Source organism: Gorilla gorilla, chromosome 1 (assembly GCF_029281585.2).
Source record: "Gorilla gorilla gorilla isolate KB3781 chromosome 1, NHGRI_mGorGor1-v2.1_pri, whole genome shotgun sequence".
Taxonomy (NCBI): domain Eukaryota; kingdom Metazoa; phylum Chordata; class Mammalia; order Primates; family Hominidae; genus Gorilla; species Gorilla gorilla.
The window spans coordinates 222054762-222188960 of NC_073224.2; the positions used below are offsets into that span (position 1 = coordinate 222054762).

The following is a 134199-nucleotide window of genomic DNA, read 5'->3' on the forward strand; positions in this document are numbered from 1 at the left end:
TGGATAAAATAATGAACCCAACCAGGAAGGGCACTTCCTTGGGGTCAAAGGGCTGCGCCCTTCAGCCAGAGGAGACTCCATCCTATAGGCCTACCTCTGAGTGTGCAGGAGTGAGGGTCCAGACAAGCCCTGCCCATGGAGAAGACTCCAACCTCCCATGTCTCAGCTCTGACTCCCCCACCCCTATCATTTTCCTGGGAGGCCCACCCACAGTCTTTCCCCTAGGATCAGCCTGCTTGGAATACTGCCTTTGGGACGAGACAGACTTGCATCTGAGCCTGGCTTCATCACGGAGTAGTTGTGTGACCTGGGAAAGTGAATTAGCCTCTCTGGACCTTGGTTGCCTCATCTGTAAAGTGGAGATAATGATTACACCCACTCATAGAGTGGTTGGGAAGATTCGACATGATAACGCACATAATTAGCACAGTGTACAAAACATAGCAGTTGTTCAATAAATAACAATAAGAGGAACAGTCAGCTTGGGAAACCTTCCCCCTTGCCAGTCCTGGTCGCCCTCCAGACTTCTCTCTTGCCATGCCAGACCTTGGGTCTGTGATCCTCCAACTTCCCACTGGTCTCCATTTGGTTCTACCTGTCCTAGTATCAACAACGCCCATCGGCTCTGCCGTGGGACCCAAGCCACATATGGCAAAGGCTGGGAGTTTAAGTAGAGGGAATGGCATGTCACTAGGGTCAGGTGGGTTGGAGGTCAAGGCCAGAGAAGCCAGCTCAGGGAGGGGATCAGGCAGTGTCCAGCCCTTAAGCCCACCTGACGCATCCAAAGAGGAATAGCTCCCAGCAGCTTGGCTTGGTTCCCAGGCCACATTCCAAGACTCTTGGAGCTTCCTAGCCTTTCCCAACCTCTGCAGTCCCTGTTTGTTGCCTCTTCGCCTGTCCATGGTGTTTGCTAACACTCTCACTTCTGCCTGTCTGGCCTGGCTCCAGCATCCAATTTGTCTGCATTGAACGTTGCCATGACAGGTGACTAGGAGCAACTGATGTAGCCATTGCAGAGAGTGTTCATGACTGGGGAGCACGGGGTTACTCAAACCTGATGGCTTTTCCATTATAAGCTCTTCCAGTGGGTATCTTCTATCTCCTTTAATTATCTTCATTACACCTTTCCATTACAGCCTTTAAACACGTCCTCTTGCTTTGAATGCACCATCACTCCTGAGCAGCTTGGCTCAGCTGCCCAGGAAAGGTGCAAGGAGAGGTGAGCAGGCCCAAAAGGGCTGAGAACAATTCAGTGGCTGAGCTCCTCCAGGGGAACTCTGAAGGGTGGCCGTGCGCGGTGGCTCACGCCTGTAATCCCAGCACTTTGAGAGGCCGAGGCGGGTGGATCACGAAGTTAGGAGATCAAGACCATCCTGGATAACCCAGTGAAACCCCGTCTCTACTAAAAATACAAAAAATTAGCCAGGCGTGGTGGCGGGCGCCTGTAGTCCCAGCTACTCGGGAGGCTGAGGCAGGAGAATGGCGTGAACCCGGGAGGTGGAGCTTGCAGTGAACAGAGATTGCGCCACTGCACTCCAGCCTGGGCGACAGAGCCAGACACTTTCTCAAAAAAAAAAAAAAAAAAAAAAAAAAACCCTCAAAGTCTAGCCTCAATGCTCTCTTCTTGCAGGAAGCCCTCTGTGATTTAAACCTACCCAAATAAGATCAATCAGAGTAGCTACCATGCTTTGGGTGCTCACAGCCAAAGACTGTACTTGGGGCTTTAGGAGTATTCATTCATTTAAATATTAACCCTGTATTTGGTGAGAAAATAGTCTCACTAGGCACAGTAACAGAGCCAAGGTCACACAGTTTGTCCCCAGTGGGGCAGGGATTCCAACCCAAGCCGATGTGACTCCAAAACCAGTGTACCTCCCATAAGGCCACACTCCCTGTCACACAACATCAGTCCTTGATGCAGATGTCACTTTCTATGTTTTTAAACAGTTTTCAGTGATTCAAAACTATACCAAGGCTTTCTAATATTTTTCTATTGTCTTCATGAGACTGAGATGACCCCAAGGGCCAGGACTGTCACCTCAGTAGACTGGGAGCTCCTTGAGGTAGGAGCTGTGCTTCTTCTATCAGGCTGGAAACAGAAGCGGTGCCTCCCCTATCAGACCAGTAGTTCCTTGAAGGCAGAAATTGGGCCTCCTCCATCAGACTGGGAGATCTCACCTTCCCTCCGCCCCTGCCCTCCTCTGCACTCCCCATCTGTCAGTGACTACAAAAAAGGCTGCTGGGCACCATAGCGGGACCCCCTCTCCCAGCACACGGCCCTGGTGCTGTCCCTTCCCTGGATCCCCTCTTGTGGCTCCTTCTCCTGGAAGCAAACAGCACATCCATCATCTCACTAACAGGTGCCTCATGCGGCCCGCCCCAGACTCTCCAACAGCTGGAGCAGAATGGAGTGGGCATGCTTATGCGGGTGGGGAGGGAGGGGCAGCATGGCCTTCTCTCCCTCCATGGCGGTGCAGAGCCCACAGCTGGACCAGGCCATGGCAGAGGGTCGGGAGGTCCACAAGAGAGCACACAGAGTCTACCCCACCCCACAAATACTGATTCAAAACCCTGGCTTGCCAGTTCTACTCCTGGGTCCAACTTACAAGCCGCATGGCCTTGGGTAAGTCTCCTCTCTACTCTCGGCCTGAATCTACTCTCAGCCTGGAAATCTATCTCTGCCAGACCTGCCCCTTCTCCTGCCGCTCTGCAACCTGGGAGTTTTTGGAAATGGAATGGCAATCGCCTCCCTTCCCACTTCACAGGCTGCCTCTGAGGACGGATGAGGCTGTGCGTGTGGAGGCTGTTTCTGAATGGGGGTTGCTTATGGCTGCAGCCTACAGCCTAGCAGCTCATGCCAGGCTAGGATGCCTGAATTCCTGCCGCCTAGGTCAGAGGCTCCAGACCAGCTGGGGCAGGAGGTCTGGATGCCAGGATGGTGTCCATGGGTCATGCCCTCATCTTTTACCCTGGGTTTTGTTGTTTTGTTTGTTTTTTTGGTTTTTTTGAGATGGAGTCTCACTCTTATCTCCCAGGCTGGAATGCAATGGTGCGATCTTGACTCACTGCAACCTCCACCTCCAAGGTTCAAGCAATTTTCCTGCCTTAGCCTCCTGAGTAGCTGGGATTACAGGAGTCTGCCACCACACCCAGCTAATGTTTATAATTTTAGTAGAGATGAGGTTTTACCATGTTGGCCAGACTGGTCTCGAACTCCTGACCTCAGGTGATCTGCCAGCCTTGGCCTCCCAAAGCACTGGGATGACAGGTGTGAGCCACTGCACCCAGCCTACCCTGGGTCTTTCTTGAGCTTTGGAGTCAGACATATTGGGATTCAAATCCCGCCTCTGGAATCTATGAAAACATAAAATGTTTATAACCCTTGACCGCAGTCCCACTTCTAGAATCGATCCTCAGACATCAAAGTACCATTATCAGTGGACACCCACTCCACGTGGCACTCCTGTGAGAATGGAAACCTTGAAACAGCCGAGACGTGCATCGAAAGGGAAGCTGGCTGAATAACTACGCTAATGCATGCTACTGGCTACTAAAACGCTATTAAAAACAATCTCCGACATCTGTGTTATTGACCTGAGGTATCCAGAATATATTGTGAAGCAAAATATATATTGTTGAGGAAAAAACATATTAACGTGAAAACAAAGTTGCAGAGAAGACAGCAGCACCCCACATTTTTCCCAGTACCCCCAAATACGTGTGTATATGTTTGTATATATTTATAGGTGTGGATGGAGATTGTTTACCTCTGGGAAGAGACACTGGCAGAACAGAAAATGGAAGAAAGGTAATAAAGGTTATTAATATTTTGTATACTTCGGAATTATTTAAATCGCTTTAATGAGCATATATTTTAAAAATAAAGAAATGGTTGGTGGGGCATGGTGGTTCACACCTGTAACCTCAGCACTTTGGGAGGCTGAGGCAGATGGATCACCCGAGGTCAGGAGTTCAAGACCAGCCTGGCCAACATAATGAAACCCCGTCTCTACTAAAAATACAAAAATTAGCCAGGCATGGTAGCAAGTGCCTGTAGTCCCAGCTACTCGGGAGGCTGAGGCAGGAGAACTGATTGAACCCGGGAGGCAGAGGTTGCAATGAGCCGAGATCACGCCACTGCACTCCAGCCTGGGCAAAAGGGTGAGACTCTGTCTCAAAAAAATAAAATAAAGAAATGGCAATTTTTAAAACTTCCATCTCTGTCACTGATTTACAATGGGATTTGGGCATGTCACTGCATGTGCTTCAGTCTTTCCACCTGTAAAATGGGAATAGCAATGTCTCTCTCGTAGATGTACTGTGAGGATTAAGAGATTGTGGCACCCAGTACGTAGGAGGGCAGAGGGGAGAAGGGGAGTCTACACTGCTGCAGCCAGAGGCCCATCTCTTTCGGGGCATTCGCTTGGACTGACATGGGGAAGATTCCACTTTCATTCCCCTCCACAAATGCCACCCCATCCTCCCTGCCTTCCCTAGCCACTGAGAATGCTAAGCCAGCCTTGTCACTTTGCTGCCAAATGACCTTGACAAATGTCCATCCCTCTCTGAGTCCCAGTCTCCCCTCCTGGAGAAAGGCAGGTGTCTCCTCCCCGCCTCCTCTGTGTGTCCAGGGTACCTGGCTTCCTCAAGCAGCTCAGCACAATTCCAGGCCTGGGCAGCCTCTCCAGCAGAGCCTCTAGATGGTGGATGAGTAGAGAGGCAGAACTCTTGGGTAAACATGGCTTCTTACGCAAAAGCTCAGAGCTCTGCCCCCGAAAAGCTCACCTGAGATGTCTGAAACCAGCCAATGAATCCCAAAGCGCTTTGCAAACAGAACTTAAGCAGGCTGCTGCCCCTCGGGAATGGGGGTTAAATTCTGGGCTTCTGCACTGAAAAGCAGAGAGATTTGCTACATTCTACCAGGGAGGGGAAGGAGGTGCAGGGAGGGGGGGATGAAGAGGGGGAAGAGGAAAGGGATTGGGGAAAAGAAAGAAGAGGAAGGAGGAGGAAGAGGAGGAGAGCACCCTCTTCCCTGTCTTACTCCTCAAGAGACAGAAATGAGGCACAAACCTAATTCCTGGAGACCAGCTAGGAAGGTAGATGGCTCCAGGAAGGAGTGACCCCACTGAGGGGCCAGGCTGGCCACTGCCCACCCAGCAGAAGCTCTCGTGGACAGAAGCTGAGGACGAGGCACCGGGCACTGCCTGCAGATGCCACAACAGCCCTGGAACTTAGATGGCATCCCGAGCAGCAGGAACGGAAGGAAGTCCCAGATCAACTGAGCTTAAACCTGAAATGACTGAGTTTACCTGGAATTGTCTGAGATTACATTTTCTGCCCTTGGGCAGAAAGGGAACTTGGGACGGAAATTCAGTTCCGTGATAGAAAAATAAAGTTACAGTTCTTTGCACACCAGAGTACGTGGCTTGAAAATTCATACTCACTCTCTAGATAGCCCTTAAATTTAAAAATAATAAAAAGAGTAGCTAGGGAGCAGAGGACCCCAGACCCCACCCACTCAGCTCCCGCTCTGGGGTCATAGGGAGGCTCTGGAAACAGAGTTTGAAAAGTTCTGCCCCAGGCCAAAGGGGGATGGGGTAGGAGAAGGGATGGCTGCAGGTGGCCTGCCCCTATAGCACTGTGGCTGTCTGTCTTCTCTGAAGTCTGAGCTGTTGCCTCAGATGAGAGCAGATTTGAGATCCCGGGTCCTGTCCCAGGAGCAGGGCTGGGGGAACACACTTCCACATAGAGCCTCATGACATCCCCTGGACTTGCAGAGCAGTGCTACCCACCCCTGCAGCTTTGGGCCCCCAAAGTAGGGCTTCTCAACCTCTGCATCATTGAAAGTGGGGCTGTTGGCAGGTGCAGTGGCTCACGCTTGTAATCCCAGCACTTTGGGAGGCCAAGGAGAAGGATCACTTGAACTCAGGAGTTTGAGACCAGCCTGGGAAACCTAGCGAGACCTTGTCTTAACTAAAATTCAAAAAACAATTAGTCAGGCGCGGTGTCACACGCCTGTAGTCCCAGCTGCTTGGGGTGGGGGAGGCCAAGGCGGGAGGATCGCTTGAGCCTGGGAGGTGGGGCTAGAGTGAGCCCTGATGGTGCCACTGCACTCCAGCCTGGGTGACAGAGCAAGACTCTTCCTCAAAAAAAACAGAAATAGAAATAGAAAAAAAAAGTGGGGCCATCTTGTGTACTGTAGGGTGTTTAGTAGCATCCCTGGCCTCTACCCACCAGATTTCAGTAACACCCCCACCCCTAATTGTAACAACCAAAAATGGTTCCAGGCACTGCCAACTGTCCCCTAGGGAGCAAAATCTACTCTCCCTCCCTTCCCCACTCTCTTATTTGGAATCTCTGCTCTGAAGAGTTTTCTAGGCCTCTTGTTGTGTTTTGAAGTTTCTCCAGGCCCTGGGCTGCCAATGGGGCTCCCTTGAGCTCCGCTCAAAGATTTGGTGCCAGCCACTTGAGAGGCCTTTCAGCAGGTGCTAGGCCTGGGTCTTTGCCAGCTCCTGTGAATGGGAAGGGAACCTGCCCATCTGAGCCTGGCTGTCCGTCCTGGCAAGTTGCTCCATGGAACCGCAGTATCAAACCCAGCATGGGCAGGAGCAACAGAGCAGCTCTGGACTCACACAGGACACAGATGCAAAAGCAGCACTCTGACCCTGGAGGGCAGGGGTGATGGGAAGAGCCTCAAGATCTCTTGGGGAAGGTATTCTCCCAACACCCTCTGACCCGGCCCCTGGGCCCAGGGTGACTGTGCATCTCAGCCTCAGCCAGGAACCAGGCCCTGCTCTGTGAGCTCAGGCCCTGGGCAGCCACTCCATGAGACACACTGATCTGCTCCAGGGGCCAGGCCTGGTGTCCCTGGGCTGGGGAAGGAGCAGGCAGCTGTCAGTTTGGGAAGAACAGCATATGAGGTGAAGACGCTGGTCCCAGCCACACTCCTGGGCACACCATTAGGATATGCTCTACAGCTCCAAGCTCCCCGCTGCCTGGTGCATTTCCCATTGCACCCACCTCAGAGCAGCCTGCAGCACCAGACCCAAGACCCGGAGCTCAGTGAACCCCTCCGTGTACATCCCCAGGGCACAGCCATGGGCCAAGCTGCATGCTCGGTCGGCATTGGGTGACTGGAGGTAGCACAGACACAAGGCATGGGAATGACACAAGGTGTCGGGGAAATAGGCACATATGGTCTGTTAAGAGCTAACGGGGCTGTAGGGCATGAGGGCTCTCCAGCCCTAGCATCTCCTTGAGCTACCTACATGCACTTCAGCATCTCAATCTCAGCACATCCCAAAACACCTCCTTGCTCTGCCTCAAATCTGCCCCTGCTATGGTTTCCCCATCTCAGGTTCTGGGTCCACCCTGGGTCATCCACCCTGGGCCCAAGACAGGAACACAGGCGAAGACAGGAACCTGCATGCAGGTGGCTTCCTTTTCTCTCACTGTCCGTCCAAGCAGGTGCCAAGTCCAATTCTCAAGCACCCCTCGTGTCTCATTCTGTCCTGCATCCATTCCTGCCCTTCTCATCTCTGGGCCCCTGGCCTCCAGAGAGGTTAAGAAACTGCATGCATGCAAAATCCAGCATCACTGTGACCTATTAGGTGTGTGATATGGAGTGAGTTTTCCAACCTTTCTAATTTTCTTATCTTCAAAATTAGCATAATAATAGTATGTACCTGATAGGGTTGTTGTGAGGATTAAATAAGCTAACACGTGTGCTGTATTGGAGCTGTGCCCGGAACATAATAAATGAGCAATAACTAACAGCTATTTCTCATTCCCCAACGCGTCCTCTACGCTGTAAAGAGTGATCTTCCTAACCCACAAATCTGACCTTCAGCTCGCACTTAAAGGGCTCCCATGAGACCCTTCATGGGTTAGTAGCTCTGCTAACTACTTGTATTAGTTATCAACTGCTTGTGACAAATTGCCCCAAAATGTAGTGGCTTAAAACAACAAGAAACAGTGTCTCCCCCAGGTTCTGTGAGTTAAGACATCAAAGCAGCCGGCTGGGTGGTGCTGGCCCTGGCCCTCATGCGGTTGTAGTCAGTGGGTCACCTGGGCTACAGCCGTCCACACACGATTGACTGGGGCTGGAGGACCCACTCCTTAGATGGCTGATTCTCACAGCCACTGGCTGAGACCTCATTCCTTGCTGGTGGTTGTCAGAAGGCCTCTGTCTCTTGCCACAAGGGCCTCGCCATAGGGTTGTTTGACATGACAGCTGGCTTCCCCCAGAACAATTGATCCCAAAGCAAGACAGCAAGGAGGACGCCAGAGTGCCTTGGAGGAATGAGCCTTGAGAATGACATTCCATTCCCTCTACCAGGTCTCAACACAGACCAGCCCCAGTACAGCATGGGAGGGGATGACACAGGGCGGGATGACACAGGGCAGGACACCACTGGGAGGCTGCTCCCACACCTCCCCAAGCTGCATCTTTCCCCGCTCCCCAATGTTCAGGCGACACTCCTGGAACCCAGAACTACTGCAGTTCACATCATGGGCAGTGCCTCCGGGCCTTGGCACATGCTGTCCCCCATCTGCCTGAGATGCTCTTCCTTTGCATCTCAACCTAGCCAAGGTCTACCCATGTTTAAAGACTCAACTAAGAATCTCTTCTCCAGAAAAGCTTCTCTGACCCTAATAGGCCAGGTTAGGTATCTTCCCCTTGCTTATGGCTGTCACAGCAATTATTAATAAATGGCCACAATGATAATGATATAAATGAACATTTATTGAGCACTTACTATGCTGCAGGCACTACACTATTGATAAATGCTTGACACATGTATTAGTCCATTATCACGCTGCTGAAGACATACCTGAAATAGGGTAATTTATAAAGAAAAAGAGGTTTAATGGACTCATAGTTCCACGTGGCAGGGGAGGCCTTGCAATCATGGCAGAAGGTGAAAGGCAAGTCTTACATGGCGGCAGGCAAGAGACAATGAGAGGACCAAGGAAACGGGGTCTCCCCTTATAAAACCATTGGATCTCATGAGACTTATTTACTACCACAAGAACAGTATGGGAGAAACCACCCCCATGATTCAATTATCTCCCACAGAGTCCCTCCCACAACACATGGGATTTATGGGAGCTACAATTCAAGATGAGATTTGGGTGGGGACACAGCCAAATCATATTAACACATAATAACTCATTTTTCCCTCAACAGCCCCATGAGGGAGGTACCATGTTACAGATGGGGGAACTGATGCTCCGAGGAAGTAAGCAGTTTTCTGAAGGTCACACACTTGGTAAGAAGTAGAGTCCAAAGCTGAACCTCAGCCCTCTGACTCTTATGCATCAAAACGGTGCTAGGTCTCTCTCCTTGACCTTGAACTCTACAAAAGGACAGAATTTTGACTGATTTATCCCTGCACTTCCAGTGCCTAGGGCATGCCTAGCCTGCACCAAAGAAAGAAGGATAAAAAGTAAGAGACAGGAAGAAATAAAGAGAGGAAAGGAGGGTAGAGAGGAGGAGATAAGCCAAGAGCTGGGCCCGGATGGATGAGTCTCCAGGCAGAATTCTGAGCAGGCAGTCTGGGTCCAGGCTTCCAGTTCATCCTTCTTTCCGAAGAACTTCGAGATTCCCAAGGCCCCAGCCTGTGCATGGAGCCCCTCCCCATGGCTGGAGAGAGAAAGGCACCCAGCCTCACCACACCCCACTCCTGCAGACTTTTGGAGTACCGGTTCTTCATTTTTATGTCTGCTTAGCCACTTGTCCTATCAAAAGGATAATTTCATTAATTCCAAGAAATGTAATTAATTTTAATTGCTCATAATTCATTGTTTAATACTCTATTAATAATTATAAAAAATCCTAGTTCCCAGTTACTGTCCTATAATAGGATAATTAAACACTTGTATGGGAGACACTTCATTTTCAAGTGCCTCCATGTCACTTCGGTCTGCAGAGCAGAGCTTCCTCAGCTTAACCTTCGATGCGCTCACAGGGAGGCTCCCAAAGATTGTGATTTCATTTGATTCTTTTTTTTTTTTTTTTTTTTTTTTTTTTGAGATGGAGTCTCGCTTTGTCACCCAGGCTGGAGTGCAGTGGCGCGATCTTGGCTCACTGCAAGCTCCGCCTCCTGGGTTCACACCATTCTCCTGCCTCAGCCTCCCGAGTGGCTGGGACTACAGGCACCCGCCACCGCGCCCAGCTAATGCTTTGTATTTTTAGTAGAGACGGGGTTTTACCATGTTAGCCGGGATGGTCTTGATCTCCTGACCTCATGACCCGCCTGCCTCGGCCTTCCAAAGTGCTGGGATTACAGGCGTAAGCCACCATGCCCGGCCCATTTGGTTCTTTAAATTTATTTTGCTTTGGAGAAGGAAGCAGGGGGGTGGGTGGCGGGAGGGGGCAGAAGCTGGCAAAGAGCTCTAGAGTGGGCAGAAGAGACAGGGTGCTGCTGCATCAGAGGTGGGAGAAGTCCCCAGAGAGGTGCCCCGTGTACTCGCCTAAGCCAGGCTGGTACCTTGGACAAGCAGGTTAACTAGGCAGTCGGTTCACACACATTATTGACTATTTATCATATCTGGTGCCTACCATGACTCTTGATGCAGGAACTATGTTAGTGATCAAGACAGAAAAAGTAATGTCCTTTTGGAGCCTAAATTCTAGAAGGGAGAGTTAGACCATGGATGGATGGATGGATGGATGGATGGATGGATGGATGGATGGACAGATAGGTAGATGGATGGTGCCATGGACTGAATATTTGTGTACCTCCCAGAATTCTTATGTTGAAACCTAATCCCCAGCTTGATAGTGTGTGGCGGTGGGGCCTTTGGGAGGTCATTAGGTCATGAGGGTGGAGCCCTCATGAATGGGATTAGTGCCCTTATAAAAGAGACCCCGGGAGCTCCCTTATCCCTTTGCCAGATGAGGAGGACAGATAAAAGATGCCATCTATGAATTAGAAAGTGGGCCCTCACCAGACACTGAACCAGCCAAGACTTGGATCTTGAACTTCCCAGCTTCCAGAATTGTAAAAAATAAATTTTTGTTGTTTATAAGCCACCTAGTCTAGGGTACTTTCTTAGAGCAGCCCAAACAGACTGAGACAGAGGGACAGATGGATAGATGGATGAATAGATGGATGAGTAGATGTACAGATGGATGGACAGATGGACAGATGGATGAGTGGTTGGACAGATGGATGGATGGACAGATGGATGAGTGCATGGATGAATAGATGGATGGATGAACAGATGGATGGAAGGATGGATAGAGAGATGAATGGACAGATGGATGATAGATTCACAAACAAACAAATGAGCAAATAAATTCAAAGAATGATAGCGCTCTGAAGAAAATAAAACAGGATCCAGCAAAGCAAGACTTGGGAAGGTGCTTTTTAGACAGACTGGTCAGAAAAGGCTTTTCAAGAAGATAACATCTGCCCTGAGATGTGCAGAATGACAGAGTCAGTCTTATGAAGATCCAGGGGGACCGTATTCGAGGCAGAGGGAACAGCACATGCAATGTACTGAGATAAGGCTGCACCTGGCATGTTTGGGAGACATAAAGAAGGCCTGAGTAGCCCAGGCAGAGGCAGCAAGGAGGAGGGAGCGGGGTGGCGAGGTGTGGGGAAGGGGAGCAGGGATGGCTCATGCAGGAACCTGTAGATTAGGGGGCAGCAAACCACAGGCTGCAGTCCAAGTCTGGCCCACCACTTGTTCTTGTAAACCAAGTTTTATTGGAACACGGCCATGCCCACTCCCTTACAAATTGTCTGTGGCTGTTTTTGTGCTACAACAGCAGAACCAAATAATTGCAACAGAGACCATATGGCCCACTAAGTTGAAAGTATTTACTATCCGGTCCTTTACAGAAGAGGTTGCCAAGTCCTGACACAGGGCACTGAGTTTTATTCTAACTGTAATGGGAGCCCCTGGAGGGTTTGGAGCAGGGGAATGTCCTAATCTAATTTATATTTTTAAAATATCCCCCTGGTGGAGGAAAGACTGGGAAGTAGCAGGCAAGGCAAGGAGAGCAGTGACGAGGCTGGAGTCGATGCTGCTGCAGGGAGAGGCGGTGCTTCGGGAGAGGTGGTGAGAAGTGGGCAGAAGTGTGCAGGAGGCAGCGGACCTGGCGGGACAGACCTGAGGATGACTCAGACGTCACCTCCCTCCTCTGAGCCGCAGTGGCCTCATTTCTAAGGCAAAGATGAGGATCAACTCCACTCCCTAAATTGAGGAAAGTTATAAGGTGGAGAAGTGGGGAACGCAGTGAACCAGAGAAGGAAGGCACCTCCGCCTGGGTAGCCTAGCGAGTGCTGGAATTGAGGAGGGAACAAACTTGTCAAAGGCAGGGCCGGCTTTCCAAACATCCCTGAACTTACTGAGTATTGAGTTGGGGGCAGAGCCCAGTGGGAGAGGCGTCAAGTGCATCCCACATCCTTGAGGAAATGAGAAATTCATAGAACATGGCTAGTTTATTCACTCACTCACTCCTCAAACATGGAGAGCACGTGCAACCACTTCCCAGGCACTGGGGAGAGTGGAGAACAAAAGCAGGGGAGGCTCCTGCTCTCAGAGTCCACAGGCTGGCAGGAAACCAGACATAAATCTCGTAGTCACATACATTAATGCAAAAGTGCACCCATGGCAATTGCCATAGGGTGTGTGGGTTTTGAGAACCTCAAATGGAGAAATCAGACCCTGTCAGGGAGGCTGGGTGGGTCACATGATGCTGAAGCTGAGATTGGAAGGAATTTTCTGAAGAAGAGAAAGAAGAGTGCTGCAGGTTGAGGACACAGCACATGGAAGGTCCCTGGGGTAGAGGGAGAGTGGCGGCTACGGAAGGCTGAAAGCTGGCCAGTAAATATAGTGGAACATGGGGCCGGGCATGGCGGTTCACACCCGTAATCCCAGCACTTTGGAAGCCCAAGGCAGGTGGATCACCTGAGGTCAGGAGTTCGAGGTTTACAGGAGCAGCAGCAATTCTGCTTCAAGACAACACAGAAATCCTGCCTGAGTTTCCAGCCTCCTGGCCTGCCCTGTGGGCTTTGGACTCAAGTCTGTAACATCAGCTCTTACCTGAATTTCCAGCTTGCCAGCCTGCTCTCCAGACTTCAGCCAACTCTTTAAAATTTATCTCTCTCTCTCCCTGTCTCCCCACCACCTCCTTCCCCTTCTCTTCTTCTCCCTCCCTCCTTCTCCTCCTTATAGACCATCTTCACCTGAGCTGAAAAGCCTTCAGAAAGCATCTTGTCCAAACCTTCCCACTCCCAGTGTTCAGCTTGAAAAACCGAGGCCCAGACCCACCAATAAGGAACTTTATCAGGATCCCAGGGGCAGAGTCAAAACTTGAACGCCAACCTTCTGTTGCCATAAATGTTCCTACACCTTCAGTCCATGCCATCCAACATTTCCTCTGGGAGCCCACAGTTCCCCGGTAGAGGGAAATCTGTGATCCTGGGACATTCCATGAGGAGGCAGTCAGTGCAGCGCCCCCACCCCAAGCCTACCCACCCCACCAAGGCTGCTGCCTCAGCCACAGAGAAGCGGCTCATCATTTATTCATGGGCATTTAGTACCTGCTCCAGGGCCCTGGCTGTGCAGAAATTACTCTATTTCCCAAGACCCTTCAAGGAGACCTCTTGGCACTGGAGACCACAGTGGGTAGAAGAGCCTCCTGATAAGCTGGTGCCCAGGCCTCCTGGTGCCCCCCAACCTCCCAGAAACACCACCCCACCCCATCACTCCTGACCCAGCCTTCACAGGAGAGGGCAGGGATTTGGTGAGGGGACAGTGGGTGACCTGGATCTACCCTGCTCAGGTATGCCTGATCTCAGGGAGGCCAACCAAAGCTGTGCTTCTAGGCGGCTGGCCTGGCTGGAGCTCGGAGGGAAGAAGGCAGACAGGGACCCAGCCAAGAGCTTGTTTCTGAGGCAGCCAGCTGCCCTGTGGTGCACACACACGCACATACACACACACAACCAGGCACACAGGTCGAGAAGGACAGTGTCCTTAGAAACCCAGAGAGAGACCCAGAGACAGATACCACCTGGACAAGGGCACTGTAAGACACACACACACACACACACACACACACACACACACATACACACACACTGACGCAGACACACAGAGGCACACACACAGTGACAGCAGCCAGCCAACGAGCTTCCCTGGAATTATCCTCTTCCCTATCTGTCCCTCCCAGGCTCTGGAAGAGAATGACATGTTTGCACCCTTGCAAGGGGACAAGAGTGGGTGGGTCTACAGAGCTCATCCCCGCTCCGAACCTGCCCTTTTTACAGCAGACAGCAGGTTGGAGAAGGTGAGGCCACAGCTCCTCCCTCTGCACGTGGGCTCCCGCCTCTGCTGCCTGCAGGTGGAGTGTAAACTCGGGGTGGGAGTTAGGGGGGTATAGATAGGGTGCGGAGACCAGAACCAGCTCCTAGAGGGACTAATCACTACTCCCTATGGTCCCCAAGGCCCAAAATGTGGCCCACCCCCATCCTGACTCAGAGGCCACATGGAGGAAGCAGGACTGAGAGAACCAAGGGGACAGAGGCCCTACTATCTGGTAGAAAGGTGGTCGGGAGAATGGGTGTGTTGTTTCTTTCATGGAGAAACACAAGTTCAGAGAGGTTAAGCAGCTTCCCCCAAATCACTCAGCCAGGAAGCGAGGAGCCTGGCTCAGAACCTGGGTCTGTCAGGTCCATGGGGACAAGAGAGGTCACATGGGGAGGGGGAAAGGTGCCAAGGGCCTGTCCCAGTAGTCTACAAGCACCACCTCCAGGAAGCCTCCTCAAAGCCCCAAGGTAAGCACCATTCTCTCCACTTCACATACAAAGAGCTGGGGATAGCATGCCCCAGCAGAGGCACTCGAGTGGCAACCCGAGTCAAGGAGTCCTCACTATGCCCCTTCACCTATTGGATTCAGTCAACTCATTTATTAAGCACCTGCTGTATACCTCACGAACAAACCAGATGGGGCCCCTGCCCTCTTGGGGTTCCACAAATGCCTAAAGATCCCACTGTTCCCTGCAGACTCAAGGCAGTGAGGGAGACCTGGCCCCTAAGGGGACTCAGGGAGGGGTTAGAGCACAAGCCCTTGAACCCACCACCCCAGCCTGGTCTTCTGGTGTCAGGCGCCACCATCTCAAAGGAGGGTAAAGGGTGGACCCTGTCTTGCCTCACAAGACAATATGGCAGGGGTGGGGGGTGCCATCAGCCTGTCCTGCCTTTCCAAGCCTCTGGAGGGAGGAATGCGGGCCCCGGCACATGGTTCTGTGCTCTTCCTCCCTCCCTTCTCCCTCCTCCTCCCAGCAGGAGCTCCAGATCCAAGGGCCCAGCATCGTCCTAATTTCCACACAGAAGAAAGTACCGCGGCTGCACCCCCACCCTAAGCACTTATATATACAATTTACTCGCAGGAAGTATACACTGCCGGCTGCTTTTAAAATAGAGAAGACCACCCGCAGAACTGGCTCCTTTCCTCCAGTGGCATCATCTTCTACAGCGAATCTGCCCAAGCCTCTAATTACACCATCTGTGCTGGGCAGGGCTGGGGCTCGGGGTTGGATGACAGTCTCTTCCCCTCTGATTTTGTTGTTAATTTCACACCCCCACCCGCAGGGCCCCTGCTGAGCGGCCCTCCCACTCTGACCCCACCCACTGCCCTCGGACACAGCTGGACCAACCTCATCCCTTGAACTCTTCCCTCCATCACTATGCATGATGTTAACCCCTCAGCCCCTGCCCTGTGGGGTCCCCAAGTCCCAGACTCGAGTCAGCAGTCTCTTCTAAATTTTGTCCCTTACAGAATCTTCTGGAAGCCAAGCTGGATGTGACCCCAAGATTGACCGTCCCTGGGGAGCACAGACTCTCACCTTTTGCTGCCCTATAAACAAGACCCCAGGAAGGCAACAACTCAGAAATCCAGCTCCTCTTTCCCCCTCCCCACGTGACCTCTCTTGTCCCCATGGACCCGACAGACCCAGGTTCTGAGCCAGGCTCCTCACTTCCTGGCTGAGTGATTTGGGGGAAGCTGCTTAACCTCTCTGAACTTGTCTTTCTCCATGAAAGAAACAACACACCCATCTCCAGGCCACCTTTCTTATTTGGGTTCCCTCCAAAGCAGACAAGAATTGGAGTACAAGTCCGTCATTAAGGAGGTGACTGCAGGAAGCACGGCAAGGTGGGAAGTGAAAGGAGGCGGAAGGTGGCCAGTAAAGGGGAGCTCATGGGCAGTTACCACCGCAGGCACTCAAGAGACCCTGTGAGCACAACTCAGAACTGTCCCTCAAGGGATCGAGGATGAGGAACAGGCAAGGAAGCTGGGCTTCTGTCCACCAGCACCCCCACCCCTCCCCCCACCAATTCCACACTGGAGCACTGACTCCCAGGCATATCTGGTCTGTCCCAAGTGTGGCTGATCCTGAGCTCAGGCAGAGCTGTGCACGGTGAACACCTGCAGCCCACCCCAAGGAGGCACCTATTGCCACATCTGCTGCCCCTCCCTGCAAAGTGGTGGCCAGAACAGCACCTCGAACCTGGCAAGTGCTCAGTGAATATTTGCAGAGCTTTCCCCTTTCCCAGCAGGTAAATGATCCCATTCAAACTCCTGACCTCATTATGATTAGGACGAAGGAAAGTGTCTGTGAGCTTCAGGTTGGGTATTAAGTGTAGCCCAGGCCACTGGGCCACTGTCCTCAGCATGGACTGAAGCCAAGCCAGCCAAAGAAAGCTGGGATCGGAACCCTGGCCCCAGAGAAACTGACTCTCAGGCCCCTTCTCCCCTGGCTAGACTGACTCTCTCTGCCTGACCTCCCTCCTGCCCCATGGGTCTGCCTGTACCCCGTCCCTGCCAGCCCCCACTCCCTGGTCTGATTAGTCCCTCCTACAGGCCAGCCTGCTTCATGAAGCCTGCTTCTCCCTAGGGGGAAGCTCTGCTCCTTCCCACTCGCAGCAGGCCCTGCTCACAGCCGAGCCTCCTCTCACTTCTGGGCAATCTCGGGGACCTAGCATGGCCCCCCTCTGGGCAAGGAGGCATTCAGCTTCCCATGGGCACCACCCACCAAGACATCTCCCTGCTTCTTCCTGTTTCAATATTCACACCCACCTCCCCTGGCCCTTGACTTCCACTTGGGGTCTGCACATCTGAGATCCAGCTCCTGACCCATCAGTGTAGGAGAGGACCCAGGGAAAGCTGGACAATGTGGCTCATGCCGTTGTGACCACAGACACACACTTGCCACCTGCAGCAAACGGATGGGCAGAGAACTACTGTCCCTATTACTTCGCCCCTTGAGATGTCCTAATGGCTTGATCAAATCCCACATGCCAGGCTGTGGACCCCTTGCGGGGACTGATCGGGGGATTGAGAAGATCACCCAAGGCATTCTAAGTATCATCTTTGCACCAGGAACTTCCATCAACCCCAGGGCTATGGTGGTGAACAAAACAAATGAAGTCTTGCGGAGCTGATGGGCTAGAAGCAACAGAGGAAGTAGTGGGGGCGGGGGGAGTGGGGACATACAATAAACAAGCAAACAAACAAATCATTCCAGGTCTCTATAATCGCTCTGCAGAAGAAAAGAGAGGATGATTTGACAGCATGACTAGCTGGGGAGGGGGAAGTGCATGACTAGATGAAGTATCTGAGGTCATAGAATGAGGCTCCAGCCATGCAGGGATCTGGGGACAAGGCACTCAGGCAGAAGCAGCAGCAGCAGCACGTGCAAAGGTACTGAGGTGGAAATGCTTGAGCATGCCTGAGGGTAACTAGGTGTTGAAATGGAACCATTTTGGCCTCTGTTTTAGATGAGGCCCTAAGACAACAGATGCCAACCACATCCTCATTCCAAGGTGAGGTGTGAGACCACCCAAGCAGGATCTCAAAGGAGGTGGCCAAGAACTGGCCTTGCTGATCCTTCCTCTAGTTAAAAGAGGTTGGAGGACGGGCACGGTGGCTCACGCCTATAATCCCAACACTTTGGGAGGCTGAGATGGGCGGATCACTTGAGGCCAGGAGTTCGAGACCAGCCTGGCCAACATGGTGAAACCCCATCTCTACTAAAAATACAAAAGTTAGCTGGGCATGGTCGTGGGCCCCTGTAATCCCAGCTACTTGGGAGGTTGAGGCAGGAGAGTCGCTTGAACCTGGGAGGTGGAGGTTGCAGTGAGCCAAGATCATGCCACTGCACTCCAGCCTGGGCGACCAAGCGAGACACTGTCTCAAACAAAAAAAAAAGAGGTTGGAGAGGCCAAGAGGGGGCTGGAGGAGATGAGGAGAGTTCTGGGGAGAGTGATGAGGGAGTGTCCCTCCAAAGAGAGAAGGGTGGGTGCTCATCCTGACCCTGAGCCCAAGCAGATGGTCTTCAGCAAGGCTACTTGGACAGCTACATATGCCTCCCTTGGGTGCTTGAGTGGGGACACAATCATATGTGCCTCACCCAGGAAAAGTTAAGTTGATGTGGGGGAGGGGAGGAGGCACCTAAAACCTGGTGTTTGTCAGGGCAGAGCATCTCTCAGGGACAAGAGAAGGGCACGGGAGTGATCGAGGATTCCCAGGGAGCAAAGACACCTCAGCACCAGGCAGCTGGAGAGCCAGGACAGATGGCCAGCCAGAGGAGCTGCAGGTGAGGGGGCCCCGGAGAGGGGCAGGGCTCCAAGGAACCCAGCAAAGTCCCACATGAAAAAGCATGGGATTTAAACATGGGCCAAGCCCAGAGTGCACTCGCCCCGGCTCACAAGTGCCACTCTGGTCCACTTCTGCCTACTTCCCTTCCTTCTCTCTTCCCACCTCTCCTACCTCTGACCCCAGAGAGCAGGACCCTCAGGAAACACTGCCAGCCATCGGGAGGAGACAGGAGAAGCAAGGTGGGAAATCGAGACCCTACCACAACCCTGCTTCTTGCCCCCAGCTGACCTGGGCCCAGGGACTGAAAAGGCCTTGAGTTTAAATGAATGAATTTGCACGTTTTCACTATTCCATGAGACTGGACATTACAGAAGTAATCAGGGAAACTTTCACTGCCTAAGTGACCAGGAAAGCTGTGGGACTCGCTCTCAGTTTCATCTAGTAGCAAAGGATGACATCGCCCCACAGAGCAAGTTGGATCAGAATACAGAGGAGAAAGCACCACTGTGTTCCCTTCACCCTGCAAGTCCCATCTGCCCAGTGTGAAGGTGAGCCTGGATCAGAAATCAGGCCAGAACAAACGGAGAGGCAGGGGGCATTCAGCCTCTGTACCTAAGTTATCCTCTCCCACAGTGATCACAATCAGCCCTCAGGGTGGGCACCGCTGTCTGCACATTACAGACAAGAAACCCACTCGGAGAAGTTACTCAGCGTTCATGGAGTCACCCTGCTAGGAAGTGGTTGGTGGAGGTGGGATAGGGAGGCCGAGGCGGGCGGATCACAAGGTCAGGAGATCGAGACCATCCTGGCTAACACGGTGAAACACTGTCTCTACTAAAAATACAAAAAAAAAAAAAATTAGCCAGGTGTGGTGGCGGGCGCCTGTAGTCCCAGCTACTCAGGAGGCTAAGGCCGAAGAATGGTGTGAACCCAGGAGGCGGAGCTTGCAGTGAGCCGAGATCGCGCCACTGCACTCCAGCCTGGGCGACAGAGCAAGACTCCGTCTCAAAAAAAAAAAAAGAAAAGAAAACATGCCTGATTCCTTCAATCCTCTCTAGTATAACTTCTGCAGGAGAGAAAGGAGTCTGAGAAATGGTGAGGAGATGAGAGAGAGAGACAGAATAAAAAGCAAAAGAATCTGAAGGTGTGGGGAGAGCACCGGGCAAGGGCCCTGAAGTCAACTGTCCGGAACCAGCTTGCCCTTCCCTGGGGCAGCCCTGCACCCCATCCCTATGGCAGGACCCCAGCCTGACCCAGGCCTGTCCTCAAGCCACCCATTCCCAAAACCGCAGCGAGGGACTCCAACAGGAGACCTGGACAACCCCAGTGGGGAGCTGAGACTGCCCTTTTAAGAGCTGTGCCCAGCTGGCACCTGCTGTATCTGCTGCTACAACCACCAACCGGCTACCACCAAACCAAGCCTGCTGGCTGTTAATGGGCTGAAATGGGTCAGGCTTGTCTTGTAATGTGAAAGAGGCAGTGGAAATAAACAGACACACACACCCCTCCTCTTTCACCTTCGTGGCCAGCCCAGGGAGACAGAAGCAGGAGTGGGGTCTCCAAAGCCACGACCCTTAGACCAGGCTGTCTTAGTCTGTTTAGGCTGTTGTAATGAAATAGCATGAACTGGGGAGCTTATAAATAACAGAAATGTATTTCTCACAGTCTGGATGTTGGGAAGTCTAAGATCAAGGAGCCTGCGGATTTGGCATCTGATGAGGGTGCTCTTTCTGGTTCACAGATGGCACCTTCTCACTGTGTCCTCACTTGGTAGCCGGGGAGAACTCGGGTCTCTTCAGCCTTTTATGGAGCCCTGATCTCATTCGTGAGGGCTCTGCCTTCATGACCTTATAGCTCCTGAAGGCCCCACCTCCTAATATCATCCCACTGGGGATTAGGTCTCAACATATGAATTTTGCAGAGGACAAACATTCAGTCCATTGCAGCAGGGTATGTGACTTTTGGCCATCTGGCCATCTCTGGGCCTCCTTTCCACCAGAGTGCATTAATATATTCATAACAGGAACACATAGTCCACATACTAATTCCAGGAGCTAAGCCAGGGAATACTAGCCCCATTTCACAGAGGAGCAGACCAAGGTCCTCAGAGAGGCAAAGTGACTTTACCCTGGACAACCAGCTGGTAAGAGGGGCTGCCAGAATTCTTGTTCAGTAAAGGGGACCAAGGCATGAAAGGACAACGTTCGCACAGGCTTCACTCCTTGCAAGGCGGAGTGTGGGAGGTCCAGTGCGCTGAGTCCTGATCCTGCTGGGCCACCCATTTGCTGTGTCCTTAGGCAAGCTGAAACTCCTCTGAGCTTTGCTTTTTCCATCTGCTAAGCTGGGAGGTGGGACTGGGAGAGGCAGGAATGGCTGCCCCATCCGGCCAGAACATTCTGTGAATCTTCCCATCATAGAAGTCTCCCCAGGAGCTCAAGGGACAACCCCCTTCCTCCACCAATAATGTGTGAAGCCCCATGTTATGGACTGATTTGTGTCCCCCCAAAATTCCGGAAGCCCTAAGCCCCAGGACCTCAGAATGTGACTGTATGTAGAGATCAGGCCTTTTAAGAGGTGATTAAGTTAGAATGAGGCCGTTAGGGTGGACCGTAATCCAGTCTAACTGGTATTCTTATATAAACACACAAAGAGATCCCAAGGATGTGTGTGCATGGAGGATACAGCAAGAAGGCAGCCATCCAAAAGCCAAGGACAGGCTCCTCAGAGGAAACCAACCTGCTGATGCCGTGACCTTGGACTTCTAGCCTCTAGAACTGTGAAAAAACACATTTATGCTGTATAAGCCACCCAACCTGTGGTGTTTGTTATGGAAGCCAGAGCAGACTAAAGCACTCCACCAATCCTACCTAATCCAAGGAAGAAACAGGGGCAGAGTGGGGTTGGGCAGGGGCAAACCTACTTAAACTCCACCCTGGCTTTGGTAAGGTTGTATATCACAGGATAAGGCACAGAACTATGGAAGCTCCACCAGCTTCCAGATAAAGCCATGCTCCTCAACCAGGCATTCAAGGCCCCCGGCTCCAGCCCTATCACTCATCCACCCTCCCAGGTCACCTTTGCTCTTGATGGAAGCACCAGCCAGTCTTCTAACTGCTGGGCCCTCCTCTGCGCCTTTGCACAGGCTATTCTGTCTTGAATGTCCTTCCTTGAGTAACTTCTACCCATTCTCCAAACTTGGCTCAATGGCACCTCCTCCAGGAAGCCCTCCCAGGCTGGGTAGCTGCTGCCCCTCTCCTGCACATCCACGGGACTCTGGGCTGCTTTGATGTTGTGATCAGTTTCCTGGATGGTTTTCTACACTGAATTGAGAGATTCTAAAGAGCTGAGGCTGCCTACGTCGTAACCACCTCTTTTTTCCCAGCGTCTGACAAAGCACTTGGAACTTGGGTAAATGGAAGGATGACTAGAAGGAAGATTGGGAAACCCGGAGTTGTTTTCCCCAAAATGCACACTCACTGCAGCTGAGCATTGTTGACCATCAGTGCTAGCCGGGACTCAGGAGACCACCTGCTCCAACCTCCTCATTCTACACAGGGGGAAACCAGAGCCAGGAGAGGTGGAATTGCCCGCCCCCCTCCCCCAAGGGCACAGAGATCAGAGACAGGCCAGAGTCCCAGGACACCTGTCTCCCAGCCCAGTGTTCCTCACACACACCACGTTTCACCACCCTTTCCCAGCCCCCTTGACAAGTGGAGTTGAATTATTTACGACGGCACTTTATAGCTGCGGGTGAACCCACCAGAACATATTTTGTAAAAGTAATGAAGGCTCAGTAATGCGAGACCTCACTACAGCTCCCGTCTCTAAATCTTGGCCTATGAGTCGGCCAGACTGTGTAGGCATGTTTTTTTTTTTCCTTTCCCTTTCCTCTTTTGGAGAATTACAGGGTTTGCAGATTAGGGGTGGTTACAGCACAAGGCATATCTAAGACATTTTTTCTCATTTAGGGGGAAAAGCAGCAGCCTTCATGGAACCAGCGTCTGCATCTCCCAAATGGGGATTCGAATGGCATGTCAGCTACAGTTCCCCCACAGACACTCCCTTGGAGGTACCACATTTGCAGCAGGCAGGACACTGTCATCAAACCCCCACTGTCCCCATCCTTGGGGGTGGTGGGGGGACAGACCACAATCAGTAACGGTGAAACTGAGGAGAGAGGGCAGGCCTAAAAGTCAGGGACCTGTGTCTCTGCTCTGCCTCTCTGGGCCTCAGTTTCCCCATATGTAAATTAAGGAGCTAGAAGAGACCCTGCCTCTCCTAGTTCCTTCTACAACATTCCACCATTTTCCTAGCAATGATGACAAGACAAAGGCTTTATTCTAAGAAGGCACATGTGTTGTGGGCTTCCTACAGGATCTCCCTGAATCCTCCCTCCCCACAACCCCATCAGGCAGATATTAACTACATCATACAGAAAAGCCAAGTCATGGTGCTGGAGAGTGACAGTCCGGGTTGGCACCCAGGCCTTCTGGCTCCAGAGAGAACACCTTCAACCACAGCTCTGCAAGCTTCTCGATGAATGGTTACAACAGGCCGGGCACTGCGATGGGCATCTCACATGCTAGGACTCATCGCATCCTCCCAATAATGACAAGGAATGTTTTCTCATCTTAATTTATAAATGAGAAAACTGAGGCTCACAGGGAACCAAGATTTTCAACTGGATCTCCCATCTAAAAACAGAGGCTGAGGTCTCTCCACTCCAATTTACTGTTGCCCAAGGACTCTGAGATGAAGTTCCCTGGACTCCAGTAGCTGCGGTTGAGTTGAGAGAGATAAGGCTCAGCCTCCCCAAAATATCCAAGAAATAGAAATGATGCTCCAATTCATTATATGCAAGAGCCAGGACACAGGCTGAGCTGAGTACATCACAGCCTGTTGCATATCACAGCCTAAGACACAGTACTCTGGAAGCTCCACCAGCTTCCAGATAAAGCCTTGCTCCTCAACCAGGCATTCAAGGCCCCCAGTTCCAGCCCTATCCCTTACCCACCCTCCTAGGTCACCTGTGCTCTTAATGGAAGCACCAAGACACCATGGTGTCTTAAACCAGATGATGGTGTCTTGAGCCATGGTGTCTTCGAGTCAAGCTAAGGCCTTGCTTGGTCTGCTCATCTGTAAAATGGGGCTAATATTCCCTGGCTTAGATGATGAGCCAGATTCCTTAGCCAGATGATGGTGCTTTAAGCCAGATTGAAGAGAAAGGGAGAGAGGCAAGCCAGCAAAAAGTGCCAAGGTAGCAAGATGGTCAGGGAAGGAGGTGGGGAGTGTGCCCGGAATATTACAGCATGAGGGAGAACAGGTGACAGAGCCTTAAATGATGGATGGATGGGAAGATCAGGTGGTGGGATCAAGGGTCTAGACCGAGAGCCCCTCAAGGGTAGGAGCCATTCATCTGTGTAGCTCCAGTACCTACGCCATAGTAGGTGCCTGATAAATGGAAGCGAGGACTGTTAAATAACATGACCTGACTTGGACCTTGATTCTGCTACTAAGTGACCAACTTTGACTGCATCCTATCACCTCTCTCGGCTTCTTCTTTTTCACTCTAATCAGACCCACCTTCCCACGACAGAAAGTTCTACCAGGCAGCTAACTAAATATACATCCCTGCAGATGAGAGGCTTTCAAACCTCCTAGAAAGGCATCTCCATCAATGTACTCACAAGGCTATACCAATCTTTAGCTCAATGCCAGAAAGTTTTACAAGCGGATCACCTCAATACCTCCTGCTGGATGCTGGAGCCACACGCCTTTGTTTGGTTCTCAGAAGAGAAGGAAGAGTTGACTGCCCATCCTGTGTGTAGATTATAGACACACCCTCAGGGAAGGAAGATTCCATCACTAATTCATTTGATAAACATTTATTGAGCAACTACTATGTGCTGTCAGTGTTCTAGGCACTGGGGATAACAGCAGTGAATGAAACAAATTCCTGCCTTCATGGAGCTTCATTCTAATGGAGAGACAAATTAGAAAAAAAAATCAAATAAATCAGGAAGAGGGAAGAGAGGAGCTGTGGGGGCTTTTAATTTTTAATGGGAATGGGGGCAGTCAGGGATGTCCTCTCTAGTAAAGTGGCATTTGACCAAAGACTTGAAGAAGCAAGAGAATGCACCAGCAGCTGTCTGGGGAAGGTGCTGCAGGCAGAAAGAACAGCAAGGGGAAAGGTCTGGGCAGAGCACACTTGGCAGGACCAGGGAGCAGTGGGGAGGCCGGTCTAGTTCCTGGGGGGCCTGAAGACTGAGGGAGGGAGAGGAGAGGCGATCAGAGTGGACCAGGAGCCAGACTGAGCAGGCCCTTACAGGATGCAGTGGGGACTTGGGCTTTCTACTGTGCATGAGATGGGAGGGCTTTTAAGCAAAGGGGCTGAATGGCCCGACACGGCCTTTCACAGGTTCCCTGCAGAATGGGGGTGGAGACAAAGCTGAAGGCAGGAAAAGCTGGTAAGAGCTCCTTGCGGGAACCCAGGTGAGAGACGGTGGCCTGTGGAGCAGGTAAAGAGTGGCAGTTTATGGGGAGAGTCTGAAGTCAGAGACAACAGGGAAAGTATTTATTGTGACTCCGGCTTATCCAAGGTGAATCTGACTTTCAAGGTCATGGCCACCAGGTCAACAGTTTAGCCTAAAGGAGTCCTTAGCTGACACTGACATTCTCTTTTTTGACTCCAGTCCTCCAGAAGCTGGAGGAGAGGCAGCTTTTCACATTAAAACTCTTACCCAGCACTTAGAGGAGAGGCCTGGTCTGAGCCTGCTCTGAGACGTGCCATGCGGCTCTCAGGGGTGTCAGGATGAGGGGCGTCCATCTACATCTGGCAAGATGCTGCTCCCTGCAGCAGAGTCACCAACTCACAGCCTCCAGCCACAACTGATAACCCCAGACCAATTGTGTCTGTTCATGCCAAGGACCCCCTATGAAAGCAGCTAAAAAGATGAGTAAACATGATCGCAATCACGATAATAATAGCAGCAGCCAACACTGCACATTCACTAAGTGCCAGGCCCCGAGCTAAGCTTTCTGCTTAAGGTAAGCTCACATAATGCTTTATAAGCCATAGGGTAGATACTATGATTATCCTCATTTTAGAGATGAGGGGTTTGGAGCTCAGAGACACTAGGTAATCAGCCGAAGGTCACACAGCTAGACAGTGACAGAGCCAGGGTGGAAATTCAGGCTTCTCCTCCAGCCCGAATTTATCCTTCCAGACTGAGCAGCTCTTGGCTGAACGGACCCTCTCAAGGGCTCACCAGGCAGATCCACCTTGTTTCACCTCCTCATCGCCTTGGCCCCGGCTCCACCATCCCCACCCTTCTCTTCCAAGACAGGGCCAGCCCTCGACACGTACCCCCTTTCCCTCCCCATGCATAGATGGTTCCACTGACTCCCCAAGTCAAAGGCTCCCCCATTTCCTACCTGGAGCGAGACCACATTAACTCCAGGTAGAGAGCCAGGTGGTTGGAACCAGGTGCTGCTTTTAAAGAGATGAAAGCCAAGTTGGTCTTTGCTTATTGCAGAGACAACAAACTCATACCTTAGCCAGGCCCTCAGGGACCATCTCTAATGACTATGTAATGACTATGGTGTTTGATAAAATAACACGACCACAGGAAGATTGTTTCCGCCACCTCCATGGCCTCCTGATGGGCCAGGCCCTGTGCTAAATACACAGCCACACACAACCCCGCTGCACAGCTGGGGCTGATGGCCAGTCTGTACCATTTTGCAGATGTGGAAACTGAGGCTCAGAAAAGCTAAGTAACCTGCTCAGGGTTTTGCAGCTAGTGAGGGGTAGGGGACGGGGGGTGGGGGTGAAACAACAATTTGCACAGTTTCACTGTCTACACGGCCCACTCTCCCAAAGACTATCATGCCAGCTAGGTGAGGGAATGCGTCCTGAATCATGTTCTCTTCAGCAGGTTAAACATCACACCTGCAATTTTGCTCTTTTACTTTCAACCAACCCATTCTTTGCTCCATAAATCACGCAGCATCCTACCCTTGTCAAAATCATCAAAGGCCCAATTAACCCTGAATGCCGTGGCCCCTTCTCTGCAAACTGCCCCCAAAACCATGGCATTTCAGGCTGGGAATATTACAAAGCTGGTGGAAAACCAGCCCAGCAGGCAAGCAAGCATTCACTCTACAGTGACCCTGTAGGGGGAAGGGAAAGCCCACATGCGTAAGAAAACCACCCACAGCAGCTAAATTCCGACTGCCAAGCCTTTATTAGTGGTGATAAAAGGCAGCAAAAACAGCACAGAGCTTTCTACTCCCAGGTGGGTGTTGCAGTCCCAGGAATTAGTCATGTTTTGACTGGTAGAGTTATGGAATTTATAATGGAGGCCCTGGAGAAATTAAACCCGGATTATGGCCAACCCCTTCCCCCTGCCGAATGTCTCCAGTGGGAGCAACATGGCAAGTCTCTCAGTCGCTCCAGGAGACTGATTTGCTGGCTGGAAGAGCTGGGCTAAGATCATGACCCCACAAGCACAGGGTTACAGAGGAGATGGCTCTGGCCTGCCCCCCACCTCCCTGGGGATACATCCACTCCCATCAAACCCTAAGGGGTGGGAGTCAGGTCTGTTCTCCATGTCCCCAGCAGCCCCACCTGGTGTTCAGCAAGGCTTGCCAAGATGAATCTGTGTCTTCAGTTCATCAGTGTTGTCCTTCCTAGGTGAAAGCAATGTCCTCTCCCTGGAGGGAGGTAATCGTAGAGGGGACAACCACAGATCTAGGTAATCAGGAGAATGGCCTGAATTTGGGCGAGTGTCGTTAACTCTGTATTAATTACAGAAGAAGAGTAGACCCACCTCTCATACTCTGATTTTAGGGCCTCTTAAAACTCTGAAGATTCCTAAGATGGTTGTATATCAAGATCCTAACACCTTAGTGGAAAAGTTAATCAAAAGGACAGGATGAAAAGGAACCTTTCCTAGTAGCATGAATGTATGCTGGGGCCCGTGCATCATCGTGGAGTCTCCTGGCGTCCTTAGTCCTGGATTTTTGTTGCAGTGATTCAGGCAGAAAAATTACCTTTATTGAGCACCTACTATGTGCCAAGGTCTGCTAAGCCACTTTACAAACATGCTTCAATTTAACAGAGCCTAGCAAAGGGCCTAGGGCACAGAGAAAGTGCTTACTGAATTTCACTAAATGGATAAATGGCTTTAATTCCCATATCAGCCTTATGAGTTAGGTATTATTATCACCACTTTACAGATGAGGCCATGGAACCAGAGACGGGCAGTGCTTTGCCCAAAGCAGCACAGCTTATAAGTGAGGAACAGAGATTCCGGCCTGCATCTGCTTGACTTTGACAACAGAGTTTGTCCTCTCCGCCAGGGTTCCTGCTTTCTCAGTAGGGACTGGCTTCTTGGAATCAGACAGAGATCATGAATGAGAGGGGAGAGGAGGTGAGAAGCCCATGGGGAGCTGTCCAAGACTTGTAGTGCTGAACGGAAGAGCTAATGGAACAAGCACAGATGTACGCAACTGACGAAGAGGTGGTCTTGCCCTCAATGTGAATTCATCTCATTCTTCCACCTTGAGATTACTCTTCCGAAGTCTTTCACTCTGGGCTGCCTTTCCTGCCATAACCCAGGCACTAAAATAGCTCCAAAATTGATAACTAATTGCAACCATTGCTGGAGGATAGGGAAGATCTGTTAGCCCCTCAAACTCACCAAGACCCCACGTATCACTGAAGCCAAATTCCCAACCCAAGACATCAGAGGGGAACAAGGTCCCAGGTGATATAGAATTGTTAGCCTAGAGTCTAGTGAAATACCTATTTTATGGTGTATGTTATCACTCTTTGTCTGATCCCTCTCTGAGCCCCTATATTCTCCGAGCTATACCCAGAGAGCCCTGCGTTCTCCGGTGATGTCATAACTCTGCTTACAAGTCTGTCCTTGGTGTGACCCCTGATGTCCTTCAAGAGCTGAGCCTGTCAACAACCACCTTCATCCTTCCCTACTCCCTCTCATTCCCCAGCCATTTCAAATGTTCCATCTATTTAACCCCCCATACCAAGGTGTCAAAGGCAACCATTGGGGTGGCAGTGGGGAAAAGCATTCCAAACAAAAGGAACAGCATCTGCAAAGTCCTGTTCCTCTGGCAAGAGCCACCTCAGGCATCATTTCCTACAAGAAGACACCTCTGGCTGTCTACCTCTCCCTGGCACCATGTACCCCCGACACCTGTGATACCTCCGTGTCCAGAATGTGATTCTACCCCATCACTCCATGTCTTAGTCTGTTCCTGCTGCCATAGTAAAATACCACAGACTGCATAATTTACAAAGATTAGAAATGTTTGGCTCACAGGTCTGGAGGTCAAGATCAAGGCACCCACAGATCTGGTGTCTGGTGAGGGTCCACTCTCTGATTCCAAGACCGTGCCTTATCGCTGCATCCTCCAGAAGGGAGGAATGCTGTGCTTTCACATTGTGGAAGACTGGAGGGCCAGGCAGCCAAGGCCCTCTTCTATGGGGAATTAGTCCCATTCATGAGGACAGAACCCTCATGACAATCACTTACTTCCGAAAAGGCCCCACCTTTTTACCACCACCACTATGGGGATGAGGTTTCAACATGAATTTTGTAGGGACACAAACATTCAGATCACAACATTCAGACAAGAAAAGAAATTACCCTGCAATGCCTTTCCCTGGGGAAACTAAGCCAGCACTTTATGTTTTAACCATGTTGTATCACTAGCATCTATCTGCCTGTGAGCAAGTAAATATAAAATGAGCCAGGTATGTGCCTAGGGATTTGGCCAATAGAGGCTGGTGTGTACGAAATAATAGCTAACCTTCATGTGCCTGGCGTTCGCTTAGTGTTTTATGTATGTTAACTCACTAAAACTATATGGCAATCATCTAAGCCACCCTGAGGTAGGCATCTTTATTGGGCCCACTTTACAGAGAGGCAAAGTGAGGCATAGGGAGGTTAGCAGAGCCAGAAAGCAGCAGAGCAGGGACTGCAGTCCATGGAGTCTGGCTTCAGAGCTCATGCCTTTGTCCATTTCACCATCTGTCTAAGAAAGGGCCCTGGAGGTGGGAGAGGCCACACACTTCTCCTCTAGAGCCAGGAGGGTGCTAAGTGTCAATGTCGACTTGGTTCTCAGATCAGCAGAACCTAAAGTTTCTGCCAGGGTTATCTTGGGGAACTCAGGCATCCAAACCCTACCCACACCCAGATGCAAGGGTACTAAGCCCCAGCCTTGGCAGCAGAAATTGGCAGAACTGTATCCTCAGAACTGGGGATGGGTTGCCTGGGGGCTCTTTCCCTTTGTCCCCTCTGCCAGCCCCACCCAGCTGCCAAGACCCTGCCTCCCTCCCCTCTGCACCTGGCTGCCCCTGGCAGGCAGCCCCAGACCTCTCGCAGAGGATGAGCCTCCTCGAGCTCTGAGCAGCTGCCAGGACTTGCTGGAGCCCAGCAGGCATCTTCTGGGCACCACATGCCACCCCACCAGGCCAGGCGTGCCAGCAGTTCCGCATTAGGTTGAAGGCCCCGCACAGCCCATGGAGCTGCTATTTTTAATTTAATTGGAGAGTCAGAGAGAGATAGTACCCAACAAGGGAGTTTTAAAAGCTTTGGGAGTGGGGGAGGGGGGAGAGAAAGTGAAGAAAAGTTCATAATTATACACTAGGCAGCCAGATTTGATGCTTGAACAGAAAGGTTAAATGTTACATTCAGAATGAAATGAGGAAAAGGGTTCTGATGACAGTTGCCCAGAGCTAAATAAGGAAAGAAAATGCCCCTAGCCCATCTCCTCTCCAGGCCCTCCTTTTCCTTGTCCTCATTTCTAAGTTTCCTCCACTTCTGCCTTTTAAGGCTCAGGTGTGTACAAATATAGGGGTTTCAAATGCAAAGATTTCTGCCCAGGGTGCCCACACCTCGACTGCTATCCGAAAGCAGCTTTCACACAAGCCTGGAAAAAATCACATATCCGCATCTCAGGCCAAGGGAACCAAGAAGGCCCAGAAAGCTGAGAAGGCAGCCTGCCACTATCGGTGATAACACAGGCTTTAGTATGGACAGACCTAGATTCAAAGCCCTCCTCTGCCAAGGAACAGACACTGTGGATCAGCTCACTCAAACCTGTGTGTCACCTATTTCAGCTACCTCCAAGTAATGAGTCAAACAGAAATCTGCTAGGTGACAACTTTCTAATAGCAAGTGACAGACCCAGATAAGACACTCCCTTCATGCTTTCTTTTCCTGCAGGAAATATAGGGGGTGATGCCTGGAGCTGCCACAGCTGTTTTGTGACCACAATCCAACAAGCCTACATGCTGAAGGTGGAGAAATGGAAAGAAAAAGAGAGACCTTGGTGATGTAGATTTGACACTGTTCCCCTGGAGTGTCTACTTGTTGCCTGAGACAAATAAATCTGTTTCAGCCACTTTTAGCCTAGTGTTCTAGGAATGCTGAATCCATTCCTAACTCTGACAAATCATGATTAGCTTGAACTTGAGTGTGAACTTGGACAAGTGTTTAACATCGCTAATCTTTGGTTTTCTTATTTGTAAGTGGAGACAAACGTCACTCATTTCACAGTGTGCACGTGAGGATTAAATGTGATTCCATTTGTAAAGCTCTCACCACAATGCTTGGCAAGCGATGGTAGCTGCCATTGTTATTAACACTCATGTTTAATAAGCGAGTGACATCAACTTAAAAGCTTGAAAGTCATTTCTCTTACCTCAGTAGCACGTCACAGCTTCAAAGTGAGTTCTCATCCCCTAACTTAGTTCATCTTCAACTCCAAATCTCTGAGAGAAGGTGGTTATTACTTCCTATTTTATACTTGATAGACTCAAAGAGGTTAAATAACTTGCCCAAGGCAGCTCAGCTCATGATAGGGCCAGCCTGAAACTCAATCTGACACCAAGTCTGGGGCTTGCACCAGGCTGGTTCTGAGTTGGTCTACCTAAGAATTGTTATTCCAGGCCCCCACTCTTTTCCCTGGGGACTGCTGATGCTTCAAGTGTGGGAGAAAACACATGAGAATACGGCTCATGTGTTCAAACACAAGGTGAGTTGGACTCTGCCCTCCAAATTCCTCTACTTGCCCTGAGATATCTGGGTTCCTTGAGCTTCAGTCTTCCAAACTACACTTGTTACTCTATTCCAGCTCTTAACATTAAGGAGCCAAGAATCCCTTTCAGAAACAGCTGGATAACACTGCGGTTGAGAGTCCAGGCTGGGTTCAAACCCCAGTTCTGGCACTTAACAGAAAACACATTTTATTAAATAAATAGTATATTGTGGCTCCTTTCTCTGTATTAGTCAGAGTAAGCAAAACAGTTGCTGTAACAAACATCCCCACACTCTCAGTGGCTGAACATAGATTCCTCATGCCACAGGCTAGTGTTGGTGGGGTTGGGCAGGGGTTTCTGTTCCACCTAGGCACTCAGGCTCCTTCCATCTGCAGCATTTGCCATCCCCTAGGGCTTACACGTCCTCCCCACTGACCTATCCCACAGGCTGTGAAGGAGTATTTTTAAGGTCAGGTGCATGCCAACTGAGCCAGAACTCAGCCACCTGGCCTTATATAACTGCTGGAGACTTGGGAGCATTGCCTCACAGTGTGCCATGGAAGGAGAAGACACAGTTACTGATGGTCCCTAGCAACCTCATCTCAGTCCACTCCATTGAAAGTGGCCATCCCTCCACCTCCAGATCACATGACCGTGTCACATTTGATTCATTTCATTCTTCATCATCAGAAATATGTTTACTTATATACTGTCTACAATAGATCCCACAGGAGGCTGTAAGCTTGAAACCAGAAACCTTGTACATCTTTCTCAAGTCCCCAGGGTCCACCACAGCTCCTAAAACATGCTAGGTACTTGAATATTCATCAGATATATACCAAACAAATATGAATAAGAAGGGAAACATTAAACAGAATATTGGGACACCTGGGATGGATGGATAGAATGTGGCAGTGAAAGAACACGGGGTCCAGACCCTTGCCTATTCTGCTCAGTGGCAGCCACTGTTCATAAACCCCAGACACCTCAGAGCCCGCCCTGGCCCCCACCTGGCTCTCTCACACTTACACTCCGTAAGTCTCCCCAAGGGGCTGCGCACCCTACCCCCATCCATCACAGGAGCCAGCATTGCTTCCAAACAAGCTATTTATTTGCAGATATAAAACAAGATCCAACCACGGGTGGCAAGGGCATCCCAGGCTCACCTGCAGCAATGCCTCCCTGGCCAGAAAGGGCCTGTAGGACCAGAAATGTCAACTGTCCCCCATCCCCTAGTCAAAAATAATTGGGACTCCTAGCAGGAGTGTTACCCCAGTTAAAACCTACTCAACCAAGAAGAATGAGACAAACCAGGGGAAATGCCAACGAAAAATCAGTGGCTCTCAGGCATGGAGATGGCAGTCAGCCACTCATACCCCAATGATAGGCCACCCTGGAAAAACTGTCCCCTGCAGGGTTTCCAAGGATGACATCTTGTCTTCCCCCTTGGGTAGGTCCCACTCTTGCAACAAGATAAAACCTTAGAACCTAAAAAATACCCTCATGCCCCCAGAATTCCAAAGCCAGCTCACCCCACCCCACCTCATTCTACTCCCACCCAGAACATTTTGCTAAAATTAATCTGCCCATGCCCATCTAACAGGAGCCCATTCTCAGGAGTGAGCCAGTAGGGTCACATCCTCATATGCTCACCATACTCCTCTCGGGACATCCACTCAGACTGGTAGGTAGAAAGGTGAGCCACCACGGACGCTCCTAGCCAGACACTAAAGTTTCTGTTGGAACCCGCCCAGACCGTGGCCTTGGTGGAGGAGACGTGATCCCCCATCAGCTCCCTGAACAGGCGCGTTGTGAACCCCGGATAGAGGGTGTTGCCCCCGCAGGCCATCACGTGGGAGACCAGCAGGGGGCGCAGGGAGATCTCGCAGGACTCCACGGATTCCACAATGGCCCGTGGGATGCTGGGCCCCGGCTGCTCGAACACCTGCGGGCTAAAGAACATCTCAGGAGCCACCCGCTGCATGGGGGTCAGCTCCACGCGGGAGCCGTCTGGGAGCTGATAGGTGTTGCTCTCATCCAAGGCACTCTGCTGCCTCTCACGAAAGTCCAGGGCCTCCCCCAGATTCTGCGGCACGTAGCACTTGTTCATCTGAGTCACAGCGACTGTCTCCAGCTGAAACAGGCAGCGTCTATCGCAATCTTCCTTAAAGAGACTCTTGAGGAGATAGGCGGAGAGATCCTGGCCGGCGAACTCCAGCGTCTTGCCGCTGGCGGGCAAGGGGCGGCCCTGGTGGAAAGGCTGCACGCGGGTCAGGCCATAGCCAGAATCAACCACCACTCCAGTCAGGAGGCCAGAGGCATACAGGGACATCTGCAGCTGGTCGGCCAGGAGGACCGATGGGACACGCAGCAACTCAAACAGGATCTGCAAAGAGGGAGAATTCACTCAGTGCATTTCCCCCCAGCCTGCTCAGCAGTCAAAGCTGAAGTCAGCACAGAGCCACATCCTCGGGGGGACTCTCGGGCTACCCCAGGATGCTGCGCCCAGGGCCCCTGGAGCTCATGCAGTGAGGATAATACAGCAGCTCTGGAGGATTAGAAGGGGAGCTGGGTTTGCCCTCAGGAGCTTGTCTGGTCGTGGCTGTTCAGAAGACCACTTTGGTGAAGAGGTGAGAAGAGCTCTGTGGCTGCAAGAAATGGTTCTGGGACACTGGCTGCAGGAGCAACATGGCCACGGGTCACATGTGCAGCCTGAACTGCCTCTTTAGAAGGAAGAACAGATTAGAAAAGAAACAAGTGTTGCGTATTCACCACTGTCTCCAAACAGTGGAGGAAGACTAGAAAAGACAGACAGACAAGAAAGATAAGACAGACAAGAAAAAAGACGCCAGAACGAAGGAAAAAGGAAAGGAAGGAAGAAAAGAAAAAAGAAAAAAAAGGGAAAAGATGCTCACTGCCTGGCAGGAAAAGCCTTATTTTTTCTTTTTTTTTTTTTAAATAAAAACCTTACAAACGTCAAGACAAACCCGGAATTCTGGTATTTAGGGTTTGCCAGAGTCCCTGGGCTGGTTTTCTCCCCCTGCTCCTCACCCCCTGAATCTTTACAAAGCCCCCCTGCCCCCCATTCCTCAGCTCTGGCAGCCTCCCCAAGGTTCTAATCCCATAGAAGCAGAAAGATCCTAACAGTCAACCCTTCTGTGGCCCCAGCCACTTACTCACCTCTTCAAGCCCCCACAAGCCCATTGTCTCCCCTCAGTGGGAGGGGGCTCCCTCCATTACTACTCTCAGAAAATTGTCCCCCCACCAGCCATTTCTCAAAATAGCAGCCAAGGTCCTCTTTTTCAAATAGAAAATCAGATACAACTCCCCCATTTAAAACTCTCCATTTAAAACTCCCCAGGAACTTCCTATTCACTTAGAGCAGTGGCTGGCAAGCATTTTCTGTAAAGGGATAGACAGTAAGGGTTGCCAAATTCAGCAAATAAAACTACAGGATGCCCAGTTACATGTGAATGTCAGATCAATAATAAATAATATTGTAGTGTAAGTATGCCCCATGCAATATGAAACATACTTAAATACTAAGACATTATTTGTAATTTATCTGAAACTCAAGTCTAACTAACTAGGCATCACGTATTTTATCTAGTAAACCTACAATAGTAAATATTTTAGCCTTTAACTTGATGTATGGTCTCAAACAGTCTCTGCTGCAACAACTTAACTCAGATGCTGTCGTATGAAAGCACACTCTGCCAAACCCTAAATATCAGAATTCCTGTTTTGTCTTCAAGTTTGGAAAGTTTTTATTTAAAAAATAATAATAGGGCTTTACCTACCAGGCAATGAGCATATGTTCTTTTTTCTTTCCTCTCTCTTTCTATCTTACATAACATATAAATGAATGTGTGTGGCTATGTTCCAATAAAACTTTATTTACAAAATAGGTGGTGGGCCGAATTTGGCTCACTGGGTTGCCAATCCTTGATTTAAAGTAGAATCCAAGCACTCCCCACCGCCTACCAGGCCTACAAGGCCCAGCCTCCTCCAACCTCACCATCCTATTTGCCTCTTGCCACTCTTGCTGCTGAAATCACCTCCGTCAGAGAAGCCCTTCCTGAGCACTCTCTTCAAACAGGTTCCCCACCCCCAACAGTCCACCATGATCCCATTTCATTATGGTTGTAGAACTCATCACTACCTGGAATTATTTCTTAACCCCTTCATGGAAGCTCTCTGAGGGCCAGAACATGGCCTATATCAGCAATTATGGAATCCATAAGCAAATATCCCACATCTCCCTGGTAACCCCCTTTCCACCAAGCACGTTGGTTGCTGCATGTCCGTCTGCAGGTGGGGCCTCCATGAGCTCCCCTGCTTAGTGGCACACCAGGCACTCACTAGGTTCTTGGGAGATGTTTGTGGGGCAATTTGTTGGTTTCTGTTGGTTTTTTTTTTTTTTTTTTTTTTTTTTTTGAGACAGGGCCTTGCTCTGTTGCCCAGGCTAGAGTGCAGTGTCGTGATCTCAGCTCACTCTATTCTCGACCTCCCGGGCTCAACTGATCCTCCCACCTCAGCCTCCCAGGTAGCTGGGACCACACCTGGCTAATTTTTGTATTTTTTATAGAGACAGGGGTCTCACTATATTGCCCAGGCTGGTCCTGAACTCCTGGGCTCAAGCAATCTGCCTGCCTGGGACTCCCAAAGTGTTGGGATTACAGGCATAAGCCACCACACCCGGTTGGCAATTTATCTTAAAAAGCAGAATTCCTGGTGCCCAATCAGTCCAGACATAGTGTCAGTCTGTTTCCTGCTCCCGAGTGGGAGCAGGCCCCGGCAGGCCTCACCTCCAGCATCTTCTTTCGGTCCGCAGGCTCCCTCAAGGGCGTCTCCGTGATGATCACAGGGGGGACCTCTTGCTCCCGTCTGTGGTTCTCCAACACAAATGACCAGAGGTACTGCACGCCCTCCCAGTTGAGGATGCGGCCCCGCTCGATGGGGTAGCTAAAGGTGTCAGGATGGCAAATGTCGATGCCCAGGCTCACACGCCTCCGGGCGTAGCTGGGGCCAGGGTTCTCCTTGCACGGTACGTAGTTCACGATGTTCGGGAAGACCATCTGAGGCTCATTCCAGCCGGCCGTGCCAGCCTTCAAAAAGCCAGACCCATGGTCAATGATAACGGTTCTTGCAGCCATGGCGGAGGCAGAGGTGGGTGGGACCTGCGGACGCAAAGGATGGGGTTAGTTGTGCAGGCAGCCTAGGCCACCATAAGCAGCTTCCCCCTCTACCCAACAGTCAAACCTCAGGCTCCCCCTGAAGCTTGTCCACTGCCCCTTCCAAGCCTTTACACAAGCCATTACCTGTGCCTGGAACACTCCCCCCATCCCAAATTCCCAACCATTCTACCAGGCTCCCTTACTGGGCCACATCCAGGAAGTGGCCCGCACCCCTCCTGCCCACCCAGCTTCTCCCGCTGCACTTTGCACACACATGTATCCTGCTAGGTGAGCACTTCTGCCCCACAATCCAACTCTGCAAAGGGTTGGATTACTCTTGGCAGACTCAGCAAGAAGCTTGCCACTTGGGAAGTCCTTGTAGACACTGGCTGCCTGATTAGAGGGCACAAGGAACATGAAACATCAGCCTCAGAGCCACCACCTTCAATAATAACAATGTCATAGCAACAGCAGCAGAAGCAGGCATTGTATTAGTGAGCATGGCAGCAGCTACAGGGACCATTTCTGGAGAACCTACTCTTTCTCCAGTACTACAAGAATGCTTTGCATGTTAGGTTGGACTAGGTAAAACTGTCATTTGTGTCTGTGAAAATGGTCAGAGATCAGCAATTTCACATGGTTTCACTTGATGCATGGACTCATTTAATATTTGCCACGATGTATAAGGCAGGTGACGTCCACTTTACAGATGAAGAAACTGAGGCACAGAGGGGTAAGATTACTTTCCTAGGGGTATACAACTAACAAAAACAGAGCTAAGAGTCAAACCCAAACCAGACTGCAAAGGCGATGTCCTGAGCATCAAGCATGCGAGGCACCAGGCATTAGGTGTTAAACATGAGCTAAGCAGCTAAAACCTGATGATAAGGGAGACTATCAGGAAGACTCCATGATTGTGGTTAGTTTCTTCATCTGTAAAGTGGGGAGAACAGCAGCCCCCCTGCTGAAAAGGTAGGTATGGTCACTACCTGATGTTCAGACTTACTCAAAAGCTACAGTAGCCAAGACAATGTGGGGGGTACCGGTAAAAGAATAGTCAAGGCCAGGCACGGTGGTTCACGCATGTAATCTCAGCACTTTGGGAGGCCGAGGAGGGCAGATCACCTGAGGTCAGGAGTTCAAGACCAGCCTGGCCAACATGATGAAACCCCATCTCTACTAGAAGTACAAAAATTAGCTGGTGTGGTGGTGTGCCTGTAATCCCAGCTACTTGGGAGGCTGAGGCACAAGAATCGCTTGAAACCGGGAGGCGGATGTTGCAGTGAGCTAAGATTGTGCCACTGCACTCCAGACTAGGTGACAGAGTGAGACTCCATCTCAAAAAAAAAAAAAAAAAAAAGGAATAGTCACAAACATAGATCCATGAAACAGAAAGTCCAGAAATAGGCCCACACACAAAAAAAGTGTCATTTGCTCTTTGACCAGGTCCAAAAATAATTAAATGGAGAAAGGACAGTCTTTACAACAAAAAGCAAAGAACAATTGGATGTCCATATACCAAAAAAAGAACCTTAGCCCATACCTCAACACCTTACAAAAAATTAACTTAAAATGGATCACAGAAATAAATGTAAAACCTGAAACCATAACACTTCTAAAAGAACACCTAGGAGAAACCACGAAGGCAAAGTTTCCTTAGAACATTAGAAGTCTGACCCACAAAAGAACAAATTGATAAACTGGATTTCATCACATTTAGGAACTTTTGTCCTTCCAAAGACGCTATTTACTATAAAGAGAATGAAAAGACAAGCCATAGACTGGGAGAAAATACTTACAAATCATACATTTAATACAGAACTCTCAAAACCCAGTAATAGGAGAAACAAGCCAATTTTTTTTTTAATGGGCAAAAGCTTTGAAGAATCACTTCACCAAAGAAGATAGATGGATGGCAAATAAACACATGGAAAGGTATTCAGCATCATTACTCATTAGGAAAATGCCAGTTAAAATCACAAGATATCTCTATACACCTACCTATTAGAATGACTGAAATTAAGGACCACCCTTACCAGGTGCTGACAAGGAAGTGGAGAAATTGGAAATCCCATGCACAGCTGGTGGGAATGGCAAATGACACCAGCACTTTGGAAAATGGTGTGGCAGTTTCTTAAAAAGTTCAACATACTTTGGGAGGCCAAGACGGGCAGATCACCTGAGGTCAGGAGTTCAAGACCAGCCTGACCAACATGGAGAAACCCTGTCTCTACTAAAAATACAAAAACAAACAAAAAAAAATTAGCTGGGCATGGTGACACATGCCTGTAATCCCAGCTACTGGGGAGGCTGAGGGAGGAGATTCGCTTGAACCCAGGAGGTGGAGGTTGCGGTGAGCCAAGATCGCACCATTGTACTCCAGCCTGGGTGAAAAGAGCAAAACTCCATCTCAAAAAAAAAAAAAAAAAAAGTTCAACATACACCTACCGTATGACCTGCATTTCCACTCTTACGTATTTACTCAAGGGAAATGAAAACGTACATTCACACAAAAACCTTTATGCACATATGTATAGTAGCCAGATAGCCTTATTCCTAACTGCCAAAAACTAGAAACCAACCCAAAGTCCTTCAGCTAGGGAATGAATACACAAATCTCCATTCAGTGCAATACTACCTGGCAATAAAACAGAATGAACAACCGATACACCCCATAACATGAATATGTGCATAAATCTCAAATGCCCGAGGCTGAAAGAAGCCAGACCCCAAAGACGACAAACCGTATGACTCCATTCCCATGACATTCTGGAAAAGGTAAAACTATAAGGACCAAAATCAGATCAGTGGCCGCTGGCAGCCAGGTGGTGAGAGGGGATGACCAGAGGGGATGTGGCAGAATTTGGGGCCATGATGGAACTATGCTGTATCTTGTTTGTGGAGCTGGGCACACTTCTGTATGCATTTGTTAAATTCCCACAACTATATTATTTTTAGAGTAAACTTTTAGTAAAAACAAAGTTTTTTTTTTTTGAGACAGGATCTCGCTCTTGCGCAGGCTGGAGGGCAGTGGCACGATCGCGTCTCACTTCACCCTCAATCTCCTGGGCTCAAGCAATCCTCCCACCTCAGCCTCCTGGGTAGCTGGGGCTACAGGTGCAAGCCATGCACACCCAGCTAATTTTCCTAGGCAACAGCCTAGGCTGGTCTCAAACTCCCGGGCTCAAGCAATCTGCCCACCTAGGCCTCCCAAAGTGCTGGGATTACAGTTGTAAGCCACCACACCTGGCCTTAGTAAAAAAAAAATTTTAAGGGAAAAATCCAGCGGGTGTGGGAATATTCAACGAAAGGTGTATGAACTCATCTTGCAGAATACAAATTGTCAGACAGACAGCAGACTGGGTGCCTAGACTGTATGTGGGTGTTTCCTGTAAGAGAGGCCTCCGGAAAGGCAGCTCAGCCCGAAGGCAGCATTCTAGGGCTGTCGCTCCCCCAGCTATCTGCTCGGCTTCCGTTTCTGGACAGCAGTTGCATCCACCCATCACTATTGAGCATGACAGCCATGGCCTGGCCCTGGCCAGTGGCTCCCTGCTGTCACCGGCTGCAGGGCAGAGAACAGGCTTCTCTGCCTTTAATCGGCTCTGACATAGACCTGGGGAGAGCCAAGAAGGAGCGTGGAGATGGAGCTGTGGTGACCGGGCCTCCTGCCTCGCCTCCTGGCAGGCTGAGTGATAGATTCCTCACACTCAATCATCCAGAGTGACAGAGAACTGGCCGCCTGCATGACATTCCGGGAAGCGGGCTCCGCTGCCAACAACGCCCTCTGCACCATGAGAGCAGGTGACTGATAAATGCGTCTCAGCCCTGGCATGTGGTGTCATGGGAGACACTGGCAGAGTGATCTCCACTGTGACTGTGAAACAAGGTGCGCATGGCAAGGGTAGGGGATGGAAAAGGACTCCAGGTTGGTGGCCCAAGTGACCTGACCTGGGAGGAGGAGGCTGGGAGGCAGGGGCCATTCTTCCCCTGGCACATGACTGTAAAAGAAAGTTTGGATGGGTCCAAGGAGCCAGCTTTGAGGACAGAGATAAAATCTGTATATTCAGAAGCATTTTTACTGAGCCACCAATTCTACAAATCCCCATTAGCATCTACCTAGGTATAAAACCTGTTCTAGGCTGGCATGATTTCTCCCCTTCTGGAGTTTACATTCTACTAAGAAAGAACGTCCATAAGCACCAAACCAAACACAGCATGTCAGGGAAGATCAGTACAGCGGAGAAAAAGAAAACCTGGTAAGGACAGGGAACTCAAGAGGCACAGAGGCACAATGCCATTTTAAGCAGAGCAGTCATCAAAGGCCTCTTTCTAGGGTGACATCTGAGCAGAAAACTGAATGAAGTGAGGCAATAAGGCACGTGAATACCTGGAAAAGCATTCCACCCCAAAGGAACAGCAAGTGCAAAGGCCCTGACGAAGACAAGGTCAGATGAGTTCTAGGATCAGCCAGCAGGCCTGTGTAGCAGGGACATGGTGAGTGGAGGGAGGATACTGGAGATCTGAGAAGGGCCTTGAAAGCCTCTGTATCATACTTGCAGATGTGGGAGGCCACTGGGGGCTTGGCCAGAGGAATGGCATGGTCTGACTTCACTTGTGAAAGGATCACTTCGGCCAATAGAAAGGATAGACTGCAGAGAGCAGAAGAAAGATTACAGGAGGTGAAAGGTGTGGGTAGCCTGCACTAAAGTGGTGGCCAGGAAGAGGGTGCAAGGTGATCAGATTCTGGATATACCTAAGTAAGGCTCATAGACTGAAATATTAGACCAGAAGAAGAATGAAGGAAGACACCACAATTTTTAGCCTGAAAAGCTAGAAGAATAAAGTATCCATTTACTATGATGGAAAAGACTATGGGGGAACAGTTTGGCATTTGGGAGGAAATTAAGAAATTTATTTGGGACATGTTAAGTTGGAGGTGCCTATTAAGTGTATGTAAAGATCTCTGAGCTAGTGGTGTAATTGGGAGTTCCTGAATGGATGGAATTGAACGTGGTTGAGGTCAGGCATGGTGGCTCACACCTGTAATCCCAGCACTTTGGAAGGCCAAGGCAGGTGGATCACCTGAGGTCAGAAATTTGAGACCAGCCTGGCCAACATGGCGAAACCCCGTCTCTACTGAAAAATACAAAAATTAGCTAGGAGTGGTGGCACGCACCTGTAATCCCAGCTACTCAGGAGGCTGAGGCAGGAGAATTGCTTGAACCCAGGAGATGGAGGGTGCAGTGAGCCGAGATCATGCCACTGCACTCCAGCCTGGGTGACAGAGTGAGACTCCATCTCGAAAAAAAAAAAAAGAAAGAAAGAAAGAAAAAAGAAAAGTGGTTGGGATGGAAGTGATCATGAAGAGATGTAGTGTAGACAAAGAATTGTGCCTGAGGGCCTCTAAGGTCTAGTGGCCAGGCCTTGGGAAGGCACCAATCAAGAGGACTGAGTGAGAATGGCCAGGGAGGAGGGCGAGAAACCCAGAGGGAACAGTGTCCCGGGGCTGAGCAGAGAAAGTATTTCAAGAAGGGAAGAATCGAATGGGGTGAGAAATTAGGAGGAAAACAAAGGACTATCCATTGGATTTAGCAACATGGAAGTTACCAGCAGCCTTGGCTAAAGCATGTCCATTGAAGAGGTGAGAAAAAGCTTGAAAAGGTTGATTCAAGAAAGGGTGAGAGATTGAGAGCAATTCTACCAAACTGGCCCAGGCTCTGCAAAAATATCACAGCATACACAACAATGAAATATTAAAGAAGTGTTCAAAATTGAAGGACATGGCAGCCAACACCACGCACATTTTCTGATCCCAGATCAGAAAAAAAAAAAAATGGCATTAAGGTACATTACACCACAGGCTTCTGATGCTCACCAGGATGAAGTAAGCCTCCTTCAGCCCTCTTTCCTACTGAGTAGGACTAAAAATTCTAGACAAAATGAAAAAACAAACAAAAAACAAAAAACAAAACAAAAAAACCAACAACCTGAGGACAATGAGTGAAAAAAATAACAGGCAGACTGAAGAGAATCAAAACTCGGAGAAGCAACCTGCAGAGGGTGAGGTTCCTATTTGTTTTATTTTCCTGTTTTCTCTCAAACTTTGATGTGAGACAAGTTTCCAGCACAGCCAAGACTGAACGAAATCCTGTCTCTCTGGACATAAGACCAAGAAAAGGAACCTATGCAACTCAAAGAGTTGGGGAAGAATACTGAAGAAATGGGAGCCAGTCAGAGAAAGGATTCCCCAGATTCTATAAATGAACGGGCACAGGTCCCAGCTCACCTGTGCATGGCTGGGACACACCCATGGCAGTAGAGCACAGGCCTTTGTACTGAACTCACAGCAGAATCACCACCCACAAAGGACAAGACGGAGTTGCAGGCTGCGTGCAACAGGGGTGACTGAAGGCTAAAACACAGCCAAATAAATGTTCTCCATAGGACGTTAAAAGAACACAGAGTCTCACAGCATAATGCTCAAATATTTTTAGCCTGAAAAGCTATTAATATTTTAGGCTGGGCACAGAGGCTCACGCCTGTAATACTAGCACTTTGGGAGGCCAAGGCGGGTGGATTGCTTGAGCTCAGGAGTTTGAGACCAGCCTGGGCAACATGGTAAAACCCCATCTCTCCCAAAAGTACAAAAAAATTAGCCAGATGTGGTGGTGTGTGCCTGTGGTCCCAGCTACTCAGGAGGCTGAGGTGGGAAGATTGCTTGAGCCCAGGAGGTGGAGTTTGCAGAGAGCTAAGATTGCACCACTGCACTTCAGCCTAGAGACTATGGGAGCAAAACCTGGTCTCAAAAAAAAAAAAAAAAAAAGCTATTAATATTTTGAGTTCTATTGCATAGCATGGTGAATATAGTTCATAAGAGTATTGTACATTTCAAATTCGCTGACAGTAAGTTCTGAAAGCTTTCATCACAAATAATATTAAGGATTAGAGGTAATGGATGTGTTAACCAGCTTGATTTACTTATTCCACCTTGTATTCATAAATTATAACATGTTGTACCCCATACATTTATACAATTGTAAATTCTTAATTTAGAATAAAAAATAAAAACAAAGAAAAGTTCTGCTCCATAGAATGGAGACGACAGAGGAATGAGTAAGGGGATTTTCAAATATCAGTAGAAATTATTCAATCTAAAAAACAGAGAGAAAAAAATTTACTGAGCAAAGCTTCAGAGACCTGTGGGGCAATATAAAGAGATCTAACATTCATGTCATTGAAGTTTCAAAGTGAGAGGAAAAAGACTGGCTCAGAAAAAGTTTTGAAGACATAATGGCTAAAAATTTCCCAAATTTGGTCAAAGACAAATCTACAAAGCCAGGAAGCTCAGCACACCCCATAGAAAATAAATTCAAAGAAAACCATGCAAACCATCCAGAAAACCACATTATAACCCAACTGCTGAATACCAAATATTTTTTAAATCTTCAAAGAATCCAGAGAAAAATAAAACACTAAATATAGGTGAATATCACTTTGAATAACTGCAGACTTCCCACCAGGGGAAAAAAAAAATGGAGTCCAGAAGACAGTCAGGCATCTTTAAAGGACGAAAGAAAAGAGATATCAACTCAGAATTCTATACCCAGCAAAAAATCTTTCAGGAATGACGTTAAGACATTCTTAGATGAAGGAAAACTAAGAAAATTACTAGCAGAACTGCTTTAAAAAGAAATGCTAATTAAAGCTCTTCAGGCTGAAGGAAAATAATGCTGAATCTAGCACTCAGGAATGAAGAAAGAGAAACAGAAATGGTAAATATTTAAAAAATTATAAAGTCTATTTTTCTCCTCCCAAAATATGTATGGCCATTGAAAGCAAAGATATGGTATAGCCTACTACTTACCTAGGTTGTATGGTATAGCCATTTGCTCCTAAGCTACGAACTGGCACTGCGTGTTATTGTACTGAATACTGTAGGTGACTGTAACATAATGGTATGTATTGTCTTGTTTTATTGGTAGATATGGAGTCTTGCTATGCTATAAACGGGTATGGCGTGTTATTGTACTGAATACTGCAGGCGATTGTAAAATAATAGTACATATTGTTGGTAGATACAGAGTCTTGCTATGTTACGAACTGGTACTGCGTGTTATTCTACTGAATACCGTAGGTGATTGTAACATAATGGTATGTATTGTCTTGCTTTGTTGGTAGATATGGAGTCTTGCTATGCTACAAACGGGTATGGCTTGTTATTGTACTGAATACTGTAAGTGACTGTAACATAATGGTATGTATTGTATTGTTTTGTTGGTAGATATAGAGTCTTGCTATGCTACAAACTGGTATGGCACATTATTGTACTGAATACTGTAGGCAACTGTAATATAATTGTATGTATTGTTTTGTTTTGTTGGTAGATATGGAGTCTGCTCTGTTGTCCGGGCTGGTTTTGAATGCCTGTCCTCAAGGGTTCTTCCTGCCTTGGCTTCTCAAAGGGCCAGGAATACAGGCATGAGCCACCATATCCGGCCAGTAAGTATTCGTGTATCTTAACATAGAAAAGGTACAGTAGAACTACAATATTATAATCTTATGGGACCACCATCATATATGCCATCTGTGGTTGATCAAAATGTCATGTGGTGAATGACCGTAATCGAAATTGAAAATGGAAAACAAATAGTGAAAAGTCAATAAAGCCAAAAGCTAAAAGCTAGTTCTTTGAAAAGATCAAAGACTAAGAAAAAAGAGAAAAGACACAAAAGACTGCGATCAGGAATGAGGTGGCATCACCTCAGACTCTACAGACACAAAAAGGATAACAAGAGAATATTAGGAATAACTTTCTACCTGACACTTTGACAATTTAGGTAAAATAGATAAATCCTTTAAAGACATGAAGTACCAAAGCTCAATCAAGAAGAAATATATATTTAAATAGCCATATAACTATTAGAAATAGACTTTTTAGTTATAAACCTTCAACAAAGAATACTCTAGGTCTAAATGGTTTCACTGGAGAATTTACCCAACATTTAAGGAAGAAATAATACTAACGGTACACAATCTCTCCCAGAAAGCAAAAGAGGAGGCAACACACCCCAACTCAGTTTGTGGGGCCAGTATTACCTTGAACCAAAAGCAAAGATATTACAAAATAAAACAAAACTCAAACCAAAAATCTTTCATGAAGATATATTATTCTTTAATAAGATTTTGGCAAGCCCAGTAATATATAAAAAGAATAATACACAATGACTAAATGGGGCTTCTCCCAGGAATGCAACACTGGTTCAATATTTTAAATCTGTATGATTCAAACGAGTAACAGACTGAAAAAGAAAAACCACATGCCCATCTCAACAGATGCAAAAAAATCAATGGATAGAATTCAACATGCATTTATCATAAAAATTTTTAACTAGGAACAAAGAAGACTTTCCTTATCCTAATAAAGAGAATATCCAAACACCTACAACTCACATAGGTAATAGTGAGAAGCAGGATGCTTTCTCCCTAAGACTGGGAACAAGGTAAAGATGTCAGTTCTCACCATGCATATTCAACATTGAACTGAAAGTCCTAAACCAGTGCAATATGGCAAGACTGAAGAAACAAAAGACACATGAATTGGAAAGAAAGAAAACTATCCGTATTTGCAGAAGACATAATTGTCTAAGTAGAAAATGCCAAAGAATCTACAAAAAAGATCCTAGAACTAATAAGTGAATTTGACTAAGTCACAAGATACAAGTTAAATGTTTTAAAAACCAATTATATTTCATGTACTATCAATAAATAGCTGAAAAGGGTTTCTTTAAAAAAGTATCATTGACAATAGCATCAAAAATTATGAGAGAGATACTTTGGTATAAATCTAACAAAACATTAAATATGCTTAAAACTACAAAATACTGATGAAATAAATCAAAGAAAACCTAAATAGAGAGATGGCCAGGTGTGGTGGCTCAGGCCTGTAATCCCAGCAATTTGGGAGGCTGATGCGGGTGGGTTGCCTGAGCTCAGGAGTTCACCACCAGCCTGGGCAACACAGTGAAACCCCATCTCTACTAAAATACAAAAAAAAAAAAAAATTGACAGGGCGTGGTGGCGTACGCCTGTAGTCCCAGCTTCTTGGGAGGCTGAGGCAGGAGAATTGCTTGAGCCCGGGAGGCAGAGGTTGCAGTGAGCTGAGATTGCGCCATTGCACTCCACCCTGGATGACAGAGTGAGACTCCGTCTCAAAAAAAAAAAAAAAAAAGGAAAAAAAGTAGATATGCTATGTTTACAGATTAGACAATTCAATATCATTAAAATGTCATTTCTACCTAAGCTGCTTTATAGATTCAATCCTAATCAAAATCTCAGAATCCCAGCAGGATTACTGTTAGATATCAACAAGTTGATTCTAAAGTGTATATAGTAAGGCAAAGGAATCAGAATAGCCAAAACAATTTCTAAAAGAACAAAGTTGGAAGACTCACACTATCTGATTTCAAGGCCCACTATAAGTTTATAATAATCAAGATAGAGCTGGGTGTGGTAGCTCACACCTATAATCCCAGCACTTTGGGAGGCCAAGGTAGGCAGATCACTTGAGCTCAGGGGTTCGAGACAAGCCTGGGCAACATGATGAAACCCCATCTCTACTAAAAATACAAAAAAAGAAAAAAATTAGCCAGGTTCAGTGGCATGCACCTGTAGTCCCAGCTACTTGGGAGGCCAAGCCAGGAGGCAGAGGCTGCAGTGAGCTGAGATCAGATCGCTGCACTCCAACCTGGGCCACAGAGCCAGACCCTGTCTCAAAAGAAAAAAAAAAAAAAAGACAGAAAACCCAGTCATCAAGACAATGTGATATTGGTAAAAGCACAGTCACATGGATTAGTAGAAAAGAACACAGTGTCCAAGAATAGACTCATACAAATCTAATCAATTGATTTTGACAAAGGTGCAAGGACAATTCCGTGATGAAAAGATAGTCTTTTCAACAAATGGTGCTGGAAAAACTGGACCTCTCCATGTAAAAATAATAACCTCGACTCATTCCTCACTTGTTTACAAAAAACATAATTAACTCAAAATGGATCAATCATGTAAAATATAGATATAAAAGAGAAAATTATAAAACTTCTGCAAAAAACATGAGAACATCTTTGTGACCTTAGATCTAAGAACATCTAAGTTTCTAAGGTACAACATCAAAAGCACCACTCATAAAAGAAAAAGTTAATATCCTGGACTTCACCAAAATTTTAAAATTCTGCTCTTTGAAAGACACTATCAAGAGAATGAAAATGGAAAGCCAAAGACTGGGAGAAACTATTTGCAAGTCACACACCACACATCTGCTAAAGGACTTGTATCCAGAATATATAAAGACCAACTAATAATCAATAATAAGAAAGCAAACAACTCACTTCCAAAGATGGGCCAAAGATTTTCACACTTCATCAAATAAGCTACACAGATGGTAAATAAGCACACTGAAAGATGCTAAATGTCATTAGTCACTAGAGAAAAACAAATTAAAACCATAAAATTTTAAGGACAATACCAAGAGCTAACAAGGATGTGGAGAAATTGGAACTCTCATACACTGCTAGTGGGAATATAAAAGTGTACACTCTGGAAAACAGTTTAGGAGTTTCTTCTAAAGTTAAACATATACTTACCATACAAACCAGTAATCCTATTCCTATGTACTCCAGAGAAATAAGAACTTACGTTCACACACAAACCCTTACACCAATGTTTACAGAGGCTTAATTCATAATCACTAACCAACCCAAATGTTCTTCAGCTGGTAAATGAACAAACTGTGGTACATCCATACAATGGAATACTACTTAGCAATAAAAAGGAACTATTGATACACATGACAACATCCATGATTGTCAAAATTACTATGCTACATGAAATAAACCAGACTTACATACTGCATATTCCCAATTATATGATATTCCGGAAAAGGCAAAACTATAGTAACAAAACAGATCAGTCGTTTCTGGGGCAGTGAGAAGAGTTAACTATACAGGACCGGAGGAATTTTTGGAGGTGGTGGAACTGTCTCATATCTTGATTGCCAGAGGGGTTACATGCCTGCATGCATTTATCAGAACTGAGAACTATACATCAAAAAAAGCGAGTCTCGCCACATGACATTTTAAGGTGAAATTTTCGAAAGAATATTTTGGGGACAGATGGTAAAATTTGAATATGGGTTATATTTTCAATGTTAAATTTCCTGTGTTTGATCACTATGTTGTGGTTTTCAAAGAGAATATTCTTATTTTTAAGCAGATCCATGAAAAAGTATTTACAGGTAAAATATCATGAGATTTACTTTCAAATAGATCAAGAAAAACCCAGCATGTGTCCATAGAAAAGGTGTCAAAAGATAGTAACTAGTGAATATATATGATGGATACTGGAGAACGTATTGAACTATTCTTGGACCTTCTCTAAATGAAAAGCTTTTAGGAAAAGAAAGGATGCGGGGAGAGATATGGGAGACAGCAAGACAACTTTGAAGAGCTCTGCTCTGAAAGGAAGCAAAGAAAGACAACAGTAGATTGTGCAGAGAATTGGGGCCCCAGGAGGTTTTGGTTGTTTTGTTCAAGAGAAGAAATAATGTATTAAGGTTTTATGCTGATGGGAATAATCCAGTGGAAGAAAAAGTTGAATAAAATCAGAACAAACTACCGTTAAATCTAGACACTGTATCAGCGGTCCCCAACCTTTTTGGCACCAGGGACTGGTTTTGTGGAAGATAATTTTTCCACAGACCTGGAGTAGGGGCTGGTTTACGGAATGATTCAAAAGTGCATTACGTTTCTTGTACACTTTATTTCTATTACTATATTGCAATATACAATGAAATAATTATACAAAGCACCATCATGTAGAATCAGTGGGAGCCCTGGGCTTGTTTTCCTGCAACTAGATGGTCCCATCTGGGAGTGATGGGAGACACCGACAGATCATCGGGCATTAGATTCTCATAAGGAGCGCGCAACCTAGATCCCTCACATGCGCAGTTCACAATAGGGTTCACGTTCCTATGAGAATCTAATGCCACCATTGATCTGACAGGAGGTGGAGCTCAGGCAGTAATGTGAGCAATGGGGAGCGGCTGTAAATACAGATGAAGCCTCACTGGTTCACCTGCCTGCTCCTCACCTCCTGTTGCCTAGTTCCTAACAGGCCATGGCCTTTCCTTTCTCTCTGTCCCTGGACCACAGCCTGCTTCTTCCTTCCTCAGCCCCTATGTTTGCCTTACCCTCTGTGTGGAACCCCTGGCTAGCCCTTCCAAAACCAGCTCTCATCACTCTTATTTAGCTTGAGTGAGATCTGGAGCCTTTCCTGACCACTCAACTCCAACCCCATATTGCATTGACTAGTTTTATTATTGTCATAGCACTTATTACCATACATAATTATGCTGTGTGTTTGCTGGCTGTTGTCTACCTCTCCCAAGCACCACCAGAATGTAGGCTCCAGGAAGACAAGTTCATATTTGTATTTTACTTCCCCATCTCTACCACGTAACTGGCATATTTTTGTTAAATCTGTTTGTGTTGAATGAATAAATTTTTAAAAATACATTGGTTTGCTGGCGGCATGATAGCTCCATATGGGCTGCACTCCCGTGTCCCTAAAACATGGGTTTCTTCTATAGGCTTCTGGTTACTTTCCTGCTCCAAACTCTTCAACAGCTCCCACTGCCAACAAGATGAAGCCTAAACTTAGCTTGACACACAAAGCCCACCAGGCTCTGGCCAACTTTCCCCATCTTCTCCATGCACCTGAAGCTAAAGCCACACTGGAATGTTTGCTGCTGGAGAATTCTGTCCTTTCTACATCTCTTCTCTGCCTAAAATTCACTTCCATCACACCTCTCAGTCCTTCAAGATCCACACCAAACCTTCACCCCATAAAGCTTCTAACACCAGACAACTTGCAAACAGGAATTCATTCCTCCACGGGCCACTATGAATCCAGAATCCTTGCTGAGCACGCTTACTAAGAACCAGGCACTGAGTATGGTACTTCTCACACAGTATCTCTCTTATTTACTCCACACAAAAACCCAATGATGAGGGCATAGTATCATTGCCAGTTTATAGATGAAGAAATGAGGCTTAGAGAAGTGACAGAGTTTTGTCCCCACGCCACCCACCTTTGAGTGTAGTCAAGATTCAAATCCGTACCTGTGGGTTCACAGCCCAAGCTCTTAATCACTGCCATGATTGATTATGTGGCCTGAGGTTAAGCAACTCTCTAAACCGTAGTCTTCAGATGAGAATAACTATCTTTTGCAGATGAAAGGACTAACAATAACATTTGAAGGAAAAAGGGTAGAGGCCTTAGTGTGTTCACTCACATTGGTCTGTTGAGCTCTTATTGCCATCTGCCTCCTGTTAATGTGTACCTGGGGTCTTGTGTCCCTCAAGTCTGTGCAATGTTTGCACACACAAGCTCTCCAGAGTTTGCTCATCAAGACTCCATCAGGGACCCTTATGAATTGCTTTGTGATTGTAAACATCTTGCAAGGAACTTTCCACTTAGCACTTTTACCCACATTCTCAGTGAATCCTAGACAACCTCTTGAAGTAGGCAACATCATTCCAGTTTCCATCTCATTTTATGGGTATCAGCACTGCTACTGCTGCTAACATGGCATACTTTTATTATTATACTTTAGGTTCTGGGATACATGTGCAGAACGTCCAATTTTGTTACACAGGTATACACGTGCCATGGTAGTTTTCTGCACCCATCAACCCGTCACCTACATTAGGTAATTCTCCTAATGTTATCCCTCCCCTAGCTCCCCACCCCCCACAGGCCCCAGTGTGTGATGCTCTCCTCCCTGTGTCCACGTGTTCTCATTATTCAACTCCCACTTATGAGTGAGAACACATGGTGTTTGGTTTTCTGATCTTGTGATAGTTTGCTGAGAATGACGGTTTCCAGCTTCATCCATGTCCCTGCAAAGGACATGAACTCATTCTTTTTTATGGCTACATAGTATTCCACAGTGTATATGTGCCACATTTTCTTAATCCAGTCTATCACTGATGGCCATTTGGGTTGGTTCCAAGTCTTTGCTATTGTGAATAGTGCCGCAATAAACATACGTAACACGGCATACTTGCTATGATCCAAACACCAGGCCAACTACTTCACTCCTCGTTTCCCCAGCACAACTCTAGGAGATCAGTACTATCATCTGCCTCAGTTTCATAAGGAAACTGAGGCACAGTTGGGAAACTTACCCATGTTCCCACAGCTATTGAGGAGCTGAGCAAGGACTGAACCAGGGTATCAGGCTCCAGGGTCTGTGCCTCCAACCTGTCAGCCATCCTGTTTCTCATCCTGTCAATGCTGCAGTCTCCAAAGCACAAAGATTCTGATGCCCTAATCCATGGAAACTGTGACTATGCCAGATTACAAGACCAAGGGGAATGAAGACTGCAGATGGAGTTAAGATTACTGGTCATCTGACTTTGAGAAGGCAAAGATTATCCTGGATTATCCATGTGAGCCCACAGTAATCACAAAGGTCCTTTAAATGTGGAAGAGTATGGCCAGAGTCAGAGAAAGATGTGCAGATCCACATCTGAAGATGGAAGAAGAGGCCATGAGCCAAGCAATGCAGGTGGCCTCCACAAGCTGGAAACGGCAAAGACATGGATATTTCCCTAGAACCCCCAAAAGGAGGCAGCCCTGACAACACCTTGACTGTAGCCTAGTGGGACGCATCCCGTGCTTCTGACCTCCAGAACTGCAGGATAATCAATCTGTGCTGTGTTGGGCCACTGCATTTGGTAATTTGCTACAGTAATAACAGGAGATTCATGCAAATGCAAAAGCAGCTCCCACTTCTCTCCTGCTCAAAGCGCAGCAGGCCGCGGGCTCTGCGGAAGAATCCAAAGGCAAAACCCCATCCCAAAACCCTCCCTTGCTCCCTGTGCAGACGTCCTCCTGAGGCCCACCTGGGCTTTGTCTGACTACAAGGTGTACCGGACATTGTATCCTGAGGATGTGGCCCAGCTTCCCTGCAAATGAGGAACCTCTGCTACAGGCCTCTTCTGCTCCAAAGTCCCCTTCCTGGGGACCAAGCGCTAAGCAAGTCCCACTCCCAGCAGCAGCTGGACTGGGCCTCATTACCAGGGAAGTCAGAGCCTCCAGGGACAGAGGGAGACTTGCACCTCTTAAAGAGCAACCGGGTTCAGGGAGGGCTGTACTGAGAAACAGGGGGAGTACCAGAAGAAAGAGAAGGAGAAACAGAGAAAGACATCAAATTTGCATGAGGGGAGGACAGGGTTTTAATTATGCCTTTTCTTAACCTCATTGTACCTTGAGGTATCTTAACATTACTCTCCCTGGCAGGAAGGATTGATTGATTGTCTCTTGGCATTCAGAAACCCCCATTAATGTAAAACTAACCAGTCGTTCTGAACTCTGGAGAATTAATCACTTAAATGTGAGAATTACTCAATAAACCATTCAAACATGCAATAAACCAAGCCATTAAAAATTAATCGCTCGACATCCCGGCCGTGTAAACAGGGCTAATAAGATCCTGGCAGCCTAGAAAGAGGAGGAAAAGGAGGAAACAGGAAGATGATGCCTTTAATCAGCCACTCCCAAGGACCGGAGTAGATACACCAATGTCCAGGACACATATCACAAATCATCAGGGTAGGTGACATCTTGTCCCTACGGCCTCCCAGCCTGTCCCTAGGACAAGAGTGGATAGGTAGGTGAGAGAGAGGAGACCCTCAGTGGGCTGTTAGGAAGAGGCAGTGGGGTTAGAGTTACAGCTCTCAACAAATACTTACCGAGCACCTTCTACGTACCAGACACTGCACAGGGCTCTGCAGATATAGCCATGAACAAGACAACAGTGGCTGCCCTAAGGAAGCTGACATTGGAGTGGAGGGTGTGTATGCATGTCTGTATGTCTGTTACAAAATACATCTATTTTGGCCGGACGCAGTGGCTCACGCCTGTAATCCCAGCACTTTGGGAGGCTGAGGCGGTGGATCACAAGGTCAGGAGTTTGAGACCAGCCTGGCCAACATGGTGAAACCCTGTCTCTACTAAAAATACAAAAATTGGCTGGGCATGGTGGTGCGTACCTGTAGTCCAGCTACTTGGGAGGCTGAGGCAGAAGAATCGCTTGAACCCGGCAGAGGTTGCAGTGACCCAAGACCGCGCCACTGCACTCCAGCCTGGGTGACAGAGGGAGACTTAATCTCAAAAAAAAAAAAAAAAAGAAAGAAAAAGAAAATATATCTATTTTATAAAGCACTAGCTATAAAGAAAAATAAAGCCAAGACTTGTGAGGGGTAGAAGATGACAGAAGATGAAAGAGTTCCTGTTTTAGACTGAGGAGGGTCCCAGTTGGCCAAGACCCCAAAGTAGTGAGGGCAGGAAGCACACAGACATCTGGGGAAGAGAATTCCAGGCAGGGTTCTGGGCAAATGCAAAGGCCCTGAAGTGGGTGCGTCCCCGTGTGGCTGGAAGGGAGCTGGAGGGAGAGGAAGTGAGGTCCTGGAGAAGTGAGGTGCACACAGGGCATCTAGGGCCTTGTTAGGAAATTGTAAAGAATACGGCTTTGGTCCCTAGGGAGATGGAGAGCCACTGAAGGTTTCTGAGCAGAGAGGAGGTGGGTCCCGTCTGTCCCAAGTGTTAGGAGAATGACACTGACTGCTGGGTTGAGGATAGAAGATGAGGACTGCCGGGCACAGTGGCTCACACCTGTAATCCCAGCACTTTGGGAGCCCAAGGTGGGTGATCATCTGAAGTCAGGGGTTCGAGACCAGCCTGGCCAACATGGTGAAACCCCATTTCTACTAAAAATACAAAAATTAGCTGGGCTTGGTGGTGTGTGCCTATAACCCAGCTACTCAGGAGGCTAAGGCAGAAGAATCGCTTGAACCCAGGAGGCAGAGGTTGCAGAGGTTGCAGTGAGCCGAGATGGCACCATTGCACTCCAGCCTGGGCAACAAAAGCAAAACTCCATTTCAAAAGAAAAAAAAAAAAAGATGGGGACAAAGATGGAAGGAGGATGACCAGCTGGGAGGTGGCTGCACTAGTCAGGGGCAGCCATTTGCTGGGTCCCTGTGTCCTCGTTGCCTCCCCAGTCCACAGCACCCAGGTCTTGCTTTGGACCTGCCCTTTCCCCATGTCAGCCTGTGGCCTAGATGAAATGTATTCACCCCACTCTCAGCTCAGGGGTGCAGCCCAACCTTTTGACAAAGTGAAGGTTCAGGGAGGACCATGTGACCCAACTCAAGCCAATCAGAGGAGGAGACACTAACTAAGGGCTTCTGGGAAAGAGGCTTTCTCATTCCTCATCACACAAGGCCCCCAAAGACCCATTTGCTCGTGTTCAGCTGGTGGGTGTCAGCTCTGAGACCACCACAGCCTTTAGTGTTTCCCACTACAGCCTGAAGAAGAGGCAGGCCTGTGGAGAAGGACAGGGCCAAGAATGTCACAGAGAAATATGGCCAGGGCACATCACTGTGAACTTCTGGATCAAACTGCTCCTGAAGCATGAACTACCTTTGGGGCTTTAAATTCGTTGAATCAATCAATTTCCTTGTTTTCTTTGAGCCAGTTTGGGTAGGTTAGATTCCTGACAGAATTCTTAGGGTTCATATGTGATGTCACTTAGGCCATATGAGGACCCTAGGAAGTAAGTGTATATCCAATTTTCCAACTAACAGGTACAAAAACTGAGAATTAGAAAAATAAACTGTCCAGAGGCATAGTGATGGAAATTGGCAAAGCTGACATATGAACCGAGTCTTGCTGGCTCAAAAGTCCTACTCTATGCTTAGACTCCCTATCACTCTCCCTCGCTCACTCTGTCTGCCTTTACAGTCATAGGGACCTTCTGCTGAATTTGATGATTTAAGTCAGGAATGACCAATGCAGCATACACTCTCACTCCCCACTTATACCCTTGGCAGGTGTATTAGTCCGTCCTCATGCTGCTAAATAAGGACATACCCAAGGGCCAGGCACGGTGGCTCACGCCTATCATCCTAGCACTTTCAGAGGCCGAGGCACATGGATCACCTGAGGTCAGGAGTTCAAGACAGGCCTGGCCAACATGGCAAAACCCCCTCTCTACTAAAAATACAAAAATTAGCCAAGCAAGGTGGCAGGCATCTGTAATCTCAGCTACTCAGAAAACTGAGGCAGGAGAATCACTTGAACCCAGGAGGTGGAGGTTGCAGTGAGCTGAGACTGCACCACTAGTGCACTCTAGCCTGGGCAACATACCCAAGACTGGGTAATTTATAAAGGAAAGAGGTTTAATTGACTCACATTTCCGCATGGGTGGGGAGGCCTCAGGAACTTACAATCATGGTGGAAAGGGAAGCAAACACCTCCTTCTTCACATGGCGGCAGCAAGGAGAAGTGCCAAGCAAAAGGGGGGGGGGAAGCCCCTTATAAAACAATCAGATCTTGTAAGAACTCACTCACTATTACGAGAATAGCATGGGGGTAACCGCCTCCGTGACTCAATTACCTCCCACCAAGTCCCTCCCACAACATATGGGGATTATGGGAACTACAATTCAAGATGAGATTTGGATAGGCACACAGCCAAACCATAGCAGCAGATATCACTGTTTGTTATTTTATTTTTATTTTTGAAACAATCTCACTCTATCAACCAGGCTAGAGTGCAATGGCACGATCTCGGCTCACTGCAACCTCTGCCTTCCGGGTTCAAGCAATCCTCCTGCCTCAGCCTCCCGAGTAGCTGGGATTACAGGTGCCCACCACCACGCCCAGCTAATTTTCCTGTATTTTTAGTAGAGATGGGGTTTCGCCATGTTGACCAGGCTGGTCTCACACTCCTGACCTCAAGTGATCTGCCTGCCTTGGCCTCCCAAAGTGCTGGGATTACAGGTATGAGCCGCCATGCCCAGCCATCACTAACTGTTTGAAGATATCTTTTCTGCAAAATAAAGTATCAGCTAGCTAAGTCTAAGAGTTAATTAAAGACAATATGGTAGAGAAAGTTACATGATGTTATGATCGGGGATATGACTCGAATCAGGCAGCCTGAGGTCACACCCCAGCTCTGTTCCTTACCCGCGGTAGTAACTCCTTTCAGCCCAGGTAAAAGGGGATCCTGCCCTAAGCCCCATCATCTGATAAATATGTGCACCACTGCCCTCCAACACACACACACACACACACACACACACACGCACGCACAGTCATCCGGGGTCTGCTGTTCAGTGCCAGCACGAAGCAACTCCTGACTCCACGTCCACCCTCATGACTAATACCATTCAGGGCCCAGGGAAACACTCCCCAGCAGCCCCAGCTCAACTTCATAGAAACAAACAGCAACCTGAATCCACACACCGTGGAAGTTGGTTGTATGTAATGCTGTTGACAGAAGGAGGGCACAGCTCTGAAGTGCAGGGAGGATTTGAGCTGCAAAAGCACTTCGGTAAGAGAAAAGACAAATTAACCAACTTATCAAATCTTCCTGTTAGCACTCCTGCAATAGATTCCCACGAAATGAAGAATCATTTCCTAGAAATGCAGGGCATCCATTTTCTTGTTTCTCTTCATGCTCCTCATTGGGGTAGTAGAGGTATACAAATTAGCAGCTAAATTAGAACAGCGTTCACAACAGCTCAACACTGCAGCTTGGGAACATTTCAAAACCCTGAACAATTCATATGACCCTTCATATACCCATCTGTAGATATTATAAGGGTAAAAGCATGAGACCAATGATTTATGCTGGCAACTAGATGGACACCGAATGCTAACACTGTATTTTCAAAGCATGAATAAATTTCAGTTTTAAATACATTTAATTTTAAAATTCGTACTGATTTGTATTCTGCTTCTTAATGTTTACAGATAATTCTCAGTTTTAGATGAAAAACTTTTTGAAAGCTTCAGAGATTTTTTTTTTACATTTACTTTCACTTCTAGGTGGTAAAAGTTTAATTTTGTATGCTTTGAGCATAATTATGTTTTATTTTTAATCTTTTATATCACTACTATAATAGAACACAAACTACATGAAAATCTTGATTACATCAGAATTTATTTTATTGAAGGCAAGAAAAATTTTATGGAATACATAATTTATGAGTTATGTATGACTATTACTCATCCAACTATCTCAGACTTACAATGGAATGCCAAAATGTGCAATAATCATTAAATTTGGCCATCTTGGTATCTTGTAGATTTTATCTTTATCAACGTATATTTCTCAGATAAGAGGATAGATGTTTAACAGTTTGTTATCTTGTTTTACAGCTTTAAATATCTAGAATTGGTATCTGTGTGTCCATTTATACTCTTCCCCAGTACTGCAAATGCTAGAGATGGGCCTGACCAGCTGTGTGACTTTGAGTAAATTAATTAACCTCTCTGTGTCTTGTCTCATCTGCAAGGAGGAGATAATAAACAGTGTCTAGCTCTATAGAGCTGTCATAAGGATTAAGAAAGTAAATATTTACAAAGCACCTACAACACAGTCTGGCACACAGAGCTTTATAAGTACTTTTAGGCAGAACAGAGTTTAGCACAGAAGTGCAAGAATTATTTTAATAGATTGGCAAAAGCGTTTGACCAAATTTAACATGTATTTACTTTTAAAAACTCAAGGAATTGAAGAGAATTTCCTTGACTGGATGAATACAACATAGTAAAACCTACAGCAAATGCCACCCTTAGCTGGGAATTTTCACCTTATTTCTCTTAAGATTGACACCAAGGTGGCCGGGCACAGTGGCTCATGCCTGTAATCCCAGCGCTTTGGGAGGCTGAGGTGGGTGGATCACGAGGTGAGGAGTTCGAGACCAGCCTGGCCAACATATCGAAACCCAGTCTCTACTAAAAATACAAAAATTAGCCAGGCATGGTGGCACACGCCTTTAGTCCTAGCTATTCGGGAGGCTGAAACAGGAGAATTGATTGAACCCGGGGGCAGAGGGTGTGGTGAGCCGAGATTGCGCCACTGCACTCCAGCCCTGGCAACAACAGTGCGAGACTCTGTCTCAAAAAAAAAAAAAAAAAAAAAAAAAAGATTGACACCAAGGCAAGGAAGTTTGCCACTACTGCAACAACTCAACATCAAACGAAGTCCTGGCAAGGGCAGTAGGGCAAAGGAGAAACATCACGTAAAATAACTGGAAGAAGAGACAGAGAGACCACCATTGTTCAAGTTTAAGATAATATCATTTATAGAAAAAAATCCAACAGAATCTGAACACGTTCAAAGTGACCAACTTAAAAATTAATAGCATTCTTTTGCCCTAGCAATAACCAACTAGAAGAAAACACAACAGAAAATGACATCCCACTCATATTATCAATGAAAACATATAAACTATTTTAGAATTGACTCAGATGCTCAAGACTTGTATGGAGAAAAGTTTTACGTTATTAAAATGACCCAAAAAGGCAACTGTCATGTTAACATTAGTCACATGTTAACTCCCCAAAGCAGTGTAGACATTTTCAAGTAATTTCAATAATAATTACAGCAGGGTTTTTAGAGAATATGGTCAAGAAGTTCTAAAATTGTCTAGAAGAAGAAGAGGGTCTGCCAATTGCTTAATCATGAAAAAGAAGAGCAAAACTTCTGGCCTCCGAGGCATTAAGAGATGTCCCACAGGTACAGCAATAGAAACGGCTAAGGCATTCGTATAAAAACAGACAGACCAACGGAACAGCAGAGAGAGCTCAGAAATAGAACCTCCTGTGTGTGAAGAGCTGAATTCAGCACCATAAACGTGGTTCCTGAAACCGGAGGAAAAAGGATGGATGTGGGTGGTGGGGGCGGGGGCGGAGCTGATTTACAGTACAGAGAAAAACGAGGTTGTGTGCTTATCAGACAGAGAACACAGGACAGAACCCAGATGGATTAAAGACCTAAATTTAAAAAGTAAAACTATAAAGCTAAGGGAAGAGATTGTGGGAGAATTTTTTTGGTCTTGGTAAAGGGAAGGACTTCTAAAAACAAGACAGAAGGCGCACACACAATTTCTAAGGCCAGAGAAAAAAAAGAGAGGAAGCAACAAAGAAATAGATTTCTGTTCAGTGAAAACACAGACACCTTTAAGAGAAACATATCAAAATGGGAGATGATACTAGCAACATCTAAAAATGACATGGAACGAACTTAGAAACCAACAAGAAAAAAAAAAAGACAAAAAGATGAGGAAATGGACAAAGTGTATAAATGCATCCATTCAGACACCAGCAATCCAAACAGCAAGCATATAAGGAGATGCTGTTCAACCATACATTGATCAGCAACACACACAGTAAAGGGATGAGATGTTTTACACATATCAGATTAGCAAAACTAGACGATCGCCAACAGGTGCTGGCACAGATGTGGGAAAAGGAAGCTCCCAACCCCGCTGGTGGGAGTGAGCCCAGTGGGACTGGCTGGAAAGGCATCTGGGAACACGGTGAATTTGATGTGCGTGTCCTGCTGACTCAGCATTTCCCAAACCTTGGCACACCCCCCAGAGAAACCACGTCCTCCAAGCTTGTGATGGGACTCTACAAGGACATTCTCTACAGCATCATTAGTAAAGTGGAAAACCAGAGAGGGGACCAAAGTGGATATCGCTTAGGGAGAGGCTGAGCCAGGAATGCATCCATGGAGAGCTCGCTCGTGAGTGGACTTCACAGCAGCGCAGACAGAGCTTTCAAACAGCGTGTGGGGTGGATATGGTAAAGATGTAAAACAAGGACTTAAATAGCACAAGACTAGTGATGTCGGTTAAGGCAAACGCCTGCTTATTTTACACGGATGCACACATATCTGAGGACAACACACACGTGGCTTCCCACCAGGAGGGTCCAGGAGCTGGAATGGAGAAGGAAAGACTTTTAAAAAGTGAAAACCAGAGAGGGTCCTTGGCCAGACAAATGGTAGAATGACATGAACTTGTTTTACCTGGGGGAACAAAAATAGATTTTTTTAAAAAGCAGTTTTGCTTTTGAAAAGCATGTTTGGAACAAATGCAAGTCAATCTCATGCATCTCAATCATCCTGGTAGAAATTAGGATGTGACTCAGACTAAAATCTTAAAACAGAACTCCCAAGAAAACTCTCTGGTCCTTTTGAATGGCCCCCTCCACCAACTCCCTCTCCCAAAATGTCCTTCTCCAAGCCCAGCATCTGCCAGGTGAGCTGTTGTGGCTTCCTTTAAGAGCCAGCACCTCCTCTTACTCCCGCCTGGGTCCTCCCTCCCAGCAGCTGTGGGTCTTCTGCCCTCCTGGCCCCTCCCCAGTCACCTATTCTAATTCTGCATTTGCTGGTCTAGCTCCCCCCTAGACCATGAGCTCCTTAGGGCACCTTGGGCGAATATCTTGAGGTAGATATTTGTGGCATGAAGTGATGACATGTGCCACACCCTGCAGCACTCCCACCACATATTTCAGGAAAAGGGAAGGCAGAGCCGGGACTGATGACTGCGCTTAGTTTCACTGCACATTTCACGGCTTTGCAGACCCATATGACCTCTGCCTTCTAGGCTCACCAGCCTAATTAGCTAATTCCTTGAGATCCTAGGAGAGAACCCAGGTGCCCCCAGAGTGAAGATGTGGTGGAGGTAACACAAATTGTGAATCTACTCCGGGACAAAACGCCTTTATGGAGGGAGACTCAGTTCCGTCCTCTGCCCCACTCAGATTCGACAGCATTTCAGTTTCTCAATGATCCTGCTCCCACCTCCTCGCCTCCTACAGCCAAGTCAGATTTCCTGCTCCCCTGCCCTGTACCCAGCCCCTGCCAGAAACATTGGCTCCCATTTGCTGGAAGCCCACTGACGGCCAGGTCCTGTGCAAACCGCTTTACTTCCATCCCACAATTTAATTATCAGCCACCTGGAAGGCTGGGGATTCATCTCCCCACTCCTCAGAGGAAGAAATGAGATTCAGGGTTCAGAGAGGAAACAGGCAGCAAGTACAGGAAGCTGCCAGAGCCACACCCAGGCCTGCGGGCTTCCAGAATATTCTCTCAACTGCACACTACACTGCATTCTGAAGGCAGGACAGGAAGGTCTGATTATTGGTCAAGCTTGAGAAATGCTGGATACCTGGCCCTGTCCGCCTGCAGAGTCACAATGCTTTCTGCCATATTAAAGATCCCGAGAAGGCTACTGAGCGCAATGCCTCCGATGCACGGTGGTTACGGAACACTCCTTTCGGGAACACTCTTGTCTGTAGAACACAGCCTGGGAAGCGCCGATATGGCATGAAGTAAGCTCCAGGCACTTCAAAGAGGTGGGGTCCTTAGCTCCAAAGCATACGTGGTCTCATAGGAGGGACAGAGAGGTCCTAAATTATGACTAATAGCTACCTTGCATCAAGTGCCCTCATGGCAGGGCTTGGGCACAACATCGACATCACCTCGAACTGCCACAGTAGCCCTAGCAGGTGGCAGCTGCTGTCCTGCCTGGAGAGGTGCAGAAACTGAAGCTCTCAGGCAGCAGGGACCACAGAGAGGCGGGAGGGATTTGGATCCCAACCCTGGTAGGTTTGGAAGTCTGAGCTCTTTCTGCGTAACCAAGAGCTTCTTAGTAGCAGGTGCCCCCAGATCTCAGCTACTGGCCTGAAACCCAGGAAGCACCATGCTAGGAGTGTGGATACCACCCCTAGGGAAGGCTCTGCACGAGCCATACTTGAGCAGCGTGTCTCTAGAACGTGCCAGAGCAGAGAGCAGACTTCTGCTGCCTTCCGAGGCCCTCAGGGCTGGCCCACTTGCCACGGCAGTGCCGGTGCTGTGCAAACTCCATCATTCTAGAAATTCCCAGCTTAGAAGTTAACACTCTGACAAGTAGCCACCTAAACCTCCCTACTCGTTGCAATCTAAGTCTAGAGCATCCTCTCAGCTGTTGAAGAAGCTTGAAGAGGTTGGAAGACTAGATCAACAAGCACACAGCTGGCTTTTGAAGCCGGGTGGACCTGGGGTTTGAATCCTGTATGAGCCACAGGGTAGCTGTGAGAGCTGGGGGTTGGAGAGTTCCAGCATCCCCTGTAGGGATTATGCCCATTTACCCCAGGGGGGTGGAGGGCAAAGCTGAGTGTTTAACAAAGCTGGATTTGTATCTCTCCAAATATACCGCTGGCTGCCACTGACCTTGGACAAGTTGTTCTCCCATGCGAGCCTCAGTTTCACCTCTGGTAAGTGGGGGCGTGATGCCGACCTCTTGGGATGGTGAGGATTAAATGAGATACTGAAGGCACCTGCATGTATGAGCTAACTCACCTCCAGCTGCCCATCACTCCAGCAGTGCTAGAGAACGTTTAAAACAGTGGGAGTGCCTACCCACATGCACACACACACACACACACACACACAGGTGCACGCATGCACAGAGCCATCCTCCTCCCTCCATCAAGTTAAAGCCCACCCCACCCAAAACCACCTCTTCCTCCTCTTCTTCCTTCTCCTCCAGGGAACCAAACCATCCCCAGCAGAGTCCATCTGAGCATGCTCAGTAGCCAGAGCAGCTGGGGTCCCCAGGACCTGCTGCCCCATTGCTGACTTCAACATCTCCACCCTGGTGAGACACCCAGGGAAGAGCAGCATTTCCCAGCAGCCCCCACTGAGCAGAGCGAGCCACCAGCTGGGCTCCCTCCCTCCCTAGCTCAGCTTTTAAAGGCCCCAGGGGACTTCCTGAGGGTTCAGCCCTGGCAGAAAGGGGCATCAGGGGAATGAGATGCTGAGCAATGCTGTACCCCATGCCAGTGTGCTTGGTGTGCAGACAGTCTTGGAAATGCCCGAGCTCATCTTGAGGATGAAAACAGCTGCACATTCAAATGCAACCCGCCTTGCACACGTATTGCACCGCACCACCTTGAACTCGGGGAAGGTGATCACAGCAAGATTTTGGAATCAAACGGCACGGGAGGTCCTTCTGAGGGTCTGTACCCCATTTCTACACCTATCTAACCTCTAGTGATTGACGCGGGACCCCCAGCCTTCTGTTTAATTTCAGTTTTACTGCCTCCCTGATTGGAGCCAAAGGGAATCTGTTATCCCAGCTTCCTGGTGTGTGCTGCAACGTTTCCTCTCAAAGAGTTTTCTTTTTTTATTGCTCCTAAATCTTTCTTCGTGTAGCTAAAGCTTCTCTCTTAGTCCCAAGTAATGGAGGGAAGGGAAAACTAAAAATAGAAGCAAATTTACATTTGCAGAACACCTGTTATATTTTACTACATTCTTATTTAATCCTCACAAGAACCCTGCAAGGCAGTCAGACTGTTTATAGTGGAGGAAATAGGCTCAAAGAAGCCCAAGTTTGCACAGAATGAGGACTCCTTTCCCAGGCCTCCCTAGAAGCTAGGCTGGTCCTGAAACTAGTCAATGAGGACAAAGTAGGGTGGGGAGGGGCTGTCTTCTGCAACTTCTAGGAAGTGCCCTTCTTTGCTTTGCCCTCCCTTCTGAAATGCAGGGTGTGAGGGCAAACGACAGTGACTCTGGACATGGAACATGAGTGACTTTGAGAATGGAAGCTATTACACAGCAGTGCGAGCGAGAATGCTATTAACGTACCTGGACTCTGGGGCCCCGTGCCACCCCAGGAATGGACCCTCTTCTAAACTATTAGAACATGAAAGTGAAATCAACTATTGGATTGTTTAAGCCTCTCATTTGGGGATTTTCTGCATCAATCTTAAACTGATACAGTGAGCTGCTAAGCATTCCTCCTCCTGCAGATGTCATCAGCAGATTCCCCTACCACACACCTCAGCATCCAAAGAGTTAGAAGGAAAGTCCAGTCTCACTAACTAGCCCCCTCTCCCACTCCCACAAGGGCAATTCTGTTTTCAAAGGTGCTTTTCTTTAAGGAATAAGAACTGGACACGATCTGGGAGAGCAACTCTCTGTGGGATCTCTACATTGCCCTCAACTTCCCCTCTGATGGCAACATTGGCTTATGACAACAAGAGCTTGAAACAGAAATTTAAAATGTTAATACAACTTCATACAGTAGGAAATAAGACACAAATAAAAATTATGCAAAGAGAAAAGTAGTAAAAAATAAGATGAGACCAGGGAGGCCTATATACTTTGAGCAATTTCACTGAGCTTCCTAGTAGCCAAAGCAAAGAGGAAAACACAATCAATTTATGGTAACTGTTGCTTGTTTAACATCTATTTTCCAGACATCATGGCCTGAAAGCCATTTCTCCTGTGGAGCCTAGAGGGGATGGTGTAACTGATGGACAATGCCACCAACAGTCCTGGTAGCCAATGCAATCATGAGTCTTATGGTATACAATGTATTGAATCCCCCCAGAAACCAGGGTATTGTTGCCAGTCATCCTCCTCATTTTATAGATGAGGAAAAGGAAGTTAAGTAACTATGTCCAAGGTCACACAGCTAGGAAATGGCAGTACTGTGATTCCACTCCACTGGGCTCTTAACCATGGGCTTTAAGGTCAGCCAGACCTAGGTTCAGATATTACCCACTCTCCACTGCTGAGCAGCCTTGGCCAAGCGACTGCATCTCTCTGAGCTTCTACTTCCCCATCTGTCCATAGGAATAATCCCATAAACAGGGTGATTGTGAGGCGTCAGCAAGAGAGACTGCCACATAACAGAATGTGAGAGGGACTTTTCATGGTGCCCTGGAATGACAGCTGAAGCCAAAATGAAGGACAAGGAGGGCCAAGTATCCCGAGATTCTAAAGGGAGCTGACAAGAAGCTACTCACAACTGGGGCCAGACCTGCCCCCTTCCCATCCTCTACCAGGCAGCACTGACCGCAAGCCAACAGAATCACCCCCAATACCAATTCTTCCCACACATATTCTACACAAAGGATGCCAACCTTGCAGAGAGCAGAGCATGGGCCAGGAGAGGTGACACAAGCCGGGAGGTGGAGGTTGTCAGAGAACAGGAGCCAGGAGGTGCCACCACAGCAGAAGACCACCAGAGTAGGCAGAGCTAACCCAGACCAGGGTAGGTGGCCACTTACCCTCTGCAACCTGCCTGTCCAATAGAGAGTGAGATTCCTTCCTTCTCCCCACTCCTGGAGCAGCCTGGAAAAGCTGCAGGGGAAGGGTTTAGAGTGCTTTAGATGAGATGTGAGGTCTCAGGTTCTAAAATGAATCAGATTATATTTTAACTGGAAATGGCCGGAAAATAATGAAATCTGCCTGAGGACCTTAAGGCTCAAAAAAAAGGAGAACTTGAAGGAATTCCATTAAAAGCAACAAGTGGAAAAATGAAAACTATATCCTGGTTTTACCCATAAAGCATTAAGACTCCTCAGTTAACTAGCTGCGCAGATAAAACCTTTTGCACAGGCCGTGCACACAGTAGGTGCTCACAGTGCATCAGCTCCACATATGCAAGAGTAAGAGGGCTCCAGATGGCCACTCCAGACCCTTCCAGGGAGCCCCAGGATTTGAACATTTCAGACCAAGAGCACCCAATGCAGTCTAACCTGGAGACACTAGATCTGGCACAAAAGACAGGGAAGTCCAGCCCTTGCTTAGGAAATGCTGTTCCATTCCCAGGCCAGCATCTGTTGTCATTTGTGTGGTTATCGTCCCCTCGACAGTGCAAGAAAGTCAGAAGACACCACTCAGGACAGGCTTGGGCAGGGTGGATGGGAGGGGACCAACTGTCCCGCCCCTGCTTTATCTCTCCCAGGGCAAGAAGCCTTTGGTCCCCAAAAAATGCAGATGTGAACCTGATGGTGGTCCTGTCCCTTCCCACACCCCAGAGAGAGAGCCTATGTCCTCCTGTCTCCACTCTCCACTGACCTCTGTCTAGTTCTCTGGGATCTTCAGTCTTCCACCTCCCTGGATGGTAACAGGGTCTTCTGTCCTTGCCTTCTCTTTGGTCTCCCATATACACCCCTGCTAGGGAAGGTTCTTAGTGAGCCCTAAAGTCATGTCAAGAAAAGTCATCACGATGAGCAGGAGGGCAGACACTCTGCTCAGGAAAGAGCCTCACGATCTCCAAGAGGAGACAAGGAGCCACTGTCCCAATGTCAACACAAAGGTAATGGCAGGATGAGCAGGGCCCCAAGGGAGTGGGGGTCAAACGGCAGAGTTAGGAGGAGGATGAAGATAAGCAGAAGGGGCTTCAAGCTCCTTATCTGAGGCCCGAAGACAGCAGAACATGAATGTTGTACACGAATCTCTGGTCTATAGGCATGGTGATGTTTGATTATCAGAAAGATGGACGCTTGCCTGTATTGGATATGGTCTGAAGACCCTCCCAGATATTTGAAGGCAAAACCACAGGGTTACACAATGTTCACATGGTACTTTATAAATGGAGAGGGGGTCATTATACACATTTCATCAAACCAGCCATGGGCCTATGAAAGCTAACTCCAAGCCTCAGTTTCCCCATTTGTCAAGAAGGGTTAAAAACACATCCGTTAGGAAGGTCAGAGTCGGGACGACTGGGATAAGGCAGGTAAGGTACTGAGCAGTGAAACTTGCCTACTGCAAGAGCCTAATAAGCGCCTGGTCCACCCTTTCTTGAGCTCCACCTGGGGCAGCTGTCCTGACCTGGCTGAGCCACACAGTGCTTTGATGCAAAGAAGAGGGGCTCCTCTTCTTTGAACTGAGAGGGGCCCATTGGGGTTAAGAGGCCCTGGCTCCAGCCCCAATGATAGGGGTTCCTGATGGGGTTGATGAGGGGCAGGATCCCAAGCCAAGGATGCCACAAGTCACAAACTCTGCAGATGGCAAAGAGATGGTGGCAGGAATGGGAGTCCAGGCTTCAGTTGGAAGAAATCAGGTTGGGGGTGAAGCTCTTATTTTTTCCCTCTCTCTTCCTCATAAGATGTGTTTCTGACACTAATCAGGGATCCATCTCCCTGGGAGCCAACAATAATGATTAATGGTGTTAAATATAGCCAGAGACTGCCGGGGCAAAATTAGGCACCATGCATAAAACATCACCCTCCTCGTTCCACAGGCAAATCAGGCTGGCTTCGGGGCCTGGTGCCCATGGCCCGGTGCCCACTCGCAGGGCGGCTTGATCTAGCCAGCCTCCTCACCATGCTGATGGCCCCTCAGGGAGGCATCTGCCAGGGGAACCCACATTCACTCTGCACCCCGATGTGCCCGATGCAGACCTCAGAGCCACCACCAGGCACTTGAGCTGACTCAAAATAAAGGAAATTGCTGCTGGGGTGGTGGCAAGAGAATGTGCCTAGGATTCACACAGACCTGTGTTCAAATCCCAGATCTTCCACTCCCTACTTGTGTGGCCCTGGAAAGCTGCTTCTCATCTCTGAGTCTCAGTTTACTATTCTGTGAACACGGTTTCCTCTTCGTAGGCAATGAGGTGGTATCAAGGTGATGGCAGCAGCGAGCCATCTGAAGCAGCTGCTGCCATCACGCCTGCTGCAGCAGGGAGGCGTGGCCAGGGCTGTACACTCCGTGGAGCTGGTGGGAGCTGGGGACAAGCAGGAGGCCTGCCCCTTCCGAGTTGGGGCAGGCGATCCCTGGGTGCCGCTGCAGTTGTCCGAACCATGGCAGCAGACCCAGGCCTCCTGCTCCATGGAGTAGGCAGGAGCCCGGCCCCACCCCCTGCCAGGCACCCAGTCTGGCACCCAGACTGCAGCCACCCAGTCATCTCTGCACTCTTAGGGGCCCAGGAAGGCCCCCTCCCCCCAACCCTCATAGGCTCAGAAAAGCCTGCTCCCACTGCCTGGCTTCTCCCTGCTGTTGGCATCTGCTCCAATCTCAGAGCAAAGTCAAGGCAAAGCCCAGGCACTGTCACAGCCCAGCCAGATGTGCACACGGTCAGGGCAGTGCTGACACACCAGCCTCCTGCTGCCTCAGCCCCCTCTGAATTTTGGATGCTGATGAGCACAGGAGGGAAGCCAACGGAGGGCTAAGGGCAACTTGGCACTGGCCTGCAGGTGCCCCTTGGCACCTACAGCCTGGGGCACTATGAACAGCAGCAGGAGGCAGACAGTTTCCTGGGTAGAAGGGGGCGGGTCCCTGGTGAGGCCCCACCTTCAGACCAGGGAGGACCTGAAGGCTGGGGGCCAGATGCCAGTCTCACAGAGTGGGAACTTGTGGTGCCTTTTCTGGGCTCGCCCATGGGTGCCCATGGACGCCCATGGACAAATCAGCATGCACTTTCTGAGGCCCATAAAAGCCCTGGGATCAGCTAGAGCTGAGCAGACATCGGGACAATAGGCTGCAGAGAGGAGCTACCCACTCCAGGGCTCCTCTCTGCTGAGAGTTGCAGACATCGAGACAACCAGCTGCAGAGAGGAGTTACCCACTCCAGGGCCTCCACTGAGCTATATTTGCTCAATAAAGCTCCTCTTCATCTTGCTCACCTTCTGTTTGTCTGCCTATCTCATTCTTCCAGGGCACAGGACAAGAACTTGGGAACCACTGAATGAGGCTAAAAGAGCTGTAACACAAACAGGGCTGAAACATGCCCCTTGCTCACCACATTGCAGGTGAAGAGAAGAAGAGAAGAGCTGTGGCCCTTCAGGGAGCACAGACCTGGGAGCTCCCCATGCCAGGGCTGTGACTCCCTCACTGGGGCCCTGTGGTTCCTGGCATCTCCAAGCTTCCGGGTGCCTTTGTGTTCCCTGGTGCCAGCCGTGGAAGCTGCTTGTGGTGCACCTGGTCCAGCTGCAGCTCCACAGAGAGCCGGCACCTGTGCCGGCACCCGGAGCTGCCTGCCCCACTGCAGCAGCTGGCATGTCTGACTGTGTGCAGTGGCCACACACCACGCTTGCTCACACACCCCTTGCCATTCCACACTTGACTCTCCCTTGGCAGGCATGGGACCCAGGCCAGTGGCATGAGCCAAGTGCAGCCTTCCAGGCTGAGTGCGTGAAATGAGCCCAGCAGGCCTAAGCAAAACTCAGGCAAAGGTGCCACCAGCCACAGAGGTTTCCAGCCAGAAAAATGACACCCCAAAGGTCCTGTAACAACAGTATGGTCAGAGCCAGGCATTTAGCAGGTACTTGGAAAATGTTACCTTTCCTTCTCCCACCTCTAGGCACAAACAGCTGTGTGACCTAGAGTAAATTACTCAACCTCTCTGAACCCAAGTTTCTTACCTACAAAATAGAGATGGTGATGTCTACCTTCAAGGACATGGAAATAAATAAGGTATGGAAAACACTACCATGTGCTTGGAACATCCACTCATTACACCCCCCAACTCTGTATTGAGGGCCAATTTTGTTGCCTGGCACTGTGCTAAGTACTGGGGATACCACCATGACTGAAACATCCCATCTCTGCTCTCACAGAGCTTACAGTCTAGTGGGGAAATAGGAAAAAGGTAAATAGGCAAAATCACTACAAATTAGAAGATATCTTGGAAAGAAAAAAGGGGGCTAGAATAACATGCAAGGGGCACTGAGAGGGGCTGCTCTAAGGGGTGATATGTGAGAAGGAGATGGCCCTTCTGGGAGCAAGGGAGAAGTTATTCCCTTCCCAGCAATCACTTTCCCAGTCCTCCCCTGCCCACAAGAGCATCCCTCCCTTCTATGTCAGGGGATCCCCTCATTCTTGGGGGTCCCTGAAGGTAAAAGGACCAAGGGCTGCCATACATCATGCCACTAAGAGCAGTTGTCTCCAAACTCTGATTATGTATATGTCCTGATACATATTTGTTTATAATTAAGAACATGCACTGCCTTCCTAATATTATGTACATCATTAAACACACACAAAAATACACCTTTAGAGGAAGAAATGAGAACATAAATAGAAATGCAGTTCTAATTCTGTCTCCTGCACTCTGCAGGTCTTCTCAAACTCTCCTGCAAATTTGTGCATACCTCTTTGACGACCATTGATCAAGAGCAGCCAGCAGAGATGACCTGAGCCACACCAGGAGGTCAGCTGGCACACAGGGGCCCTGCCCCTCCCACCTCAGATGTACTAAAAAGGAGGCAAAGTGTCCAACTCTCCTCTCCCCAACGTCCCCGCTATGGTGGGCACCCACTCTGGGTCCCTTTCTGGTTTGCACTGGGCCTTCTGCAGCCTGGTGGTACACCTCCCCACATGCCCATTGCTCCCCTGTGCCCACCTCTTCCTATGGCCCAGGGTGGGACTCCTCAGGTAGGACAAGACCCCCCACCCCACTCCTCTTGCTGTTTCTTCCTCCAGGAATTCGCTCACACCACCCTCCTCCTCTGCACCTGGCTGACTCAGCCGTCATCCTTGAAGCATGCAAACTTGGAAAACAGAAAATATTTGTACGGGGTAAAGGGATGAGGCCGTCCATGGCAGGCAGTGATCTTCCTCGGGCTTTGGCCACCCCAGGCCCTGCCTGGCTGCTCCAAGGGCTGAGGGCATCAGAGCTGGGCACACTTGTATCCTAACTGGGAAGCTCTGAGCTGAGGCAGCAGCCCTCCTTGACTCCCGGCCCCAGTCCAGAGCTGTGAATGTGAAAGGAAGGTAGGCATGTGGCAGGAGCAGGGGGTGGAAAGGAGGCTTCTTAACCAACCCTGGGGACCCAGAGACTGCAGAAGACGACACAGATTTTTTTTAAACTGACTAACAATAAGAACTTCTACATAGCAAAGGATATCATAAACAAAATGAACACACAACATCTCTGGCAAAATAACTGCTACACAGAAGGCAAAAAGAGTGTTAATATCTATGCTATACACAGGGCTGACAGTGGACAAGAAAGGGCAGAGGACCCAACGGGGAAATGAGCAAAGGATCCACAGACGCAACTCACAAGAGCACGGCCAAAGGGCCAAACAGATGAAAGGCTGCTCAGCCCCCCTGCTTGTCAGGGAAATGAAAATGGAAAGCAACAATGAGATATCACTTTATACCTCTCAGCCCCCGCAAAACTAACAAGGCCAATAACATCTCTTGCTGGCAAGATACAGGAAAACGACCTCTCTCAAATTACCAGGGTAAATGTGAAGTATTACAGCCTCTGGGGAAATCCAGTTGGCAACAGCTATTAAAATTAACAGCACACAAACCTTTTGACCCAGCAATCCAACGCCTGGGATTATACCCCAGAGAAATAAAACTAGCTGTGTAGGATGTATGTGCATGCAAGGAGGTTTATCTTGGTGCTATTTATTATGGCAAAAAAAAATGAGAAATGAAACAAATACCCATCAATAGGGAATGGTCAGTTGAATTACAGCACACCCACGCACTAGAATATTATGTAGCTGTTAAAAGAATGCACTAGAAGCCTGGCGCGGTGTGGCTCACGCCTGTAATCCCAGCACTTTGGGAGGCCAAGGCAGCAGGATCACTTGAGTCCGGGATTTGGAAACCAGCCTGGCCAACATGGTGAAACCCTGTCTCTACTAAAAATACAGAAAAAATTTAGCTGGGCGTGGTGGCACACACCTGTAATCTCAGCTACTTGGGAGGCTGAGCATGAGAATTGCTTGAGCCTGGGAGGAAAAGGCTGCAGTGAACCAAGATAACTCCACTGCACTCCAGCCCCAGTGACAGAATGAGACTGTCTCAAAAAAAAAAAAAAAAAAAAGAATGCACTAGAACTACAGCTATTGAGGTGGGAGGATTTCCATAAGACATGGCTGAATGGGAAAAGATCCAGGAAAGCATTCATATATGTTTGTAACTGACTATAAGAGCATGGAAAAATATGAAAAAGATCTATATGAGATCATTAGCATGGGTTCCAGGGTGGGAGTGAGGGGGGATGTCACTGAAGGAGGGTTAGAAGATAAGCAAAACAAGGGAAAAAATATACTGAACTTTATAAATGTAACATTTATGCACTCATCTAAAACTGTCAGGGCCAGGTGTGATGGCTCACACCTGTCATGCCAGGGTTTTGGGAGGCCAAGGTGGGAGGATTGCTTGAGGCCAGGAGTTCAAGACCAGCCTATGCAACAAAGCAAGATCCCGTCTCTACAAAAAAAACAGGCCAGCATGGTGGTGCACACCTGTAGTCCCAGTTACTTGGGAGGCTGAGGCAGGAGGATTGCTTGAGGAGCTCAAGGCTGTGCTGAGCTATGATCATGCCACTGCACTCCAGCCTGGGCAACAGAGTGAGACCGTATCTCTAAAAAAATAATAATTAAAAACAAAATTGTCTATCAAAAGGCATTTGCATATGTATGTAAAGAAGGTCCATGTATATGTCCCCTCTCTCCTCTATCCCTTTTGAGGTCCTGCTCACTTTCCTCCCCTGTTCTCCATTCTTCCTCTCACTTCAGGCCATTTAGACACAAAAAACAAACAGATGCTAAGTAACAGGCTAAATAACTTATTTATCTGGCACCCTTCACTCTCCAGAACAGAGCCTAGAACCACAAGGCAAACAGACATCTGATAGTCAAAATGCATTGTATCTGCTTTAAACTAATAACTCTTATTTTGTATTTCAATAAGCTGTCAGCTTACTAAACTCACTGAGGCAGACACACCTGAAGGCGAACCTAGTGATCCACATACTTGTATAATTCCCTCCCCTTGAGGGTGGGTGAGATCTGCAGCTTCCTTCTAATCAATAGGGTAAGGCAAAGGTGATAAATAATCTCTCCTGTGATGGCGTTTCATTCTATTTCCTGTTCCTGTTAGACGCTGTCTGAACAGGCTGGAGACAGACACCCTGTCCACCTTGAAGAAGCAAAGCGTCATGATAGGCTCTGCCTATGGAGAGGACCACGTGGCAGAGGCCTGCGGGAGCCTTTTAGGGGCTGAGGGTGACCTGCAGCACCCAAGGACAGGCCCAGCCAAGAGCCAGAAATAGGCTGGAGCCCTCAGTCACACAGCCACAGGGAACGAATCCTGCCAGAAATCCAGATCAGTGTGGAAGCACTTTTTCCCCAAGTCCAGCCTCTAGATGAGAACACAGCCCAGTCACCACCTTGACTGTGGCCTTGTGAGATCCAAGCAGGAGACCCAGCTAAGCTTTGCCTGGGCTCGTGACCCAAGGAAATGGTGAGATAATAAATTAGTGCTGTTTTCAGCCTCTAAATCTGTAGTCATTTGTTATGCAACAAGGAAAAAACTAACACACCCATCAAATTAAGAAATAAAAGAGTGGAGTGAAAAAAAGATACTAATAACTCTAAGAAGTGAGGATTGGGATGAAGAATAGCAGATATAAACTGGCTAACAACTATCTGGAGCCATAGCGAGTTAGGACAAAGGACCCTACAAGCATCCCTGTCACAGTGGGATGAGAGGGTTGAAATCTAAGACCCTGAGGGACCAGCAAGGCAGTGGACATCTGTGCAGTCAACTGCTCTAGGAAATTTACCTGCATTTGCTCATTTCATTGTCACAACAACCTATTAGGTGCGTCCTCTTATCTCCCAGGACAAAAGGGGATAGTCCAAATGTTCCTATCAAGAATCAGAGGCATGTTGCAGAATGGAACCTTTCCAGTCAACATGGCTCACCATGTGTTTGCCAGCACACACCCAGTATGCCAGGCCAGCTGCTGATTGGGCACATGGGGCCAGACACTGAAGTGGGCCCCATAGGCCCACCAAGAACAGGTCTTACTTCCAGTCTATGGATGAGGGAACAGAGATTTAAAGGTCATACAACTAGTAAGTAGCCCAACAATCATACAGACTGGCTCTTCTGGGTACCTGATATGGTTTGGCTGTGTCCCCACCCAAATCTCATCTTGAATTCCCACATGTTGTGGGAGGGACCCAGTGGGAGGTAATTGAATCATGGGGGCAAATCTTTCCCATGCTGTTCCCGTGATAGTGAATAATTCTCACGAGATCTGACAGCTTTAGAAAGAGGAGTTCTACTGCACAAGCTCATTCTCTCTTTGCCTGATGCCATCCATGTAAAACGGGACTTGCTCCTCCTTGCCTTCTGCCATGATTGTGAGGCTTCCCCAGCCACATGGAACTGTAAGTCCAATTCAACTTCTTTCTTTTATAACTTGCCAAGTCTCGGGTATGTCTTTATCAGCAGTGTGAAAACGGACTAATATAGTACCCAAGCCCATGTTGTGTCTCATCTGACTCCACAACCTAGGCTTTGAACACACCATGCTATCTCTTGAGCCTCAGTCTGCTCTACCTGTAAAACGGGAAGAAGCGTGGTGCTTATCCCATGAGGAATAAATGGGGTATAACATTGTATTGAGAAGAACACCTCATGGTACCCAGCATAGGAAGATGCTGAATCTCTTTCCTAACATTCTATACTGCTCCCAAAAAATATGAGGACAAAAAGAACAAAAGTTCAATTTCAGAACAGTAACAACTTCTGGGAAAATGGGTTATGACAAATCATTCTTCCAAATATATGGTACTTGTTCTTCACCCACAGAGGACAATGGAACTTGCTTTCTAATGTTCCTATGAGGCATGGAAGGTGGAAGTTCAATTCCTGATATGGTTTGGCTCTGTACCCACCCAAATCTCCTGTTGAATTGTAATCCCCAACGTTGGAGGAGGGACCTGGTGGGAGGTGACTGGATCATGGGGGCAGACTTCCCCCTTGCTGCTCTCAAGATAGTGAGTTCTCATGAGATCTGGTTGTTTAAAAGCGTGTAGCAATTCCCCCTTCACTCTTTCTCTCTCCTCCACTCCACCATGTGAAGAAAGTGCTTGCTTCCCCTTCACCTTCTGCCATGATTGTAAGTTTCCTGAGGCCTCCCTAACCATGCTTCCCGTACAGCCTCCAGAACTGTGAGTCAATTAAACCCCTTTTCTTCATAAATTACCCAGTCTCAGGTAGTTCTTTATAGCAGTATGAAAATGGACTAATACGATTCCCATATCACAGACTAGACAACTAAGGCTCGAAATGGTTAAGCAGCTTGACCAGTCTACAATTTGAGAGGCAGAATGGAAGGTGGATATCCATTTAAATCTAGAGGATGATGATGCCAGACCCACCCTAGAGACTCTTAAGCTCCAAGCCACTAACAATTCAAAGGCTTTCAGCCAATGGCCCAAGATATCCCCTTTACACCAACTCAAGGAAATAGCTATTTCTCATTTCAGAATTGTAGGCCAGTGGAGCTTAAGAGAAGCTTTCCCCAGAAAACGGAGCCTTTCCTTAGAATGAAAGTGAACATAGAAGTAGCTTGTCTGCAGAAGAGGCCTGGAGGTGACATCTCCAGCCCGACGACCATGCAGTTCTAGATCCCTTTAACATCACGAGAAATAAGCTCACCTCGGGGACACACAAGGAGGCCAGAGTTGCAGAAGCTAGAGAGCCAAACGGCAGCAGGAATGGAACTCCTTTTCCTCTATTCTAGTTCAGCACAGAACACAAGTATTAAGTAATCAATGTTTTCGTATATGTGGTGCTGCCAAAGCGAGCACAAGTGACGAATGCTTTAAATACGGACCACCACCTTCACAGACAGCCTCCAGGCATTATCCAAAACATGGGACCAGTTAAGGTCACAGGCCCTGGAGTTTAAATAAAAAAAAAAAAACTCCTCTTTTTAAAGCCGTCAGATCTCGTGAGAATTATTCACTATCACGGGAACAGCATGGGAAAGATTTGCCCCCATGATTCGATTACCTCCCACTGGGTCCCTCTCACAACGTGGGAATTCAAGATGAGATTTGGGTGCGGACACAGCCAAACAATATCAGGTACCCAGAAGAGCCAGTCTGAATGATTGTTGGGCTACTTACTAGTTGTATGACCTTTAAATCTCTGTTCCCTCATCCATAGACTGGAAGCAAGACCTATTCTTGGTGGGCCTATGGGGCCCACTTCAGTGTCTGGCCCCATGTGCCCAATCAGCAGCTGGCCTGGCATACTGGGTGTGTGCTGGCAAACACATGGTGAGCCATGTTGAGCCATGTTGACTGGAAATGGAAAGGTTCCATTCTGCAATGTGCCATTGATCGAGTGGGGAATTAACTTGCCTAAAGCCAGCTCCCAGATGTGGGATGGGATAGCTGAGGACTAGCTTCACACAGATTCAGCATCAAATAAAAGGCGTTTGAGATGTATGCATCAGTAAAGTGCTTTATGGTTTAGAGTGTGGCGTACTTTCCCCTATAGAAGCAGATGCACCAAAGAAACCCCAAGGATGTTCACTACAGAATTGTTTACCAAGAAGGAAATGATGCAAAACAATTTGTTCAGAAGCAGAAGACTGGTTAAGGTGCAGTACAACCAGACAACAGAACTCTATGTGGCTGGTAAAGACGTTTCATGAGCACTTCTTCACGTGAAAATGTGAGTTACACCGTTACGTATGTTATGGTCCCATTCATGTCAAATAAAATACAGAGAACAAGGTTCAGAAGGTCATATACCCAGGTGGCCGCCGCGGCGATCTATGCATAATACGATTAAAGGGATTTTCCTCCTTTGGCTTATCTGCATATTTCCTCATTTTTTCCTACCATGGACAGATATTGCTTTATAGCGTTTAACAAAAAAAAAATGACAAGATAAGTCATTTAACTTTTAAAACCACAGAGCACTTTCGCCCGTATTCTCTCTTGTAATCCTCAATGCCAGAAGCGAAAGCAATGGCCCTTGTCTTCCTAATTGTCAGTCTGCCTCAAGCTGTCTGCAGCATTTAGTGCTGTTCCCTCCCCCTGTCCTCAAACTCTGCTCCTCTAGCAAGGTATCCTAACTGGAGTCTGAATCAGGGTCTCCAGAGGCCCAGGGATGGGCTTTGGGGTACGGGGGGCTCATGTACCAGAGCTGTATACCAAAGGTGTGTGTGTTCATTATGTACATTCTTGTGGGAATAGATCCAAAAAAATCAGGTTCTTAAAGATGCCTGTAACACCTAGGAGGTATGGCCAGTCTCCCAAACCCTCCAAAACATCTTTCTGCCATATCTTCTTGGCTCCATCTGGCTCCTTCATGGATGGCCCATTCTCCACATTCCCCTTCTTTCTGTGTTTGTGGCCTGTCCTCTGTCCCAACAGCCCTATCTGCCAGAGATGGGTCCTGGAGGAGCATGGGTTCCCGCATCTGTGGGGGTCCTAACAAATCAAAGAGAGCTGTGTGTCTTTCCAGGGGAAATGTATGCATGGGATTTTACGTATGGATCTAGGTGGTGTGCAGCCCTCCCGAAGCCCACCCATAAATGGCCCTTGTAGTGGGTTGAATCATGTCCCCCAAAATTCATGTCTACCCCAGGACCTCAGAATGTAACCTTATCTGGAAATAAGGATCTTTGTAGGTGTAACTAGCTAGGGATCTCAAGACGAAATCCTCCTGGATTTAGGCTGGGCCCTACGCCCAATGACTTAGAAGTTCCTGGTATCCTGGTTGGGTGCAGTGGTTCACACCTGTAATCCCACCACTTTGGGAGGTCGAGGCAGGCAGATCACCTGAGGTCAGGAGTTCAAGACCAGCCTGGCCAACATGGCAAAACCCCGTCTCTACTAAAAATACAAAAATTAGCAGGCATGGTGGCAGGCACTATAATCCCAGCTACTCGGGAGGCTGAGGAAGGAGAATCGCTTGAACCTGGAAGGCAGAGGTTGCAGCAAGCTGAGATCGCACCAGTGTACTCCAGCCTGGGTGACAGGGTGAGACTCTGTCTCCATTAAAAAAAAAAAAAAGAAAAGAAAATGTTCCTGATATCCTTCTAAGAAGGGGAAAGAACACAGACACACAGAGAGGAAGGCCATGTAAGGACAGAGCCGGAGATGGCAGTGATGCAGCCACATGCCAGGAACAGGATTCCCCAGAAGCTGGAAGAGGAAGGAAGGATCCTCTGCCAGAGCCTTCGGAGGTTACTGGGGATCTGCTGATACCTTGATCTCAGTCTGCTGACCGATCTCAGACTTCTGACCTCCACAACTATGAAAGAATACATTTCTCTTAAGCCATTCAGATTGTGGTCATTTGTTATGGCAACCAAAGGAAATTAACACAGCCCTCCAGTCCCAGAGAGACCACAGACTCCAGTTTAGAACCTCCTGGATACAGACCAGCAGTTGCCAAATCTGTATGTCCAGGCCAGGGCTCCCTGGACACTCCCCGGAGCTATCTCAAGGCCCTTCAGCCTCAGTGTGTCCCAAATTGGGTTTATCCTCCCCACCCCCACCCCCAAACACACTCCCACCCCTACTCTTCCTCCAATGTTCCCGATTCAGGACTGGCACTGTCAACCAAGGCACTGAAGCCAGCATCCTCAGTCACCATCGGCTCACACCCTCCCCTCACCTCCCACATCCTATTAATAAAACAAAGCAAAAATTACATTACTTCGAACACACCCCCAGTCTGCTTTTAAGAGGGCTGGATGGTTTGAAATTCTAACTTGTTTTCCATGGTCTTAAAATAATTTCACAAGAGCCCCAGAGATGACGCCCCCATCCCTGCCTGCATCCCACAGCAGGAGGCCAGGCTACAGTGAGCAGAACAAGGAAGGAAGAATATGGCCTGGACTGTGGGAGAACTAGGATCTACAGCCCCTCCGCAGACTCCACATGCCATCTCAGGCAAGGCCCCAGCCCTCTCTGAGCCTCAGTTCTCCCACCTGTTCTTTAGACAAGAGCATCCTAAGGTCTTCCCAGGCTAATGCCACTTCTTTGCTACAAGCCGGTCACTAAACCAGAGGGTTTTTTGTTTTTTGGGTTTTTTTTCAAGACAGGGTCTCAACTCTGTCGCCCAGGCTGGAGTGCAGTGGCACAAACACAGCTCACTGCAGCTTCGACCTCCTAGGCTCAAGCAATCCTCCCACCTCAGCCTCCCAAGAGGCTAGGACTGCAGGTGCACACCACTACAACCAGTTAATTTTGTTATTTTTTGTAGAGAAAGGGTCTCCCTATGTTGCCCAGGCTGGTCTCAAACTCCTGGACTCAAGCAATCCTCCCGCCTCAGCCTCCCAAAACTCTGGGATTACATGTATGAGCCACTGCACCCAGCCAAAAGGTTCTTAAGCTTTATGGATTCATGAACTGTAGTAGATTCCCTAGTGCTTACCCCTAGCCAGGTCTCCCTCCCCAGGAACATGGAAGACCCACTCCAGGTAGGGCCATGAGACATTTTAGCCTATAAAGTTATGAGCAGAAGTGATCACCTCCACGCTAAGAATGTTAAAAAGCAGCGGGATGTCTGTGTGCTTGTGGTCTGTCCCCTTTAGCAGTAAACACGGAGGCCCCATGTTGAGAGCGTGGAGCCATAGATCAAAGCAACCCTGGATCTCTGAGTTACTGCATGGAAGAGAGCCACTCCAGAGAGGCACCCAGCTCATCTTAGCGCTTTGCAGGGGGAAGAACCAGACTTGGGTATTTTAAGCCACCAAGATTTCAGGACATATTTATTAGTGCAACACAGCCTGGCCTATCCTGACTAACACAAGTACTGTCTCCTTTTGCGGATCTGATGATGAGGGATCTTGGCAGAAAGATAAAAGGATTTTCCCAAATTCACACAGCTATAATGTGGGGAAGCAGCAATCAAACCCAGACACGGTGGCAAAGGAATTTAATGGGGAGGGAGGCAGTCTTGGATGGCCTCTGACTCAAGCCAGATGCAAGGTACAAGGCAAAGGTCAGAGAAGGCTTCTGTGGTGGCTTGCCCCAGCTGAATGTTGAAGGAGGTGAGAAGGGGTTGTGGGAGGGAGAGGGGTCCAGGAGGCAGAGGGGTCCAGGAGGGAGAGGGTCCATGGGTACAAATGCCCAGGGCAGAAATCAAACACTGAGCTGTGAGCCTGTGAGTCGTTTAGCACATCTGGAATCTCGGGTTTGTATAGGAGGAACAGGGCTGGAGAGGCAGAGAAAGAGTACAAGGTAAGTGAGGAGGCCAGGGACGGGGACATTTCTAGAATGGGTGCCTATCCCACCTCCAGGCAAAAACAGTCCTGGGGAGAGGCAGGCAGGGCCTGGCTTCTCATGACCCGGGTCGGGCCTGTGTCATCAGCCCCTCTATCATTCCCACACTGGCCACTCAACTCCAGCATCTCTTCTTCAACTCATTGCCCAACACACGAGCACCAAATCCATGTCTGGGAGAGCAGCCTCCAGGACTCACCATCCCTGAGCTCAGATTCTCAAACAAGCCCCACTGAAAGCTAATCAGATACATTGTGCCCAAGACAGCCCATCTCATCAGTTAGGGCAAAAAGGGCCCTTAGATCTCTAGTCAGTCCTCTTCCTTGTACGGAGAAGAAAGATAGGCCCAGAGTAGGGAATTAACTTCCCTAAAGCCACACAGCAAATCCAAGGTACAGCTGTGCGACTAGAATGCAGATTCATCCCCGAGAATACTATTCTTTCTTTTACTACTGCTTCTTGGGATCCCAGGGTCCTTGGGATTTTTGCTTCACCAAAAGTGGCCCTTCTCTCAATCAGGAGCCACACCCGACAACATGCTTTCAGCCGACTAGACATCAGTTCTACAGTCTTGAGATAGAAGGGAATGAAATGATGATTCAGGGTCTCAGTGGGAGCAGCTAAGCTTGGGCCCCTTCGTACCCTCCCCCACCCAGGATCCTGAAAGACACCCTGGCCTACGGCTTAGGAAATGCTTCAGCCTTACAGCCCCTCGGGGCCAGTGAGATGCCACCAGGAAAAGAGCAGGCCCTGCACCAAGGCTGGAGGGATCCCAAAGCCCCATGCCTGGATAAACCCTTTCTGTTTACCAAAGCTGCCCCAGCCTACCCCAATGCAGGGGCCAACCCACAGCTTTTTGCTGCTAAGCACAGGGCAATTCCCAACTGTTCCCCAAACTGGTTAAGACGAGCAGAACTTGTCTCCCATTCAGCCCTCAAAGCAGCCAACATGCGCCACCATCCAGCAATGTCACCTTCCACAGTACATGGCATGACAAGGAACCCAAGAGAAAAAGGCGGCGGGACCAGGAACGGTGGCTCACACCTGTAATTCCAGCACTTTGGGAGTCCGAAGCAGGAGGATCACCAGAAGTCAGGAGTTCAAGACAAGCCTGGCCACCATGGTGAAACCTCATTTCTACTAAAAACACAAAAATCAGCCAGGCATGGTGGTACACGCCTGTAGTTCTAGCTACTCGGGAGGCTGAGGCAGAAGAATCGCTTGAACTCAGGAGGCGGAGGTTGCAGTGAGCTGAGATTGCACCACTGCACTCCAGCCTGGGTGACAGAGTGAGACTGTTTCAAAACAAAAGACAGCAGGCCTCAGATGGCACTTTCTAGCACACATACCACCAATCTTTTCCATCACAGAGGTGGCAGACATCACGAATCAATCAGCAGATGGATTCTTTCCCACGAGCCCAAGCACAGCCTGGAATGGCTCCACACCACACTCTGGTAAGCAACGGCCAATCTATCAGAGTTGGCACAGGAGATGAGCACCCCGTCTCACACCTGCTATCACCGGCCAAGGATCTCAGACACCTTCCACCACCAGGCACGTGTTTATCTGGTGGAATGTGCGAGAGAATGGGGACACACTTCGAAGTGGGAACAGCACGAGCCTGGGGCTGAGGGATGAAGGATTTCAGGGGGCGCTGTGCCACACAAGAACTGCTGGCCAGGAGAAGTTGCTGGTAGAGGAAGTAGCATTTCTACGATGTAAACAACCAGGTGGAGCTCCGGGGAGGCTAAAATGTTCCTGGAGAATCAGGATGTGGGACCTTGGACTTTCTGAAAGTTCTGACCCAGGACAACAGACACATGATTGGCATTTTTCAAAGAGAGGCGCTTGTTCTGCCACAGGTAGGTTATTGGCTTAGAAAAAGGAAATAGCCAGGTTCTGCGGCTCACACCCGTAATCTCAGCACTTTGGGAGGCTAAGGCAGGAGGATCACTTGGGCCCAGGCCCAGGATTCAAGACCAGCCTGGGCAACATGGTAAGACCCCCATCTCTTAAAAAAAAAAAAAAATCATTAGCCAGGAACGGTGGTGGATGCCTATAGTCCCAGCTACTCAGGAGGCGGAGGTGGGAGGATTGCTTGAGCCCAGGAGGTCGAGGCTGCAGTAAGCCATGATCTTACCACTGCACTCCTGCCTGGGAGCTAGAGCGAGACCCTGTCCAAAGAAAAAGGAAAGAGGAAACAAACAATAGGATCAAATAAGGTCCTCTGGAAGGAACGCATAAAACAGGAGGTAACCCTAGGGACCGGTGCTAGAATCGGCCTTATTTAAAACCCTTCTGAGCAAGCTGGGTACAGGAACGTATGTGACACTGCCAAGTTTGCAGATGGCCACTGACTCTGCCTGGGAGGAAAAATGAGGCCATTAGGAACATATGGCAGGAAGAAGGGACGACGGCAGAGTGGAACAGAAGCAGACTCAGCTCCACAGAGAGGGGGTCTGCAAGGAAGCAGCCGTCCAAGCTCCTGGGAGACTGCAGGGGAGCCGAAGCGAGTGAGCCTCACCCCGCAACTCCTGGAACTAGCTGTACACCAGGGGCACAGTGGGAGGGCCAAAACAGGAGGAAGGCAAGTTCAGGACAAACCCAGCAGTCCTCACCATCAGCTCCAGGCACCGAGCAACCAAACTCATTGACCCTGGAGTGGCTGTACACAGGATCTGGTTTGAACCCATGATCTGACTGTCTTCTAGGTCCTCTCAGAGAGGACAGCTGTCACCAAAGCCTGGTGGAAGGGGCAGGGTGAAGGCTCCTTGGGCAAGTCCCATCCTGCCTAGGACCTTCGTGCTGTCTTCATCCTGAGCTGCTTTCTGACCACCGCTCTAAAGCTTCCCATGGCTCCCTGTGGCCCTCAGAGGCAGGTCACAAGTTTTGGTTGGGGAGGCAAGGCTAAGGGGGACAAATCCTGTCCCCATCATTTACAGGCTATATGACCTGGGTGAGAGACTTCACTTCCCTGAACCTCAGCATCTGGATAGCACAAACAGTGACAGATCTGGTCTGAGGCCTCCTCCAGGAAGCCCTCCCTGACTCTTCCACGTAGAACAGATGCTTCCTTATACTGTCCCGGGAATCTTCTGTCCTAGCTCTAAGAAGCCCCTGCCTCATGCTAGGTTCATTAGCCTTGGTCTGTCCACTCTACTAGACTGAGAGCACCTAGGGCACATGAATGTTAGGAGGGAAGGAGGATGGGGGAGAAGAGGAGAGGCCTCAAGGAGCCCCAAAAGGGACATTCTCAAAGTTAAGCAGGTGCCTGGAGTGGAGCCAAGCCAAAAGCTCAAGAGCGTTTCAAGAAAGAATATCTTTAACTCTGCTGAGATCAGGATGAGGACTGACGTGGCTGTTAGATTTAACTACCATGGGACACAGGTGACCTTGGCAGGAAACGATAGCCTTTTGGTGGTATATCTGGTCCAGGCCTGTGATGGTTTCCTTGTGATGTCACCTCTGGGTCTGCCTGAGCTTCTAATGCTGACAGTACAGCCCTGGCTGGACCTCCTGGCCTCTGGTACCTCTCTCTTCACTTCCCTCCAGAATCTTCCACCTCCCCAGCCCGGTGCTTGGTTAATGAGCTTCCTGGCCATTCCCAACCTAAGAGCCAACCCTCCTCCTCCTCCAGTTCCAGGCAGTGAGGACTCAAGCCCCAGGAGTCAATCAGCTGAGTGGGGAGGGATGGGGTGGCCTCTGCAGGCTATTCCCGGGACCCTGCCCAGCTGGACCCCTGGGCTCCAAACGTACTGCCTGACATCAGCCCTCGGTCTCTAATTTGCTGGGTGAACTCAGGCCAACCCCTGCACCATCTGGCCTCAGTCTACCCACCTGTATTTAGAGAGCATCAGGCTAAATTTTGCTCTGATGTAAGGAGTCCTCTCAGAGTACAGACAGGGCAGCTGCAGAAGGCTGAGCCAGCAGGGGTGTCCTCCTAGAACTTTTGGGAAGGAGCAAGGAGCACCTCCCAGGAACCTCCAGGCCTCTCTCTCCTCACCTAGATTCCAGAGCCCACGCCTCCTGTCTAGGAATCAGGTAAATGAAGACTGGAGAGATGAAAGGGGAGCCTGGCATGGCAGGTACATCCACCCAGCTGAGAGAGGAGCATCATCTCCTGGGAGACATAGACAAAGATGCTAGAGTCAAACCTTCAAAAGAGGCGGCCCTCAGCCCTCTTCCAGCGGCTCCAGGGGTCAGGTGCCTCTGTCAACACCTCTACCGCAGCTCAGAGCCTGGCCCGACAAGCTGCTGTGGTCCCAGAGTTGGCTGTGGCCTTGTCCACAAGGCCCCCTTGCGCGCTGCACTCCAGCCTCCCTGGCTCCCTTCTGCTCTTCAAACACTCCAGGCACGTGCCTACCCCAGGACCTTTGCACCTGCTCTTCCTGCTGCCTGAACACCCTTCCCCGACAGTGGCACATCCTGCTTCTTCATAACCTTGGATTTCTCTACGCAGGTGGCACCTTCTCAGTGGGCCTTCCCTGGCCCCTGAGGAGTTGAATTTTCAAGGCTCCCTAAACACCCCCTACCCCCAGTCCCCCAGTATCCTGTCCCCATTCCACTCTGACATACTGTAAGCTCCACGTGGGGCTGATATTTACGGAGCACCTACTATGTGCCTGGTGCTGGGTCTGGCCCTGGGACTCAGCAGCCTACACCCCGCCCCCACCCCCCAGCGTGGGCAAGGGCGCCTAGCTGTTCAGCTGGTGGAAAAGCTTTCCTCATTAGCAAAATGAGGGAAAGGCAGGAAGCGATTATTCGTCAGGCTGCCGAGTCCTCGGTCACAGAAAGCACCCCCCAAGCCCCTGCTGGAGCTAAACAAGCCCAGATTTTGGCCTCAGAGGACCCCAGGCTTTAGTTCCGACTCTGCAGTCCTCATGCGTGAGAGGGAAGGTGGCGCTACCTCTAGGCCATGACAGCGATGCCCACAGGTGGGCATCTAATTTGCTGGGTGAACTCAGGCCAACCCCTGCACCATCTGGCCTCAGTCTACCCACCTGTATGCCCACCCCACCGCCTCTGGTTACCCTCTTGTGCCAGGCATTACATAAACGTCACTCTAGTGCACCCTCTGTGGTCCTGCACAGACAGCCTCTTCTCCCTCCCTTCGCAAAGTAGACGACGGAAGCTCAGAAATCCCGTTAATCTCACAATAACCAGCATCTGTTCGGCATGGGCCAAGTGCTGTTCTATGGACTCTGCATGAATTGCCTCTCCTAATCCTCTCATTAGGCCTGTGAGAGAGACCCTGTGATTATCCTTGCTTGGGCACAGAAAGGTCACGAATGTCGCCCAAAGTCACACAGCTAAGGGGAGAGCAGAAATGTGAGCCTTGCAGCCCCGCCTCCTCTTCATCAGGCTAAACTGCTCCCCAGCTTGTGTCAAGTAACTAGGACAGAACCGGGCACTCTGGAAATGCTCAATCCTGATACAAAGCTGCTCCACTCTATGGCATCATAAATATACGCATAAGGGTAGAGCTAAGCTGGCACCTACCGCTGTATTTGGCTATTTTAGAACAGCCTGCATTTGTTAATGCTTGCTGCGTGCTAGGAAAGGCTTCCCCTGCATTCTCGCTAATTGTTATTACTTGTGTCTTCTCATTTCACATAGGAGGGACCAGAGAGGTGAGACAGCTTGGCTAAGCTCACAGAGCAAGGCACAGTGATCGGTGAGCCAGGAGCTGGAGCTATGGCCCCAGGGTCCAGATTCTCAGCCTGGTGGTCTCTAGACTTCAGAGGGGCCACCAGTAGGTACACAGCCGGCAGCCAGGAGCTACTCGAACAAAGAAAAGCTCTGCTTCTCCTAAACACATAGAACAAGCCTCTAATCCTTGTTATTAACGTAAATAATATTCCAGCAAAGAAAGCAAACTCCGTCTTCTCGAGGGGCTTCGGAGGATTACGTCGACAGTGTCCGACGCAGCGAGGACAATAACCAATTGACTCTTATTAAAACTCCAATAATGCTGGTATGATTGCTGCTTTGATAAGCTCGCTGCTGTGAGCGAGGGTCAACCACATTAGGAAAATGTAATTAGACTAATAAATTCCAGGCAATCCTTTTTTTTTTTCCTTTCCTCTTTGCTCTAAGGAAGAGGTACTCACAAGACCTCATTACCCACACAGAGGCCCCATGGTGGGCTTTGATGCAAAAGAAAGTGGTTCTTAGACTGCCTGGGTCTGGCCCCAGAAACATCTCTCTGGGTCCCTGTAGCTCCAGAGCACGTGGGACTTACTGGTCAAATGGCAGAGGCTCCAGGGAGCTGGGAGCTAGGGATGCATGGCCAATTCCTGCTAAACGTCATTGCTCCCCTCTCGTTCAAAAGGGAGCCCCCCAACCTCTTCCCACCACTATTGGGCTTCCTCTCTCCGGTCCAGCATGATCCTGCATAAACTACATCTTTGCTGAGTTTGTGTGGTCAGAATTGTGGAGCTGCCCCAACATCCCTGGTGTCAGCTTTCCCCCAAATAATGGGTGGGATCAGAAGTTATGAGAGGATCCAGTATGGTGCCTTGAGATCCCAAAAGACAAGCCGCTGGGGTCTTGGGGGAGAAACCGACTTTAGGAGAGGATCAACCTCACCGAAAGCCCAGAAACCTTCACAGGCCCTGAAGTGCCGAGTAACAGCCCACCTTCTGGGGTGAAGTGAGCCTTACAAGGAAGTCCCTATCTAGAAAAGACACTCCCACCCCTCATAACTCCTGATGCAAAGTGCAGTCCATGCTGCCATAACACTAATTTTTAAAATGCGTATTTGTTCCAATGCAATCGATATATTAGGGAATAATCTGAGCATTATGCAAACTTCTCATGTGTTGATGCAGGACTTTTCCCCTAGAAACACTAGGTGAACACGAAAGACTACACCCAGCAGAGCTCAGCCTCACGGGGATACACGAAGCGCATGCACTGCACAAGGTCCACAGCGAAGGTTAGCTCTGCATCCTGTCTCCCACCACCTCCCTGTTCTCCTGCTTTCTTTCTCTCTCTGTCTCTCCTGTTCAAATGGGGAGAATGTGGCCTATGCATGTCGCTGGATTATTTGAGAAGGCAGGAAGAGGACAAGATACTTCACGAATTAAGAAAAGGACCGTGGAAGAATAGGAAAACACCCCCTCTTCCATTAGCCTTGATGGTGCTGCAAGAAACGGTGGTGACCCCAGCACCTCAGTGTCCATTTGTCCAGCCGGTGAGCACGCCCCCTCCACTGCAGCATGTCAGGAGTATCTGTCCTCTGCTTGACACCCCCAGTGACAGGCACTCAACTATGCCCAAGGCAGTCTATAGCAACTTTCAGTACCTCTAGCTGCTAGGGGCCTCGAAGCCAAAAATCTACCTCCCTGTCAATTCTGCCAATCAGGCCTGGAGGATACACCTCTGGGACAGTGCAAGACAAATCCCATCTTCCCTTCCTGGTGGTAACAGTTTATATGCTCCTTCCCCCAAACCAAGTCACCTCTTTCTGAGCCAAATATCTGACTGTCTTCAACCCGCCCTCCTGAGATAAAAAGAATAATGATAAAGATCAAGGTAATATCAGTCACTGACATTTAATAAACACATAATAGGCATTATTCTATACTAGGAGTCAGCAAACTATGGCCCACGGGCCAAATCCGGCTCACTGCCTGTTTTTATATGGCCCGAGAGCCAAGAATGGTTTTTGTATTTTTAAATGTTGAAAAAAAAATCAGAAAAAGAAGACTATTTTGTGACACATGAAAAGTATCTGAAATTCAAATTTCAGTGTCTATAAATAAAGTTTTATTGGAACACAGCCACGCCCATCATTTACATATTATCTATCTATGGCTGCTTTCAAGTTACAACAGCTGAGTTGCAGCGTCCGACAGAGACCATATGGCCCACAAAGCCCAAAATGTTTACAATCTGGTCCCTTACAGAAAAAGTTTGCCGCCCCTATTCTATATGCTTTACAAGTATCATCTCAATCCTCATGATAACCTATGAGGAGGTAACTGCTGTCATCTTCCCATTACAGATGAGTTCTTAGAAGCTCAGAGATGTTAAGTAAATTGCCCGCGCCCCCAGCCTCACAGCGGTGAAGCCAGGATCCAAACCCAGGCATTTGACTCCAATGTCTGTATCCTACCCATTTCCCCTATTCTTCCTGGTCAGAGCCCAGGACTGACAACCGCTATCAGCACCACAACCCCAGTGGAGCCACTTCTCTTTCCTGACTATACAGTCCATCTTGGTTTCACTGTGCATGGCGAGAATGACCAGCTCATTGGCCACTATGACCTCTAGATCCTCCTCTGCCACTACTGTCTCTCTGAGGTCTTTCCCAAGCTCTGCACTGTGCATGGTAGAAACGACCAGCACATTGGCCAGTATGACTCCTAGATCCCCTTTTAAGCCTTTGGTTCCTATAGGTCTTTCCCAAGCCCACCCTTAAAAGGGCCTATAAACTCACTGCTCTCTGGATACTAAAGAAACTAATCCACGAACACCCTCCAGAATGGGGACTAAGGTAGCAGCTAATGTGATAAAGTCGGTAGCTCTTAGCCAGAGGTCTCTAAAAATTTATGAGAGACAATAAATCTTGCTCTTGGGCTGCCCACTGGCTTCAGATAAACCTGTCCTGCCCCTGATTTTGCAGGTGTAGAAAGTAGAGGTCCCTGGAACTGCTGTCTGAGTTATGAAAATCTCAAGGCCACCCCCCCTGCTTCCTTCTCTCTGAATCTATGAGGAGAGAAAAGGTAGCATACTCTGTTGCCATAGAAACTAGGCTAGGCTAAGTCTGCAGCAGGAAGGATTAAAGATAGATGTTAGGAGGAGGAAGTAATCTGGAGAGAGAGGTATAAGCACACCAATTCTATATCTCTGATTAAAGTTTCTCAAAGAGGCTTCTACCCCATTATTAACTCTGAGCTCAGATGCCAATTATAAACCACAGACCTCATCAATAAATACAAATCAACATATCTAGAAGGCAAATATTTTATTTTTATTTATACACCTATTAAATGTAGCCATAGCTCATCTGGCTGGAGGAGACCCATATAATCCAGACACTGCAAGCTGGTGACCCCACAGGCCAGTTTCAGCCCATGGAGCTACTATTATTGGCCTATACTATCTTTCAAAAATTTCAAATAAGTTGCTAACATTTAAAATTTCAATTATTTTGGAGCATAGTTCAGATTTCTGGATTTTCTTGAAAATAATCCAAAGATGTGGCCCAAGAAGCCCTACACAGCAACAGCTGGTTGGCCCTGAGCTGGGGTTGACTCTATGAGCTGAGCACGTGCCCACCAGGCCCCTTGTATTCCCATGCCCTCTTCTGCCCTGCGCCTGGTTTATTTCATGCCTCTGTCTCTCCTGGAGGGCCCCTGCAGGCATGTGGGCTTGTAACACCCCGCCACGATCACCACCACCCCCTTTTTACTGGTGGACAAACTGAGGCTTACAGAGAAGAACTGTCTTGCCTAACAAGAGGCAGGGAATTCGTGACAGAGCGGGTCTCCCAATGTCCAGGGCAGGACTCAGCTCAGCCTTGTCTGGAAGGAAAGTCTAGAAGGTGGGTTACTATCTACCAGCTACAAACGTGTCTAAGGTGAAAATTAGATTTTTCTGCTGACTCTGATTTTGCTAGCTTTGTACCAGCTCTTTACAGAAGAAACGGAGAGAAGAGAAACAGCCCTGCAGTGACAAGGAGAAAGTCTCCCCAGACCTTCTCCCTACACTCTGCCACCCCTGCCAGCCCACAGCCATGCCCAATGTGCTCTAGGGATACTGGGGAAGGGAAGTCTGAAGGAAAAGAATCAAGTCGCTCAACAGGACAGATCAGCAGGCTGCCTGACTTCACAGCTGGCGATTCTGCAACACAGACCAGCAGAGAATATTGGCCAGGCCTGGGCGACGTAGCAAGAAGCAGGACCTTCTTTGCGACTGACTCACTATGTGACTTTGTCCAAGTCACTTAACCTCTCTGACCCCCCGTCTCTTCATCTGTATAAAAGGGAAATAGCAGCATCGGTAGGTTAAACAGGCTACAACAAAGCACTTAGTATAGTGTCAGGCACATAGGAGGGATGTCACGAAACAGTGGACCACTCCTCCTGCTCTGCTTCCTGACACAGTTACCCTCCCAAGACTACACTCCTCAGCCTGGTGTCCAAAGACATCTTCAGCCTGCAGCTCCAGCCTCACTCCCCACTCCCTAGCAGTGAGTCAGCAACTCTGCCCCTCACCTCCACCAAACCCAGCCTCCAGGCCTTTGCCCCTGCAGTGAGCCTGACTCAGAGCTCCATTCCCCAAACGCCCCTCCTATTCCAGGCAACCCAGCCCTAGAGGCCCAGCCAGATCACTGTGTCCAAAACTTCCCCAGACCTGGGAACCTCTCTTGCACTCTGAGCCCAGCCCGTTCACTGGCTCAGAGGAACTCGGTCCTGTACTTTAACATTCCATTTGATGATATCCTCCATCCTTAGCATCTTAAAAGACCAAAACACAGCTCACATGTGTGGCTCTTTTAGGGTACAGGAGGTACTTGTAGCAGCCAAGTGCCCAGCCTCTCTTCTTCTGACACCAGCACCCCAAAATTCCTTTCCAGGAGTGATCCTCTCCCCAAACTGCAGTCTTGGCAGGACTGTTGAACATGAGCCCTGCACACTGCCAGGCCAGGCCTGGCCACAAGGTCAAATCCCCACCAGTTAGGTCCCCTCTCTCTGGGTACATGGATTTCCAGTCTTGCAAAATTCTCAAGCTGGCTGGAGCCACCCATCCTGGTGGGGTCCCCAGAGGGCCTTGAGCAGATCTTGCTAGAAACACCACCCACCCACCCCCATCTGCCCGCCACCCTATTCCCGACCAGAGTTAGCTGGGTTCCCACCTTTTCCCAGCCAGTCTTTTGGCCCAACTTCAGATACAAGAGTTTCCTTCTGATGATTCCTTTTCTGCTGCAGTTGGCCAGAGGCAATTTCTATTGCTTACACACACGGAGCCCTGACTGATTCTCTAAAACTCCACATCACATATATGCTCACCCCTGCCCCCCAGGACTGAACCCACAGACACCCAGTCCCACCAGAGGGATTCACGAGCACCCATTCTGCACACCCAGGGAGGCTGGGGCCTCATGCTTTCGAGAAAAGCCACACTGTCACCTGCTTGAGTAACGCAGCGTCATTCCTCCCGTGTCAGCAGTCACGGCATCCGACTGAGCCGAGAAGCCAAGCAAGGGCATTGTCTCGTGTGAAATAAGTAAATAAAGGCAACAATGAGACATAACTGAGCAGGCAACACATAAAGCAGGTATTTCTGCAGATGCCAAAAATAATAATAAAGCACCTATGGAGGATAAACGTGGTGAGCACTGATCTACAGTCAATACCCAAAAAGCAAAGGGCTTACTGCGCACCAAAAAACCACTGGACAAGGCAGCCACAAAAGAGCAGTGCCCGGGAGCCATGCACCCAGCCACGGGCTTAGACAAGGCCAAACTCAACCCCCAGGAGAGCAGGGAAGGTCTTAGCCGGGAGAGAAGGATGTGCAGAGGAAAGGGAAGAGAGCGATATCTAAGAAGAGACTCTTTAGAAACACCCTGAGGCTAAGTTGCCAGCATCATCTCTCCCCTGTACCACAGGGACGGCCCCCACACTGGCCCCCCTGCCTCCGCCTCATCCCCCGGCTCTGTCCCCAGCAGCGAAGTCGGATCCTATCATCCAATGCAACCCCAGCATCTCCTCACTCTTACCGTTCTGACCTCACCTCCTGATGCCCTCCTCACTGTTTCCAGAGCAGGCCTCGACAGTCCCACCGCAGGGACTTTGCAGACGCTGCTCTCTGCCTGGAACCCCTTCCTCATGATGCTCACCCGTCTCGCTTCCCCCTCAGGTGTCTGCTTCCCCCGTCCCTGACCACTGTGGCCAAAGTCACCTTCTTCATCACTCTCTGTTCCCTTGCCATTCATTGTTCTCCATAGTTCTCCCAACCTGAAACCACATTCATCATCTGCTTATCTTGTCTCTCCCAACTAGAATGGAACTGCATGGGGGCAAAACTTTGTCTGTTTTGCCCAGGACTGAATCCTCAGCACCTAGAACAACGGTCAGTACATAATAGATTCATTCATTCATTCAACCATAGCTTAGGAATGAATGAACAAATGAACACCCCTGAGAAAAAAATGCAGTGCGTTCCAGGAATGATGGCTTTCTAGATGATTCATATGGCAGTATGGTCAAAGCTTGGTCTCTGAAGACTACGTGGGTTCCAATCCCAGCTCCATCACATTATGGCTCCCAGTCCTGGGCTAAGTATACCCTCTCTGGGCATCAGTTTCCTCATCTGTAAAGTGGGGATAATCACAGCCCCCACCACAGTGGGCTTCAGGGAGGAATAAGTGCATTAACACACGGCAAGTCAATTAGGACAGTGCCTGACAGGCTGTCAGCGCCCAAGGTTATGACTTTTGCTTTTGCTATTGCTACTCTGCAACCAACTTTAGATAGTGGTAGAATAATCAGGAGGCCCTCTTGAATGGGATATTTGCACAGAAGAGGTCCCAGACAGAGTGTGTGTGACATGGGAGCAGAAGACCCGGGTTTGAGCCAGGCTCTGCCACTCATACGCTGTACAATTTCAAGGAATGCACAACTTCTCTGCCTATTAAGTCAGGGCCAAAGTACCAGTCCCAGCCTCACGAGGCTGCTACAAGGCTCCAGATTGGATCAGGGATGTGAACGCAATTTTGGGAAGACAGGGGAGTGAATCAACACATCACATCTATTAGTCACTACATTTGCAAAGCAGCCAAAGTCAAAAAGCCAGGGTTCAGAGGTCCCACCTCCATCACAGCTGTGGAGCACCCAGATGCCTTTGGAGACGTCAGCAGTGCTTTCAAAGCCTCAATTACAAGGGCTGGGAGTGTCACGGGGTGTCATTGCTTCTCACATTTCGGTCACAGTATCATCCAAAGGCTGAGGGTGACACTGGGAAAATTACAGTAATTACTCTGCAGGAGGGCAGGCCATGGGAAGTTGGCTGCTCTAAAACCTGGGGTGAGATTTAACTCCCTGGGAGTTGAGAGAGGTCTCGAGGGAACCTCTGCCTCACATCCTAGGACCCGGGAAACGGTGCCTATGCCAGATGTAATGAACCCACGGCTCATCAAACCAGGCAGGCAGGAAAGCCTGGTGGGTAAGAGCACAGATGTCAGGTCAGACCAGTCAGCTCTGCCCTGCAAGGGGCCAGACATTGTCCTGAGAGACCTCACATTCCGGGGAGTGGAGACAGATCGTGAATAAGTGAGTGAATCAGACATTTATAGAGAGCCGGGTGACATGTGCTACGAGGGAGCAACAATGACATCGTGTGTGGAATGGAGCCAGGGCTCTGGTCAGACCTCTTAAGAGGGGAACCCCGAGCTGAGACCTAAGAGATGCTACATAGCCTGCCATGGAGAGGGGCTTGGGCACGTTACCTCACTTCCCTGGGCCTCGGTTTCCTCACCTGTCAAATGGGTATGTTATTACACCAACTCCATATGGTTATTGCGAGTGTCTGATGAGTTAATGTGTAAAAAGCACAGGGTCCTGTCTGTAGGTAGAGCTCAAGCAGAGGTGGTCTGGAGGCAAGGAGTGGGGGACAGTGCGGCCTCCATGCCAGGCGCTCTCCTAGGCACCAGGACACCACAGTGAACTAAGGCAGATAAAAATCCCTGCCCACGTGGAGGTTACTCTTTAGTACACTTGGCCTGGACAGCCAAGTTGACATGTTTCTCTTCCTTCAGGCCCACCACACTCAGGGACCCAGAGGAGGAAGGCCAGCCCCAACCTGCTCCACACAGCCCCAGACCCGGTGATCGCTGCCTGCTCATCTCAAAGAAGGAAGCGTCCAGCACCTCCAGTTGGTACCATCTCCCCACAAGCTGGATTCCAGCAGCATCCCTTCCAACTCTGCTCTGGCTGGAGCCCCCAACCGCTGCACAGTTGGCACCTGGGACTTGTGCATCATGGTGGCTTTACCTGGGTGGATTCCAACATCTGGTGTCTATACAGCCCCCCTACCCAGATCCGGGGGCCCCAAGTCATGTGCCATCTTGAGCCACTGGGCAAGGGCACAGAGAGCCAGCGACCAGGCCATCTCCAAGGGAGGCTAAATGGAGAGATGGAAAGGGAGACACTGCAGCCTGTTAACACATCAGTTTCTGCGTGAACTCCCCCGGGGAGCCAGGCAGGCAACGCTGGAGGAACGCAGGCCTCGAGACAAGTGGAATTTCTTTTAAAGAAATATTCAGCTATTAAAACCCAGGCTCTCAGGCCACATCAGGCATGCCAAGTGGGGCTGGCGGATCATCAACAGCGTGGGGGCGAGACAAGGAGGCCGAGGCTGAACCCAATAGGCATCAGGATGAGAGATGCTGTGGGGTGGGGGGGGCCCAGGAGCTTAGGCTGCTGAAGTCACAGCATCACCAACCCCACCTCCAAGGGTACCCAGGACTGGAAGCTGCCTGTCAGAACCTCGTAGCATTCCTGACCATGCCTAACAGAGCAATAGGAAGAAACACTGGGCTGGAAGGAAGTGAACCCCCAGTTTTCAGGCTGACTTTATGACCAGTCCCCCCTGGCTTGCCCACTGGTGTTCATCCAAGCTTTATAGAGAGCCAACTATGTGCCAGGCATGGAGCTTGAGGGTGTCTCAACCTGAGCACTGTTGACATTTGAGGCAGGATGACTGTCTGCAGCAGGGGCCGGCCTGTGCACTGCAGGATACAGAGCAGCTTCCCTGGCCTCTGCCCACCCCTTGCGTCACACCTAAGGCCAGCCCCACCGTCAGCCAGGAACTGGACCATAGCTGCCCACCAAGGGAAGGGACCAGCCAGAGGCTTCTGCCTCCATGAAAGCACCAGCACCCCCACCCCCACGGGGGTTTCCCGAGCCCTGCTCAGCTCAACACAGAGCTGCTTTCCAACCTTTGCTATTCTTGTCTGGGACATATTATCAAAAATAATGATTATCATGATAGAAGGCACTAGATCAATCATTGTCCCAGTTAGCCCATTTAGTAAACGGGAAGCTGAGGCTCAGACCTGCTGAGTCATCAGCCGGTAAAGCATGGAGCTCCATCGCAACCCCTGTTTCCAGAGGGCCAACCCCTGTTTCCCGAGGGCGGAAGCCCCCACTGCACACTCACAAAACCTGTCAGCCCCAAGGCTCCCAACCGCTCATCCTTTTCTGCAGGGGGAGGGAATGGGGGAGAAAAGACTAAGGAACATTTTGCCATAAGCCTTCCCCTGCTCCAGGTGCCACCAAAACGCAGAAATCCTGGCAACCCTCTCATGGAGAGCACCTGCGGCTAATGAGGAATAGGATGGGGAAAACGTAATGAGCTGCTTACAAAGGCTGTCGAGCCAGCAGGGGGATCTGCAGCCCTCCAATTCGTCAGAACCTCCTTCCAGGCTGGAGGCAGGGGACACGGGGAGGGGCCGAGGGTCCCGCAGAAGTGGGGAAAAGGGTTGAGGGACCCACTCCACCCTGAGTTTGAGATGGGAAAGCCATGGAGGTCACATATTATGACTAAGAGGGAACCAGGGATGCCAGCACCTCCGGGGAGGCTTTCTAAAGACCACACCCCAAAGCACCCCCACGCTACCCCGTCACTTGACTCTACGGTCTGAAAGCGAGGTCAGAGGAGCGTTGGGCCAGCTCGGGGCCAACACAGGGGTGCATCAACACAGCCCCCCCCACACTCCCGCTCCCCAGCCCACCTGGTTTTAAACAACGTGAAACCCAGACAGAATGAATCCCTCAGCACGATAGAAGCCATCCAAAGACAGAAATTCCATAGCTGTCCCAGAGCCCACAGTGTCTGGGGACCCACAGGCCAGGCTCTTTCATTGCAGGATGAAATGAAAATTCCCAGAGACCTAGGCCACTCTGGCCCAAAGGTCTCAGTCCAAGAGACATCAACTTGCCACGGCAAGGTAAGCACTTCCCCACCGCTTCTCCTAGCCTGGCCCCAAAAGGCGAACGAGGAATCAGAGGCCTGGGGTCCCCCTCTCTCACACACACTCATTCCATTATTGCCCAGGCCCCACCAGGCAGCCCTACCACCCCCATGGATGCAGAGGAAAACTGAGTCCCCGGGAGGCCACGCAGAAAGCGCCAGAGTTGGGAGCCCCTCCACTGCCACCTGGGGCCCACAGCTCAGGAGTCACCGGGGAACAAGGCCTTGTGGGGGGGGGGGGGGGCCACCAAGGAGAAGACCACCCACACAGGCCACAACCTGACCAGAGAAGCTCGGTTTTTCCTGCAGCCCCACCACAAATGCCGGCCCCTGGGCTCCCGCCTGCAGCCCAACCCCCTGAGGTTCGATATCGGGGACCAGGGGCTCCAGACACAGTGCACAACCACTGCCAAACAGTCATACTCAAGCTGCCTGGCAGAGAGAAAGGGACCCAAGGTGAGACCTACCTGCCTGGAGGTGAGCCAGAGCCTCAGGAAGACTGAATTCTGATGCCTCCTGGCCCAGGTGTGAGCCTTTTAACAGCTGACTCTCGGTCTGAAAGCGTGGCCACAGCACCTGGGCCTCTGGTTTTAAATGGCCCAGGGGGGTGGGGCCTGGTCTGTGCTTGATGGGGCGGTGGTCAGGGGAGGAACAGAAAGTAGCCATCCTTCCTTTCTGCGTGGACCAGCGACAAGACCCCTGGCCTAGCAGTCAGTGGACCTGCCACAAATTTGCTGCACGACCTCAGAGTCTCAGGCCCCGGAGCCCTATATCTGAAGGCTCGGACTCTCTGGGATGGGATTATTCGTCTCCACCCTGGGTCCCGGGAACTCAGTTATGCCGGACTCCAGGCAGAATTTCCAGCACCAACCATCTCACGGCTCTCCCCAGCTACCAGGAGGCCACATTTGCTCCCAAGTGGTCTTGTTCTCAGTATCTTGAGTAAGGTGAAGGTTAGGGGTTCGCCTTTTAAAGCCACATTCCTCCAAGAAAGCAGGAGCATCTGGGATCCAGGTGACCTCAGGTGAGCGCATGGACCCCCGAGACCTTCCCACCTGAGATGAGGAGAAACCCACGATGTGATCTCCTTCCCTAGATGCTGGAGGCATTAGAGCTAAGTCATGTGTTAAGAACAGGGCTGGGCGCGGCGGCTCACACCTGTAATCCCAGCACTTTGAGAGGCCGAGGAGGGCGGACCACCTGAGGTCGGGAGTTCGAGACAAGCCTGGCCAACATGGCGAAACCCCGTCTCTACTAAAAATACAAAAATTAGCTGGGCATGGTGGTGGGTGCCTGTAATCCCAGCTACTTGGGAGGCTAAGGCAGGAGAATCACTTGAACCCAAGAGGCAGAGGTTACAGTGAGCTAAGATCACACCACTGCACTCCAGCCTAGGTGAAACAGCGAGACTCGGTCCCAAAAAAAACAGAACAAGTTTGGGCCCACATACCCAAAAGCCTGCCTTCCCCGTGTTCCTTTGGTAATTAATTGTCCCACTTTAAAGTCGAAGCTATGAAGACCCAGCAGGGTTACCTGGGCAGATCACACAGTCTGTGCCAACAAGAGCCTGGCCCAGGGAGACCACTGCCTGCATCCAGTAAGCGGCCCAGCTCAGTCCCCGGAGGTAGGAGGGAAGCAGGTAAAGCAGAAACATGCATTTATTAAGTCACTGCTGCATGCCAGGCACTGCGCTAGGCCCTTTTGCATGTAAGATCTTTCTAAATGCCACAGTGGCCAAGCACAGTGGCTCACACCTGTAATCCCAGCACTTTGGGAGGCCGGGAGGGCTGCTTGAGCCCAGGAGTTTGAGACCAGCCTGGGCAACATAGCAAGACCTTGTCTCTACCAAAAAAAAAAAAAAAAAATTAAGCCACAATGACCCCTGTCCCCTAGTTTGCATAGGGTAGCTCCTCTTTCCTCCCTCTGCAGTGAAGCACCCACCCCCACCAGTCTGGCCACATTCTGGGCCCAGAGAGGGATAGGGACCTGGCTCCCTCCAATAAGGACTTGTGCTACCTTATTTAAACGTCACTGCCGCACATAATTAGAAGCACTTACCCCCTCGGATCCATCTTTCTCCTCAGATCGGTTTTATAGCCAGTAATAACTCTCGTAAATTCTTCAACAGATGGAAATTTTATTTGACTAATCATGGCCACTTGACTTGCTGGGGCACAGCAGCTCGGGGCTTGGACAGGCAAGATGCCAGCTGAGGTGATTGTCAGGGGGCTGGGCAAAGTGCCCAGAACCCAAAGCCACCTTGTCCACTCACTCCTCTGAGGGATGCCACAAGAAGGCATCAGAAAGTGCCCGGCACTGCACAGCAACGGGCAGCTGTGCCCCACCTTCTGGGTCCAGAGATGTCTCTAAGCAGGGCACCAAGACCCTTTGCCACCCCCCTGGGCTCTTGGACTGTGAACACATAATGGCTAGCACCAGGGGAAAGCTAGGACATCCTGCCTGAAACACCTAAAAATGGCAGTCCTGTTGGCTGCCACCACTGTGCATCTGCTCCATGCCAGCCCCATGCCAAGTGCCCCTCATGCATCATCACCCCACTCAGTCCTGCCAACGATCCTATGCATGCCTGTGAAAAACCCATTTCACAGATTAGGAAAAAGACGATGGAGCAAAGTCCCACACCAAGTCACCAGTTTGAGCTGCCACCCTCACCTGGGGAACTGAAGACTGGCATCTCCCCTCCCATTCACTCCTTCTAAGATCCACATCGAATCCATCAGTGTTACTTAAAATAGACCCACAAAACTTCCAGCAGCTCCTCAGCACCCTCTAGACAAATTGAAAGCCCTGTGGCCTGGCCTTCCCAAAGGAACCTCATTCGAGGTATTTATCCAAGAGATATGAAAACGCACCACACAAAAAAGCCCATCCACTCAAGAATACATGTCACAGATTATTCATAATAGCCCCAAATTGGAAATGTCCACAGGAAAACTGTAGACAAACTGTGGCCAGTATGCACAATGGGCATCACTCTGCATCCTATTAGGAGGGGGAAGCTGCGCAGTCGTTTGAATAGGTAAGTTTCATATAAAGGATTATTAACCATAATGGGAGGTGGAATTAACAAGAAACTGGCTAGAAAGGAAAGGGAACTCTGAAGAATACAGGTTTAGGAGATAAAAGGAGCAGCTGCTGCCCCCCAGGGCTGAAAGAGACCCTCAGAAGCAAGAGTCCCCCACCCCACCCAGTGCTGAGCTAGAGTATCAAGCAAATGCACCTTCTCTAGGGCTGACATCCAGCCCTCAAGGAAGAGGCTTCTACTCCAGCGCTATGGCAGAGCCCCTAAAGAACAGTTCTTCAACCTGAGCTGACAGAGTGCCCAAGGAGGAGCCTCCACCCAGAAACAAGCATCCTCCCACAAACACCCCTGAGGGCTGATATCCAGGCCTTGCTGAAGAGGGTATGGCTGTGCCTCACTACATGGGGGGAGAAAAAAAGTTGGTCTGGTGCACACCAGCAGAACTTGCAAGAAAGCCAACCTGTAGAACTTACCAGAAATCTGCCCCGCAGGGTGCCACAAAAGCTGCTCACAGGAGGTGTCTCACCAGAGGCACCCACTACAAAACTGCCTAAAATAAGGTGCTGCTGGCCTCTGCTGAGCACGGCAGCAGCCAGCACTGAGCGGCTGCACGTGCTGCAGGAGGAGGCCCTGTGAGCACGTGGCAACCAGGAAGCAGAAGGTCCCTGCTGCAGAGGCTCCTCGGCGCCCTCTACTGGCAAAGCCCAGCATGCTGCCTGGATAGGGAGAAAATTTAAAGGGCCCAGACCCATTTTCACCAGGCAGGCAAGAAGGGTGATTGGACACAGAAAAGCAATAATTGATAACCAGAAAAGCCCATCTCTTTGACTACTTAGCTTCCATACGAATCCTCCTGCACACCACTGAAGTCCTGTACAACAACACAACTGCATATTTCTATCTAAAAAGATGCAGCTATCATCCTTATAAGTTCTCACTCACTCCCCAAAACAAGGAGACTAATAGGCCCAGGAGTCGTCGTGGACTATATTTATTACGACTTAAATACCGATCACAGTTCCATGGAACATTCTGTCACCTAAAGACTATAAAGTCAACTTCCAAAAACTTGCATATAAAACAAAAATGGGAAGAAGAGAGAAGAAAATGGATAATTACCAAGTGTGCTTACTCTAATTGTTTATTCAGGAGCTCAGAAAATAACTTCGGGGTGGGCATGGACCAAGCAAATCTACTGAGAGTCAGACTACAGCTAAGACTCTATCCCTGACCATCACAAGCCCCACTTTGACTTACGAGCCAGAGTGGCATTTTAGATCCCCAGGAAACAGCATCAGTTCAGAGCGAGTGCCAAGTAACTCCAGAACTGTCTGGGTATGTCCATTTCCCCATTATTTTGGTAAATGGTCACAGGTCCCTTTGGAGGAAGGTTTGGAGGAAGATTTACAATAAGTATTTATGGCAATGATGCAGGCTCCTTCCTCAAGGGGACCCGGCCACCCAGGGATTCTGGGTCTGTGAATTGACTTAGGGTCTGGAAACTGGATGAGAAGCCATGACTATCAATTGCCAGGTTTTGGCTACCGGGCCTAGAACTTTCTATCACATATAAAAATACATGAAATAATACTCTAGTAGGCTGCCCACTTATTCCATTCCCAGAGACACTCTGATCAATTCACCACCACTAGAAATCCCTGTGGGCAAAGGCATTCTGCCTGCCCATACATTCCTGCTACCCTCTCCAATGTGTGCCCACCTTGTCCTTGACAGTGAAATGCTGCCCCTCGGTATCTGCTACTCCAGGACCCCCTTATCCCCACTGAAATCAGGGAGCCCATCTCAATGGAGGCAGCCTCTATATTCACAGTGGCCTACAAAAGAGAGCAGCCACCGTGCATTTCAAGGACAAAGGGGCTCCCTCACTAATGGATCTCTCTATGTCTCTGTCTTTGGGTCCTTCTTGTGGAACATAGGTGGTGGCAGCAGGGGAGTGCAGATTAGACATGATACATGCAGTCCAACATTGCGGTCTCCCCAAGCCTTTGGATTCCCTCTTCCACATCATGACATCACAACCCTCATTAACTGCAGGTTACTGTCAAGTCCAAGTTTCAGTCAACCAACCAAGCTGTTAGAGCCACCTCCAGCTGCAGAAGCTAACAGCCAAATTCAGAACCTCTAATGAGTGTGCCCCTATCAATGCATCCAGCCCAGGCTAGTGTTACATTCTGCCTTCCTGGATCTAAAACCCTTAGAATCCACTCCCATACATGTCACCAGTCTTGTCGTTCTTTTTCTGTTTCCTCCTAGGTCTGTGTATACCCATCACCGTGGAACATGCTGAGATCTGACCACAGCTAGGGGCTAGTGACAACAGCAGGTGGCTGTGATGAGTCTTGAGAACGGCATCTGCTCCAGCCGAGATTATCACAGGGTTTCTTAACAGAGGAAGAGCAGTCTCCTCCAGCACTGCGGAGGGAAAGGTATTTCCACTTGATAAGTTGGAGGGGGGGCTGTGGGCTCAGAGTGACTTGCAGTTTAGATTGTCGGTTTCATCAGAGTCCAACAACTGTCCCCATTCCATGTTTCAGGACCCCATTCTTTCACGATTCATGTCCTAATTTGTCGAGATGTGATTCCAACTGTTGTCATAATTCAGCAACCAGCACAATTAAATTTTTTGTTTTATTTTCAGCAGTCTCAGCCTTGTGGCTGCAAGAAATAAGAACTTCCTTAAGGGCTGCCATGGAAGCTGTCTGATTCTCAGACTGTGGCTCGAAGGAAGAGTTAATGGACCTGGGCTTGTCATTTTCTATGTCATTATCTACACATTTTTCAAATTCTTATTATATTATTATTTTTTAGAGCTAGGGTCTTGCTCTGTCACCTGGCTACAGTGCAGTGGTGCAATCATAGCTTACTGCAGCCTCAAACCCCTGGGCTCAAGCAATCCGCCTGCCTCAGCCTCCCAAAGTGTTGGGATTAAAGGCCTGAGCCACCATGCCTGTGCCCTGCCTGCCTATGTATGTTTTAAACATAGCATAGTATCTGGTTCCTTGAAGACAGGAGCCCTCAAAAGGATCCATCCCACCCCACAGTTCTCACAGTCCTCATTATGGCCACACAGTCAAGTGCAGCATCACTCTGGCTCCCAACAGACGTGCCTCAGGTGGCATTTTGTCTTAACCGCAAATGATAGACTCACATAACGTCACCACATGCCTTGGGTAACTAGCACCCCATTTCCCATTGGCAAGGAACTTGACACTACACCCAAGCCCAAAATCACCAGAAAACCACCCCCAAAATGGTACCTCTGTGGTTCCATCTCCTGATACCTATTCCTGACACCAATTCTGTATCAGTTTGGGTCCAGTCAAGGAAAGGAAACCATACAGTGATTTTTACAGGGAAAGTTTCATATGAAGAATTATTAACTTATAATAGAGAACTGAATTAACAAGAAATTGACTGATAAGGAGTAAAGAGAACGATAATTAATACAGAAACAGCAGACGCAAGGAGCGACCACAACCCACAGAGCTGAGATGGAGCCTCCGAAGACCAGACCCCATCCAGAGCTGTGATAAACAACCCCCCGCTAAGAATCCCCCAAACCAGAGCTGGATAAAGCTCTCAAGGAAGAACCCCTGAAGGCCAAGGTAGAGTCCCCAAGAAAGAGCCCCTGGGGGCTTTCATAGGATCCCCAAAGATAAGTCCCCCACCAGAGGTTTAAAAAAAAGTTCCCAAGAAGAGGCCCCCAGGGCTGAGGCCCCCTGGGAAGAGCCCCTATTCAAGGGATAAGATAGAGCCCCAAAGAAGAGCTCCCAGAGCTACCAAGGAAGGGCTCCCCTACCCAGGGCTGTGATTGATCCCCCAAGGAAGAGTCCCCTCCTAGGGCTGAAATAAAGTCCACAAAGAAAAAGCCCCTGAGGGGTGCGGTAGAGTCCCGAAGAGACACCCTCCTGCCACCTGTGACAGAGAAAACGTCCTCAAAAAAAGAGCCCTCCCAGGGCTGAGGTGGAGCCCCCAAGGAACAGCCCCCCACCCCAGGACTGAAATAGAGCCCCAAAAAGAGACCCCCACATCAGGCTGAGATAGAGACCTCCAGAAAGAGCCCCTCACCCCAGGGAAGGGACCCTCCACCAGGCTGAGATAACCCCCCTCCAGGCGGTGCCCCCACAAGGGGCTAAGCTTGGGCCCCCAAGGAAGGGCCCCCAGTCCCACACATGTGGCTGAGGTACAGCCGCTATGGAAGAGTCTCCTCGGAAAGCTGAAATCAAGTCCCTAAGGAAAAGCCCTTGGGCTGAGGTAGGGCCTGTCACTCCCCACCCCCACAAAGAAGTGCCCCACACACACACCCTTGGGGGCTGACAGCCAGGCCTTGCTTAAGAGGGCGTGGCTGTGCCACAGGAAGGACAAAAGAAAAAAAAAAGAACAGTCAGGGGCCACAACCAGCCAAAGTTAGAAATTCAACTTTTAGAACGTACCAGAAATCTGCCCTGTAAGATGCCACAAAAGCTGCTCTCAGAAACAGTGTCTCACAAGAGGCACCCACTGCAAAACAACTTGAAAGGGGTGCTGTGCGAGCTGCCGAACTCAGCTGCACACTGCAAACGCCTGCAAGAGAGCGGCTGCACGTGGTGCCGCAGCCTACTCTGTGAGCACGTGGCAAGCAGGAAGCGGAACCTGCCCGCTGCTGGGGCTCCCCCCCGGCGCCCTCTACTGGCAAAGCCCAGCATGCCTGCTGGCCAGGGAGAAAATTTAAAGGGCCCAGATCCATTTTTACCAAGCAGGCAAGAAGGGTGAATGTGGAGCGGAGAGGCAATAATTTGACAACCAGCAACAATGAAATATCAGCAGTGAAAAAGAAAATAACTACCGATACATAAAACAAATGCATTAATCATATACGTATTATGCTGAGTAAAAGAAACCAGATGCAAAGCAGCACAATCTGTAAGTTTCCATTTACATTATGCACAAAAGTTCTCTGAAAAGAAATTTGGAGGAAAGAGACTTTAAAAGTACAGAAAACAGTTTGCAAACTTGGAGATGCACCCTCCACTGGAAAATGAAGGGGAGTTCCCAAGAATGAGGGAAGGATCAGGTTTGGCGCAAAAGTTCCTGCCCAGGTTCCCAATCAGATCAAGTTGTGCAAATGAAGGATTGAAACTTGCTTAGTTCTGATTGGTCAATATAGCTGAGCTCTCATTGGTTGATACAGCCAAACCCTGATTGGTCAATATAGCTGAGCTCTCATTGGTTGATACAGCCAAACCCTGATTGGTTTATACACTTGAGCCCTGATTGGTTGGTTCAGGTGAGCTGAGAAAGTACCAAAGATAAAAAGGTGCAGGTTTTCCGGGGAAGTCAGGGTAGTTGTGTAACCATAGTCAGCAAGTGGCTGCTTCACTCTATTTTAAATTTAGGCCCACTTACCCATTCTTATTTGGGGGGGGTTAATATTTATTTATTTTGTAGAGAACAGGGTCTTGGTATGTTGCCCAGGCTGGTCTTAAACTCAGGGGCTCAAGTGATCTGCCCACCCTGGCCTACCAAAGTGATGGGATTACAAGCAAGAACAGCGGAGCCTAGCCCACTTAGCCACTCAGGATCCATCTTGAAGGTCTGGCCCTTTCAGGTTCACATTTGTTCACAATATGAAGTTCAAGAACAGACAAAGCAACCTACAGTGACAGAAATTAAAAAAAAAAAAAAAACAGGTGGAGATGGGTGTATTTAGCTGGAAGAGGGCACAGTGGAATTTTCTAAGGCAATGGAAATTACTCTCTGTTGCAATTGGGGTGCTGTATACATTTGTAAAAATTCATCATACTGAACACTAAAATCTGTGTGTTGCATTGTAGATAAATTATACTTCAATTTTTAAAAATTAGCCCCCAAACTTGGTTTCAAATCCAGTCACTGTGTACTACCTGTACACAGTGGGTGATATGGTTTGGCTTTGTGTCCTCACCCAAATCTCACCTTGTATTTTAATAATCCCCACGTGTCAAGGGTGGGGCCAGGTGGAGATCATTGAATCATGGGGGCTGTTTGCCCCATACTGTTCTCATGATAGTGAATAAGTCTCACGAGATCTGATGGTTTTATAAATGGGAGTTCCCCTGCACAAGCTTTTTGCCTGCCGCCATGTAAGACGTGACTTTGCCCCTCCTTTGCCTTCCACCTTGATTGTGAGGCCTCCCCAGCCAAGTGGAACTGTGAATCCATTAAACCTCTTTCCTTTATAAATTACCCAGATTTGAGTATGTCTTTATTAGCAGCATGAGAACAGACTAATACAGTGGGTAAACAAATATTGTTGAATAAATAAGTGCACACATGAATCACACATTCTTTTTGCTCTCCTCACAGCAAATTTCTGATGGTTCCCCCAAATTACTAAGCTATTGGCCTGCTTTTCTGGGCTCCCATAGTCCTCTCCTCTTAGTCCGGTTGCAGCTTTTATTACACTAATGTTAGCTTCAGAGAGGCAAAAATCTCTGGTTCTACCAGAGAACCCAGCATGTCTTGAGTGCTCTGTGCCTGACACTCTTTTCAGAACTCTCATAGGACAATAATCTATGCGGTAGTTACTCCTATCATCCCCATTTTACAGATGAAGAAACTGAAGTATAGTTTGTCCTAGGGCCCACACTCTTTATCACTTTGTCTTGGAAGTCAGACCATCCTAGGTGCAAATCTCAGCTCTTCCACTTACTAACCATGAGTCTTGGGCAGGACAACTGACTGATGCAGGGCAGGCAAGCCCCAAAACAGAGCTTAGCCCATGAGGGTTCTTGGCTTCCTCCAGGAAAAAATTCAAGGGTGAGAAGAAAGTGTAGAAGAAGGCAGAGCTTTATTGAAGGGCCAGTGATAAAGCTCCAGTCTTTGACTGCTCCTGCAGAGCAGGGCTACCCCATAGGCAGAACAGCAGCTCAGGGCAGCCTCACAGTCGTATTTATACCCATGTTTAATTACATGGAGATTAAGTGGTGGTTTATACAGCAATTGCTAGGGAAAGGGTGGTAACTTTTGGGTTGTCAGGTCATTGCCATGGAAAGGGGTGGTAACTCCTGCATGTTGCCATGGCAATGGTAAACTGACATGGCCTACTGGTGGATGTGTCTTATAGAAAGCTGCTTTGCCCCCTCTATTTTAGCTAGTCCGCCATTTGGTCCGGTATCCAAGCCCCACATCAGGAGTCAAGTCCTGCCTCCCACCTCATGATCACTCTGAATCTTGCCCTACTCATCTTTGAAATGGGGATAATAATATTTTCCTCTTGGGTTGTCTTGAGGTACAAATGAGCTTATCCACATAGAAATTTTAGCCACAATGTCCACCCTAGAACAACCACTTACTCTCAGTAAATGACAAATTTCATCCGTTCTAAGACACACATTTTCACATTTTCACATCCTTGAAATCAAAATGTGTTTTACAATCGATGGCATCTCATAATCTCCTTGGACAGTGACAGTTGTGACAGTCGTCATTGTCTCTGCAAGAGCAAACCTGGTTCCAACTGTTCCCATTGTTGACACTTCCATGCCTCAGCATCAAATAGCTCTTTCAGTAAGAATAAAATAAAAATATGATGGGCTAAGAAAGCATCATGCCATACTTTAGTTCACAGCCACTTTTCTTTCTTAGTGGTACATAAATTAATGGTGTGTCTTGCAGCTTAGGTTTGATAGAATGCAGTACAATATTATTATCATAAGTCTCTAGTCCACACTGTGGGTGATTGGATTATTGTGGCCTATTCTTCCTGCCTCCCTGTTAGAGAATTAGGCATCCTTGCTTTTGCTATGTGATTTTGCAGTGCCTCACATCAGAGGAGGCAAAGTGTATTTCCCCATCCCACTGATGATGTAGGCCTTGCCCGCGTAACCTGCCTCCATATGTGAGCAGCATGACAGTACCCCAGTTCTAAGATGAACCCTTAGGAGACATTGCGTGTTCCTTCCCAGTCATGAAAACAGGACCTGAGTATTTTTCTTTTTCATTGGTGCAAGGAGAATGAGAGACAGGTGAAGCCAACCTGGCCAACCTGCAGCCTGAAGCAGAACCACCCCAGCCGACCCAGCCAGCTGGGAACAAGAAGGATAACTGCTTGTGGTTGCAAGCAACTGAGAGGTGGGAGCTGGGGGCTGCTTGTTATGGGGCATTAGCATAGCAGCAATAGCTAATACACTGACTAAACTACAGGTGCTTTAAGGGCAAGGTTCATGGCTCGTTTATCTCCATATCCCTAGCATCTAGACTGGCACCTGGACATGGTGGGTGTAGAGGGCACAGGGAGAGGCCATGGAAAAAGGCAGGCTTTGGAGTCACACAGATTGGATTCAAGTCTCAGCACTGCCACTGAAAAGCTAGGTGAACTTGGGCAGTCCTCTGGAGTTCCCAAGCCTCAGTTTCTTCATCTGTAAAATGGGGAACCCCATATCACAGGAGTGATTCGAAGGGAAATGAAGGATGTGCGGGGGCCTCGCTCAGTCCCTTGCAGCAGGCGCTGCAGACGCACACTGGTTCGCTTACCACGGTAGATGTTTGTGATATAATACATGACCAAGCCCCCTGTAACCCATTTCTGTACCCCCAGACCTGCCAGAAAACTCTCTTCCAGATGTTCCTGGCACATGGCAGCAGGTTCTAGCGAGGAGGGAATATTCCTGGGATAGAAGGTCTGGCAGGAGCCAGGAGAGGCAGTTGCCAAGCTGCTCCCAGCAGCCCAGTCCCCCAGGGACCCCTTTACCAGTTCTATTTCCAAGTGCCTGGCAGCCAGGTGCCTGGGTTGGTGCCAGGTTTAAACTTGGCAGACTTTGTGCTCCCCTAGAATTTTCCACCCCAGTCACTCCCTGTGAAAAGGCAAAGGTGGAGAAAATAGCAGAGGAGAGGGCTGCCCATCTGGCCCAGGGAGGGGGCAGGAGTGACCCAGCTGTCCTGACGGGAGTTCTGCCAGCCAGGGGGGCCCACATGCACAGCACATTCTGGTCCACCCACTGTGGGCCCCACCCTGGGAGAGTGTTCAGCAAGGAGGCCTGGATTCCAGGCCTGACTTTGCCACAGCCTGCTGTGTGGTCTGGGCAGGTCTCTTAACCTCTCTGTGCCTCCATTTCCATGTCTTTACAATGGGTAATATCTAGACAGTCTCCATGGTTTGGGTCCCAGACCCATCTGAGAACCTGGTGGAAGCCATGGACGGCCTCCTGAAAACAATGCATTAATTTCAGCAGTCCAGGGCCTGGGAGCCAACGACCCCAAAGGAACCATCTACTGGGCCCAGAGAGGCCTGTGCTTCCTGGACTGTTAGGGCTACAGGCCCAGGGGCTTATCTCCCACCTGGACCCTCTCTGATATCTCTCTTCCAAGGAAGCCCACATGGTCACGGAGAGAAAGCCCAGTGGACCTTCCTCCCAAGCTGCTCTCCACGTGGCCTCGGGGACACCAGGTTCCTGGCCTCCTCTATCCCCGATCATTAATTATCCCGTGGTTGCCATGGTTTTTCTGAGTCTTCCACACAGAGCAGGGCCAGAAACAAGCAGCAAATCAGATCATCAGCCAGCCTTGGGCTGGAAGGGTCTCCAGAGGTGACCTATACACACACACACACACGCACACACACACACACACTCCAGTCCTGTGCCTCAGTCTTCCACCTCCAGTACCCTGGGGCTGCTCCCCACCCCAGGGGCCCACTGACTGGCACCATCACTTCCTCTTCTGCTCCCCACCCTCTGACAGTGTTGTTCCATTTCTGGCAAAGCCTGTGGTGCCTACCACAATCAATAAGGATTAGGGGGCACAAATGGTTAAAACCGGGCAGCTAGGAACTGCAGCATCATCAGCCCTGTCACACCCTTCCTGGCTACATGACCCTGGGGTTCATCGACGATATTTTCTATGCTGCCATTGTTTTCTTACATTTCACACAGCCTTCAACATGCATCGTGTACTATACAAAGTGCTTACGTGAATTTAATCCTCACAACAAACCTACAAGATAGTTACCCCCACATGTTATTTATCCATTACTGTGTAGTCAATTACTCCAAAACTTAGCAGCTTAAAACAACAAACATTTATTATCTCACACAGTTTCTGGGGATCAGCAATCTGAGAGTGGCTTAGCTGAATGGCTCTGGGTTTCCCATGATGTTGTAGTCACCTGTTGGCCAGCACTGTGGTCTCACCTCAAGACTTGACTGGGGCTGGAGGACGTGCTTCCAAGCTCATCCAAGTGGTCACTGCAGGCCTCAGTTCCTCACTGGCTGTTGGCCATGTGGGCCTCTTCACAAGCTGCCTGAATGGACTCAGGGCATGGAACTGACTTCCCCCACAGTGAATGGCCAGAGAGAGAGAGAGAACCTAAAACAGAACCCACAGCATCTCTCATAACCTCACCTCCAAAGATACTAACATCAGTTCTGCTATATTCTACGGGTCACACAGAACAACCCTGGGACAATGTGGGAGGAGATTGACCAAGGCTATAAATACCAGGGAATGACACTCTTTGGAGGCCATCTTGGAAGCTGGATAGCACATCCAGTTTCACAGATGAAGACACTGAGACTCAGGGAGATGAAGGGACTTACCTAAGGTCATGTAACCAGCAAGTGATGGAGTAGAGATTTGAATGCAAACTGTCTAGCTCCTAAATCTATACCCTTGATTGTATATTGTCTCCCTATCCCCAGTCTGGCCTCAGGTTCCTCAAATGCTAGTGGGGAGTTAGACTGGATAATCTTTAATGGCCTTTCCATTTAGAAAGTTCAAAGGCTGAATGAGCCAGGTACAGCACTAGGACCTGAATCTCAGTCTCCTGACTTCCAGCCACCAGGCTCTTGTCTGCTTCAGTCCTCAATCCTAGGCAACTTCTCTTCTGTATAAAATTGCCTGGTGCAAGTCTCAAACATCTCTGGGTCTTGGTTACCTCTTCTGGAGAATGTGAGGAAGGGAAACAAAAGACAAGAGCTGATGACGATGCCAATCACAAGGAAGCCAGTGATGATGATGGTGGTGATGATGATAAAGAAGATGATGCCAGTGATGGAGATGAAGATGAAATGGTGACGATGATGATGATGATGACAGATGTGATGATGATAAGTAGTGTGTACTTTGAGCACTTCCTACAAGCTAAGAACTTACCTTGCATTTTGTCTTCACAACCTTTGCCTTTCAAAATGTGGCCCATGGACCAGCAGCATGGCTGTCACCTGAGCACTTGTTAGAAATTCAGAGTCCAGGCCGGGCGCGGTGGCTCACGCCTGTAATCCCAGCAATTTGGGAGACCGAGGCAGATGGATCACAAGGTCAGGAGATCGAGCCCATCCTGGCTAACACGGTGAAACCCCGTCTCTACTAAAAAATACAAAAAAATTAGCCGGGCGTGGTGGCAGGCACCTGTAGTCCCAGCTACTTGGGAGGCTGAGGCAGAAGAATGGCATGAACTCAGGAGGCGGAATTTGCAGTGAGCCGAGATCGTGCCACTGCACTCCAGTCTGGGCAACAGAGCAAGACTCCATCTCAAAAAAAAAAAAAAGAAAGAAAAGAAAAAAAAAATTCAGAGTCCAGAGTCCATCTTACCTCCACCTCCCCACCTGCCCTGGTGATTGGTGTGCACAGTGCCATTTACATCATCTGGAAGGGGAAGAGTTATTCTTGCCCCCCTTTTGCAGATGACAAAACTGAGGCTTGGAGAAGTTCCCCAGCCGACAAGGGGTAGAGCCAAAATAAGGGTCTGGGTCCTCACTCCAGACTCCTCCCCCGCCACTCCGTTGGGCTGAGCCTCTGTTTGCCCCTGGGTGAGGTGAGGCTGCAGCCATCCTGGGCCCAGCCCTGAACGCATCAAGACTGGCCCCGTGTGGCTCCTTCACCATGCAGCCTCCTGCTGTCCCAGCACCTCAGCCTTGCAGGCCTGCCAGCAAGTAGATTGGGGGTAAGGAGGCGTGCCTGGTGAACAGTGACCTTGTCCCAAATTACTCTGGGGGAAGGACATGCAGAATCAAGAGATAGCACTCGGTGCAACTGCAGACAAACATTCCTGAAAGAGGGGGAAAAATTAAGTCTTTGAAATAACATTAATCATGATAATGCTTTTGCTGGTTCCCTCCCTTGGTAGTTGCTAGATGTTGTTTCTCGAGGTAGATTTAACCCTCAGTAGCCCGGCCTCCTGAAGGGTCCCCAGGGCTGTGTACTCTCCCTCCCTTGGCCAAGTCCCTTGCCAGTTCCTGGAAGCACCAAGAGCACATCTGTTCCCATCTCCACCGGCCTTCCTGGGTCTAGTTGTCACTCCCAGGCAAAGGCAAAACTCAGGAGCCAGGCAGGTAAAATAAATGATGGAAATGGGTTGAGGTTAGGATGAAAGCGACCAGTTCAAGCAGGTGTGGTGGCTCATGCCTGTAATTCCAGCACTTTGGGAGGTCAAGGCAGGTAGATCAACTGAGGTCAGGAGTTCGAGACCAGCCTGGCCAACATGGCAAACCCTATCTACTAAAAATACAAAAATTAGTTGCGCATGGTGGCACGTGCCTGTAATCCCAGTTACTCGGGAAGCTGAGGCAGGAGAAACGCTTGAACCCGGGAGGCAGAGGTTGCAGTGAACCAAGATCGCACAGCTGCACTCCAGCCTGGGCGACAGAGTAAAACTTGGTCTCAACAAAAAAAGAAAAAAAGAAAGCAACCAATTCATCTTGGTTTGCCTGGTTTTAAAACAGAGAGTTCCATTCCAGGCACCCCCTCAGTCCCAGGCAAACCCTAAAGGTTGGTCAGCCTAAGTGGGACTGTCATGAACAGAAAAAAATATATATATCCTGTCCTGTGGGGGCAGCAGCTACTCAGTCTTGGGCCGATTGCTACCATGTGGTGTTATGGGCTGAACCCTGTCCCCCTCCAAATCCATATGTTGAAGCCCTAATCCCCAATGTGACTACATTGGCAGAGAGAGCCTCATAGGAGGTGATTAAGGTTAAATGAGGTCCTAACGGTGGAACCCTAATCCAGTGTGGCTGGTGTCCTTGTGAGAAGAGGAAGAGACACCAGGAGGACCCACACACAGAGAAAAGGCCCTGTGAGGGCACAGCAAGAAGGTGGCCATCTGCAAGCCAGGGAGAGAGGCCTCAGAAGAAACCAACCCTGCCTGCACCTTGATCTTGCACTTCCAGCCTCCAGAACAGTAATGGCAGCCCTAGCTGCCATAGTATCTGTTGGAGGGGAAATAATAGTAACAAAAGTTAACATGTACACAGCCCTCAATGTGTTCTAGGCTCTACATGGATTAATTTACTCAACAAATGAACCTATGAGGCAGGGTTTTTTTTTGTTTTTTGTTTTTTGGTTTTTTTTTGCGGGAGACTGGAGTTTTATTATTACTCAAATCAGTCTCCCCAAGCATTCAGGGAGCAAAGTTTTTAAGGATAACTCGTTGGGTGGGGGAAGCCAGTGAGCCACGAGTGTTGACTGGTCAGAGATGAAATCATAGGGAGTCAGGGCTGTCTTCTTGTGCTCAGTCAGTTCCTGGGTGGGGGCCACAAGATCAGATGAGCCAGTTTATTGATAGGGGGCCAGCTGATCCATCAAGTGCAGGTTCTGCAAAATATCTCAAGCCCTGATCTTAGGAGCAGTTTAGGGAGGGTCAGAATCTTGTAACCTCCAGCTGCATGATCCCTAAACCATAATTTCTAATCTTGTGGCTAATGTGAGTCCTACAAAGGCAATCTAGTCTCCAGGCAAGAAGGAGATCTGCTTTGGGAAAGGGCTGTTACCATCTTTGTTTAAACTATAAACTAAGTTTCTCCCAAAGTTAGTTCAGTGAGGCAGGTAATGTTGTCATCTCCATTTCACAGATAAGAAAACTGAGGTACAAAGGGTTTGAGTCACTTCCCCGGAAGACTAACAGCTAAAAACTGCAACACTGGGATTGGAACCTATCAAGCTCAATGCAAAGCTTAGGCTCTCTGCCACTGTGCTGGGAGCAGGATCCCATGTTGCCTAACCTTTCAGTTTTCCAAAGAAAGTTGAAAAATCACCTGATTTTAAATGCTGGCTGCTAATTAAGAAAAAATAAATACTATTTGTGGATGTATACAAAAGATACCTGTGTCTCATTCTCAGCTGCCAGCTTATGATTGCTGCTCTTAGAGAATTTCAGCAAGTCAGAATTAAAATGTCATCCACCACCACCCACACCACTCCCTTGGATTTACAGGATGAATGTGGATCTTACAACTGTGGAGTTTGGAGATTTAGAAAATTAGTGAACACTGAGGCCCAATGGGATTTTAGGAGCTGTGGTATCTAAGCCCTCATTTCACAGATGCATCATTACATTCAGAGAGATTCAATGGATCGCCAAGTTCACACAGCAAGCTAGCATCAGGGCCAATGAGACTTGTTCACTCATCGCCCATGAAATTGAGAACAAAGAGATCCACTGTGCAGCCTGGCTTCGTTACCTGTTTTTCTCTGTGCCTCCAAATCTGGCTTTCTGTCTGTCTGTCCATCCAGCTAGCCAGCCAGCCTGGTTCAAGGTCTCTGAACTGCTTGACATCAACAGCTTGCCTTGCCTGGTTTTGTGTCCTCAACTTGCCCCAGGGTGGCGTCCGGCGCAGTCTTCCCCAACTTAGCCCCTTGTTAGCTGTTATCCTTGGACAAGAAACTTCACCTCCCTAAGCCTCAGTTATTTTATCTATAAAAGGGGGACATGACATCACCTACCTCATGTCATGAGGAGGAGGAGGAGATGCAGGCACATAGTAGGTGTGCATTCACAGCTAGCTGTGAGCATTGGCTGTCATGATAAGTAGGAGCCCAGGCTCCAAGGCCCCTCCCAGCTCCACACCTCTGTGACATGACAGGGCGGCTGGGCAGCCTTCCTGCAGGAGAGGAGACTGCGGTGGGTCGCAGATTGAGGAGTGCAGGCCAAGACTGCAGAAAGCTGACCAGAGACTCAGCCTTGCAGAAGACAAACAGGGACAAAGAGAGAGGTTAGCTTGGCTGTGAGGCCAGTGAGGTCTGCCCCGCAGTCCAGTCGGGGGAAAGAAATGCCCAGCCTCGGTGTCCCTCCTGGGACCGCACATGCTCAAGGAGGCAGGGACACCAGCCTGCTCCCTGCCTGGCACAGCTACCAGAATCACACAGGGCTGCACCAACTTCCCCATCACCAGCCTCTGTGAAAAATCAACTGTGATAGCTGAACTTCTGTTCCATTGTTGTTATTGTTTTTTAATTACACCTCTTTAAAGAGAAAAAAAAAAAGCCTTAGGAACCAAATTGGATCTGGCCGACCTGAAATTAATTTGTAGCATAACACAGGGGCATGGAAAACTGGGCCATCAGCTCTCGGGTTGCCGGGGGTGGGGGGTGGGAAGGTGACTGCTCAGCCTTTCTGCCTCTTCCACTCTCTGCAGGGGGAAGCCCTTCTTTCTGCAGCTTTTGATACCTTCATTCTTCCACAACTGCTTATGAGCACCTACTGGGTGCCAGGCCTTGACTGGGCATTAGAGAGGGATACAGCCGTGAATGTGCTGGTCAGGGTTTCTGCCCAAGGAGCTTGCAGCCCGGCTTTGTCATTGAGAATCTTAAGATTCTAAAGAACAAAAACAACAGAAAACAGTTTTCTCCAGAGCCTCCTATCAGTCTGAGATTTAGTACAAGATTTTATTGATGTCCCCAATTAGATTTTATCAAAGAAATGCAGGAAGGAATGAAAAATCACTCTCGTATCTTTCACTGGGGTAGACACTTTACACAATGAAGCATCTCATGTCATCCTTAGGGTGCTAACTTTATACCCATTTTACGGATGAGAAAACTGAGGTTCAAATGGGGCCAAACTGGCCCACGACGAGGAAATGACAAAGCTGGAACTTTAACTCAGACCTGAGTGATTCCCAAACCTGTTCCTAGAACCATCAGGCTGTTCAGCCTCTGACAGAAAACCACTGTGTCTTGGGCCCTTCCCTGTCCCCAGGAGCCGAGGGTCAGACTTGAGTGTGATCCTGTGATCCTAGAACGCCAAGTGCCGGAAATGAGTGAAGACCAAGGTGTGTGATGGCCACAGTGGGGACTGTGGGCAAAAGTCTCGCCTTGGCAGGGGGCGATGCTCCCCATTCCTGCCCCCCAATCCTCCTCTCTGCCTTGAAGTGGAGATGGACAGCTGGTTCAGGTGGCCTTTTTGTCCTCTTCCTTTCTCCTTGATCCTGTCACCATTAGGGAAAAAAAATACATCCTCCTCTGCGGATCTGAGACTGAAGATAAGCCAGTGCGTGGAGATGTGGGCCCCTGTTTCAGGGCTCGGATGCTTCAGTGTCTTTTTGCTCAAGATGGAGGGTGGGGGAGGAGAAGGAGCAGCCTCCCACAGCATTCAAGGAGTCCTCTTGGAAACAGCCTCTCCTCCCCTCCAGAAGTGGACAGATAAGCCCAGAGGCGCAAGCTGAGAGCTTCTCAGGGCAGCCAAAAACCAGCCCTGTGCGGCTCAGGATTCATCTTGCAGCTGTCCGGGACCCACTGGGATGTGCATCTTGGGGTCTCACGGTCCCTGCCCCATGGCTGGGTTCTTGCAAGTTGTTCCCAGCAGCTTCTGAGCTCCCAGCAGGAGCAGGAGCAGGCCCCGGCCCCCTCCCCTCCCCGCCTCTCCTCAACCCATCCCTCCTCCACCCATCCCTCCTCCACCCTCAGAGGCATCAGGCAGCTCCCCCAGAGGGAACACCCCCAGGAAAGAGAAGTCTACTTTGTCCATTTCCTATCACCCTGGACTTGATTTCCCAACGGCCGTCTCCAGATTTCCTTTTTAAACCAGAGTCCACTTGGGACTCAAAATACAACAGCCTCTGTAAATACGGTCTGTATAAGATGGCCTTTAAATAGAACATAATATTAGGGCAAAAATACATACAGACATTAAACTGTGAACTTTGAGCAGGGGAAGATTACCAACGAATTCCTCCTTCTACCTTTCTGTATTATTTTAATATTTTGCTATAAGCAAATGTTACTTTTTCATCAGGAAAGCGAAAGAGAGTTGTTTCAAAAACAGACAAGAGCCAGAAACACTGATTCCTCTAAGAAACCCCCAAAGAGTTTTCAGTCTCTGGAATAAAGCCAGCAAACTATGGCAGGCGGGCCAAGTCCAGGCCACTCACTCCCTGTTTCATTGGAACACAGCCACTTCCACTCATTCACACGTTGCCTACGGCTCCTTCGGCACTACAGCAGTGGAGTTGAGTTGTGCAGTTGTAACAGAAATCATATGGCCTCCAAAGCCAAAACAATTTACTTGTTTGGTCCCTTACAGAAAAAGTTTGCAGAACCCTGGTCTAGGAAAACATCACATTGCGAAGATTAGTTGGACATCACAGAATCCTGGGTCATTCAGGATTCAGAGGCCATTCAGTCCATCCCCTGCCTCCATGCCCCGTAGAAGAGGGTCTCTGCTCTGACCACTCACCCAGGGAGACCAATACCACAACCATCTACTGCAGGTGAAGTTCCTTTTTTTTTTTTTTTTTTTTTGCGACAGAGTTTTGCTCTTCTTGCCCAGGCTGGAGTGCAATGGTGCGATCTTCATTCACTGCAACCTCTGCCTTTCAGGTTCAAGCGATTCTCCTGCCTCAGCCTCCCAAGTAGCTGGGATTACATGTGTGCACCACCATGCCCAGCTAATTTTTTGTATTTTTAGTAGAGACTGGGTTTCACCACGTTGATCAGGCTGGTCTCAAACTCCTGACCTCAGGTGATCCACCTGCCTCCCAAAGTGCTGGGATTACAGACTTGAGCCACCAAGCCGGGCTCAGGAAGTTCTTTCTTAAATCTGACTTAAATCCTGCACCCCCTAATCCTCCTGTTCCCAGCTCAGACCCTTAGCCAACTTCGGTAGGTCTCCAGCTGTTATTGGCTAAGGCTTGGAGCTTGCTCAATGCCCTGTCAAGCCTGTAAGACCTCAACCATCCGGAGGGAAATGGCACTACGGACAAACCTATGAACAGCCAGCCCTGCTCCTCCCCTTCTTGGGCTCCACACCCCAAGGATGTGCACAGGCAGGGGCTGACCAAGCGGGTCACCACACCAGCATTAAGAGAAAGTCGATGGCTTTGGAAGCAATCGCTACCACTTCTGGAAGAATGATTATTTGAGCGCTGCATAAACACCCATCCAGACCTGTTCTGTGGGGGTAAATGAAAGTACAAGAGCATCCGGGCTGATTTATCTTGGCCAGAGGAAACCGGAGAAATTCATTTCCCCTCTAAATGATCTGCTCCGGCTCCTAAATATTCAATAATTTCCGAGCTGGGAAATGGATTTCCTCCCCTTCCCCCGGCAGCCGGTTTGCATTCTCATGCACGACATCCTTGAGGTTTTAACGGGCGCACTCTATAGCAGGTTCTGGTCTGTGGCCCCTAATCCCTTTCTAGCTCAGGGAGGCTTAGTAGCATCCCAGGACCACCCTTCTGAGCTGTGTCCAATCAGCCCCACCTGTCCCTGAGCCAGGCCAGAGTCAAGGGCTGCAGTGATTGTCCGAGCCTAGCCCGCTGCTGGGTCAGCTCAAAAAGAGGTCTGGCCACCCAGACCTGGAATCTGCTGAGAGCTCTGCACTCAGAGCCCCCCAGTTGTCTGTCTGCCTGTCTGTTTTCCCCACTAGGGGGTGACTTTGAGGGCAGAGATTGTCTCGGGTTTACTCCTATATAGTAGTAGGTGCTTGCTATTTACCGAATAAATGAATGGATACATGACTGAATGAATGAATGACAAATGGATAGAAGGGTGGGTGAATGGCATCTTAAGCATTATCCTTTTAACTCACCAGGTTAAGGACTGTGACTATTTCTCCCTCCCTCTGCCTGAAGCACCACAGGCAGTCAATACCTGTCACCAAATTAATATTGATCAGAGAATGAACCACAGCCACCACCCCGATCAGGCTTGAGGACCTCGCTTCCTGACCCAACCAAGATTGAAACCTGCCCACTGGGGGCTCTGCCCCTTGAGTAGCCCCCTGGTGCACAAGCCTGGGGAGAGGGGAAAGGTGGGATGCTCCGTGTGCCCTCACCAGGGAGGGAATCTTATATCCACAGGCAGTGGGAGGGAAACAGGTCAAGCAGTTGCCAAAGGGGTCTTGGAGCTTGAGGTTTGGAAAGTGTTTATCAAGAGGAAGGGGGTGTGGGCAGGGAAGAGACAGCCAACCAGGAAAGGTGCTGTCCAAGGAGACAGAGCTAGAAAAAATCCAACTGTCCTAAGGTGTCAGTGGTCCGACTGGGTGCTGGAGGGGTGGAGACAGGCAAACAAAGGAGAAACAGAGATGGAAGGGGTCAAAAACTGGAGACAAAAAAAAAAAAAAACCCTTACCTGGCGCGGTGGCTCATGCCTATAATCCCAGAACTTTGGGAAGCTGAGGTGGGAGAATTGCTTGAGCCCAGGAGTTCAAGACCAGCCTGGGCAGCATAGAGAGACCTCATCTCTATTAAAATTTTTAAAAAATTAGCCTGACATGGTGTTATGCACCTGTAGACCCAGCTACTCGGGGGGCTGAGGCAAGAGGATCCCTTGAGCCAGGGAAGTTGAGGCTGCAGTGAGCCATGATCATGCCACTGCATTCCAGCCTGGGTGACAAAGCAAGACCCTGTCTCTAAAAAAAGAGAGAGAGAGACTGTCAAACAAAGAAGGAACAAAATGGGGCAGAGACCTAAGATAGAAGGGGCTCCTAGACCACCACCAGGAGACAAGCCCATGGGTAGGGGAGGCTGCTGCCATCTTTGCTGCAGGCAGGGGGTGGACTGGGTGACCGTGAGGTGCCTAGAAGCTGACCAACGTCTGCCAACAAGAAACAGTCAACCCCCTTCTTGGCTGGTTTTGGAGAATCTCCCCAGAGGGTATACAGAGAGCCCACCCGCTGTCCCCTGCTCAGCCCTGACTCCACTGCCTGTCCCAGTATCTAGCTTCCATCACTTTGACAGTCATGAGTATGAACAAAGAGAGCCTTGGGTGCCAGGACACCTCTGGACCATGGGTGTGGTCCAACGTGGTCCATAGCCACATTGATGCTATGAAGTGCTTGATGGTGGGGGAGCTCTGTCTGCCTCATTCATCCCCATGGTCTAGAACAGTGCCATGTCTACTGAATACAGGCAGGTAGATGAATGAATGGACCCCCTAGCAGTGCCACCTCAGTAGCTCCAAGGGGAGGCCCCTGGGCTGCCTGGCCCTGAGTCTGGGGGTTCCCCACTGGGAGCTAAGCCCAAGGTGTGTCTTTTGCCTCCCCCATCTCAGAACCTTTAGCAGGGTACAGGTGCTCACTCACCTCACCCCAAACTTGGCTGATTCCCAGCTCATGACCGCACCAGAATCACCCAGAGAACCTTTTAAATGTCCTGCTCCATCGCAGACCAATTAAGTCAACCTCTAGGAGTGAGGTCTGGGGCCCCTGACAGAGTTTTCAAAGCCTCATGGACGATGCCCGGGTGCAGCTGGGGCTGAGAACCCATCATCTCACCTCTAGGACAGTGGTCTTCACAGTGTGGCCTCACAGACCTTGAACCTGTTACAAGTGTAAATTCTTGGCCTCTACTCCAGACCTGCTAAATCTGAAACTCTGGGAGTGGGCCCAGCAGGCTGTGTTTTACAAAGCCCCCCAGGTGATTGTGATGCAGCTCAAGTGTGAGAGCCAAGCTCTGGAATGTTCCTCCAAATTCCCTCCTGGAAGAAATCACCCACAGGGACCCCTGCTGCCCCTAAATGAGCTCAGGGAAAGTCAGCTTGCTGAGGGCCTGGAGAGTAGAAAGCAAAGCTCCTGGGGTATCAACAGCACAGTAGAATCAATACTCTCAGGGGATCAATTTCCTGAGATGGGCACTCAGTACTTCTTAAATAAGAGTGTTCTTGGGCAATTAACACTCCTACAATCACAATTTCCAGAGCTTGAGGTCCCAATAATCCTTAAAGATCAGTATTCCTGGGGCATTCGCTTTCTGGGGTATCAATAATCCAATAGGAACATTACGAGACCAAGAGGGTTGGGGCATCAATCTCCCAAGATGGGGTCCAATCCCCCTTCAATATTGGGTCTGGCAGGGCATCGTTTATTTCAAGGCTGTTTCTCTCCACTTCCTGGGGGATCCCTTCCTGTCTTCCCCACTCATTTGCCAAATGGGGCCAGTTTCCACAGGTTTTGTTTTGTTTTGTTTTGTTTTGTTTTGACAGAGTCTCGCTCTGTCGCCAGGCTGGAGTGCAGTGGTGAGATCTCGGCTCACTGCAACCTTAGCCTCCTGGGTTCAAGCGATTCTCCTGCCTCAGTGTCCCAAGTAGCTGTGACTACAGGCATGCACCACCACGCCCAGGTAATTTTTGTATTTTTAGTAGAGACGCGGTTTCACCATGTTGGCCAGGATGGTCTCGATCTCTTGACCTTATGATCCGCCCACCTCTGCCTTCCAAAGTTCTGGGATTACGGGAGTGAGCCACCACACCCGGCCTCCACAGGTTTTTTCGGAAGGTGTGCCACAGATGGACACAGTTTGTAACTGGCCAGACCCATCAGAAGAGGCATAAGAGGGCTGAGCCAAGAAGCCACAGAACCTGCAGCTGGGATGTGGGTGACACCACCCACCAGGTGGGGAGGATCCTGAAGTCTAAACAAGGAAGGCCACCAGAGGTGACTTCTTGGATCCAGGCTCTGGATGCTGGAAACTTATGGCCCTGGCTGCATCCCAAACGCTGTGTAATTCTGGAAGCTCTCTCCTTTTCTCTACACTTTAGTGACCATAGCATTAAAAGGACAGAATGAGCCTGGATGGATTCTGAGGCCCCTTCGAGTCTATTCCATTCCATCTAATCAATCCTCTGCCTTCTTTCAGCAGAGGGGATATCACCATCTTAAAGGTGCAGCAACAGAGGCCTAAAGAGGTGAAGTAACTTGCCTGAGGTCACATGATGAGTCAGGGACAGAGGGGAGACCCAGAGCCCTGGGCCCCTGTCCGCAAAATAAGGTGGAAGGATTTAGAGATTTAAATCCCAGCTCTCTAAGGTCAGATGCGGTGCTCATGCCTGTAATCCCAACACTTTGGGAGGCCGAGGAGGGAAGGATTGATTGAGGCCAGGAGTTCAAGACCAGCCTGGGCAACACAGCAAGACCATGTCTCTAGCATAAATAAATAAATCCCAGCTCTCCCTTCAAAGCTATGTGGCCCTGGACAAGTTCCTCCCCTCTCTAATCCTCAGTTTTATGATGACCTCTCAGACGGTTCTCACATGAAGATCAAATAGAAGAATGACCACAAATGCTTACACAACCCTGACTCTGGGCCAGGCATGGTTCTAGGCACTCACACAGATTGACTCGTTTGCCTCTCAAAATCACCTAGTACTCCTTACTGCCAGTGTCCCCAGCTCACAGAGGAGGAACCTGAGGCTAAGAACAGTCAGATTCCTCACCCAAAGACCCTGGCTTTCGCGTAGCAGAGCCAGGATGCCACGAGGTCTGACCAAGCCTCCACATTCTTTGAGCTGTGTTGAGCCACCTCTGTGGTGAGCATCTGAAATGTGGGCCCATGTCACAGGGGTCAGCTGTTTCTCTCTCCCTCCAGCATCACAGCCAAATCTGGGTCCCTTTACCATGACAAGGGTCTCCCAGCAGAGCAAGTGAACCAGCTAGAGTCAGCCAAGGAGGCAGAGACTTTAGGTAGGGCAACAGCAGTGTCACCTCTCTACTGCCTATGAGGCAAGAGCCCTCAGGGTACCCCTGAGAAACAGAGCCCCCCTCTCCACCACGGCTAGGAGGAAAATGAGCCAACGGCCAAAGAGGATCAAGGGGAGCGCCATCTTTTCTCTCTCAAATTAGGTACTGAGACCCTTCCCTGCCAGGCCAACACCCGTCCTTGTCCTTGCAGGTGGGAGCTCATAGCCTAAAAGTGGCCCTTGCCATGACACAGCCTCCACCCCGAACTAGACAAAGTACCATCATTTCCAGGGGAACACCGTCACTCCCTGCTCGGTGACAGAGGCAGGCACCAATGCATTGCATGGAACCAATCCAGCCCTGAGACTTCAGACAAGCAGCTCGGGGTGCATTTCCCAACAGAAGCCCTGGGCTTTAAGGAATTTCCAGGCAGTGGCTGGGCACTCGCAGCAGCAGCTGGGGGTGGGGAGGGGAAGCAGCCAGCAGACGAGATAATTGTTTCATCTTGTCTGAGAAGGAAAATCTGAGCGCTGCCTGCAGCCTGATAAAGAAGCCCCCCCCACCCTGGGCCAGAGGTGTGCAATGGCCCCAGATTTGGCTGGGGCGAGATAAGGTTATCAATTCACCATTCGAGCCCTATTCAATGGTTCTCACCCTTAATTGCAATCAAGCAGGCAAGAGGCTGAGGGAGGGATGGGAAAGGAGGGACCTGCTCCCAGGACCAGGGACTGGGGCTGAGGCAGCCCCAGTACAGCAGGCAGCAGGGTGCTGGGGGCTTCAGGGATATCCCCAGACCCGTAGTGGGGGTGGAGGGGCTGCTGTCAGGGTTTCACCCAAGCTGGGTTCATTCTCCATTATGCATATGGATCCCAGCATCAGATGAATGGGTTCCAGTCCCAGCTCTGCCCCTCGGGGGCTGTGCAGCCTTGGAAAAGTTACCACACCAACCTGAGCCTGGTGTCTCCACCTGAAAAGGGAATCCTAATACCCCCATTTCAGATGGTTACCTAGAGATTAAACTAGATAATCCATAACGAGCACCAAGCCTAGCACCTGCCCCCTGTCCACAGTCAGTGAATGAGAACTGGCACCATCCGAGTCAAGAATAAAACAAAAGATTTTTTTTGTAAATAAACTTCTCTGCAGAATGCCCACTGATGGCTGTAAAGGGAGGCCTCTGCCTTTAAGACAGGAATCGATCCAGCCCTGGGCCAGGCCAAGAAGAATAGCAATCCTAGGGCACATTAGGAACAGGGATTGATTGGGAGCTCGGAGGGTGTGAAGAGCCCTGACTCTGGCCAGCCCTCATAGGCTACCCCTTGCAGTGGGGCTCAGGGAAGCGGGGGCTATGGGACCCGTGGGGGTGAGAAAGCCACTCCAAACCACTAATCCGAGGCCTTTTCCCACAGGAGCAGCTGGCATGTGAGACCCCTGCCCAGACACACACACACCGAGCCATGCCCACGGATCGCTGCAGGACAGCTGTTTACAGAGCACCTACTAGTGCCAGGCCCTGGTGCACTGACCGGAATGGGGGACAGGCCCTGCCCTCAAGAGGCTCACAGCCCTGTTTGGAAAATAGATGAAATAGGGAGTTACTGCCTGGGTGATTACTATGCTGAGAGAAGCAAGCCCAGGGGCTGCAGGAACCCAGGGGAGGGACACAAGCCCAGGCTAAAGGCAAGGAGGGCTTCCTGGAGGAGGCAACCACTGTGCTGAGCCTAAAAGAGGAGGAAGGGCTTTGTTAGGCTACGAAAGGAGAGGGAAAGGTGTTCCAGCTGGGGGAACAACATGAAAAAGAGTCAGAGGCAGAAAAGAGGGTGGGTGTGTCCAGGGCTTAGCAGCCATTCTGCAGTGGGACAAGAGCCAGGGGGAGAGCAGGGGTCCTGGTGTTATCTTTTGTACTTTTGAAGAATCAGTTCTAGGCCGTCTCTCTGGAGTGGGGCCTGGGTGGGAGAGCAGGTGACATGGAAAAGAAGGGTGTTATCCAGAGCTCCAGGGAGGCCCCAAGCAACCCCAGATTCTCCAGGATCCCAGTCTATCCTTCTGGAAGCTTTGTGACCTCTGCTGGGAGTCCAACAGAGCAGGGAGCCATCCTTGACTCACAAAGCGACCTCCGCAGCTGACACTTGGGCCACAGTCCTTCCGGTGAGAGTTGAAGGGAATCCTGGATACAGAAGGGAGGTTTATCACCACCTGATTCCAGTCTAGGCTCCCTGTGTGACCCAGGCCATTCACTCCAACCCCTGGGTTTTCTAGTTCTCTTCACTGTAATACCCCCTTCCTTCCCTTGGTGGGAGGGAGGGAGAGGGGGAAGGAAACAAACTTAAACCTAGTAAGTGCCAACTATGGGTCAGAGGCTGCCATTTGTTTCTCTGTTGACCACTAGAAAATTTCTCTTTGCCCAATTTGCTGTGTGATCTTGAGCAGGTCACATTCCCTCTCTGGGCCTCAGTTTTCCAACTATAAAATGCCATGGTTGGTTCTTGTCTTTAGGGGTTCAATCGGTGCTAACACTCTGGGTAGGACAAAGAAAATTCTTTTTCTGTTGTTTTTTGTTTTGTTTTTGAGATTGAGTCTCGCTCCATCGCCCTGGCTGGAGGGCAGTGGCGCGATCTCGGCTCACTGCAACCTCCACCTCCCAGGTTCAAGCGATTCTCCTGCCTCAGCCTCTCGAGTAGCTGTGATTACAATCGCACATCACCACGCCGGCTAATTTTTTGTATTTTTGGTAGAGATGAGGTTTCACTATGTTGGCCAGACTGGTCTAGAGCTCCTGACCTCAGGCGATCTACCTGCCTCGGTCTCCCAAAGTGCTGGCATTTACAGCCAGGCGCGACCCAAGAAAATTCTTTAGGAGTCAAATTCCTGGCTTCCTGATTATTAGGTTGTGTGACCTTAGGCAAGTTCCCCAAACCTTCTGGGCCTCACCTTCTTCTGGAGAATGGGAATAATAACTCTCACCTGGCCAAAAAGAGCGGGCATGCAGTGAGACAGCTTATGCAAAGCACCCAGCACATCTTGGGCACACAGAGACGCCTTAGTACAGAGCTTCTGATTCCTGGTGAGGAGCTGACCTTCTCCAAGCCCAAACCAGCTCCGGCCAGGCCAAGAAACTAGCTGCAGCAAAGGACAGGGGCAGCCGAAATACACACAGGCGCCAGCTGTTTGTTCAGGCGCTCAGCTTGGAATGAATCTCCTTTTATCCCAGCGAGTGAAGTCGCCTGCGCTGGGCCACTCGCGTCCAAAGTGAGTGTCTACAACCATGCGGGTCCCCATTTATCACGCGGCGTTTGATGGAATATTCCTCCTTGAGGAATCGTGCTCCCAGACACTCCTCATGCTCCGCAAGGGTCTTTGAAACTTAACAGCGGGCTCTTTAAAGGGACAGGAGAGGCGTGCTGCATCCCAATATGAGGCTTTGAACACGTCAACATTAATAGAGGTCACCGTTCCAGGGGACGCCGGGCCCTTCCCAGAAATAAATCAACAGCTGCTCCTGCCGGCCAACCGATTCATTTTCCTTGAGTTTCCTTCTCAATCGTGTGCTGGTGTCGGGGCCGGGGGATGGAGGGTTAGAGGGGTGGAGGAGGAGGCAGATATATCTGCACCCGCATTACCGGGCCTTGAGGGGAAGAATCCTGTCTGAAATGGGCCTAGAGAGGTCATCTGTCATCCTGTCCCTTCCACTACTGCTACAGAGGATGGCAGTGTTTGGGGCTGGGACACCAGGGAGAATTACGGAGGGTTTACTGGGTGCCAGACCCCTGACTAAGGGTTCAGGGTACACCCTCTCATTTCATCCTTATAGCTATCTGGGAAAACTGAGGCCCAGAGAGGTTAAGATCCTTGCCCAAAGTCACACAGCCAGGAAGAGACTTATCTGAACCTAAAACTCCAGTTTCCCCAATCCAAAGTCTGATCTTAACCATGCAGCAAGCTGCCTGTCAGAAAGGCTTTTGGATCAAGAATGCGAGGAAATGGGATTTCCTGACCTGTAGACCCACTGGGCCGAGGGCCATCTATCTACCCTGACCCAGCACCCTGGAGCAGGGCTACTGATTTAGGAAGACTGGAGCCAGTATGACCTGAAAAATAAGCCTGGGAGTTCGCAACCAGATACAGCTGGTTTGAATCCCAGCTCTACCATGTCCTAGCTGTGTGGCCTTGGGCAAATGGCTTGAGCTCTCTGAGCCTCAATTTGTACGCATTCTTTCACTCTTGGTTTGAAGGCACGTCCCCTCTGACAAGGCCTTTGCTCAGTAGGATCTGTGTGCATCACCCTCATGGCCTCAGGTCCCTCTGACTCTTTTCCCAGCCCATCACTGTCTGCAATGATGCAGGCACAGACTAGCTTGCCCCTGCGATGGTCCTGCCACATTTAAAACTCCTAACAAACAGCTAGATATAGAATGTTTTATGTTTCTGTCGTTTCTCAGTTACTGATTGTTTTATCAATAGTGCTGTTTATGTGAGTTCCACAATTTATCTGGTTCTTCTCCCACCTCCCTGTGTGGCCCTGGGTGAGTTGTTCATCCTCCTGAATCACAGAATACAGGCACTGGAAGGGAGCGATCTCAGAGATCATCAATCCAGGCCTTTCATTATAGGGATAATAACCACAGTAACAACTCAAACTACCTATGGATCTGCGGCAGACCAGCACATCTGCTGGTGGTCCCAGTGAACCACGCCTCTCAGTGTTTCTGCCCTCCTGAAGTCTCCTCTCACATTGACTCTGGGGGAGGCCATGCCCCTTGCTTTGGTCATTGGGGCATTAGCTAGCAGAAGCAAGTGGGTGCTCTATGGGTGCTCACTCCTTGGGTTTTGTTTTGTTTTTGTTTTTTGTTTTTTTTTTTTTTAGACGAAGTCTCACTCTGTTGCCCAGGCTAGAGTGCAGTGGTGCGATCTTGGCTCACTGCAACCTCCGCCTACCGGGTTCAAGCGATTCTCCTGCCTCAGCCTCTCGAGTAGCTGGGATTACAGGCGCGCACCATCACGCACGGCTAACTTTTGTATTTTTGTATTTTTAGTAGAGACGGAGTAGCTGGGACTACAGGCGCGTGCTACCACGCCCGGCTAATTTTTTGTATTTTTAGTAGAGGCGGGGTTTCACCGTGTTAGCCAGGATGGTCTCGATCTCCTGACCTCATGATCCACTCACCTCGGCCTCCCAAAGTGCTGGGATTACAGGCGTAAGCCACTGCACCCGGCCTTGTGTGTGTGTGTGTGTGTCTGTGTATGTGTGTGTGTGTATGTGTGTGTAAGTGACAGGGTCTCTGTCTGTCACCCAGGCTGGAGTGCAGTGGCACAATCTTGGCTCACTGCAACCTCCGCCTCCCAGGTTCAAGTGATTCTCCTGCCTCAGCCTCCCAAGTAGCTGGGATTACAGGTGTGCACCATCACACCCGGCTAACTTTTGTATTTTCAGTAGAGACGGTTTTGCCATGTTGGCCAGGCTGGTCTCAAACTCCGACCTCTAGTGATCTGCCCACCTTGGCCTCCCAAAGTGCTGGGATTACAGGCGTGAGCCCGGCTGGGCTTTCACTCTTGGGACACTCCCTCTTGGAATGCTGCCTTGAGAACTGCATGCTGTAAGGAAGTCCAGGCTATAAAGAAAAACCTAGAAGCACTGGCAGAGAGTACTAGCTGAGCTCCCAGTCCACAGCTAGCACCAACTGCCAACCACATGACTGAAGCCATCCTGGACCCCTCCAGCCCAGCAAGCCTACAGCGGCTGCAGCTACATGAATGATCCATGCAATAACAAGGTGACCAACTCATCTCAGGTGGCCTAGGACACTCCCAGTTTTCAATTCCCAGGAACACTCCCCCCTGCCCCTACCCCACCACCCTGCGGAACACAGATGGAGCAGAAAACTCAACCCATTAGCCCATAGAATTAAGAAAACAATCAATAGCTGTTGTTTTAAACCTCAAAGTGTTGGGGTGTGTTGGGATGCAGCAATAGATAACTGGAACAAGTCCCTAATATGTGCCAAGCACTGGACTCAGCCCTTCCTGTAAGAATTTGTAATCTGTACGACAGTCCTGTAAGATGGTTTGATTACCCAGCAAGGGAAGGAAATGAGGCTCAGACAGGCCAAGTGATAAGTCAAGTTCAGGCATGAAGAAAGGGGTGAAGCTAACGTTCAAACCCCAGTCTAATTCTAGCAACGAAGCTTAGCGAGAACTGTCACCACAAAAGCCCTGGGTGTTAAGACTGCCACTTAGCAAATAGGAACTCACAGTTCAGAAAGATGTGACTTCCCCAAGGCCACATAGCAAGTTAGTACACAGGGCTACCTCTGTCATTCTAAGGTAAATCATACAAGTATCTATACCAGTTATCTAGTGCCATAACAATGCTGTGTAACAAACCAGCCCAAAACTCAGTGGCTTGAAACAACTGGCATTTCTTAAGTTTATGAGTCTGTGGGTCAGTTGGATGGCTCTGGTTTGTGTCGTGGGGTTGGTTGACTGATCTGGGCTGGCTTCAATTAGGGCAACTCAGCTCCTCCCCATGTCTCCTCTCCACTAGGTAGCCAGGAATGTTCTGACAACGGAAGTGCAAGAGCATGCCAGTGGAAATGTACAAGGCCTAGACTCTGAACTGGCCCATCATTGCTTCCACCACATTCTATGGCCACAGCACATCACAAAGCCAGACCAGGTACAGAGGATGGGGAGATCACCTCTGCCTCTTGAGTGAAAGCAACTTCAAAGTCTCATTGCAAAGCCTCTAGGTATGGGAAAGACTGAAAACTTGAGGTTGTTAATGCAATCAGTTTATCATAATACAGTCTCTACCAGGCACCAGGCACCAGGCAGTGTGCTGGGTGTTTTACACTTGTTATCATTTATTTCTTGAGTCATTCCTATAATTTAATTATATATTGTTATTAGTCTCCATATCCCAGTTAGGGATGCGGAGTCAGACGAAGGTTAAGCAACTAGCTCAAGGTCAGACAGAATAAATGGCAAAGCCAGAATTCAAGGCCAGGGTCGCTTTACTCCAAAGTTAGTGCCCTCAACAACTGAGCCACCCCCTAGTCCCTGCACTAAGCAGCCAGAAGTTTCTGCTGATGCGGCGGGAAGTCCTATGCACAGAGATGAAAGCCTCTTTGCCGGGCAAGGCAGCTCTGCTGACAAAGGACAGGCTTCCTTTGGAGTCAGCCCTCTGGGAGGGGAGCAGGTGGGAGCCACTGGCAGCGGGGGAAGGCGGCAGTGGAGAGCCTTCCCTGAGCATGCAGGCGGGGCGGGAACCCCCAAGACTTACCTGCATCCGTGGAACCCAAGGCAGCATGGGGTTCAGAAGACAAAGGCTGCCTGAACTACTAAGGAACCAGGGATTATCCAGGCCAAGGGCGTCCGAGACAGATGGAGAAACTGAGGCCGGAGAGGTGCAGAGACTTAACCGAGCCACACAGCCAGATGGAGGCCAACGGGACCCTGGGTACTCGTCTTGCCAGCTGGTAGCCCAGCTCATCCCTGAGTCATGTTGGGGGTCTCTCTGGGTGCTCCCCCTGAGAAAGGGGCCCTATAAAAGCAGGGGTCTTCCACGGTCTCACATTGCCTGGTCCTTGCGTCTTCTGGGGAAGTCAGGCCTTGGGGAATGTGGAGCCCGCAGAGCTATTTCTGGGTTTTTTTTCAAGGAGATTCTTCCGAACACAGTGCCCATCGGCAAACACCATTTATTAAGTCCGCTCTCTGAGACAGATAATGCTCCTTATCTCCACCTGGAGAGCAGGGTGCAGGAGGCCCGGAATGAGATGCCCGCTTTAGTGATAAGGCTTTGGAAGCACCAGCCTCTGCAGCTGTGAGCAAACGCAGCACCCGGGCAGGCGTGGCATTTGCATAGGGGATTTCACAAACAGCTCTGGAAGGCTCCATGGAGACCCCCTGGCAATGTAGAGGACTCTGGGGAGACGTGCCTGGGACACCATGCAACTCAGGCCTTGCCTCTGCCCCTGACTCCTCAGATGACCTTGAACAAGTCAGGAGACCTCACTGGGTCCCCTTCCCCCACCTGCTCAAGGAGGGGTATCGACCAGACTAGGGGTTTTCAAAGTACATTCCTTGGGACCCCAGGGTTCTCCACAATGGCCTCAGGGGCATCTTAAATAGGAGGAAGAGAAAGTGGCACCCTGTCCCTGACCCTGACTGCCACCAGACCAGACCTGCTCTAATCTGTGTGATGTGCCGGGAGTCCCTGTAAGATGTCATTTCCACAAAGGATTTCACTACTTTAAGGGAAGTCCAGACTAGATGGGCCATGAGGACCCTCTGGGAGTCTAGGGGGGTAAGGAAGAGATGGTGGAGAGACAAGACTGAGGGCTGCAGGATGGTTTGAGGTGGAGGCTGTCAGGACTAAGAGTGGGCACAGCCGCCACCTGGCAGAGCTATGGCCACCTACTTCATCTCCTCCCACTGGGCGCCTCCCCAAGGCTCCCTGCCTTGTAAAATATAGTGCCTGCCTTTCACCTGGGTGGTCTGGCCTGGAAGGCCAAGCTGCAGAGGCAGGGGATGGAAGTAGGGATGCAGGGGACATGATGGTGGGGGTCGGCGGGCAGGGGGGACATCTGGTTGCCAATCCTGACCCCACTCCTGCCCAGCCAAGTAACCTGGGACTTGTTTCTTTACTTCTTTGAGTCTGGTTTCCTCCCATGTAAAATGCAGGGGAAGTAACGACTGCCTTGTAGAATTGGGAGGATCAAATAAGATGTTAAAGTGGCCGGGTGTGGTGGCTCATGCCTGTAATCCCAGCATTTTGGGAGGGATGCAGGAAGACTGCTTGAGGCCAGGAGTTCGAGACCAGTCTTGGCAAAGCAGCAAGAGCCCCTACTTCTCAAAAAAAAAAAATTAGCCAGACATGGTGGCTCAAGCCTGTAGTCCCACTGCTTGGAGTGGAGAGGGCGACATGAGCCCAGGAGTTCAAGGATGCGGTGAGCTGTGATTGTGCCACTGCACTTCAGCCTGGTGATATGGTTTGGCTGCGTCCCCCCACAAATCTCCACTTGAATTGTATCTCCTAGAATTCTCCTGTGTTGTGGGAGGGATCCAGGGGGAGGTAATTGAATCATGGGGGGCCAGTCTTTCCCATGCTATTCTTGTGATAGTGAATAAGTCTCACGAGATCTGATGGGTTTATCAGAGGTTTCTGCTTTTGCTTCTTCCTCATTTTATTTTGCCACCACCATGTAAGAAGTGCCTTTTGCCTCCCGCCATGATTCTGAGGCCTCCCCAGCCACGTGGAACTGTAAGTCCAATTAAACCTCTTTTTCTTCCCAGTTTCAGGTATGTCTTTATCAGCAGTGTGACAACAGACTAATACACTGGGTAACAGAACGAGACACAGTCGAAAGAAAAAGAAAGAAAGAGAAAGAGAGAGGGAGGGAGGGAGGGAAGGAAGGAAGGAAGGAAGCAAGCAAGGAAGGAAGAAGGAAGGAAAGAAGGAAGGAAGGAAGGAAAGAAAGAAAGAAAAAGAAAGAAAGAGAAAGAAAGAAAGAAAGAAAGAAAGAAAGAAAGAAAGAAAGAAAGAAAGAAAGAAAGAAAGAAAGAAAAAGAGAGAGAGAGAGAAAAGAAAAAAGATGTGAATATGCCCAGCACAGGGCTGGAACAGAGCAGGTGCTCATCAAGAAAGACACAAAAATGGCCAGGCATGGTAACTTATGCCTATAATCCCAGCATTTTGGGAGGCTGAGGTGGGTGGATGACTTGAATTCAGGAGTTCAAGACCAGCCTGGCCAACATAGCAAAACCCCAACTCTACTAAAAATACAAAAATTAACCGGGCCTGTTGGTACATACCTGTAATCCCAGCTACTCAGGAGGCTGAGGCATGAGAATCACTTGAACCCAGGAGGTGGAGGTTGCAGTGAGCCAAGATCGTGCCACTGCACTCCAACCTGGGTGACAGAGCGAGACTCCATCTCCAAAAAAACATGGAAGACACAAAAGCGTGGAAGTCCAGCTGTGGTCTTGGAGTCTAGGGACTGAGAGGGACTATTACTGCAGGGTACCCCTCAGCACTCCCAGGCCGGGGGTTGGGGACTGAGTGACCCAGCGAGGCAGAGATGCAGGTGTGCACCCTCCTTCACGCCTATTGTTTCGTCCCTGCAAATCCATAGCTGGAATCCCCCCAAAAAACAATGGCAGGGGAGTTCCCGCAAAGGAGTGCCCCAAGCTGTACTAGGACAGGGCAGAGATTCCAAAGAAAGAAGCCCTAAACGCCAGGGTAGTCCATGCAAAGTACTCATTAGGGAACTTACAGAGTGCTATGACAATCCTCTGAGGGACCGTGAGAGAAAAGGGGCATCTACTGAGGTTATGTCAGCAGCGAGGGAGTGAGGTATGGAATTTACATGAGGGCTTAAGGAGTTTGGCTAAAGGGCTGGGCCAATTTCTTTCCAGTAACCCTAGATATCTTTGCCAGTGCCTAGGAATGTTCAAGGTCCTAGTTTGGGTTCAAACGTGCTGTGAAAAAAATTGCAGCTGGCCTGGTCACAGGCCCTGGGTCAAGGCACTCTGATTTTTGGTCAGCACACAGAAAAAAAGCCGGGGACACTGGCGGATTCTACCCCTCTGCAAATCCTCTCACTGCCCCTGCCATGCCTTCTCCAGCCGCTGCTGCAGGGACCAATTCTACACAGACCTCCAGCAACATCTTGCAAGGGTCACCTCACAGCGCTTGGAACTCCTTCTCTGAAGCAGCAGAGGGACTCACAGATGCACAGTCCGGACACAGGGGAGTTAACACCTGTGGGGCCACCTCTACTGGCAGGGACACAGGCTGGTGGGTAAACGTTCCATCTCCCCTGGTGGACAGTTCAGAGATGCATTTCCTAAGGCTTCTCAGAATGTTCCAGCAAGAGGGAGCACTGTCCCCCACACCAAAGTCTAACTTGTAGCACTTGAATCCTCTCTTCTCTTCCCCTGGTTCCCAGAATCAAGCCCTACATAAACTACCTGTACCAAGCACTGTCTTGGGGTCTGCCTTTGGGAGGGGGACCCCAAAATGAGAGAGATACGCTCCGGGAAACGATTCTCTAGGGTGATGTGCCTTTGGTGCTGCCTGCCAGGCAGGTTTACAGGGATTCTTCTGGGGATACCCCAGGGCCCACCAACAGCCACCAACTGGCCATCTCAGGGTCAGGCCACACCACCAGCTACCAGGTGGAGAGGGGGCTGGGAGCACCAGCTGAATGACTCCTGAAGCCCAGCTCCCTGGCAAGCTCCAGGAGAGTATCATTGCCCCAGCAGGGAAGATTCTACAAGCTTGAGGGATTAAAAAAACTTTGAGGGGCCAGGCATGGTGGCTCACGCCTGTAATCCCAGCACTTCGGGAGGCTGAGGTGGGTGGATCATTTGAGGCCAGGAGATCAAAACCAGCCTGGCCAACATGGTGAAACGCCATCTCTGCTAAAAATAAAAAAATTAGCCAGGCGTGGTGGCACAGGCTTGTAGTCCCAGCTACTTGGGAGGCTGAGGTAGGAGAATTTCTTGATCCCAGGAGGCGGAGGCTGCAGTGAGCTGAGATTGCATCTCTGCACTCCAGCCTGGGCAATAGAATGAGACTCTGTCTCAAAAAAAAAGGGGAGGGTTTGAGACAAAGGGTTATTTATGCCTCAGGGAGAGAGTCAAGAGGACCCACACCCTGAGTCCCCAGCTGCCCGCACTCCCCGGGGAATAATGGAGGCTGCTAGAGAATCCCTGGGAAATCCTGAATCTGGCCTCACCTTGAAGCTCTTCGCAGGATCAGAACTACTGCAGCCATAGCCAAGCACAAGCGGGACTGAGAAAGAGAAGGGCAAGAGGAGCTCAGGCAGGCCACGGAACCCCAGCTCTGCCACCTCCACGCTGCATGACCTCAGGCAGGTGACTCAACTCTGATTATCCACCCCATGGGGTGTGATGAGGAGCAAATGAAGTTAGAGGTGGGAAGAG

General features: G+C 49.4%; 1 protein-coding gene across 2 annotated transcripts; it reads right to left on the minus strand.

Moving 5' to 3' along the window:
- Positions 1 to 32774: 32774 nt before the first annotated feature.
- On the minus strand, positions 32775 to 104299 carry ACTL8 (actin like 8). Of its 2 annotated transcripts, none has more exons than XM_004024772.5 (3): positions 104060 to 104299; positions 36494 to 36865; positions 32775 to 34071 (listed from the first exon to the last, which is right to left on the minus strand). In XM_004024772.5, the coding sequence occupies exons 2-3, from the start codon at positions 36839 to 36841 to the stop codon at positions 33319 to 33321; spliced, it is 1101 nt and encodes a 366-aa protein (XP_004024821.2). In that variant the 5' UTR covers positions 36842 to 36865; positions 104060 to 104299; the 3' UTR covers positions 32775 to 33318. The 2 variants fall into 2 exon arrangements, with proteins under 2 accessions (XP_004024821.2, XP_055210244.1); XM_055354269.2 differs by lacking the exon at positions 104060 to 104299 and adding an exon at positions 100079 to 100255 and having other exon boundaries at positions 32777 to 34071.
- Between the last annotated feature and the right edge of the window lie 29900 nt (positions 104300 to 134199).

Excerpts from the sequence above, each read along its gene's own strand:
- ACTL8 (XM_004024772.5), bottom strand. The coding sequence starts at position 36,841 with ATGGCTGCAAGAACCGTTATCATTGACCATGGGTCTGGCTTTTTGAAG. Across the intron at positions 34,072-36,493 it reads ACCGAAAGAAGATGCTGGAG|ATCCTGTTTGAGTTGCTGCG; the intron begins GTGAGGCCTGCC and ends CCCTCTTTGCAG.